A 144,179-nucleotide genomic window follows, 5' to 3' on the forward strand; every position below is an offset into this window, starting at 1 on the left:
TGAACTTCTGTTCAATCTTCTGAGAATTATTCAACTCCACCAATCATCTATGGGGCGCATGTAAAGTTTGGACGGCACAAAAATTGCCTCTACGAACTTCTTCCAATCCATGGTCGACTTATCTTGCATAATGGGAAGATGCAAGTTCCGGCCAATATATTACGGTTCCTGTTGACAGTACGAATATGTGGTGGAAGAAACTTTTCGGGTACTGGTTCACGAAGACATCCGCATTCACAGCAGCAGCCGATATGTATTCTAAGTTCTTGAATTACTATGGCACTGAGATAAGTTTAAATGAGCAATTAACAAAGACAAGTATCAGAATGATACATATTAAGTACGACAGTTCATCAGATAACGATCTCTCCTTACTTCAGAGTTTTCAGACAAAAAGCTCATTTATTGGATGGAGGAAGCGCGAGACAGATTACTTTGGGACCGCCACTAAAGCGGGTATTAAACGAAGCAAATATTTGCTATTTTTGGTACGGATTTTATTTTGCGCAAATAAAATGCGTACCAAAAATAGCAAAAGTTTGCTTCGTCTAATACCTGCTTAATATATCTAGTTGCAATCTCGTCTTCAATTGCAAAACTACTGATTTAACCACTTTCAAACAAAATTATCAGATCTAGATGGTAATAATGTTTGATTATAAAGTACAAATAATACCAGTAAATTTGCACTAACCTGTGAAAGTTGGATTAAATTCATAACCAAATCGAATCGATTGATATGAGTCAGCTAAATTCACTAGCGCATTCAGAATAGATTTGGCTTGTCAAGAATTGAATTAAAACCATACAAACCGCATCAGTCATAAATTTACCAGTTCTTCGAGAAGTTTGTGTAAAATAATCATTTCCCTCAAGTAAACATCTGTCTGTGGAACATGCCTGCCTTTGAATGGTAGTGTCTCAGAAGGTAACAGTCGAATTTCTGTGCCTATGTTTTCTTCAGTGTAACTACAATAAAATGGGAGCAAAGAGAGGAAAGTAACGTGAAAGGAACCTATTGTATCAGGGAACACTGTTAGGATAAATGCACATTGCTATCGAAAATCAAAACTACAAACAAACCCAGAATTCATCGACAGCCAATTTTTCAGACTGCAGCAAAAAGAGCGAAGGAACACGATGGACGATTTGAAATACGTTTTTTATTGCAATTTACTTGATCGATTTGATTCGTGGTCAGTAGGAATAAGAATAGATGTTGGTTTTGTGTAATAATATAAATTTTTTTTCTGTGAGAATCATACCTTTTGTCTTCTATCGATATGAGTTAAGTACTGAAATGTTTGAATGTTGAGTACAGTAAGGTCTTTTTTTACACGAAGGGTGCGTCCCAAATTTGTATGGGATCGCGTAAAAAAGACTTTTTTGAGTTGCAAATATAACAGAGAAAACCGTTTAAAAATGTTTGAACTTTTTGTTTGAATATGATAGTGGTCAACATAGAGATCAAAATTTATAGTTAAACTCTCCTTCACTCCTTCTCAATGGACCATCTTGAAATCCATTGCAGAACCAAAAACCGTCTAAGGTCAATAATTGATTTTTCAACGTATTTTAGAACTACTGAATAACAAAAGAAAATAAAAAACCATCTGGTAACGAAATACACTTTACTTACAATCCGTACGTTTATGTTGATTTTTCGCACATTGTTATATATAATATTGCAAATTTCCATAAACGGGCAAATGTACTCCATCAACAAAGAAACTAGAAACAACTATTAAGCAGACATGTTCCATGAATATATGTTAATTTTTGGTAAATTATTATTCCGCACACAAAATACTCGAAGAACCGATAAACCCATGATCGACGCGGTTTGTATGGTTTTATTCTTATTTTTTGCAGGAAAAACTTCTTTTGGATAACCTAGATCAATTAATTAACTCATATCTATTGATTCAGTAGTATTTTCATAAAAGGTACGTGTGATGCAAAATCCCTAATATGATTTCAAAGACGAGATTACAAACAGATATTGAATCGACGGTGCCAAAATATCGACTCAAGCTTTTTTCAATAATAGGTCAACGTTTTGTGCAAAAACTTATAAATAAGGATATCTAACAAACTACCGTACTCGAGATCGAACATTATTCTGTTAAATAGTTCTAACAAAGGGCAAGTTTTTGATTCAGAAGAATCCCAGTGCGAGTAAATCTCAAACTTATTTTTACAGCGATTGCAGATGAAGTCAACGACGTGAGTCTAGTTGAATAAAGTAAGAACGTGAATAAATCTAACTTGTTTCAAATCTGATACAAAATAATACTCACAAATTTGCAGTCAGAAATCTGAACCTGTCCACCGTTTAACAATAAAACTTTTGTGTCTCTTTGCATACACACCGATCAAAACAACGACTGAATTTTGCTGAAACCCTTCGCTAGAGAAATGTAAGTCACGATTGAGCAACTGTAGCACTTTTCACTATTTTTTTTTCTCGCTTATTTTCCGTCGGTCTAGTTCCGCCACTGTTGTGGCCAATCACCGACGCCCAGGGAGGCGACTCCACACCCAGGACCCTAACTCACGACCCGTTTATTAACGGACCGGCGTCAACGGCTGCGATGGAAGGCGTGATCCCAGAGATTTTTCGCCTCAGAAAATCTCCCGGTGTCGGCTAGGATTTAATCTAGACCAGCTGGGTTGATTGTGAGTGGATCACGCCACCTCACAACCATCGACACCTATGTCGGCGGTGGGATACGAACCCAGGCGTCGAGCGTGGTTGGCGGAGACGTTACCAACCACACTAGGCCCCCGCTCAACTTTTCACTATGTTATAAACTATAAGGAAGAGAGTCCGGATGTATATACTGTGGTATTGCTGATAACGAGGCTGAAAAACGTTGTAATGAAGATTGTTTTTGGGAATCGCTCGTAATGTTTTACTCAAGAATCGAGTTTCTATCAAAATAGCTTACTTTTTGTCTTACAATAAAAAAAGAACCAATATAGTCAACGATGCTCGATCCGACTTGTAGTGGGATTAGATAACTAGGTACATATATTTATTCCATTGAAACATTGTACTATAAGTGGTTAAGTCATGGCGGTTACCTTCTTATCAGCTAGCCATGAACTTTTGCATACTTCCTAAGTTCAATCACATCAGCTTGTGGAACGTGGCTTCTTAAATCTTGTTTTTGTACAAGAAGTTTCTCTGTTATTTTTGCTGACAGACCAAAAAATTAGTTCAAACTAAGAGGGAATCGCGCCTATAAATGATTATTACGGATGTCAGGTACTGTAAGAGAACAGTCGATCAATTCACTAGCAATAAATGTTATAAGTAGTATACACAGTTATCTTTGATAACAACAATGCGAGGTTTAGCAGAACGAGCAAAATCTTAGAACATCTTGAATTGTTTCGACAATTACAGAAAAAGTTATGGACAAAATACTAATTTTGAGGAGTGTTCCTCGTAAAACTCTATTTCGACATATCAGACGTACAGATATAAGATAACAGTGTTCAGCAATTCTTTTTCTTATGGAATTTCCTACAACTTTGCTGAAGAAAGCAATCTGGTATTTTGAAAATTAGATAAAATAGTTTTCATTTCTAACTGCTAGGGGGATTGATAAAAAAACCGAAAACTCCAAAAGAAAGGCCTTGTTATATGAAATAAACTTACTGGAGACACTGGGTAGATAAAATGAATATTTCACAGTCAAATCTTAAACGATCACGATTTTTCGAGTTTAGACCACTGTGCAATGCTTTGCCTTTTATTTGATCTACACTCAAAATATTTTTCACGTTATAATTACCGGAAAAGTTATGTGAATATTTTCTACCATTATTTTCACGTAGATTTTACGTGATTGTCATTCGAGTTCATCATGAACTGGTAAGATGATTTATCCTATGAATCTTATGCAGCAGACATATGCATTTCATGTGAGTTTCACGTAGAATTCAACTACCGGTAAAGTGAAAAGCATTTGCTTGTCTGATAGGTTCTACGTTTTATACAACGTACAATTTTCAATTATGGTTTCCCAAATTCTTTAGAGACTAGGAATAGTTTTCAGAAATTATATAAATATGTTGCTTGATAAGTCGCACGGGCATGCAAAATCGCCAATTCATAAATAAATTAAACGACATACAAAATGGCAAAATGATATTGTGACATTCGTTGGCGATCATTACTGTTAGCTGCAACTGTTTCTGTCCAGGAAATTCCTCGCAATTCGAACTGAATCTGTGAGAAATCTCGATGCCGGATTCTTATGGTTTTTCTGAAGCTCACTTATTGGAAAGTCATCGAGGAATTCCTCTCATGTTCAAAGACTGAATCAGACAACAGCTTCGCCATTTTGATTTCTATGTATTTTCGCACGGAGAGTTCACGCGATACTCCATTCTGTTTGACGTTGCCAAGTTGACGTAGATGCTACGTGATAAAACAGAGTATGCAATGCCTGTGATTTTCACGTAGATGTTATGTTTGTCACATAAATCATGCAAAATGACAGAAAATGAATAAGTACAGGAAATTTCACGTAACAATAACGTGAAAAATATTTTGAGTGTACGATTCTTTGATTTAAGAGTCAGTTCACGAGAACCGCAACCACCTTTACAAGGGAGGTTGTATCGAGGTTCTCCGATCGGACTGAAACTTTCAGGGTTTGTTTATCTATATGACAGTACAATGTTTTGCATAATATCAGATTTTTTGAAAAGGGGTAAGTGGGGTAAAAACCACGTCAAAAATTGATGTCCAAAAACTACTAAAAACGTAAAATTGTTATAGTTTTGTGTAAACTAAATCAATTTGCATAAAAATTGGCATGTTAAAGGGTTAAAGAGTTATAGAGGTAACAAAATGAGGGTTATTGGAAGTATCGTATCGAGAATACATGATGAGATATTCGCATTTATCTAAAAAATGAAGGTGATTTTCACAGCAGTTTTTCTCTTGCCAACCGATGAAAATCCAAATAATTACTTTTGAAGCGCAACTCAAGAGCTTTCATTTGATATATTCAAAAATGCGCCGTTATAACGATGCGTGAGAAAATCTAATTTTTCTAAAACATATTTTTGACCATCATTTCGAACCCATTGTGCGAGAAGTAAAACTCCGTTTTGTGTCGTTGTGCACTAATGCAACAGTTTGCAGAGTTTAGGGTTTTTGAAAAAGGGGTTAGTGGGGTAAACCGTCTCTTCAAAATCTTGTATTTAGATACTGCTCAAATCGTAAAATAATTACTCTCGGCTTACTTTCGAAGTAACACGATGGAATAAGAGGTTATTTTTTAAGCCAACAAGAGAATGAATAAATGTCAACAAAGCCACGCGATACTTTTTGTTGAGCTTTTGTTTTAATGTGTTCTTTGAAGAATTAAATTACCAAAAATTCGAATGTAGTTTAAACTAAATAAACTCTGTATTTCATCATCCTTATTTTTTTCGGAAATTTGCTGGAGAAAACCGAGGAATAAGTTTTACTGGAAGATACTCATAAAAGAATGAGGTCAGAAGTACACCCTTCTTCGGGAATTAGGTAATTCAAACCGAAAATGTATTTATCGGTAGAACAAATAAAATCGTTACTCGCCCGCTTTTCTATGTTATATAGGCAAAATGAGCTTGAGCTAATACAAGTTAGTGAAGATGAAGCATTGATGAATGTACAAGATATCATGAATATTGGTTGGTAATAATAAATCAATCTATTCTTAAACATTGATTTTCATAAGGTTTTTTGCTGATACCAGACCAACAGTAAAAATTGTTTGAGTGCAATTACTAATATGATTATTCAGAATTAAAACAAAGATGATGAAATATAAAGTTTATTTGGTTTTAAACTGCAACCGACCTCTTGGCCATTAAATTATTCAAAGCACATATTAAAAAAGAAGCTCAACCAAACAATATCGCGTGGATTTGTTGGCCTTCATTCTACTTCTGTTAGCTCCCAAAATAACCTCTCATTTCATCGTGTAACTCTGGGAATAAAACAAGAGTTTTTATTCTACGATTTGAGCAGTTTCTAAATACAAGATTTTGAAGAGACTGTTTACCCCACTAACTCCTTTTCTAAAACCTCGAATTCTGCAAACTATTGCATTAGTGCATTAGTGCATCAAGAACAACGACACAAAACGGAGTACCGCTTCTCGCACAATGGGTTCGAAATGATGGTCCAAAACATGTTAAAGAAAAATTAGATTTTCTCACGCATCTTTATAACGGCGCATTTTTTGAATATAACAAATGTAAGCTCTTCAGTTGCACTACCAAACATATTATTTGGATTTTTATCCTAGATCTGTTGGCAAGAGAAAAACTGCTGTGAAAATCACCTTCATTTTTTAGAAAATGCAAATATCTTATCATGTACTCTCGATAGCAACTTCCAATAACCCTCATTTTGTTCCTTTTATAGAGTAGAATAAACAACCCAAATTTTATGAAAATTGATTCAGTTTACACAAAGTTATAACAATTTTATCTTATTAGTATTTTTTGGACCTCAATTATTGACGTGCTTTTTTACCTCATTCACCCCTCTTCAAAAAATCTGTTGTTATGGAAAGCATTGTACTATTATATAGATAAACAAACCCTGAAAGTTTCAGTCCGATCGGAGAACCTCGATACAAGACCTAGTTGCGGTCTGCGCGAACTGGCTCTTAATTGTTACAGGTGTGAAGAGGCAGATAAATGTGTACACACTAACAGAGAGGGAAGTTTTTTCTGCAAAGTTGCTTAGAATAAACAGTGCTATAAATTTGTTGAACAATTTTTTTTATATTCAAAGATAAATTTCATCGAAAATTTTGGTCAGCCTAATTTTTAATATTTTTTCGATTGGCTCTTTATTGAATTTAACAACTTTGTGGAAAAAAATTTTCTCTAGAATATTTCTATCGAGCTCTAGATTCAAATTTCCCCATAAATTCAGTTTTTGGACTTTCGTGAAATGGTTATACACGTGTCCCTATGTTGGAAGAGGAGTACACCAGCGTCTGGCTCGAAGCGAGCACCTGAATCATTAAATGCGGTGCCTCCCCTCGAACGATATTTAGTCCTGGAATGTAAGGACTGTACTCGAACCTGCTGGTTCGCAGGTATCCTGGTTAGAGAGCTGTGAAAGATAAGTGTGGAAGTTGCAGCGGTGACCGAAAACGGAACAAAAAGGAAAATTCTAATGTTCGCGTTGGTACCTATCATCGAATCTGTCCCACTCTACGTCACTCGCTTATTTTAGTCTTCACAGATAGCACCCCAGTCACGTAAAGGAAAACGTGACTCTGTGTCAATATTAAAGTTTCGAAAGTAACTGCATGGTTTTGGAAGTTAAAAATAATTACACATTTCAAGGCATGTTACAATTAAATGGTTCGCGATTCACATTGTAATATGCTCAGTGTATTGAAAGCAATATAAATTTAAATTAATTTTTCATATTCTCTTCTTTCACCGCAAAGATTATTATATTTGTATCTTCTTAGATTTGATCTGCTAATTTATTTACCCACCGACAAACCGCATACAATAACACTTCAAAATTCTCCGAACAATGCCTGAAATTACTCAAACAAAGAAAAAGCAATTAGTCGAAACACACGGTACGTGCAATTTTCACACCAATTTCGATAAATTCTTGAATGGACCATTGAGTTCTCTAATCAATCATTTACACCGTAAAACGAGCCCCGAGGACCAACAAAAAGTTTTCCACTACGTGTGCTGAAACCAAAAACCGTTCGCTCAGCAGCGGGAGAATGCAACAACATCCCTACAGCACACCACAGCGATTTCACAGCACCAGTGTCGTCCTCCGCACGCACCAGCAGCCACAAACCCGCCAGGAATTGAACATATTAATAACTGAATTGAATTTCAATTATTTTCTAATCCTTTTCCAACTGTTCCTGGCACGTTGCTTCGTACAGTTTAGAGACGCGAAATAAAAGTTAAAAGGACGCAAGTGGTTTACTAGTTAAGAGTAATTTGCCCCCGCAAAGCAGTTGTTGTGAATAAAATGTGCACTTATCATCAGCTATACGTCACTTTTGCGTGTTCACGTACGAATATCCACACATTTTAGCGACAGTTTTTTGTACCTCCCAGTGACGTTCGGCGAAGTTTGGATATAACTTTGTCAATAAATTTCAGCTCGATTTCATCCTCCACACGTTGTCCTCCCACTTCCGACGCTGCCAGACTGCAAGAGCAAAAGTGTTTGCACCTTTTCAACACGAGAAAAATGGCTGCTAGCTCTCGGGAACTGAACGGTTCAGTAGGATTTTTTGCATTACTACCGCTTCTGGGAGGTGATACTGATGATGATGATGATGAGGCAAAAGTATTTTCACTATTGTCGATTTTAGAAGAGTATCAAAATCTGTTTGAATTTTACCATGGCTTTATACTTACTTTCTCGGTGCAGATCACTTTCAGGTGAATTCCAAAGGATGCCATTTATTACTATCCCACATTTTTCGCCTCAACCGTCAACTAGCCTCAGGGTTAGATGCGTGTGCGTTGAATACTAATATTCCGGAACGATGTCACGATGAGGTGAGAGAACTTCAGTGAGATTCTAACTTAGCCGGAGACGTTGGCGCGGGTGATCGGAACGGTTGCTGAGGGGCACTATTCTACCTGTTCGTTGATAAAAGGTTCGGTTTATGACACCATGAAGCTCAATTTTCGAACTTGTTGGAAAAATTTGATTGAATACGTTCGAGTGGAACCAGCGGAAGAGAGCAAGAACAGTTTTCTACAATAAAAATGAACAGATCACGAACATACATACATTAGTTAAAACATAAGAAAAGGTTTAAAATATACAAAAATAATGGCATTTTGTTAGTTGAGCGAAAACAATATGACAATCGGGATAATTTCAAAATTGCTAGGTTTTCATATAAACTACCGGAAGAACGGCGTTTCTATGATCTTACTTTACTACACTTTTGCGACGACAGAGCCATTTTTGTTTAAAGGGCTTGACCCCCGTACTGAATATACAGTACGCTCATAAGAATGTAAGTCTACTAAGGGCACGAGACGTGGATGATGCTCGTGGAGGACTTGCAAATATGAACTTTTTGAGATGATCCTCGGCGATGTATGTGGGATTGGCGTGTGAAGGACAAGAATAGATCGCTAGTTGGCAGTATACTCTACGTGAGGCAAGTACAGGCATACCTCGATTTTATGCACATTCTCATTTTTGAATTGTGCGTAAATTCGAACTGTGTGTGTGTGTGTTTTTACAATTCATCTCCCACTGGCCGGCAGTGCTTTTATGGAAAAAACCTATCTGCATCTATTTCTATTTAAAGCTGATTTTTTTATTGATTTTTTAATATTTTACATAATACAAAGATGCAAATATTTTTAGCCCTGGAGATGAAAGGTGACAGCTCTAGTGTTCATCCAACGACCCATTTCAAGAATGCCTGGTAATACACGTACATTCCGAGATCGTCTTCATAAACACTAAGCCCCGCATGGATACGTTGTTTTATCTATTGGACATAACATTGTATTCACACTTCCAGACTAATTTACATTAGTGGCTCGTATTTAATATTACTTGATAATACAGTTACAGTTCAGAACGATCTAACCAACGTCTTCTCAAAGAAATTCTTCGCTATTAGTGTACAAATTCGAATCTGCCCACGTTTTCCATGGCAGCTATTTCGTTTACCCGCCACCGAACGGCGGTGGCGCTGCGAGCGTATTAGATTTTACTTCTTGGTCGATGAGTTTTGTGGTCCTCAAAAACAAAACACTTCGAAAATATAGCGATACCTATCCTGCCCAGAGCGGTCCGTTGATGCTCTTCTTCACTTTTCTAGATATCAGAGGAACCGGAACTTCGCGATTTCACCAATTACTTCATTTGTATTCCGCGGGAAACTGCCTTTATCACTAAAATTTTACGTTGAGGTAGAACGCGCACAACACTCAGTTGGCCTTGTTGTCAGTCTCCCTGAATTGTGCGTAAATTCGAACTGTGCGTAAAATCGAAGCAAGATTTTTAATATATTTCATAACCCAAAATTAATTTCCGTAATCGGGAATTTGCAAAAAAACATCTAAGACAACATTAGATTATTACGTAACGATCGAAAAAGGAGTTGAAAAGTTCGCCAACACATACAAAAAAATTTGAAGGTCAAAAAAGAGAGTGACAGATGAGGGAAAGGGATCGAAGAAGGTCCCTAATTAGCCGTGAATGTCAGAGAACTTACCCAGAAGCAATAAAAATGGGCGTATGTGTGTATGTGTATGTGTATGTGTAAGTGTATGTGTATGTGTATGTGTATGTGTATGTATGTGTGACGATGTGTACGTGTACGTGTTTGTGTGTATGTGTGTGTATATCTATGTATGTGTGTATGTGAGTGTATGTGCGCATGTGTTTGCATGTGTGTGCATGCGCGTGTGTGTTTTTGAGTATTGTGTATGTGTGTATATGTACGTGTGTGTTTGAGAATGCGTGTGATCCATGAATTCTGTTAGCCCACTTACTAACGCCGACCTTCATAAAAAACAGCCCCTCTATCTCGCAACAGTAGACGTTTTATATAAAATTGTAAGTAAATTATTCCAAAGGAGATTGTGTGCGTACGACCTACAATATTTTACACGTTAGACACGTACACAACCTTTAAAAAGGTTGCTGTTTCGGAATGTTGTTATTGTCTTCCGGAAATTTGCGGCAGATTCAACAGTCTATATGAACAGCCCCTTATTTGTGATCGATGTCTAATATATATAAACCTGCATTATGATCAATTTAACTAAAAACACTTTTGAAAAAAGTGTGCTTAAAATCGAAGTAAAATGTGAGTAAAATCGAAATACGTAAAATCGAGGGTGCGCATAATCGAGGGTGTGTATAATCGAGGTATACCTGTGTTAAGCGAGTGTCAAAAAATGGAAAGATATAATGCGCAGAGTATGTTTTGACGATACCGGATCAGGTCTAAACCAGACGTTGATTTGACCAACTGGAGCAGGACTGAAGGCAGCCAGTGACCGAGTTCGTTGACGTAACATTATAATGAAGATTATTTCCTAAGGACCTAATGCGCGGAATCAAACAAAACTGAATGTTTTTGTTTTACTTACAAGTAGTATCTGATTTTGTTCGGGATTCAATATCAGCTCGTGTTGCTATGTTTGCTCAGAAGTTACTGATTACTGAGGTCTGATTAGTTGAACTCGAAAATTAAAAAAAAAATGTATATTATTATTTTATATCAAAAAATACTTGTGCCAAGTTTGGTAGAGTCAACGTATTTAGAACTCTTCGCTATCAAATAACATATTATTAAAAACGATCGGTCGAAAAATCGATCAAAGCGGGTGGAATGTTTCATTTTTCTGGACATAGTCCAGATTCTAGAAGTATCAATATTCAAAAGTGTTCAAACATTTCCAAGTTTCATATTGGTTCGCAGAATCCAGAAGCCACGAATTGGATTCTAAAATGATGTTCAAACGACGTCAATAAGCTATTTCTTGGTGTCATGTTCGTTTCGGAAGTACCAATTTCCAGACATCTTCGTACATCGGTCTCTTCTCTGAACAGCATCATGTTTCCGAAGGTTTACAGTCATCCCAGTAATATGGGCCAACCAGTATTATGGGCCAGTCTACATTTTGTATTGGTTTCTAACATATTTCAATAACTTTTAATAATCAAATTTAAAATCTGCATGAGCTCTCGACATGTGCGGTGTACATGCAGCGCAGGGATAAAATAAAACGGTCTCTCAAAGAGCGTTCAAAGCGTTCCTACGCTGACATGCTGAAGAAGACCGTTACCACTTCTCCCGTTACTTCGAACCCCTTCGATCTGTTGCCCTCTGAGGAAACCGATTCTGACGATTCACCAGCGGGAGCATCTTACGCCAATCCTGGGGAGTCTAGAAAGAGGAAAAGTGTTTCCTCTCCTAAACTTCCCAGAAAAGGTCCTAAGATTTCTCAAAGTGAAATGAAGGTTACAAACAAACCAAACAGTGCTGCGGAAAAACCGAAGCAAACTCCTCCTGGGCTGGCAAATTTAAAGTCCCAGAAGGAGTTCCCAGCACTGCCAGGAACATCTAAAACCCCAGTTGCTCCTTTTACACTCCCAGTTGATGAAACAAACTCTGGATTAGTGAAATTTTCTGACATTGTGGACTGGATTTTTGAAACTTTCAATGTACCCGATCCAATTAAAATTTTTCTTACAGCATTCCTCCCAACAGTTAGATCATTTTTGAAGCAGTTGACTGCCCAATGGCCTCTCCTTGCAGCGATTGTATCCTTCGATGCCTAATTCAACTGCGTATATGAAGGATTCTATCTCTGTCTTACAGTGGAATTGTAGAAGTATTTTACCAAAAATTGATTCGTTTAAAGTTTTGATAAATAAAAACAAATGCGATGCATTTTCCCTTTGTGAAACTTGGCTTACTTCAAATATTGATCTCAACTTCCATGATTTTAATATTATTCGCCTTGATCGAGACACCCCATATGGAGGAGTACTTTTAGGGATTAAAAAGTGCTATTCTTTCTATCGTATTAACCTCCCCTCGATTCCAGGCATCGAAGTTGTCGCATGTCAAATGACAATACAAGGTAAAGAGCTTTGTATTGCCTCAATATATATTCCCCCCAGAGCACAGGTTGGGCAACGGCTGCTCTTTGATTTAATAGAACTTCTTCCCTCGCCACGTTTGATTTTGGGAGACTTCAACTCTCATGGCGTGGCTTGGGGTTCCCCATACAATGATAACAGCTCCTCTTTAATCTATAACCTTTGCGATGACTTCGACATGACTATTTTAAACAACGGTGAAATGACACGTATCCCGAAACCTCCAGCGCGCCCAAGCGCTTTGGATCTATCCTTATGTTCGACGTCGCTACGGTTGGATTGCACATGGAAGGTAATCCTCGATCCTCACGGTAGCGACCATCTGCCTATTCTTATTTCAATTACTAACGGGTCAACTCGCATGCGACCAATTGACATTCCGTATGACCTCACACGAAATGTCGATTGGAAGTTATACGAGGAAATGATTTCAAAAGCGGTCGAGTCGATTCAACATCATTCACCACTTGAAGAATACAACCTCCTCGCGGGCTTGATTCTCGACGCCGCGTTGCAAGCCCAAACGAAGAAATATCCCGGCGTAACGATCAAAGAACGGCCTCCCACTCCGTGGTGGGACCAAGAGTGCTCCGATGTCTACACGCAAAGATCCGACGCGTTTAAGGCCTACCAGACGGGAGGTATACCTGGCGACTATTTACGGTATTCGGAGCTTGATACCAAGCTTAAAAGCTTGGCTTAAGCAAAGAAACGTGGATATTGGCGTCGGTTCGTGAACGAGACGTCGAGGGAGACATCGATGAGCACTCTTTGGAACACAGCCCGAAGAATGCGGAATCGCGTAACGGTCAACGAAAGCGAGGAGTCTTCAAGTAGGTGGATATTTGATTTTGCCAGGAAAGTATGTCCGGACTCTGTTCCTGAGCAAAATATTGTTCGCGATGCGTCTCCGGGCCACGACGCGATAGAATCACCTTTTACGATGGCAGAACTTTCAGTTGCCCTCCTGTCCTGTAACAATAACGCGCCTGGAATAGATAGAATCAAATTCAACTTGTTGAAGAATCTACCCGGCAATGCCAAGAGGCGCTTGTTGAACTTGTTCAATAAGTTCCTGGAGCAAAACATTGTACCGCAGGATTGGAGGCAAGTGAAGGTGATCGCCATCCAAAAACCAGGGAAACCAGCTTCTAATCACAACTCTTATAGGCCGATTGCAATGCTATCCTGTATCCGGAAATTGATGGAAAAAATGATACTCCGTCGTTTAGACCACTGGGTCGAATCAAATGGTCTACTATCAGAAACTCAATTTGGCTTCCGCCGTGCCAAAGGGACGAATGATTGTCTTGCGTTGCTTTCAACAGATATTCAGCTGGCGTATGCTCGTAAAGAACAAATGGCGTCTGCGTTCTTGGACATTAAGGGGGCTTTTGATTCCGTTTCTATTGACATTCTTTCGGGTAAACTTCACCGACAAGGATTTTCTCCAATTTTGAACAATTTTTTGCACAACTTGTTGTCCGAAAAGCACATGCATTTTACGCATGGCGATTTGGCAACTTTTCGCATTAGCTACATGGGTCTTCCCCAGGGCTCATGTTTAAGCCCCCTTCTTTACAACTTTTATGTAAATGACATCGACGAATGTCTGGCAAATTCATGCACGATAAGACAACTTGCAGACGACAGTGTAATCTCTGTTACAGGAGCTAAAGCTGCCGATTTGCAAGGACCATTGCAAGATACCTTGGACAATTTGTCTGCTTGGGCTTTACAGCTAGGTATCGAATTCTCTCCGGAGAAGACTGAGATAGTAGTTTTTTCTAGGAAGCATGAACCTGCTCAGCTTCAAACACAATTAATGGGTAAAACGATTTCTCAGGTTTTGGTACACAAATATCTTGGTGTCTGGTTCGACTCTAAAGGCACCTGGGGTTGTCACGTGAGGTATCTGATGAAAAAATGTCAACAAAGAGTGAATTTTCTTCGTACAATAACCGGACAATGGTGGGGAGCCCATCCAGGAGACCTTATAAGGCTTTACCAAACAACGATATTGTCTGTTATTGAATACGGGTGTTTCTGCTTCCGCTCCGCAGCAAACACACATTTGATCAAACTGGAGCGAATACAATATCGTTGTTTGCGTATCGCCTTAGGTTGCATGCAGTCGACCCATACGATGAGTTTGGAGGTTTTAGCTGGAGTACTACCATTGAAAAACCGCTTCTGGAGCCTGTCTTCTCGTATTCTAATCAAATGTGAGGTCTTGAACCGTCCCGTGATTGAAAATTTTGAAAGGTTAATCGAACTTAATTCTCAAACCCGTTTTATGACATTGTATTTCAATCACATGTCCCAAAATATTAACCCTTCTTCGAATATTCCAAATCGTGTCGACTTATCAAATACTTCTGATTCTACTGTGTTTTTCGATACATCCATGATAGAAGAAACTCGTGGAATCCCGGATCATTTACGCGTGCAGCAGATCCCTAAAATTTTTTCCAATAAATATCGAAACATCAACTGCGACAATACATACTACACTGACGGATCACTTCTTGATGGGTCCACTGGCTTCGGTATCTTCAATAACAATTTAACCGTCTCCCATAAGCTCGATAATCCTGCTTCTGTTTACGTCGCAGAATTAGCTGCAATTCAGTACACCCTAGGGATTATCGAAAAAATGCCCACGGACCATTATTTCATCTTTACGGACAGTCTCAGTTCCATTGAGGCTCTCCGATCGATGAAAGATGTTAAGCACTCTCCGTATTTCCTGGGGAAAATACGGGAACATCTGAGTGCTTTATCCGAAAAATCTACTCAGATTACCTTAGCGTGGGTCCCTTCTCACTGCTCGATACCGGGTAATGAGAAAGCGGACTCTTTGGCTAAGGTGGGCGCAACAAACGGTGATATTTATGAAAGACCAATTGCCTTTAATGAATTTTTCGCACTTGTACGTCAGAATACGATCATCAGTTGGCAAAATGCTTGGACCAGAGGGGAATTGGGAAGGTGGTTACATTCCATAATCCCCAAAGTATCGACGAACCCGTGGTTCAAGGGGTTGGATGTAGGTCGGGATTTCATTTGCGTGATGTCCCGGCTTATGTCCAATCACTATAGATTTGACGCGCTCCTCCGTCGTGTTGGGCTCGGGGAAAGTGGTATCTGTGCCTGTGGTGAAGGTTATCACGACATAGAGCATGTGGTTTGGTCATGCCCTGTACACCGTGACGCCAGGTCTAAATTAATAGCTTCCCTGCAGGCCGAGGGTAGACAGCCGGCTGTTCCTGTTCGTGATGTCTTGGCGAGCCGTGACCTATCCTACATGTCCCTTATATACGTTTTCCTGAAATCCATCCACGCCCCAGTCTAGTCCCGTTCCCCTCCGTCTACACCCAACAAAACGACAAGAACACGTTTGAACCTTAAGCACAAAACCAGCAACCAGACCCCGCACAACAGAACCAGGACCCAAGGACTACGAGCCTCTGTCCCAACTCACGACATCGTGGCTCAGCAGAACGAATCCATACATGCCATTCGACGATTATCAGACGACCATTGAACAACAAAACACTGATTGGAAATCCCATGCTAGTTTTAAGTTAGACTTAATTTCAGCTCGTAGTCGGCAGCGAGGATAAAAAATTTGCTTTAGTTTTTAAGTCATCAGATATAATTGGCGCCGTTAAACATTAAATTGTATTTGTGCCGTGTCAAATAAATGTTATGTGAAGAAAAAAAAAAAAAAATAATCAAATTTAAGTTTAGTGAACGTGAACAACGTTCTCCAAACTTAAATTTGACTATTACAAGTTATTGACATACGTTTGAAACCAGTACAACGTGTATTGGCCCACAATACTGGTTGGCCCATAATACTGGGATGACTGTATATCGGTGTATATATGAAAAAGGTCTGGAAATGCCAACATTGAAAGGTCTTCGAATTGTTTTCTCCAAGCGTTTCCCCATCCTTATTCGAAATACAGCGTCGAGCATCATGTTTCTTTGGACGACAGCTTTCGGCCTTTATTAAAAAAAAAATCCATAACGTACCAAATATCTTGACTTCCTCATCAATTGAGACCCCCTTCATTATCGGGAGTTACCCCTTCCTTTTTAATCCTTTATTTGGCCTTAAATTCTGAATCAACACAATGTAGAAAAGAAACCGAAACCTGGTTAAACTTTCGGACAGCGTTTTGCAGTTTGCAGAGTATATCCGATTTTTGCTGGCTTTGAGAAACTGGAAGTGGTCAACTTAAATTTTAGAATGTTGGACACCGTTTTCGGAACCATTTCACCAAGCGTTGTTTGTAGTATTTTAGAGCATGTAAATCGCACAACCTTGGTTTTTGGTTCATTTCGAAGGTTCCAATCAAATATATTGAAAGCGCTATTCTAGCAACTTATTTGATGACTGTAGAACGAGGAAATCTACTATGAACCGGGCCAAAAGTTAAAAACAAGATGCAGGGAAAGCTCCACACTCTTGAAAATTAAAACATTGTGATCAATTACAATTCAATTGTTGCATAAAAATGTATTTTGTAGGGTTGTATTCAAAGTTTTTCAAGCGCCACGAACATAGTATCTTCTAGACAATTGTGTATATTGATGCTAACTTTTTAGAACATTGTAAAGGCCTAAAAAATAGAAAAAATTATGTTCAATTGAAAAATGTGTTACAGATCTATTAAAAAAACTCTCTGAGTCAATTTGAGTAAGAGATACGAACTTAGTATCTTTGGCAACCCTAACTAACATGCAGAGAATCCTGAGAAAGAATTCTCAGGATACCTATAACTCGGTGACGGAATCGTGAAAGGAATCGTGTATGCGATACGGACAGAATCTATACGAATCGCAAATGGAAGGCCTTCTAATTGATTTCTCATGAGTCCTAATGAATCTACGAGGAATCTTTCGTGCGATACGGACAGAATCTGTGCGAATCGCATATAGAATCTAAATGTAGGAATCTTAAAGAATCTGAATGTAGGAATCTTTAGGTTTCTTTTTGAATAAATAATCCCCTAAAACCTAAACCTTATAGTACCTCTGTCCTAATAGTACCTCGGTCAACGAGAGAATTGAAAGATCATATCCTATTTTATTTCAAATTCTTGGAAGGTTCTCAACATATCTAACAAACCTTTTCAAAAACACAAAGAGGTCGCAAAAGAACTGACTCCAAAGTTATCATCAGCCCGATTCCGGAAATTTCCACATTACGTGGTATTCGGCCATTTTAGGTTGTTTATATAAACCGGAAGTCGCTAACTGAATTCAAATTGACGCAGGGGCCGTTTTTCGATCTTTGGACGTCATTCCGTTTCCGAAAATACCTATATTATGTGGTATCTTTTCCGGAAGGACTGTTTCGAGGGCATATCACTAAAACACCCAAAACCATAGAAATGGCGTGTGAAAGTAATTTAAAAAAATTTCATAAAATGCCACAATTTTGGGACATATCCAAGGAAAACCGAATTTCCGGAAGGAAGAGATTTTCTTCGGGGCACCGCTAACGCTCACTTGAAAGTAAATCATTTACTCAATCTTTTTGCCATGAAACTATCGAAATCGGATGAAAATTGCAAAAGATGCAAAAATTTTAATTTGTAGGTACCCTGGTACCCCGTCGAGCACATGATGAAAGGTTGAAGTGAAAGATTTTGTCTCCGAAAAATTATCATAACACGATTCTCATCCAAGAGTCCTAGTCCCATAGACAGGGCATTCCTGAGGATTCTTTCTTCAGGATTCCTTTTCACGGACGCCCAAGATTCCAATGTGAGGAATCCTAGGGAATCTATGTGATAATGCTCATTGCACATGAATACCAATACACCAACCCAATCATTTTAATATGTCGACCCATATCGATTTTTATTGGAATCCACAATATTTTGACGTATTTTGGCATTTGACATGTTTCAGCATTGAGATTTGACTGTGAAAAGATTGCATGACATGGTAAACCGAAGTGTAAGATACTTAATTTTGTGTTGTTAGTGCACGCACGTGTATTCCACGTAGATATGAAATGTTTCATCTATTAGCACAGAAGTAAGTGGAATCCACTTGGAAGAAACGTGTCAGTTTTTTATAGTGTTGTGTATTCAATAAGATATCTTAAAGAACATTTTTTGATACAAGCAATTTTTTGATGAATTCACCTAAAAGTGAATTTTTTTTAATTAATGCACATAAAAGTAAGAAAGTCGACCACATACAGGTAGTTTTATATACAGACATTCTTAAAATTTCTTAAGCCGCTGAAAGCCGAAAAACCAAAATAAACTGAATTTTTTCACCAACGCCCAAACTTCTAAGAGACTGTTAGAAAATAGTGAAACCACCTGGGAATGTAAGTACTAATCCCCATCTTTCGAGTGTAGATTGTTGTTTCTGCAGCTTTGTGTAAAAGCTATGAAAAAGTTGAATATTGACCCAAGGTATGTTCGGTAGAATAAGAGAAAATGTCTCGAACATAGTAGGCCTCTAAAATCACATTAGAAAAAGTTGTTTAGTATTTTTTGATTTTTAGAAATTTTAAGGATGTCTGTATATAAAACTACTACAACAAAGTTGTAGACAATCTTATGCAGAAAAACTTTGCTGAAAACAATTTGGTTCTATCTCTTAAATATCGACCCTATTTTTAAGAGATAGAACCAAATTGTTTTCAGCAACGTTTCTCTGCATAAGATTGTCTACAACTTGGTTGAGTCTTTATTTTGGTTTCACATTTATATCTCACTTTTATGTGATCAAAATTTATTTGTATAAAAATTTATCTATATCAAAAGATGCCCCTTGAGATCTTCAAAAACTTTGTCAAATACACTATAGCATTTAGATGTCATTTTTATACTCAAAGGGCTGGTGATCACGTTTTTCGCGCCGTAGTCACTTAAGTTTGTAAAACTGGCATTCGCGTTCTTTGTTCCATATCGTCACGATTTTTTAATTCGCTAATGGAAATCTCCTGTCTCCGTTTGCACTCATTGTCTTTTTCAATTGATAATCGTCAGATGATAGTTCTCCGCTTTCAAATGAAAATCATTTCTTTTCTTTTCAAGCTCTTCAGCTGTCGCAATCAAAGTGAGGACTTTTGAGTAGTTTTAATTTGACCCACAAAGTGCTCGAAAATGATACAAATGCTTTTCAATTGATAGCAACTGTTCAAAGCGTCACTAAAACCAGATAATTGTCAATTAAAATTGGTTTTATCAAGCTCTGATTGTGACAACATGAATGATGCTTCTTAGCACCCCAGAATAATTTTATTATGTAGTAGTTAAATGGTTTCCACCACTCGTGCATATTGGCATATTCTGTTGTCTATGTGCTAGCTACAACTTAGTAGGTACATTTCTGGAAATGGTAGAAAATACTGCCGAAATAACAACAGAACGAGAAACATTGCACACGTCAAGCAAATTGAAATCAACAATGAAGAGAAATTAGTTTTATAGTGCCCAGAATCAATAGATTGTGAAGTAGTTGAAATTTTACTGCCACTCGCAGTAAAACTTGATTTTTGCACAGCACTACAAGAGTATATTATCATAGACCCAATGTCAATGAGAAGGAAAAGTTTCGAATCTTCGTAGAAATGTAACTAATAATTTCCAACGCTTGTTTTCAGAACCATTTTTCTTGAAACTATGAATTATGAATTGTGCCAGTTCTTAACGAAAAGGACGAAGCGCCAATTTTCTGACAGTGTGTTCTTTATTCGTTTTGTGAAGTGACTGTGAACAAACTGATAGTAAACTCACGAGTACTGTAGTAGTGAGGTGTGAAAAATTCATTTCTATTACTTCAATTGAATATATGTGTGAGTCCTTAAAAGGACGATTAGTTTGAGTTTTCAGAGAGCTATGAACATGCCTGTATAACGGTGCTTCCCACACAGACGGGAGATTCAAAATCTAGCACTATGGAAGGTACTATCACCAGTCCATCGATTCCCTTTGTTAGTTAGATATTTGAAATCGCCGCTTGCTGCGCAGCCACTTGCTGCTGGTTGATCTAATTCCCAGTTAATCTTCCTCTTGCTGCAAAGATCGGATAGGCAATAAAAACTATTTTTTGCAGGATAGCTTCTATACGTGACTAATTACAATTATACTCCCGGTTGGCGTGACTTGAGCGTGTAAACAATAACAACAACAAAGCTTTTACAAAGTTTTGTATACTTAAGTGTCGGCTGTGCCAGGGAAGAAAAGGGGAAATGATAGGTTGTTTAGTTTGGTGCAGACTGACACTAAGTGTTTCATCTGACATTTGGCCTTGTTTTAACTGTGATCGATCGAAAAATACGTTTAACAAGGCTCTGTATTGTCCAGTAGTACAATAATTTTTCGCATTTTGATGGATGCTTAGCTAGTTTTCCAAACGATTGATGTAAGAACTTGACGAACTAATTTAATTTTCGTCATATGACTTACATTTTAAGTTTAGTAAAGCGGGCAATATATGTAGTTTTTCGAGAATGCGAAAATGAACGGGAATAAAAGGTGTGACTTGTTAGGTTAGGCCCGTAATATCCGTTGGAGAAATACAAAACAACGGAGATTGCGGGTTCGAGTCCCGTCCGAACGAGGGAAAATTTTTTCTAAGCCTAAAAAGTCACACCTTCTATTCCCGTTCATTTTCGCATTCTTGATAACTGCATTTTAAGCATTTGAAAGTTGACAATTTCTTGACGCTATCGATGTTATCGGGGTTTCAATTTAAACCACTATGTTTCCGTAAGACATAATTCTACGTCAAAGGTGTTTAAAAAGCAATTGACAAGAACCATCTGATCGATTTCAATATTGCTTATTGCTTTGACTACTGGATTTTCAGCTTACTTCTTCAAGCACAGTTTGAATCTGTGCATTGTTGTTGCCAGAAATTGTGAATTGTTGTTGCGTGATACTTATTAGATGTCCGTACATGAATAAATTATTACAACCACAAACAAGATTTCTTCAAATTTACAATATTTTTATAATTTTTTTTTCTAATAATGTTTTTTGGCAACACTACCACACACGAATGAAAGTAAAGGCCCAAATTCACACACGGCGCAATGACACTTTCTTCATACAAAATAGAAGGCGTGATCGCTATCCCGCCTTTTACCTTGTATGGAGAAGGCGTCATTACGCCGTGTGTGAATTTGGGCCTTAAGCTATCAAAAAGTATGGTGGGTGATGGTAAATTCTCGACTACTTTGTGATAAGGTCGTATGTCTAAACGTCAACAAAACGAGTGAGAGTTATATTCCTTGTACTTCACAAGCACAAATCATCTCTCACTCGTTTTGTTGACGTTTAGACATACGACCTTATCACAAAGTAGTCGAGAATTCGATTTTGCGATGTAGCTACACTCGTGTTACACTTTCTAACTTGTTACTCTGGGGACGATGTAATACCGCCACGAAAACGAATTCATAAGCGTCAATGAGTACTTTGATGCATACTTCTTTCTTTGTTGTTGCATTTTCAAGTCCATTTTGGTGGGAAATGCGCAATTAAGACTTCGTATATATAATGCATTTTTGAATGTTTTATTTACCTTTTAAAAAGAAGGCTCTTCTTGAAAACCTTTCTCAAAATGAGCTCCTAAGTGAAGTAACGGCTTCGACAAGCTAAAATTTGGATGCAAAATAAAATAAAGGCTTAAATTTTGCAGAATACCTTCGTATGAAGCAATTTCATCGTGCACATCATTCCAAAGCTCTGTGTAGTTTAGGTTAAAACACAGTTTTTGAACTACACGAATTATGGATGTAAATTTCGTTACAATCAGTGGAATACATTATAACATCTCTCAACGTGTTAATTTTGACGTGGGACTACGTCTTTGTTTACTATACTGGGATGCATTCTGTAAAATTGGAAATGAAACTGGCAAATGTTGCGTAAGATTTCTAACGTTAATAACAGCATTGTTGGATAGATAAAATGTATAACAATTTTGTAATATGCTAATTATCACTCTAATTTCATTGCTAAGTGGTAAAATTGATAAAAAGTTTCAATGACAAGTTTACACGAACAATGAACCAATTACATGCGAGCATTCCTAGCACAGACGACGTGAATGGACACCATCCATTCCCTGTGATATTCTCTGTATCAATATCGAAATAAAAATTGACAGAGTCTCCCCGTCCCAATAGGTCAATTTATTTTTGCTTCCATGAACTTAGACTAATATGATGTCTCGAAGGTAAAAGTTTTCCGAAAAGTTTGAAGCAATACCCATTCTTAAACAATTTTTTTCAAACCTGCTTTTAGAACCTAATAAAAACTGATGTCTTGAAAGAAAACATGCCTACCGGCAACAGTATCAGTGCAGTAAAGAACCGCAGGTCTCTCGTCGTCTACGATTGCAGCGGTACTCTTCTATTCGTACATTTCAGTGGTACACTTTTATTCGTACTGCAGCGGTATTATTCGTACTGCAGCGGTACTATTCGTATTGCAGTGGTACACTTTTGTTCGTACGTTTCTATTCGTGTGCAATCGAGGAAAAACTGCAATGCTGCGGCTGATGGTGATTGAAAGTTTATCCATCCCATAAATCGTCCCCTTAATGCTAGAACTAGATAACTCGAAAATTGACATTTTGAGAAAAACGAGTTTGAAGATTTGATCAATGTTGGTGATGACGATTCAACCACTAAAATACATCAAAAGTGATATTTCAAAATTTTATCAATGCCCTGAATCATTCAAATCTCTGACCAGATATTTTTCTAATGTCAGTGGGTGATTCGAGGAAGAGAAAATTTAAAAAATTAAAAATTAACCCGAGTTATCTAGTTATAGCATGCAAAACCATATGTTTTTACTAGGAATTTTCGAGTTATTTAGTTCTAGCATTTGGACGAGCAGGAAAAAATGCTCAAAACTAATGCTTTTTTAATATTTTCATTTATCTGAACAGTCTTATGTTGCTTATACAAACAATTATGTCACCTGTTAACAATAAAAATTATACTGTGAGTTCGGTTTTGTTCTAAAAATCTTCATCCTCTTCACAGATGATCGTCGTTAGCCTCATCGTTCACCACATATTCTAATTCTATTCACCAAATATTCTAATAAAAATATTTGAAACAATCTTCGAGAGCTGGAAGTTATAAATCAAAGAAAGACATAAGGTCATTATATTTTTCTGTTGAAATCGGTATTGATGGACAATAGAATTACTGTATTGGTCTCTGTAATACTTCTATGCTTTGCTTGTTGAAACCACCGTGACAAATTTCTTCCTGGTACGAAGTGTTATATGCCACTTTGAATGGCTCAGATTTTATGAAACGCATCCATGTCATTTCACAGCCATGTCCAAACCACGCTCTACACTGAGTGGCATATCTGAAACACGGCACGACGTGTATTGCAACTGCAACTGAGTGTTAGTGTTGAATCGACAACACGCAGAGCGATAGCCGAACCACCGGTGGCAGTGGCTGTTTTTCATTTTCGCCACGGGTGTTTCAAACTTCGGCAAACACCGGAATCGAGGGATTTGGCTTCGTAAAAACACCGGCCGCAGCCGAGAGTTTCAACTTCGAGAAAGCATCTCGACAACACGCTCGCCTGCTTGTCCTAGCGCGGGTCGATTTGATTAGTGTTGGAAAGTATCGAGCAAAATCCGTTTGCGAGTTTTGATGTTTTCAGTCAAACCTATCTCGCTTTGGCAAGAGAGTGCGAGGTCGCAAAAGCACTTGTTTACTTGTTAATTTAATGGTCATTTAGGATGAATCCTATATGGTATTTTGCAAGTGCAAGAAATAATTCGTATGCTTTGTGCCGTCAGCGATAAATCAACAACTATTGTTAGTGCCGAAATTAAACGATATTATCGAAAAGAAGCGATCATCCAAATTAACGATAAATATCGATAACTTTTCCATCTGTAGATTTGGCCGTGGAATTTTAACAAATTAGACGCTGACTGGACTATTTGGCATTAATCCTAGAACAGAACAACAAACTTTTTGTTTTGTATGGCGTCTGATGATAGAGAAATGCGGTTGAATTAGTTTACTATAGCGTTTGTCGGCATTTGCGGGAAGCCCCAAAGAGAGTAATGTTTAATATTGATAATTTGTGGAACATAAAAATATGCAAGAGTAGAAATTTTTCTGAATATATTTTTTAAATTTTTTTTCCCTTGGTTAATTTTTCGAATGGACAAAATTATTGTTCAAAATATTGTCGAAGTACCATACCGATCGAATAAACCGTTCCACAGTGTTTTATTTTGCCGTTTTCGTGCGATTGGATAAATAGAGAATCAAATGTTGATTATAACCATAATGTATGCTCGGAGATGTTTCAAGATATTCAAAAATGCATTTTTCAGGGTGGCCACTCATTTTACATTCCTCATTTACGAATTCCCGCATTTTTCCCGACTTTTTCCCACATGATTGCAACAAATTCCCGATTTGAATCAAAATGCTGAAAAAGTTGTGAATTCACTTCCGAAAAGTTTTCAGAATTTATGTAACGCGTGATTAACGAAATACAGTTTTTCCTGAACGTAAAATAACATTATCTTTAATTTGAAAAAAAAAAAAAACGCAAATCCATGTCACAAGTTTTGTTCCCCAAATAATCAATTCAAACAAAATATTTTTTACTCTTAGGTTTAGTAGTTTTATGTTTACCCTTAGCTTCCCATGACTTTTTCTGATGATTTGAGCAAAGGAAAAAAAAATTTTGTACGAAAAGTGCTGTTTTGTTTGTTGTTGTTCCCCTCATAGGTTGTTAGTCCATCTAGTCCGTCAAAGTTGCATCTCTCTGGTCATCTGCCAACATATTCAACTTGTTTGCATCCAGCGCTCAAAATGGTCAAACCGATAAAAAAATTATTTTGGGGACCAACATTTCAAAATAAGTGGTTTCGAAACTTAAAAAAATAACCTGGAAATCAGAGAAATTATCTTAAATTATTATTTTTTAAATTGAAAGTCTTTTACTGCACGAACATGTCTTGCAGAAACCGTTGAAAAGAAAACAAATCTATTTTTAATTTCTTTTAAACTTCTCAAAAATAAAAAATATTTTCTAAAATTTTCCCAAATACTTTTTATTAGGATATTTTCTAAAGAATTTTTGGTTTTTATTTCTCCATGATCATCAATGTACAGTTTACATTATGCAGTTTTTAAAAAATACATTAATATTTTTCAAAAATCAGCTCCTTGGAATGTTTAATTTAGAATGTTTTTAATACTCAACTACTGTCAACAACTTTGGCGAAAACATCGCACCTATCAAACAAATCGTTTTGGTTTCGAAAAAAAAAATTCAGATATTTTAAACTCTTCCGTGTACAAATAATCAACGTTGCAACATTTGGCAACTAAGAATTCAAAAAGTAAGCTTTTTGAGATATTCAATCAATTTTTTTTAACTTTCGCTTTCAATTTTTTTTAACTTTCGCTTTGAACATAACTACTATCTACAGCTTTGCCGGAAACATCACATCAATCAAGCTAATTATTTTGGCTTTTAAAATATTTAAAGTATTTTTGTTTATTGGCCACAGATTTAGTAGCCAACTATGCACAGGGCGATTGCAGGGCTAGCGCTACGATCCTGCATACACTAATAGTCTCTCTCGAGCCGAGACACGAACCTACGACGACTGACTAGTTAGGCCAGCATCGTAAGACCAGTTACAAAACAACAAGCATCTCCGTAAAACATTGATTTGTGTTGTGCTGTGTCAAATAAATGTTGTGTGAACAAAAAAAAAAAGCATGTAAAAAGTCGTATGCAGAAACAAATAAAATAAATAAAATGGTTAAAATGTTTTGTTTATAAATAAAACCTCGCAAACGATTGTGCTGTTTTCTAAGAGCATTTCTGATTGTATTTACATCAAAAATAGTTTTTTAACAGTCAAATTGTATAAATACGAATTTGAAATATGTACAAAATTTAGTTTTAAAAAAATTCCAAAATAATGTTTGCTCTATTTTGTGGCAAGTTTTTAATGTTTTTTCAATTAACTGCTCCGCATAGAAAGTTCATCCCAAACCCAAATTTTCACCAGCATTGAGTTTCTAAGCGGAAATGGTAGCTAGTTTCGCTGGAGTTCGCCAAATATTTCTTCTAAAAGACTAGCTGAAATATAAATCTTTGAAAAACTGGAGAATCAGAAATGTGTACCACTTATTTTATCCTCAATTTGTTTATTCAAATAAATACTAATAACTAGTAATGTTAGTAAGATTGTACAGTAAAACTTATTTTCCATTGAAACAGTTTCTATTATACATATGAGAATTTATGATTGATTCTTTCGCTACAAACGTTTTCTCGACAAACTGGCAACTTCCATTCCCAGACTCCGGATTAGTTTTAGACCCCGGTTTTAATTCGCTTTACCATCTTGAGAAGTCCCACAGAGTCCATTAATTTTTTTTGACGTAGAATACGTCTTACGGCAACAATTACAGGGACCCAATTTCAATACAGGGATCCAATTTCAAAACCGAAAACATCGAGAGCGTCACAAAAATTGTCCAATTTCAAACGTTTTAAACCCAGTCAGTTTCCAACAGAATTCTGTCATTTTTGCAGCAATCGATTGGAAAATCATTTAAGCACCCGACCAAATGCAGAAAATTGTAATCTGATTGTTCAAACTATTGTAATAATGAAAATTGTTGAACATTGTCGAAACGCAAATGTCGGCTTTTGATTGGTCGCTTGCTGCTTTTCCCTCAAAAAGACGACAGAATGGAGTACCTATATAGCGTGCGTGGTTTGCTATATAGCGTGTGCATGCCTAGCGTGTCTGTGCATGTCTATAGCTTGTGTGGCTTGCTATTTAGCGTGCGTGGCTTGCTATATAGCGTGTGTGGCTTGCTATATAAGGTGCGGCTAGCGTACGTGGCTTGCCAAATATGCTATAAAGTTTATAGCATGTGTGGCTTGCTATATAGCGTGTGTGGCTAGCAGTATAGCGATTGAAATTTTCATATATACATAATTGCTAATAAATCACCTCATGTAGAATTTAATTATCACTGTAAATCATCCAAAACTAAATAAACAATTTGCCATATTGAAAAAATTTTCACTTGTCAATAAATGGCATTGACAAACACAGTTAACCTCAAAGTTTATCTGAAGAATTTCTGAGCTAGTGAGCCTGAATCACATAATTTTTAGCGCAAGTCTTACTAATTGCAGCAATCAGTTGTAAAATTATCTGCGCTATCGTGAAATGCAGGAAATTGTTATTTGAACTAATATATCATAGATGGAGAATGCACTATTTGCCCTTGTCTATAGCCTCTTCGTAGCCACTGCCTAAATTAAGATATCTTAGTGCAACTTAATACAAAAGACAGCCACAAAACAATTCAATTTCATTCTTGTTTTGGATACGGCAGCAAATGAAACCGCGGTGCCGGCTACAAAGGTAAACGTTACTGGAGCAAAGAGACTTTTAAATTGATTAACCCCAATTGAATGTATTCCCAAACATATTCCAAGAAATACATTGACATAAGACAGGCTGTCGTATTCTACGTTACCTCTGCGGTCGTGTCTTATAAACAACCTCTTCAACTTTTTTAGATAACACCAGATTTCGACTTTATATGCTATTCTAAGACATTTGGTGTCAACATTTATTTAATTTGAAAAGCAGGCCTGATAAAAGTAGTCAGCTGGTCAGCGGATCAAAAAAAGCAAGTTTAGTGACTTTTTTGTTAAAAAAATGACTGCTGAAGAAAAATGTAACTTTTAATGGATCAACTTGCAGTTCTGCACTTCCAACTTCTCCATCATTTGTAATTGCATCATACACAATACTTTGAAAAATCTTGGTAACAAAATCCCGATTAAAGAAAAAAATACCCGACTTTTTCCCGCATTTTTCCCGATGTAATTTAATTCCCGACTTTTTTCCGCATTTCTCGTTTTCCCGATTGAGTGGCCACCCTGATCTTTCGATGTAGGAAGATGAGTGATCAATCCACCTAAAAGTGAGATAGAAAATTTACTTTTTTATCAGATTGAGATAGATGCTTGATGTCTCCGGCAAAATTTTAGGTGATCTAAAAACAAGAAACTTGGCCGAAGACATCATGTTTCTATCGCTTACATATTATGAGCAACATAAAGTTTTCTATAAATAGGTACTGGAAATCACAATTTTCATTATAACTTTTTCTCAGAATTTTCCGAGTTTCAAACCTTCTACAAAGTTATCAGTCATCCAAAAATGCATGTTTATGCAGAACATTGTTTTTTTTTCTCCCAAAATAAAAAAGTTTTTTGACATATTTCGATATTTTTGGAGATATTTTCACCTAAATCATCCCCAAATTACGCAATTTTACGCAGGTGGCAAATCCGTACGATAAAATAACTATCTTAAGACTTTCAATGAAAGGCAAAAACTTTTGTATGTAAGCAGCCTTTCCGCCTGTTTGATGCCGCTTTTTATATACAAAAATTTAAAAATGAAGAGTTTTGAGTTTCGAAGGTGGCACTAAATGATCTTTAGTTAAACTTGCATGCATGCTTTGGTAAGGGTAAAAAAATGGTGAATATGTTAGAAATCAATTTTAATTTTTAAATTTAGATATATTTTTTCAGTAATGTAAGCGTGGATGAAAATAGTAGCTTTTTTTCAAATTACATTTATTCTTCTTACCCGATTTCAAAAGGGACGAGCAGAGAAAAAGTTTTAATGTCCACTTTTGGCCACTCACGTGCTTCTGTGATAACAGGATCTGACGAAATGAGCAACCAATGCAGCGGGAAATCTTACTAGTATGATATTCTCTTTATCTGAAGATTAATACAAGAAAAAACTCATATTTTGGTTAATCTATTTTTAACACTAACGTCACCAAAGTGTGCATGCATAATTAGCTCAAGATCGTTTAGTGCTACCTTCGAAACTCAAAACTGTTTTATTTTTCAATTTTTTCATGTAAAAATCGGCATCAAATAGCTTTGAAAATCAGGCTGAAAGGATGCTTACATACTCTTACATACAAAAGTTTGTACCTATTATCGTAAGTCTTAAGATAGTTCTTTCATCGTATGGATTTGCCACTTGCGTAAAATTGCGTAATTTGGAGATGGTTGAGGTGAAAATATCTCCAAAAATATCGAAATATATCAAAAAACTTTTTCATTTTGGAAGATAAAAAAAACAATGTTCTGCATAAACACGCATTTTTGGATGACTGATAACTTTGTAGAAGGTTTGAAAACTCGGAAAAATCTGAAAAAAAAAGTTATAATGAAAATTGTGATTTTCAGTACCTCTTAATAGAAAACTTTATGTTGCTCATAATATGTAAGCGATAGAAACATGATGTCTTCGGCCAAGTTTCTTGTTTTTAGTACACCTAAAATTTTGCCGGAGACATCAAGCATCTATCTCAATCTGATAAAAAAGTAAATTTTCTATCTCACTTTTAGGTGGATTGATCACTCATCTTCCTACATCGAAAGATGCATTTTTGAATATCTTGAAACATCTCCGAACAAACATTATGGTTATAATCAACATTTGATTCTCTATTTATCCAATCGCACGAAAACGACAAAATAAAACACTGTGGAACGGTTTATTCGATCGGTATGGTTCTTCGACAATATTTTGAACAATAATTTTGTCCATTCGAAAAATTAACCAAGGGAAAAAAAATTTAAAAAATATATTCAGAAAAATTTCTACTCTTGCATATTTTTATGTTCCACAAATTATCAATATTAAACATTACTCTCTTTGGGGCTTCCCGCAAATGCCGACAAACGCTATAGTAAACTAATTCAACCGCATTTCTCTATCATCAGACGCCATACAAAACAAAAAGTATTCTGTTCTAGGATTAATGCCAAATAGTCCAGTCAGCGTCTAATTTGTTAAAATTCCACGGCCAAATCTACAGATGGAAAAGTTATCAATATTTATCGTTAATTTGGATGATCGCTTCCTTTCGATAATATCGTTTAATTTCGGCGCTAACAATAGTTGTTGATTTATCGCTGACGGCACAAATTATTTCTTGCACTTGCAAAATACCATATAGGATTCATCCTAAATGACCACTAAAATAACAAGTAAACAAGTGCTTTTACGACCTCGCACTCTCTTGCCAAAGCGAAATAGGTTTGATTGAAAACATCAAAACTCGCAAACGGATTTTGCTCGATATTTTCCAACACTAATCAAATCAACCCGCGCTAGGACAAGCAGGCGAGCGTGTTGTCGAAATGCTTTCTCGAAGTTGAAACTCTCGGCTGCGGCCGGTGTTTTTACGAAGCCAAATCCCTCGATTCCGGTGTTTGCCGAAGTTTGAAACACCCGTGGCGAAAATGAAAAACAGCCACTGCCACCGGTGGTTCGGCTATCGCTCTGCGTGTTGTCGATTCAACACTAACATTCAGTGGTAGTTGCAATACACGCCGTGCCGTGTTTCGATGCAAAAGTGGCAACCGGGCAGCACAGTTCGGTGTTTCGACCATGGCTGCATTTCAGGCACAAAACGACATATTCGCAGAAGTTTTTTTTGGGTAGTCATATTTTGTTTAATGAATCGTCCGTTTCTTGCGACACTGGCTCAACTTGAAATTGCTTATTCTGAGTTTTTGATGGCAAACGATGCCGAAAATATTATTGAGTTTCATCCCACGAAACCCCGTTTAAAAATTTACAAAAAAGTCAGAGTTATGTATAGATGTGCCTTTGTAGCTTAATTCGAAACTTTGCTAGAAAAGTAATAGAAATAAGGCTTTAACTTGTACAACGTGCTTATAATATGTGTATGATAAACCCTAACATGTTTAATGGGAATGCAGTTATTTTAGGAATTAAAAAATTTTGGAAGCTAATTTTCAAGTGCGTTTTTCTCGAGACTATGCAGTTTGAGTGGTAACAATGTTGCACAAAAACCGAAAAAAGAAAAGAAAATGTGTTGTGTCAAGGCATGAATCGAGTTAGATTTGTCATCGTTTTTTCGCGTTACGATCTATTTGTTGGAATATTCTGTTATAGCCATGAAAAAGTCAACAAAAAGCCGAGTTATCTCGTTTTAGCACAAAACACAGTTGTTCTACGTTGAGATATCGAGTTTTGTAATTGATTAATAACATTTTTTCTTGTTATCGTATTTCAACGAGTTTTAGATATGTTATAGAGCTCGACGCGATAAGTATGATGGCATACTCAACTCAAAATCGACCGACAAATTTCGAGTTATCTAGTTCTAGCATTAAGGGGACGAAATATGATTACCATAAATTACTCAACAAAACTTGTAATTTTTTGCAACAGATATTTATTTAATTTTATCTTCGATATTCACTATATAATCGTGACCGGATAGTATCGAAAGAGTCAATTCCTTAATATACACATTTATAGAAGAGTAAGAGCCTGCGAATGCTTGTGATTTTTTGGTTTATTTATTAAGATTCATTCAGAATTTCTTTTTACGTTTCAAAATTGTTAGGTGATATATTATAATTCTAAGCTTTACCATAATGAACGTATATTAGCTGTCTTCGTAATAGGTAGGCAAATGAGAAAAAAAAGTCAAGCAAAAAACAAAAATGAAATCTTTGATTGCTACGATTTTTTGCTGGAACTTGTTAATAATTTTGTATAACATATCTACTTATGTTTGCCAATTAATGAACCTTTGTAAGGGATTTCATATTATTTTGAAACTAAGATCCATATTATAAATTTGATTTAATTAGAGTTAAATAAGACTGAACCATTCATTATGATAACGTAAGTATTATTGGATTTAGGTTTTGAGGATATAGGGTTAATTCTGACTTTGACACATTACGAGAAATTCTTGGTGCTTCTTCAACAAGCACGATATGCTTGTGCCTTATTGTTTGCACAAAAAAATACTACAGGCATAATATCGTCATATATGAACGATATTATCATACGTACATTCGCTGAGCAAACACATTGATTCTGTCTGCTGACTCTGTATATTTTTTAACAAAAAATCCCCTAGTTACAGTGTTTAGTCCCACGTCACCATTTCATACAACCCTAGGGCTGTATACCTTGTAGTATTTGCAAAACTTATCGAAAATTACATTCACGGTGCTACCTCAAAAGCTGTAGTTTTGTTGTATTTAACAAAAATGCCACGTTTTATCCTTAGTACGCGTGCTTCTCAAGGCACTATTGCATATGAGAATGAATTTATGAGAATATACTTAAAAAATCGCGAAAACCTGTCTCATTTTGCGAGTGCATACGAAGCTGAAGAAGGAAACCAATTTGTTTGCTGTCAGTAATAAATGCTCTGTTCGCACCACACAGTACCCACTCAAGATTCACCCCTTCCAACTTCCCTGCAACTTGCGATAAATTTTTAATTAATATCCTTTAATATTAATAGCACCCCACCAGCTTATTCGATTTTGATTAACTTCTCCTGCACCGTACAGGATCCGGCAGATGTTTCCCAAACGAGCGCAACAAAGGAAATTGTTTCCAAAATACCTACCTCAAGAGGTCGCCGCCGTGTCCCAGTACTAACCAGCAATGACATCCGGCTCCGATCCGATTGGAATCCTAGCAGGGAAGCCTAACCACATTTCGCCGGCGCAGCGAATAATCCTTGCTTGCAACAGAATGAAGCAATAAACCGTATCTATTTCCCCTTGTTGCCGTTCTGAAGAAAAAATATGCCGTCTATATTTGCTATTATGAGAAATTAATTTGACACATAAAAGCGAACTGCTGCACATCATCACCAAAACGTTTCGGGTTCGTTTGACGTCCCTGCCAGCACCGGTGAGAAGGGCGGAAGAGCAAGAAAATTCAAAATAACGATAATAATAATAATATCAACGACATCAAATTCACCCTTTTATTCGTTTCCGGTAGGTTGAAGAATGGTGTATAGAGTGAGGAAGAGGGCGACAGAGAGAACTTAGAAGCCAATAGGGAACTGTATTAAATTTCACGGAGTTCGGCTTTTCTTCCTCCGACGGGGGAGGCGAGAAAATTGTTGTGGGCATATTTTTCGGGACGATTATGGCACCTTCTTTATTTCACGTTTTTGAGTAGATGTCTTAAGGCTATGTGTAAGCAGCATTATTTGCTATATTCAATCATCTATTCTGGCGTACGGTTGTTGTTGTTTTTGTGTTAAGTAATTTTGTGTTTGCCACATAGTTTGATATACATTTAGAGGAGGCTATCGTATGAGATTATTCTGGTTCTGATCGACCCGCTGTATACTCAGCTCTGGTTTTGATTCCTTTATTATCTAAATTTGTGATATTAGAGTATGGTTGCCTTGCTTGTCAATGTATTTACCTAAAATTTTGAAACCATATTTTGGTACTATATAACTTTGCCAAAATTAATAATCTGACTATGTACAAAAATCAAAACCAAAGTACTCTTTTCATTCATATATTCCTGTCTATTTACGTATTCAAAGGTTCTAACTTGAAATATGCTCCCGCTGCATCGGTATATCTGATAGTCGTTTGAATCTGTACACAGCATTTTCAAAATATTTTTTTCATCTCTAAAGATCGATAGATTAATTAGAAAACAGTTACAGTACGATTTCAATCCATCGATTATTTTGGACAAAACCAATCGACGTCGAATTACTTTTTTACAAATCAATAATTGTGTATTATTCCTGTCCTTCGCCGCAATTCCCGACGCCGCTGGTAGCCGACGAGGAGGCACCGTTCGAGCCGGCGGCCCCACTACCAGCACCACTGGCATCACACTGCTGCTGTTCCGGGTCCTGCAGCACCGTCGATAGATAACCGGTTCCACTGTACGGAGCGGATAAAAACCGTTTCGCATGTGCGTGGGCTTGCAGGAAAGAATAACCACGACTTACCGCCGGCGCTCCAAAGGCTCCCGGAGGCATTAATGGTGAGAAGGCGGATTTGATCGGAAACGGAGGTGAAGGTGCTGGTACACTGTGGAAGAGAAAAAAACGGGTGTCATTGCATAATGTCACTTTTCAAGTATTGTATGCTTACTTCATCGGCGAATGAAGACCATCGTCCCCGCAGAGCATTGCCTCCATAGCTTGGACCACATCTCCCCTATATCGTTGTAAGAGTTGCTCAACCTCAGTTCGACGGCGATTGGGAAAAACTCTTAAAAGTTACACACAAAAAAAATGATGTGACTGTCCTACAGAGATATTATAGCACCTTACCTCAGTAAAACATCCACTGGAGATCTCGAGGGCGTCTGTGAACTTGCAACTCCCAAACCGTGTTGATACTGTGGTGTATGTGTGTGATATGGTAAAAATCCTAAGCTGCTGGCTGTGATGTTACCACTGCCATTACCAAGACCGTTGTTTGGCATTGGTGGCGAAATTCGGTCTGGAGTTGCTTTCCGTGCTCCACCGTCCTTTTTGAGGCTCAGATTTTCAGGAGCAACCGCATCATCGGGAGCGGAATCTACGTCCAGATCCGACTCCGGCGAACTCGGAGGGCCATTTCGCGATGGGGACAGTTTCATGGGCAGCGAGAAAAGACCCGCTTTCAGCCGGGGGCTGCTGGGTGAGGATTCCGAGCCGGTGTCGTGGTCCGTTTCCGTCGACAAACGCTGCCGTTTCGATCCTACAAAGATAATGGAGGAAAATGACAATTACAAAACTAAAATAATCATTCAACAGTACATAAAAGATTTTGTTTCGAAAGCCTACTTTCGACCATTAGCAAATCAGCAGCAGTCCCAGCACTCGAAAATTCAAATTAGGTTCAGTTGACACAGCGACAAGAGGTTGCGGTGGTACGTCCAAGTACGTTTCATAATTGAGAAGACATCACTCATTGAACAAATTTAGGAGTATCTAGCCGTATGTTTTTTTTTTGCGTTCGCAGTTCACTCAAAAATGTGCAATGTCCTCTAAACAATCGAGAAAACATTATCCGAAGAGTAAACATGTGTGAAGTGGAAGCTCCTAATCCATTGAGTGACTGTTAAAACAGTATACAAAAATGTCAGCCGAATCAGTGTCAGGTGTGTTTCCCTGGCCGAAATAATACCCAGCCAGAAGACGTTTTCAGTTGTGATCTGTGAGTGCTCATCTAAAACGCGTGTCTCCGTACAGCGAATGTGGGCAGTAACCACTTGCTGCTGATGGGTAGGTGAAATAATAAGCGAGGGGCCCTTAAGACGAGGCGAAAAGAAGAATCACTGAGATTGACAAATAAGCGAGCATTTAACGGCTTTGAAGAGTTAGAGGAAAACGCATTTGTTTGTTAAAATGTTATTCTTTTATGCTTTTGAGCACTCATTCAGGGTCTAACTGATTGTACCGCGCATTATGAGAATGAATGGGTTCGACTTCCGGGCATCTGGTTGATTACCGGTTGACGTCACCGACGCACAGTTGTTGAACATGTTATTGAATTCAGATCGGTGTATTAAAAAAAGCATCATTAAAGCAAATTTACGCAACGGTAAATCACACGAGCACGATTGTCTCTAAACCGAATAGTACTTTGCTGATAAACTTGCTACCACATGAAAAAACAATCCGGCAACACTTTTTAAGTAAATGCAGAGCCCTAACAACAAATACTGAATCAAAATGGCATGGATATTCGTGCTGAGTATGCATTGCTTCATTAATTTTTTTTCTTTATAATCAAGTCAAGTTCATAATCAAGAAAGTAGGTGAGGACGGACACCCTAAGGTATTGCTTTTTAGATCGCAATTGTCATACAAATTAAAACTTAAGATCATTTGTTATCATAATTACATTTTTTTGGTACTGGTGAACTTCCTCCAGGTTCTATGTGTTTTGGGTCTTTAAATAAAAAATGACTTCAAACTGCAGTTTTCTGACATGGTTAAGGAAGATGGACGCCTGGGGTGGATAAGATGGGCACTACGAAAATGAACATCTCTTTTGAGATATTGACACACTACAAAGAAGGTATTCGCATCACTGAACTATCTTGAAACTTGGCTGCTTTTCCCTACTCAACAACTTCTGTTTATTATGATAAAATTTTTGGAAGAATTACATAAAATAGGCATAAAGTGAGAAACCCCCAAAACCTACCAATAATAAATTGGCGGATTTTCAAGATGTATGTGGGTAATTTCATCTCAAGTGCGCACACCTCATGCAAAAGACCTCCTCACATACTCTGATTCAAACTTTGGTACACAAAAAGGTCACTATGTAAAAAATTCAACTTTGCACAGTGGTACGAGAGCTCAAAATCGTGAACTTTTTTCATTTACTCTCCAAAAACAGGTGCAATAAAATCATACTATACTCATCTCATACTATACAGTATCAAACTATCTTCAGAAGAAATTTAGTGTATAAAAACTTTAGAGAAAGAAAATGAGTTTTAGTTCGGGACTCCGCTGCTGTAGAATCTAACTTTCCAGTCTAGCCTGGTGTCTGCAACGGTAAATCTCCGTTGTCCGGTATACCTCCGGAACAAGAGACGTTAGAAGAAAAGTGTCTTCAGGTAAGTTTCCCGTTACAAAATTAACTTCAGCTTTGCAAAAGACACCATTTCTCTAGTATGTGAGACTGAAAATCTTGATTTTTATATACAGACTTCTTTCTATAGTATGTCATTTAAACAAATATTTTGAAAATTCTAAATGATGCAGTTTAAAACAAAATTAGTAAAGGAATTCAAATAAATTTTGACCGGAAAGGTTCCCAGCAACCTCCTGAACAATATTTTTTTATTTATTTGGAATTTTCTTAGTTTTAACTCAAACAAAGGCTTTTTTATTGATGGAATAAGGAAGGATTCTCGTTTATGAAATAAATGGAAGGTATTTTTTTCTTATACCACAGACTGTGATAAAATATGGTATTGAAGATAAATACAACATTGTAATTCATCAAGCATAAACAAAACAAATCGATAACGCCGCCTTAGAAAACCAGTTGAAGAAATTGTTTATAAGACACGGCCGCAAGATTTACGTGGAATTACGACGACCTGTCTAATGTCAATTTTTTTTTGCAATGGGTTTGAGAATACACTCGAAGGAGGAAACTGGCAACAAGGCCGATTGTTTGTGCGCGTTTTTATCTCCACGTAATTTCGTCATTACAAGTGTGTTTTGCGCAAAAATAAATGGTGAAATCAACTAAAATGACTAGTGTTGGTGTTCCAAATAACAGAACTATCGGAATAGGAGAATTTCGTGCGAGATGAGTGATATTATTTATTTAGATTTTTTTTCTGTTTGAGTTGTTTGCGTTGGCATACTATATGCTCAACTGCAATTGTTTTTTGACATGTAGGCGGCGTTGTATTTTTTTTCTTTGATCATCGACGTGTAGAAGTAGAATAATACAGATCTGTTTCGTATGTATTTTTACTAAATATTTACTAAAATGTTTGTAAATAAACAGAGGATCTCTTGTTCATACGAATGCGTCACTTAGCACAATTTTTTAGAGTTTCGCGTTTATGTTTCGGAGCACATTGGACTTTGTTCGCGTAGGTCTTATTTGACAATGTTCAACGGAGAGGTGAAGCCCCTTTAGGTCGGTTGACTAAAAATTGATTTGCTACTAATGAAAGTTACGTCAAACCGGTGGATAAAAATAAGCGTATAACTAAATTATTAAGAGTCTAAACTCTACGTATTAATTCACCCACAACCACAAAACATAAAACAGTAAAATTGCTATATGAATTCTAAAAATTCAACTGATAAAATACAAATTAAACTAAAAAGTCGGTAAATCACAATAGCTTCAGCTCTTCGTAGCTCTCAAAATTCATACCTATAATATAATCAATTATCGACCCGCAACATCTAACAGATGTATCCCAGGGTCTCCCTTTCCTACTAAAATTTCCCATCCCACGTAACATTTATGAGGGCACGAAGAGTTCTCTGCGGTTCTCTTAAGTAAATGTTGGACTAAAATTCCTTTTCCGTTCCCCAACAGTTGCAAGGACGTGGCCAGGGCGGTAAAAATTCTTCAAAGACATCTGACCTTTGTTTAGCAACATTCGGTTAGATCCCAAATTTCATGTTGCTGCTCACAAACGAGGGTAATTTGTTCACGTGAACAGAGTATTGTTGCTGACACCACCTACGAAGTTGTGCAGCTGTTTATGCTATGCTATGCTATGGGTTTGAGAATACACTCGAATGGGGTCAATCAATTTAAGGGTGTGAAGCGGGAAATTTCAGTGATAATTCACCCACAACTTTCTTTTTTATTGTTGGATTGGTAACATTGGAAAAAAGCGTCGATTCTGGATAACCATTTCCCGATGACACGGGAAGATTCTAGTTCTCTTTTCATTATTCGCTTCACACACACACACACACACACACACACACACTGAAAGCAAACAAACACGACATAACGTTCATACACACACGCTCTATTACGAAGGAGATAGCTCTACCGATCTTCCAAAGACCCTTTACAGAATGACTGAGTACTTGTATTTATTATATACGTACCAAAATATAACCTATGTATGTACCAAAATATCACCTAAAATTTGATAACAAATTGCTAATCTTGTAATGAATAATGTGACAATCGATCGCCTTCGTAATCGCAACACAAAGAAAATTAAACTAAAAATTATTATTGATAAAAAATAATATGAGAAAAAAAGAAAAGACGTTTTTTCCAATGCATTTGCTAAATTGACGATGGAAACAGCAGAACTGTCTGTCCACTAGGACTTGCATACAAGCATTCATGCAAGCCTTCATGTGGGAAGCAAATGACGCTCCTTTTGATTGTCACTTTCTATGTATGAAGTAGGGGGAGCTCCGTAGCCGCAAGTTTACAGAGTCCGCTTTGGTAAGCGGGTGGTCGTGGGTCCAAATCTTGGTAGAATCAGGCCATTTGGTTGCCAAAAGACTTTAACATGGGTTTATTTTCAGGCTTCCCATCAACTACCCTTCCTTCAATCTGAATTCTACAGCAACTCTGTTGACTCTCCTACTAACAAAAATAAGTCCCTATTATAATAAAACTGGTGTGAGTAACGTATGAAAGTTCTCTCCAGGGAATTGTAATTAAGCGATATTGTTAGGATGGACAGAGGCTCAGTAGAGTAGTAAGCTTGAAACGGAAAGGTAAAACTTATACATACAAGCACGGATATGAATGATAAGCGTATCACTTACTTCAATAGTGATACTGCCAATAATATCCTAGTCCGCACAAATGGCATGTTGGTGACGATTAAAAGAAAATTCATATTCGTACGAAGAATATTTTCTCTAAATGGTCAGGAATGCTGAAAAAGCGTCGAAAAGGCGGGGCTTAGAGCCTTATACAAACTTTTGGTAATTGTCACAAAGTGGTTTGTTAGAATGTTCTGCTTTTTCGTATTAACAACTTGGTGATGTTTATAGGAGAAACCAGAAACGTCTCCTTTGTTTGAAATTGTCACCGCGAGTCGTATTTTCATCAATACATTCATGAATATTTTTCGTGACAAAGTTCTAGAATAAAATATTTCTTTCATGACGAACTTCCATTGCTATTTTCTAGATTCTTTTCATTTCGCTGTTGGAAATAAGAAATGACTAAATGTGTATAAATAAAGTGATAACACAAAAGAAGTTGGAATTGCGATAAATGCCAAAAGTTTTTCCAAATACAATTCCATTTTTATGGTGAAAGTATATCATCTACCCCTTAAAATTTTCATGCGCCTTCAGAAAAATTTGGTTATGTATAATATTCAGAAAATTTTGAAAATTTCAGAAACACAAATATATTACATTCATTCCTCTTTTTAATTATATGTATGGTCTAATGCAACCCCTGTTATGATATTGTTACAAAATATATGAAATTTACGAGGAAAATGTATAAATTATATTATCCTATAATTTATTATGTATATATATTTTTACCGCTTTTAGAAATTATCACCCCCATCTAGATGAACCAAAAAACTATAGGAAATCGTCACCAATTATTTTTAGTGACTTCTGTAACAAAAGATTTTTTCTTTTCAATAATGATAATGTATCATTTAATAACAATCAATAGATACCGAGACTCTTGTGAGACAATACTAATCGAACGTTGGATGAAGGGAATATGTGATATTGAAGTAATGTTTTCTCTGTTATTTGATCGAAAAAAGAGATAAATACATAATTTCATGAGACAATGTTAATAAGATATATTTCTTTTAAAAGGATCACATATACTAAAACTCCATTTGACATATATTTCCTGACAAAAGTCACGGTGATCAAACACTGATATTTGGCGGTCAAAGCTTGATGTTTACTTTTCCTAATGTCAACTCAAATCAAAAGAAAAGATAACCAAAATCACTGTGACAATGCTAATAACTTATAAGTTTTGCAAAAGGTCACATATTCTGTCAAACAAAACTGTTGTTGTATATTTTCTCTCGAAAGTCACAGCGACTAATTGGAAAAATTATTTCTCTGGAAAAAATGTCTTTTGTTCTTCAAATTATCACCGTGACTAATCAATGAAAAAATACCTTTGCTTCTAAAGTAAAGTAATTTGCTTTTTGATTCTTTAGAGAAAAACTAATAAATTGTAATTTGATTGTCACAGAGAGAAAACTTAGAAGTATTCGTTCTTTCATCAACACTTCAGTGACTTTTGTGAAAAAACTCACACGAGTTTTTCTAAAAAAAGTATTAGTTACTTAATTACAAAAACCGTTGTCCCATTTTTTTCTAAAACGTTCGGGGGACAATATTGAGACCAAAGCCCTTATTTCATTTGTGACTCTCGTGCGGATTGGGATGAAGTGCGGAGTAGAGAAAACAACCGGGCAATATCACAATAGATCTAATCTCTGATCGCAGTGATGAATCCACATAGGAAAAAAATATGTATGAAGTACATTTTTGGAAGTAAAAAAAGATCACTCTTAAACTACCTCCCGCGTGTGCAATACATTGGGGTTTTTTCACGCATGTTATTTTAAGTGTTTTTTTAAACGCGATTAATTACAATAACGAATTATTTTCACGTGATTTGGAAGATTATTTGCACGCGGTATCAAATAAATTTAGTACAGTCAAACCTGTTTCTGTACGACTTTTTTTTGTGCGAAATTTATTTTGTGCGACTTTTTTTATGCGATTATTTTTTTGTGCGACTGTTTTTGTGCGATTTTTTTTGTGCGGTATATTAAAAGAACCACTTCCGACAACATTTTCAGCTTTTTAGTTTTTCCGATTTTGGGAATGAATTCCAACGCATTACATAAGTGTTGCGTCAAAAAAATACTATTTGAGCCAGTTTTACGTAGGAAAAGTCACGAATTGCTAGCCTACGAAGGAAAGCGGTTGAAAGGATTAGTATGTTTAGAAAAGCTACGTTTATCAATCCGATGTTTTAAAATTTTTCTCATAGGTATTCTAAATCAGAATCAACAACTTTCGAGTTATTTTTAACTGAGAATTTTTTTATGCGGTCCCTAGCCACCGCATAAAAAAAGATTTTTTTTCTATAATGTTGTGGAAATATTGTTTTGAAGCTGCACGTGAAGTTTCAAATGATTTTTTTATGCGATTTATTTTGTGCCGTCGCTATTCCTCGCATAAAAACAGGTTTGACTGTATAAGTAAATCTAATCTAATCTTTCAAATGCGGAACAATCAACCGCGTAAAAAAATACCCCAATGTATACTTATCATTAGCATCTTTAGTGTTCACTTCCACTATCACACTTAATTCCGTTATCCCAGTTACACCACTAAAATTAGTTTTTTATGAGCCAATGCAAGATTGACTCTGTACTTTTAAAAGTAGTGTTGCCGAATCTGAATCATCTTTTCAGCCTTGTTACGCTAAGATCTAAGATCAGCTCCTGCTCTGCGAGCTGCAGGGCAAGCCAGTTTCTAATAGGCGTTGCCTCAAAAGCAATAACGAAAATTTCTGCTTTTAGTAGTAAATGTGTTGCTTAAAAAGTCAAGTAAAAACCCATACTGTCATATATTTTGCACATGTTACGAAAGCACGACTATTTAATGATGGTCGTTACGAACACACACAAAATTTCCACTTGTTCCTTTATAGGCAACAACAAAAAAATCTCGCTTTCATCTCCAGTCAAGAAACAAAACATACTGGTACATATTTTGCACATGTTACTACTTTCTTCCATCTCCAATTCATTCGGTGTGCGTGCATTAGTTTGTTTGTCGTACGCATACGAAGTAGAGAAAAAATATGACAAAAGCTGCCAGGTAACGTTTTTTTTTTCTCCGTCATACAATATGCAAACGTCGAGGATTTCAAAGACTTCATACGCGTCTTGAAACCACACCACGATTTGTAAACTGCGTTTGAGAAAAACAAAAGCGCTTGCTTTCTTGCAAGCGGTTGCAAGCCATGTTGAAAACACCCACTCATCGCTTCATGGAAATTTAATGATACAAAACTCCTGCCTATCTAGAAAACCCATATTCGTATCACCAAAAACTCTGATCACACGGTATTTGTCTTTCTTATTTACAAGTAAACACGATAACGAAGCAGTGATGTTTTTTAGTAGACATTTGGTGCTTATCGATGAGATTTTGCGTACGTGTAAATGGAGAGAACAGAAATAAACCTGATCGTTGCACTAATACAAATGCAGCGAGTGAAGTCTCGCAGATACATGCACCGGGGCTCTTGGTTGTATGTTCCCCTGCAGAAACACATGTCAATGAAGCGAGCGCCACATAGCGGGAGCATTACCACTTACGGTTAAATAAATGAAGGTTTGAAGTTTTTACACATCCTTTGAAAATAAAATTGAAATCAAAGTATATTCATTTGTCGAAAAACGTAGTTGATTTTTCAATTGAAACAAAAGCATATCTGACATTATTACAGCTTTCATTTTTTTTTTTTTTTGAATTTCTTTACTAATTTTTTTCGAGAATAAAATATCAGTTTATTTGTAACTATTATGTATTTGTAGATACTAGGGTGGGGAAAAATGATCGGTTTTCCAGAACCAAGCTTTTTTGGTTCCTTTTGGGGCCCCAAACAACCCTAAACTTACCGGAAGACGATTGGTTTTGTCTCCGCTTGGCGCATTGCATTTCAAATTTGTATGGAAGTTTATATGGGAAAACCTACTTTTTTGCATTTACCTTTCTAGAGAGCTCAATAATACTCTAATAATGCACTACATTATGTTAGAGTATAGTATTTTAAATGCTCAACAACTTTGCCGGAGACACTGAAGAGCTAGGATGTCCATAAAAAGAGCTATAGCTGTTCAAAGCTGAGTATGCCGATTTAAATGCAGAAAATCTTGTTTTCTGCCAACATTACAAATGTACCGGTGTCAGCAGGATTCCCATCAGTAGTAAACTGTCGTAACGAGTTTATACACTCAGCTGGATCAAGCAAACAAATTTAGGTCAACATTCTAGGCGTAGGTAGAATCTACAACGTGTTCCTCAGGTCACCTATGATGGAAATCTGACTGACGCCGGTACACTGGCAGTGTTGGCAGAAAAAAATATTTGCAACATAAATTTCGGCATACTCAGCTTTGAACAGCTCTAGTATTTTTTTGGGACACCCTAGCTCTTTAGTGTCTTCGGCCAAGTTGTTAGGCATCAAAAAACCTATCATTCGAAGTCATGAAACCTTTGGTTTGAGCCATTTTAAGCTCTTTAGAATGGAAAATGCAAAAAAGTTGGTTTTTCCATACAAAACTCCATATAAATTTGAAATGCAATGCGCCAAGCGGAGACAAAACCAATCGACTTACGATAAATTTAGGATTGTTAGGGGCCCCAAAGAGAACAAAAGAAACTTGGTTCTGGCCTTCTGCTATTAAGTGTCGTTTTTCCCATATAACGATTCCCCACCCTAGTAGATACACTCATACCTCGATACAAGGCAACTTTATTTTTTTTTCGTTACGTTATATCGAGTTACGTTATATCGAAGCAAAAAAAAATTTTTTTTTTAATTTATGCAACAATGTTAATGGTTACTCAAAAATGCGCGAAAATCCATTTTCCATCACCTATCAGTATTTTAAACTTTTCTTATGTCCATTTAGAAATATTTCCAGAAGCAAAAAAAAATTTTTTTTCAAGTGATACACAGGTTACTCAAAGATGCGTGAGAACCTATTTCCCATCAAGACTGTGAATTGCTACTGAGGGATGCGAGAAAACCTATTTTCCATCACCTGTAAGTATTTTTAAACCTTTCTTATGCCCATTCAGGACAATTTCCGCATTAGTTTTATGAATTTTAAAACTTACTACAAACATTTTTTTGAAGCAATTTATACCCCAAAAACAGTTGCTGTATCACTTATTTTCAATTTCAATACATTTTCAAAGTTACGTTATATCGAGGTAAAAGTTACGTTATATCGAGGTTGCCTTATATCGAGGTATGACTGTAATACCAAAAGTTAATGAGGGATTTTAACGAAAAATGGAACTTTTACCAAAAAAGGGGAGGGTTATAGCCAGAATTTAAATTGGAAATTTTGCATAGTAAACTTACATTAACCATTTCCAGTCAGCATCAAAGTTGGATTTGTTGCATAGTGATCTTATGCAAACGATTCCTCAAGTTTTGAATTAAATCTGGGAATGCCATTGACACGTTTGTACTTAATTTGCACACTTGAGATGGAATGACCCATGTTTAATAAACGTCGAATCAACGTGACATCAACTTATAATCAAAATCATGATAATGCTGATGGAAAAGGTATAAGCAACGGCACTCCACTGTGAAGTTTCCAGGATTTGGGAGAAACAGAGACTACCGGAGGAATCGATGGAAGGAGTTCTATGCACCATCTGTAAAGAGGGCGATCGGCTACAACGCAGCCTCCTACAAAGAGTCTGCTCCGCCGTCTTTCTGCTCTGGCAAAAGGATTCGTATGGCAATACCAAGCGGGATTTACACAATCCCGCGCTGCTACGAATCAAATCATCACTCTCCGGCAGATCCTTCAGGAAAGTCGTGAGTATAACGTGCCCACACATCACGTCTTCGTGGACTTCAAGGCAGCGTATACTACATTCGATAATGCACGACTGCGGTTATCCGGTTAAACTGATACACCTTATCAAAGCAACTTTGGCTCGAGGAATGTGTTACGTGTGCGTATCGGAAATAATATTGAAAACCTTCGGAGCACGTAGAGGTTTGAGACAAAGGATCGGACAGGACATGCCGCGAGGATGCCGGACGACAATACGGTAAAATTGGCTCTCTTCAAGAACCCCGCCGACACCAGAAACAGAAGGGCTCAACGTAGTAGATGGCTTGACCAGCTTGGAGCGTATCTACGAGTGTCGAGACGCCTAGGAAATTGGCGACGAACAGTCCAGGATCAAGGAGAGGGGAGGAACATTCTGAATACGGCACAAGCACGAGCAAGTATGATGATGCAAAGACGAAAAAAGCTCCAGTAGCGCCGGAACGAGATTACGCAGAGCTTGAAGAAGTTTTTCGAGAAGGTCAACCAATCCCGCAGAGGTTATGTACCGCAAGCCGACATGTGTAGGAATCTGGACGGCAACCTGATTACCAACGAAAGCGAGGTAGCCGACAGATGAGGATAGCACTCTGAAGAGCACTTGAGTGGCGACACAGAAAGCAGAAACGGGAATGGAATTAACCCAACTAGATGAGTCAGCAGTAGATGAACGAATATCAGCGCCCGATCTCCACGATATCAAAGGTTGTAAATCAACAAAGTCATGCAAAGACGATTTGCTGGGTGAGATCTACAAACATAGTAGTGAAACACTTGCTAGAGCGCTGTCTTTAGTCATCTTGGAACTTTGGAAAGAGCGAAAAAGTACCCGAAAAGGAATGAGAAAGTCGTCTGCCCCATCTACAAGAAGGAAGACGAGCGAGAATGCTCTAACCATCGGAGCGTTATACGCTCGTCAACGCCACCTACAAAATACTCTCCAAAATCCTATTTCGGGCGGATTCCATGCGAGCCCGTGCTACCGCGGATTAAATCTTTCTGCTCCAATAAAGTATACAAAAATGGCGGAAGTGTGACTTATCCACGCATCATAATTTCATCGATTTCAAGGCAGCGTACGATACAGTGGATCACAAACAGCTATGGCAAATCAAAGCATTTTCGAACATTGAGACAAGGTGATGGCATGATTGCATCGGAAGAGGCTCCAACGAGAACAACATCAGGCTTCCACAGTATGTCGTCGTAAACAGCGAAGAGGTTGAGAAGGTTGAAGAGTGTTTGGGATCATTGGTTACTGCCGACAACAATACCTACAAAGACTCCCGCTACTGTCCACTTCGAAGGACCCTAAGATCGAGTAGGATGCACAACCGAATAAAGTTAAAATTGTATAAAACCTTAATTAGGTCGGCGGCCCTCTATGGGCTTGAGACGAATAAAGGGTGTCCTACATCAAATTGCATCACCCGAAAAACGCTGTAGAAAATTACGTAATTGACCAACCCTATTAGTAAGCTATCGGTATATATATTTCATTCAACTTTAATTCCATAACCGTGCGCTCGCACCTTACGCTTAATTCCACTCATTAGGTTTTGTACAACATTCGGCTGCAGCTTTTTTTGTACTTTTTCTTCATGTCCTCCTCAGATTTGATCTCCTTGGAACACGTCCGCAAAGCCTGCTTCATGATAGCCCATTATTTTCGACTGGTCTTAGTTTCGGTGAGTCGAAGGGGGAGGGAGGGGGCTGTTCATCCCCTTGGGTACGAAAATAACCACATTGATTTGGTATCACTCCAGGACATAATTTAACTAGTAGCACGAAGCTAGTTTCGGTCAGAAGATCGTAGGTCCATCGTGTTGCTTCAACAGAGAAAGCAAACGCTTCTGTAGACACTCCTTGAGGCAGATCTCTACGTTTACAATCTCCTGCTTTCTTACTTTCTCCGAAACAAATTTTTGATGGACAGTGAAGGACAGAAGCCTCGGAAGCTGCCGGAAGTCCATTTTTATTCAAACGGCAAATATTATTATTCATTCTAGTAATTTTCTGTGAATCCTAATGAAAGTGATGTTATAAATATCGCATCGCCGATTAGCAAAACTATAATATATAACACTTTCGACACGTTCCGCGACCTATTTTGCTCCCTATCCTGCCATAACAACATTGTTTTATTTCAAACATATTGCGGGTGCGATCCAACCACCCAGAAAAAATACTGAAATAAAGTATGTTTATACTTTGATCGAAAAATTTGCTATCCGGCTTCAGTTTTCCAGCGTTTTTTTTTGCCTCTCATTTCTCCGCCTCAGCGAATCCCGCTGAGTGGAAAATTATTTTTCTCGAATCCGCAGCAAACTGTAATTCATTGTATGTTTTCTATGTACACAATTTCAACAACTTGCGCGCTTCCGTCCACTAGCCTCCGCACTCCACGGTATCGTTTCAATTGAAAAAGTTTAATTTTAATTAATTTTTCCACCCGCGACTGCAAACGCGATTTGAAGGGTCAATTGAACTCGCTGGGCGAGTTCTCCAACGCAGACGGGGTGAGCTTGGTTTTGAAACTGATGAGGAGAAAAAAAGGCGGAGGGGGAGTATAGGGGATGCAATTGGTGGAAACGAACGGACTACGGAGTGGTCAACGATTTGTTGTGGCCACTTGAAATCCCCCTCGATCGTCAAAACGTGTGCACTCGTAATTGATGCTAATGAAGTGCGGTAAAATTTCCCGCATCATCATCATCATCAACATCATCGAGAATCGCTAATTATCTCCGACACATTGCATTGGATCGGGGTTGGATCGTTTGGTTACAGTTGTGGGCGACTCAGCACGTGGCCAATCGCGCAGTACTCACTGGAAGTCAATTTACATAACTTTTTTGTATTTACTATTAAATTTCATTCGAATTAAATGCAAAAGCCTCCATTCCGAGACATGAAACCATATTTATTTGCAAACGGTCAACGAAAGTACAAAAATACATAGTTATTTGTGATCGAGTCCATGTTCGTTTGGAGAAAAAAAATCGTTCAAACTTCCTTCAGCTTGATTTCATTAATCCGTCCATTCAATGAGCTCTTTTTTATCCATCATTATGTCGATTACCGTTTCACATTTTAATTTCCTTCATTTCCACTTGTCGTATTCAACAAGCGACATTATGGATGTGCTTCTGACCGTATCCGAAGATTATTTCTTTTCAGTATGCAACCTGTTCCTTCCCATTCACACTCCCTCAGCTGACGGAACCTACCGGCCATTGAAAAGTCGCACAAATTGACGTTGACCACATTTACTATTGCTCTGACTGGTTCGAGTAGAAAAAAAATTCTACAGCGTCGTGATCAGAGCAGGGGAAGACCGCACATTTGATGCTGTGTATTTTTCTCTCTCTCTCCATGGTTTCCCACATGTTTTATTTTTTGTTTTTCTCCATCGTTGCAATAAAACAAGCTTACAATTTTCCGCTTCTCCACGCTTCTTTCGCAAATAAATCTTTTGATCGCGGCAGCGCAACCGGCCAACTGAACGGCTGACTGCATGCGAAAAAGTTTTCCGAAGCAGAAAGGAAAACTGTAATGGCCGGCAGTTAAATCGTCCGATGGACACAGCGTTCACAATGAACAACCGACTCGAAAGAGGTTCCGTTGCCAAGTGTTGATTCCGTGAATCCGGAAGGCAAGTGCCGGCGAATGTGTGCGCTAGAATGATTTATATCTATACTGAATATGAGGTTAGTTTTGCCCTCCGCCACTAAAGGCTGAGCGGAATTCGGTACTATTCGAATGTTTCAGGACCTTTTTTTTTCTGGCGAATCATCTTTCTGTTTAGTACTTCTATCTGATTTTTTTTTGTTGAGCGTGGAGCTAACTTACGACTTATAATATGCCGTCTGATTTTCGGAAAATTTTACAACAAATGATGAATTACGTACGTTCAAGATGAATGAATGTCAGACCAGTAATGACGCGGTTTTCAGCTGCTGAAACATAAGCACGTGATTATCACTGCAAAAAAAAACAAGTTCTGTTTCTGTTCAGAAGCCTTCCATAAGTACGCGAGCTTAGCAATCATAATGTAATTCGTTCACGTTGCTGTTGTTCTAGGAAAAGCTGCACGGAGATTATACAACTGAAAATGACTCAAGCAAAGGAACTTTCTTTCGGTATAACGTAGTGAGGAAATAGTGCGGTTGTGCATTCTCGTGCTTCATCCTCTGTGGCATATTAAATCCTATGGAATTGAAAAATCATTTACAAAAACTCTGAATGCTAATAAATGAGCTACAGAACTACAAAATGAGTTTCACTGAATTTCTATCGCATAATATGTTCAATGACAATTATTTCAGTTGGTGATCAACGAGAATTGGAAATATAAATACGCGTAATTATTCATAATCTTGACAGTCTTGGAGTAAGGCAAAGCCTCTAATCAGCAGACGTCAAATTTCGGGAGAATCGATTTTGAGTAGGTTAACAAACTGTTTAAAAAAGAGGGCTGCTTCAAACTTTCCGAAAAGCCATTACTTTCGAGACATCAAATTAGTCTGAGTTCATGAAAGCAAACATTAATAATTGACCTGTTGAGACGGGGAGAGTCTGTTTTTTTTTTCTTAAACAAGTAATCACAATTAATGGTTGCCCGAGTGAAGTAAGATAACAGCTCTCAGGGCATCTGAATAACAAATCTTGGCATTTTTGAAATCATTTAGTTTTCTTCTGTCATTTAAATATATATACGCAGAATCGAGTTAAAGGATTTAGCTTACTTGACAACTAGGCATCACATCATGTTATCATTTTGCTGTCCAACTTTATTCGGGTGGTGTCTATTCATGTCGTCTATGCTAGGTATGCTCGCATGTGATTAGGTCATTGTTCGCATAAATTTGTCTCTGACATTTTTTATCGATTTTTATCGCTGAGCAATGAAATCATAATGATAATTAGCATATTACGAAGTTGTCCAGCATGTTTTCTATCCAGCAATGTGTTGGTTATTGTTACCCATTATGTCGTTATGTTGTTATTATCGGTTCAAATCCAACGGACCATTTTCCAGTTTTATTTCCTATTTAACGGAATGTACCCCAGTATAGCAAACAAAGACGCAGTCTCATGTGATTTATCAATCACCAACGTTTCATTTATAGCAATGTTGAAAATAGAAAGAAAAAATAGAGGAAACTAGTGTAAGGTTTATATATACCGTTTATGCGTAATGGGTAGAACCCACTGCTTTATAACACTTATACGACGAGAGAGCTTCAAAGCCGCAAGGTTACAGAGTCCGCTTTGATATGCGAGTGGTCGTGGGTTCGAATCTTAGTAGAATCAGGCCATTTGGTTGTCAAAGGACTTTAACATGGGTTCATTCTCAGGCTCTCTACTATATACCCTTCCTTCAAGCTGAATTCTATAGTACCCTTGCTGACTTTCATCCTAACAAAAAAAGTCCCTCTTATAATAAAACTGTTCTGAGTAACGTATAATAGTTCTCTTCAGGGAATTATGATTATGACGCGGTCTTGGCTGGAGGAACGAGGTTTCGATAAGACTCCTTCCTCTGGACAAAAATATAAGTCCTACTTATAATAAACCTGACCAGAGGTCAGGGAATTGTGATTGTGACGCGGTGTTGGTAGGAGGAACGAGGTTCGATAAGACTCCTTCCTCTTGACAAAATAAGTCCTTATAATAAAACTGATTTCAGAAATATTTACCCTCTACAGGGAATTGTAATTGGCGATATTGGCACGAGGAACGAGGTTTCGATAAGACTCCTTCCTCTTGTCATAAAGTCCCTCTTAGAATAAACCTGGCCAGAGAGGAACGTTAGGTGTAGCCTCAGTTCAGGGAATTAGATAACCCCGGTTATGCCGAACTAGAGCGCTTAAACTAGTCGGTGGTGTTAATCGCGTATATATTCCGTGTGGGAATTTCGCGGTGGTGATACGCTAGAGTGCGTGTGAAGCACGGGATCGAGACAGGTGTGATAAACCCCAGACCTTTCAACCAATCGTAAGGGGTATCCAGTGTAGTTTAGCTAGAATCGAGCGAGTTAGCTTGTGAGTAGCGTGAGCGTAAAGTTAGTCGAAGGAGTAGATTTAGTAAAGTGAATTTACTGATGAGTTGATCTCAATTCAAAGACCGCGTGGTATAACTAGCCTTAGTTGAATAGTGGTTAAAAGAGCTATTGTGTTTCGGGGACAAAAGACGGAAGGCTCAACCGGTTCGTATTCAACCATTAGTGAGATTCGCGTGAAGATTGTGAGCAAAGTAGTGTCGTTCGTCGCGTCGCACGATTGCGGAGAACTCGTGTTGGAGTGAGGGTTATGAGTGACAGTGATTCTGAGCTATCCATCCAAGAAGCTCTCCGTTTGAGTATTGTGACTGACTCAGATGAACATTCCGATTCGCATAGTATCGTGAGTGAATCCGGCGAACTCTCTGAATCGATATTGATCTCGAACGATAAGAGTGATTTACCACCGAACGTAGTTGATCGGAGAGAGAAAGACAAACGTGCGAAGAGATAAAAGATGGAAGAACAACTACAAGCCCAGATCAGCAATCACTCAAGTTAGAGCTTGCGCAGGCTAAGCAAGCGGCGCAAAGTAGCTCACAAGTAGTAGTCAGTGGTAGTAGTAACGCGAATGCGGCTAGAAGACCCGACTTTCGTGAGCTTAAAGAGTATGTGTCCACCTTTGACCCGAAGATATCCTCGTGTTTGTCGGCCGATACATGGGTGAAATCTATAGATGATATTGGTGATGTATACGAGTGGTCACCCGCCATACGACTACATTGTGCACGGCTGAATCTTGGTGGTTGTGCGAAGTTGTGGTTTGATGGGTGTCCGAATGCGTGGCTAGATTGGAAATCCTTTAGAACCGAAATAGTGAAGGGGTTCCCGTCGAAGAAAAACCCTATCTACTATCACAACCTGTTATCCTCTCGCAAATGGAAGGCTGGAGAGACCGTAGAAAAATATGTGTATGAGATGTTGACACTCGGAAGAAAAGGCGGCTTCGATGAAGAAACCACAGTGGCGTACATGACAAATGGACTTCGTCAATATGTAAAACGAGCGGGAATGACAATAGGCAAGGTAGAGACGGTTGAAGAGTTGCTTGGAGAGCTGCGGTGGATCGATAATGTGGATGCAGTAGCACTCGCCAAATCAAAACCTGGCGCATCCGGGTATAATGGCCCACGAAGAAGAGAGCCGTGTGCCGATGTTTGTTTCCAGTGCCATAAACCGGGTCATATTGCGCGACGTTGTCCTAATGTGGTGTACCATTCATGCCAAAAAGAAGGCCACATGATGAAAGACTGTCCTAAGACTAGCCTCAGGCGGGAGTCAAAAATCCAATACTCTAAGACAATGCAGGTGCTGGACCAGAAAAGCGTTTTCGTGAAAAATGTAATGGTTGGTGGGGTTGCGACACGGGAGGAAAAGTATCGACCATACAAGAAAAATTCGCGAAGAATGTGGGGGAAGTGAAACCTAGTCAGAAGGTACTCCGAGTATTCGGGAAAAAAAGAGATTAATGTTACATCAAAAGTGTGCGCTGATATGCAGGTCGATGGTGTAACTTTACCCGTGGAGCTTCAGGTAGTGCCGACTTGGGTCCAAGATACGGCGGTGATCTTGGGCGAAGACATAATCGATCGTGACGGACTAATCATGGTGAAACGCAAGGGGGAAGTGAATTTGAGTGGGAGACTGCGCCGAAACCCACACATTCTCGGGTTGGTGGTAGTAGTGAAGACGAACTTTCTCGCGCAAGGGGTAGTAATAGTGATCCCGTGATCCGTATGTTTACAATCGATGTAGAATCCGAAGTGAGCGCAATAACTGAAGATCAAATTAACAGTGATGGTCCAGCTGAATACAATGTGCGATTGTGTCAGTTGGTCAACAACTCGTTTGCCATGCGGATGAGTGAGATGGGTTGCGCTACTTCGACAAAAATGAAGATAAACTTGATTAGTGATGAGCCTGTACATGTTAAACCTCGAAAGCTGGAGTATGTCCGAGAGAGTGTTTTGACAGAGTTGGTGCACGAGATGTTAGAAGCCGGAATAATAGCCGAAACCGAATCGCCTTACAATAGTCAAGTTGTTTTGGTTCCAAAGAAGAATAACGAATTTCGGCTGCAATTGATTACCGCTTGTTGAACTCTCGTACAGTGAAAGACAAATTTCCGATGCCAGACATAGAGTCGTGTATACAAAAACTAGCTGGTGCGAAAATGTTTGTGACGGTTGATCTGTATAGCGGATACTATCAAATTCCACTCGATCCGGAGAGCCAAAACTATACGGCGTTCTCCACGATGGATGGTCTTTCGCATGCCATTTGGTTTGTCGAACGGGTGTGCCGTGTTTCAGAGAGCGATGAATAAAATCGTTAAAAAGTTGCGGAAGCAGAAGATAGTAGCGGTAGCATAAATTGACGATTTGATTCTAGCGGGTAATAGTGAAAAAGAATTGTTGATGAAGTTGGAGAAACTTCTGGTGGCACTGCGAGAAGAGGGAATTACCATCAACTCAAAGAAGAGCCAGTTTTTTAAAGGCCTAGTGGAATTTCTGGGATTCGAAGTGAGTGAGGAAGGTGTTCGACCCGGTGTGAAGAAGATTAGAACAGTTTCTGAGTTCCCTGTTCCAGAGAATGTGCACACAGTCCAGCAGTTTTTGGGTCTGTCTGAGTTTTTCAGAAGATTCGTGCAAAGCTACAGCATTATAGCGGAACCACTGTTTCGCCTACTGCGGAAAGAGATTGAGTTTGTGTGGGCAGCAGAGCAACAGCAGGCGTTTGAGCGATTAAAGTGCTTGTTAGTGACTCGACCTATACTGGTGCTTTACGACCAAAATGCAGAAGTGGAATTGCATACGGATGCTTCGAGTGCAGGGGTGGCTGAAATTTTGCTGCAAAAAGTGGATGAGGTTTGGAGGCTACTTTAGCAAGAAGAACTCGAAGGCAGAAGCGATTTATCACAGTTATGAGCTCGAGATGTTAGCTGTGGTGGCGAGTGTTGAACGGTTTCGACAGTATTTAGTGGGAAGATTTTTCGTAATAAAGACGGACTGCTCTGCCATTCGTGACGCGTACTCAAAAAGGAACTAAATAAAAGAGTGGCCCGATACTTTTTGAAGTTGCTGGAGTATAATTTCCGGATCGAGCACCGAGCGGGGTCGAAGGTGCAACATGTCGACGCCCTGGGCTGGTCGCCGACCGAAGAGCCGCGTGAAATAGAAACCGTGGCCGAGTGTATTATGGTTCTGGAGCTGTCCAACACGGATTTCCAGGTCAGCATGCAGCGACAAGATAGCCGACTGGCGGAATTGATTGATAAACTGAGGCGTGACCCACGCTGTGATGAAGACCGGCAAATACAACAGAACTATGTTCTGGAGAACAATCGGCTGTATCGAAAAGTGGGAAATAAAAAGTGCTGAGTAGTGCCTAATAATGTACGTTGGCGTATTGTTAAAAGCTACCATGATGAGAAAGGACATTTTGGTGAACAGAAAGTGGTAGCAATGGTGCAAGAATTGTTCTGGTTCCCGAAGATGAGAAAGTACGTGCGTGCGTACATTGCAGCGTGTCCGAAGTGCGCGTTTTTTAAATCGAAGCAAGGCCGTCCGGAGGGATTCCTCAACCGGATCCCCAAGACGCCCATACCGTTCTACACAATGCATATGGACCATTTAGGACCGTTTCCTAGGTCCTCGAAGGGAAATGAGCATATTTTGGTTGTGATCTGCGGATTTACGAAGTTTATCCTGATGAAGGCAGTTAAGTCAACCAATCTCAACCAGTAGTATGGATGCTAGAGAAAATGGCAAGTGTGTTTGGGTTGCCGTCTCGAATCGTGACTGATCGAGGAACCGCCTTTACCTCGAACGCACTAAGGAAATATTGCAAAGATTACGGCATAGATCATGTGTTGGTAACCGTGGGAACTCCGAGAGGCAATGTGCAAGTTGAGCGTAGTAACCGCACCATGCTTACCGCCATTCGTACTATGGTAGATGAAACCGATCGAAAATGGGACGAAAAGGTGAAAGCAGTGCAAAGTGCAATCAATACGGCGCCGAACGCAACGACTGGAGTGTCGCCAACTTCTCTGGTGTTGTCGTACCGGCCTAAAGATGTCGTTCAGAACGAAATTGTTGCGGTAATAACGATGGAGAGTGAAGATGTTCGGGTGCCTACAAGAGAGCTACGTGAACGAGTGCAGCACGCGACGGAGGTGAATCAAGCGCGACAGAAGAAGTATTTCGACGATCATCGACGTGAAGCAGCGCGATATCAAGTAAACCACTTGGTCCTGGTAGCTAAGGATCAATATGTTCCGGGCGGGAGCCGAAAATTGGAACCTCGGTTCAAAGGTCCATTTATTGTGTCCAAGGTATATGCGAATGATCGCTACGAAATTAAAACTGTTCCGGGTTTCGAGGCGCCGAGACAGTTCACTACGGTTTATTCGGCGGACCGGATGCAACGTTGGTGCAACATAGCTGATTTGGAGGATGCAGTGCGAAGCAATGATGATGAGAATGAAGAAATGGTGGAAGATCAAATATTTTTGTAAATCATAACTCGATGAGGACATCAGTGAAGTCTGGGTGTCCGGGTGAAAGGTTTATATATATATATATATATATATATATATATATATATATATATATATATATATATATATATATATATATATATATATATATATATATATATATATATATATATATATATATATATATATATATATATATATATATATATATATATATATATATATATATATATATATATATATATATATATATATATATATATATATATATATATCGTTTATGCGTAATGGGTAGAACCCACTGCTTTATAACACTTATACGACTACACTTTTTACTAAGAACCTTTATACTCTTTACCTAGCAATAGAATAATATTCAGTCTCTAAAAAGTATCCCGTGCGAGTTGATGTGGTTGCTATCCGAATCCTGAGGTCTAGATTTATCTACCCCTTTACACTAGTATTTTCAAAGCCATGTGATGCCAAGCAATTACAAATATCCCTCCCCTTCCTTTGTGCTTCCACCACGCTTGGACGATATTCGCCGTGTGCCGTCCTGTTGAAAGATGTAATGATTCTTCCCGTAGAGGTCTCGAAGAACCTCGGATTTGTAGTACGCAGCGTTGGTTTTTCACATTAATCTCGATAAACACCAGTTCCCACGCCTGGATACGGCCACAAACAGTCACCGACGCTGCGCGCTGGAATAGCGGGATGAATGCTGGTCAACGTCGGCGTCCACAGCCGATTATATTAGACATTGCGTGGCTGTTGCAAGACAAAGATTTTCTCATCTGAAAACACGAACTCATGATCCGCGTTTGGCTCTCTTCAGCCTTTTCTTCGTGGTAGCCTCTGTTACCCCATAAACCTTGCGTTTCTTGCACGGCTTGTACAAGGCCAGGTCCTTCATTCCGGTCGACACATACAGGTCAGCAGCGGTCTTCCGTATCGAGCAATTCATTTTTTGAATAGCTTGAATAGCTTCAATACGACTACGTGGTACTCATTTTCATTCACTATAGTTTTCCTTTCATAGTGTCGATAGAGGGGAAAATACTAGTGTTAATTGTCGAAAGGGGGAGCATGTACTAAAAAAGGTTGAAAGCTATTGGTCAACCCTGACGCTTGATGTGGAACCGTCGAGGGTGGCACATATCAAACTAATCAGTTTTGTTGTGAAACTATGTACGAGAATAATCCGCCATAGCTCATTTCTCCTAACTGACGCTGCCCTGAAGTCGATGAGTCTGCAAGTTAAATTCTTGAAATTTATCGAGGATTTTCGCAAGGTGAACATCTGGTCTCCCTCGAAAACCACATTGGTATTCGCCAGCAAAGGTTTTCTGTAACGGTATTGTGAATCAGTTTTGTATACGGTATTGAGAGGAATTATGCCAGAATAATTGCTACAGTCGAAGCGCTGGCTTATTTCTAGGAGAAGTTCATGAGACCTGCCAACTAGGGCAATTTTTCATCAGACCACACTCTCAGTACGACCCGATAGATGGTACAATGCAGATGTTTCTCTGAAGCTGACTCTGAAGAGTTCGACGAGAATACCGACCTCGCAGTTTCTCAGTTCTTCCGCTGCTGTCTTCACCTCGTCAATGGTTGGTGGATCCACATCTTGTCCATTATTCTCGATATTGATATTGATTGCTTCTTTCAGCGCCTTTGTTTTCTCACCGTTCAACAGTACCCTGAAATGTTGTTTCACACGCCTTAATTACCTTACCAATCTGACGAGAGCTGTGTCGCCATGTTGCTCGGCTTTAGACTGTGTTTCGCCAGTTTCCCAGGCGTCTCATCACCCTGAAGTCTCCTTCGATCTAGTCGAGCCATCGTGCACGCTGCACTCCGCTATTTCTGATGCCGGCAGGGTTGCTGAAGAGAAGTGATTTCACATGGTTGTCGTCCGGCATCTTTACAACGTGACCGGCCCACCACAACCTATCGTCTATCGACAAATGTGCAATGGGGTTCCCTCTAAGCAGCGCGTGCGCCGTCGCCATTCTCCGTCATCCGTCTGTACTCTACCGTAGATAGTCCGCAGAGCACCGTTCGAAAACTTAACGAGAAGCGTTACTATCTCGATTCCAAAGAGGACTACCGGTCTTATCAGGGTTTTATACAGCGTAAACTTCGTGCGTTATCGCACTTGAATCGATCGAAGTGCCTTCCGAAGTACAAAGTATGCACGACGTTCAGCCTGGATGCGTCTCTGGATCTCTTGCTGGTATTATTGTCGGCGGTAACCATTGACTCCAAATACACGAACTCGTCGACCACCTAAAGCACATCGCCGTCTACAAAAACTTGAGTTGGGAGGCTGATGTTGTTCTCCTTGAAGCCTCTCGCTCGCATGTATTTTGTTTTCGGCGCATTTATTCGCAGTCCGATTCGTCCGGCATTGGCTTTCAGCCGGGTGACATTTCCTCCGCCGTCGCGAAGTTACGTGTTATGATATCAAAGTCATCCGCGAAGCCCAGAAGCTTAACAGACCTTGTGAAAATCGTGCCCCTCGTGTCGAGATCACACCCTCAAAGGCGATATTAAACAGCAAACAGGAAAGTCCATCACCTTGTCTCAACCCTCTGCGCGTTTCAAAGGGGCTCGAGAGTATCCCCGAAACACACACGTAGCATATTACTTGCGCCATGGTTACCGTGATCAATAGATTCAGTTTGTCCGGAAATCCGTTGTCGTGCATGATCTGCCATGGGTGTTCTCGATCGACTGTATCATAGGCCGCGTTGTACTCGCGAAATTTCTGTAAAATCTGTCGGATTGAGAAGTTCTGGTCCGTGATGGCACGGGCTCCCATGAAGCCCGCTTGGTACTGGCCCACGAACCTGCTGGTCGAAGGGGACAGACGAGGAACCAGGATTTGTGAAAGTATTTTGTAGGCGGTATTGATAAGCGAGATACCGCGGTAGCTGCGGCACTCCAGTTTGTCGCCCCTCTTGTAGATGGGCCAGATATTCACTCGTCTGGCAGTTTTTCCTCCTCCCAAATCCTGTAAACGACTCATTGCAGCACTCTAGCCAGCGCCTTTCTTCCATGTTTAGGGAGCTCGCTCGGCAATCCGTCTTTGCCTGCGGCTTTGTTGTTGTTCAGTTTCCCAATCTCACAAAGAGCTTCATGAACATCGGGAGCTGGTACTCGGTCATCTGCTGCTATTGTTCCTAGGTCAGTTTCTGTTTCGCTTTTGTTCACTGTATCGTGATTCAGGTGTTCATCGAGTACTTTGATTTCACTTGTCGACCGTCTCGCTGGCTTCCGTGAGAAGGTTCCCATCCGCGTCGTTGTATATGTCGGCTTGCGGCACATAGCCTCTGCGAGGCTCGCGTATCACTGGCACGGTACAGTTTCTCCAGCTCCTCATGTTCACGATCCTCTCGCTCGCACTTTTTTCGTCTGAAAATCGTGGTCATGTTGTTCCGTGCCCGTTTGTAATTGGCCTCACTCTCTCTCGTTGGCCTACACAGGTATAACGTCCGAGTCCGGTTTTTATCATTCACCGCTGCTTCGCACTCCCCGTCATACCAGTCGTTTCTGCCACTCAGTGCCTTAACTCCTAGTGTCGCCATTGTGGTCTACCCGATAGCTGTACGAATGCTGCACCAACCGTCCTCGAGAGGCGATGCGCCAAGCCCCTCCGCCGTGGGTAGTACCACTGTTGCGCGTATTCCTCTGGAGTCTGGGGGTTCCGGAGCTGCTGTTAAGCCGCGAAGTTCGGCGATGTCGCGATTGGTGCGTACGTTGGTAATGTCTGAGAATAACCGACCGTCGATAAGAACATGGTCAATTTGGTTTGCTGTACGTTGGTCAGGTGATCTCCAGATGGTTTTGTGGATGTCCTTTCGGGGAAAGAAAGCACTTCGGACTACAGCTCTCGGGTTTATGTCTTCCCTACCGATCTAAGCATTCATGTCCCCGATGACGATCTTGATGTCTCTACACGAGCAGCTATCGTAGAGCTTCTCAAGCTGTGCGTAGCGCTTCTTTCTCTACATCGGGCCTTCCTTCGTGAGGGCAGTGTACATTAACCCTCCAGTGCCCAATGCCGCCTTTCAGTGGGCTTCAGTCAAATCTTTGAAAAGCTTCAATAAATACTTGAAAAGTGTTAATCATAGTGATTTTACCGAAGCCGTCTGAAAATTAACTTGGGCACTAGAGGATTGAGGATAGTGCAGTTATAGAACCGACCTTTTGATCGCCTGCCACTTGATCACACGACTCTGCATCCTGCCCAGCACTATAAAGCCGGTACCCAGCTCATTGGTTGCGCCGCCGCTCTGATAGTACTGTGTCCTGCGGCCACAAATCTGCCGTACCTCCTCTCCTTTCCGGAAAAGCTCCTAAAGCGCAACAATGTCGAAGTGGCGAGGTTCTAACTAATCCAGCGATCTACAGTTCCATGTACCAAGCTTCCAATCGTCGTCCTTATTTCGTCGCCTAGGTCGTTGCCGATTGTTCCGGTTCGTATTCTATTCTTGATTCTTCGTGGTATTTCAATTTTTCGGCATGCTGCCTTACTAGGGCTGCGGATTCCTAGTCTCGCGACGGGGTTGCCGTCTTAGGTGTAGCTTGCGAGACATCGCATTTCATAATTCAGCCGTCTACTCCGGATCAGACGCTGTTTGAGCCGCCCCAAACATGACGCTCAGGCAAGCTGCCCTCCTAGAAGAACTGTTTTAAACGCCTAGCCACATCCGATTTATCGATAACTTGGTTCCCTTGCCGTTGCACGTGACAAGGAGCCGTCACGTTTAGGTTCCTGCATCCGTTAATCTGTACGATTGAAACACGCTCCAAATGCTGTGTTTCTCCCAGTAGCAACGGTGTCTTTTTTCAGCTGCTCTAAGAGCAGGCCTCCCCATTTGGATGCCCCCAGGTGTGCTGTCGAATGATCCGGCGAGCAAAATCAGTGCTATAAATAGCCATGCTTTTGCTGCAGCGAAATTTAAAAGCCTCAGGCCATTGTCGTTCGTAGTAGAATGGAGGCTTTCTTTCAGAGGCGACTCGTCTATATGCTGTTCATTTTTGCGTTAGTATATTGTCATATGCGATATTGTATTAATTGAATAGTCTTTTGGCTCCATTTTTAAACAATGATGGCAATAAAAATAAAATAAAAAAAATCTTTCATTAAAAACAAAAGTAATCGCTCCGAAATATGCACCCATCCATTATATACCACATTTTGATGAGATTGAGTGAGGTCAATACTAAAACTACTCAAAGCGATGTTACGATACATTAATTGTTTTAATAGAATCGGCGAGAAAATAGTTTTGCTGAGTAAGATATTTAATGCATGTACACGACAAATGGATATAATGTCAGAGCTAGACAGAGAAAAAGCATTTGAACGTTCAAGATTCCACAAAGTTGGTCTAAAAATATGGATCCACGAAGGTCATCGCAATGCAGCACCTAGGTTTAGCTGAAAATATCGAAGAAATATTACCTACCGGTACATATCTCATGATTGTAGCTATTTCTCTTCTGGAATCACAGCCCAGTTCTTAAGAGTGTCAACCACCAACGCGCTTTCCGAGCTCAAACAGCAGCTCTCCTCAAGTGTGTTTGCACTATCATTGTTATAAAGTTGAAACTTGTGGTCTGAAATTGTATTCAATGAATGCTCCCCGGGTACATATTATGCAAATTGTGATTACGATGTCACACCAGTGTTGTACGGATTATTGCAACAGCATCGGTCCCGAGAGCCGGGTAAATATTTGCTCTAACGAACCCGTGGATGACAGTTGCGTGAACAACCCGTTCGAGTTTGCAGCGCGTCGTTCGAGTTACTCCCGGCGTTATTTGCGTGTTGTTGTTTTAGTCACTCTTATTCTGCTGAAGATCACATGGTGAAACTAATAAAATAAATCCATCTTTGCTGGAACCAAATATTACGGCAGCTACTGGAAACATAGTTGGTCCCCATAGTTGAAGTTACTTTATAAACGTTCCACTAGGTGTATTGTGGGAACGTAAACATGCCTTTTCTTCGAAACAAAAAGCAGAAGAGAGTACAATGCGCGCAAATTACTCGTAAAATTACTTAAAAATGCATTAGATAGTTATTAACCGAAATTACACGCTGGATTAAACTTACGGAAAAGATGTGAGCTTTCATTCGAAAATCTATTTTTGATTGGTTTCAAGAACCTTTTTATTCTCTTTGTTTAAACATCTCAGTTTTTCAATAAAAAAATAGCAATCATTATTTTTTGAACACAAAAGCGCCATTTTGTTATGTAATCTTTATTGACTAACTTTATAACATCGTGTCTCATTATAGAAAAACTGTGGGTTTCTATACCGATTTGAGATTAATAGTAAATTGTGGATTCAATCGGTTATGCCCTGAATTTACTTCAGTAATATTGTTTTAGTAAAAGGTAAAATAAATAAATAGATAAAAAATTCTATTAACAGGTATCTGCCTAGAACAACAAAAGGCAACGGCAAAAGACAACATTTTCACCGGTAATTTTATTTGTTGCGGTTCGAGACACTATCCGTCCGACTTCCACCGATTCTAATCTCTTTACGATCAAGAGTTCCGACGGATGTAATCATTACACGCAGGCTTCCCCTGTCTACTGGTTTTCCTACTCACTGAACCTTAAAGTTGATAAAAGTTTAATCTCAATCAAAAGCGGTTCGTGAACAAATAAACAAAATTAATACTATCTACCCATTCTTCCCCTTCTGGCTGCTACCTCGCAAACACCCACCGACAACGGCGGAAGAGAAATTCGAGTGCCTTCCCAATCCCCCTCTAGATGCTGGTTAAAATCTAATCTGTTTTTGCCGGTCCCCGACTCACCGCCGAACAATATCGGAAGTGTGGAAACGGTTACCATAGGATTGTCGCACTCCCAGTCATTTCCCAGGCACAAATGCTGCCGGTGCGGATAGAGGGGGAATGCCACGAAGTAATACAAGTTTATATTCAATTTTCCATTGTTGAAAGTTATTAAAATCTAACCCGATTTGTACGCGCGGTAGAGACAGCATCTGAATATCTGCGAATAATAGACACTGACAATCGTTATAGCGCTGCCCACCCGCCCGACGTTTTGGCTGGTTTGCCCAAGAGGGTGATTCGCGTAACAATAGAGATTTTGCTAATATATGTATATGCATGTGAGTGTGGCCCAGCGGTAAGTTCTCCTTCTCTGCTGTTGCATCGCATTGGACCATGTAGGGTACGTACTGGGTACAAACAATTGTATCCGACGAGGAAATGGTTTCCTCTAAGGTCGTGATCAACGGAAAATGTATTATGTAGTGGACTAATTTTCGACATGCGAAATTAGTTCATTATTTAAGGAAACATTCATTCGATTATTTACTGGTTATTAGAGTGAAGTTGGGAAAGCAGTGGAAGTGTTGAATTCAGTATTTTGTTACAGCCTAGAAGTAACAATATCACTAAATAATTTTGGATACACTGATTTGAAAAAAAAAAAATATCCGCCATTTTATCAAAATTAAAAAATACGACGGAAACCATGGAAACAATTAACAAGATATTCTGGTTTTGATTTATAAACAACTGTTTTGAGTTATTGAATACGACATAAGTTGAAAAACCGTTCGTTTGACACAGAGATGGCGTTGTAAATTAAAAGCCTTTGGGATTGCTCGGTTGTACCAACCTTAACTAACTGATATCTTAATTTCAAGACATGTAACTCTTTTTCAAGTTATTACCTTTGAAGTGATGCTACTTCGGTTATTTTGGCTGCCATGAAAAAATGTTGATTTCGTGTTTGAATTGAACGTTGCTTTCTGATGGAGAAAACACTGTTCAAGCGAAACAATAGCTTGGTAAGTGTTACCGAACAACTTCTTCAGTAAATTCAACCGTGAAGAATTGATTCCCTTAATTTTGTCGTATCCGAACCTCTACAACCGATGCACTATGCTTAAAAACCTCAATAAGGCTTTGAGTCACGCCGCAAAATCCAAAATGAATCGTGAAATCTTGTTGAAAAAAATTCCCAATATGAAATTAGGCAAGCTAGCTAAGACCATAGGCATTTCGAATAGACGAGTCAGTCATTTCGACGTTTACACATGGTCAGTCAGACGTTTACACATGGAGAAACTGTGCGCGCGATTGATGCCGCGATTCGCTACAATGGGAAGTTTTAATTTAAAAAAATACTTGCTTTTTCTTATACTTGTCGATGACCGACCTTTCAATAGGCACTACGTTTTTTTTTTCCTAAATCTCGACGATTTTTCTTTGATTTTTAAATTGAAAAATAATATTTTTTTAAATTTTCGCTCGCTGGCGAGTAGTGAACAAAGTGACACTTCTGCTGCAAGAAAATATAACCCTGGTTGAGCACAAAATGACATTTGTGGAAATATAACCCTGGTTCGCATGCTAAGACAGGGATGCCAAATGCGAAGACTTGTCCTAATTTCGAAGACATTAGCTCGTGTGAATAAGTGGAAGTCTAATAGTCGGTGTGTTAACCGCACCCGATTGAATGTTTTCACTGGGATTTTTGCTAACATTCAATGGGGACCGTGTTTACAGATTGCTTATGTGTGCAGATATTTTTTATGGAGTGTGAAGACATTTGAAATATGACTTGGCATCCCTGTGTCATGATTTCTTGACGGCAGGGTTTGTCTAAAAAAATCACTTACAGTTGTTAATATTCGAAATAAATTTTTTCAATAGTTCTGCTGTTTAAATTAAAAAACAAGTCAGTAAAAAATTAATTTCTTTGACATTTCTTATCAAAAGAAAAAATAATATACATACCCCTAAAACACCGTATTGTTCAAAAAGACCAACGGAAATCTGGCATTGATTACGCGCATTAGGAAAGAGTTTTCTCGATGATTCGTGGCAATAAAGGAATCGGCAGTCTACAAAATGGCTTTTGCCTCGTGAGTGTCATCCGAAGCGCCCCTTAAACCCGGTTGGTCTCGGAATGCAATCTGTAACTTAGCAAGCAAGCTGCCGTGTGTTCGAATCCCATATGGACTATTAGAATCAACAGGATCATAGGGTATCCTGAAATCAACAAGTCGACGGTGAGAGAACTGGAGCTAATGTTAAGGCTGAATAAGGTGAAGAAAAAAGTACTATTTCACAAAGATAACGCTTTCGCTCATTTTGCTTGTGATAATAGGTAAGGTAATTAGCAACTTATAAAATTCATTTACTCAAGAATGACTAAATTTCGCTTTGTGTGTATACTTTCGAAAGTTTATTTACATTTCAAAGAAACGTTATGCAATCCATTCGTTTTAATATGGTGGTTCGTTTTCGACATGGCTAGAATTGATCTTGAAACCAAAAAGAAAATTGGTGCTCCGAAAAGAACATTACCTACAATCTTTTAAGTGTCACTTTATCTTATTCCCTAAATGGGAAAACCACAAAATAAGGGCCTCTGCCCTAGGCCACTTCAGACTCACCTTTAGTCTAACCTGAAGACAAGCACAATTTGAGCCAAGTAGAGAAAATCCAAATTGGAGAAGCAGACCGTATACTCAGCAAAGAACTTCAAGGGATTTTCGAATCACTTTAGATTAAGATACTTCCTTACACTACAAGTAGCGAACTTAGAACTTGCCATACATTAAAATAGCAGAACGCACCACACAGACGTAAAAAATATCATCAGTAAGTATGGCGACGAGTGTACTTTGAAGGATTTGCCAAGATCCAGAAGAAGACCTGGTCCCAGTATGCCCAACTGGATAGTCGAGTACATTAAACGACATCGATCGGAATCAACGCGTGATTTGGCCAAAACAGCATTGGGATGATTCAAATAATCAAAACTAGGAACTCTACGAAGACATATAAAAAGCGGAAGGTTCCAAAAAAGTCGGTAGAGCAACAATCTCGAGCCGAAACAAGGGTAAGGAAACTATACTATTGTATTCTGGACAATCGGGGCAAGCGCATCCTAATGGACGATGAAACTTCCGCCAAACCGGATGCGAAAACACTTTCGGGACCGCAATTCTACACGAGATTAGTGGAGAAGGATGTGGACTGCACTGTTGCGCTGGAAAAATTCGGAGAGAAGGGCTTAGTTTGGCAAGCTATTTTCAAAATTGAATCTGTGGTCGTTTTCGGTTGGTAGGGAAGTGAGGTATAGACCGGTGATAGGGCTTCATAACCTACAAACAGACACGAACGACAACGGCCACCGATGCATTAAATCCGCAGCTTCCCGAGGCCTGGTGACTAGAAGGACCTTTTTGCTACGCAAAAATATTCACATACCCACCTGACCACCGAACAATAAATAAAATTGACGAGGTTCTCATTGATGGCATGTTTATCTCGCGCATCCCAAGAATACGCTTCCTTCGAGGTGCGGATATAGACTTGAACCATCAGTAGTAGCAGTACATGTGCGCTCAAAACTAATATTTCACAAACGACAAAACCGTCCTCCGCCGCCAAACACAACCCGCAGGCTGCCAAGAATTACGCCCGCTTACTTGACGAGGAACTATCTTCCACAGAAGAACTATGTGCTTCGACTCTCAACGGCAACTACGCTCGGCGATCAGAGAAGCCTCAACCGCTGTACTAGGTGAGATAACGTCGAGCCGACAAAATGTTTGGCTTGACGGGGAATACTAGCCAGTGGTGCACGCAAAAGTTCAAGTCTTGTACAATCACTACTTCCCGATTGGCACAAATTTTGCACTGAACTCGCACAATGAATGTGTGAAAAGGATAGCGCATAGGTTGTACTGCGAATACATTGACATAGATTGAAATCAGAATATGTATCATATATCGACACTTTATTTCCCACATCGAGTGTATTAGTGACTGCTACTCATGGAACAGTGCAAGCAACGAACAACAACTTGTGAACTCACTAGATTTATATAGCTATAATACTCGACCGATTTATCTTGATGGATTTGGTCATTTAAAAGTACCATTGAATGATTTGCGAAAATAACTAAACAAAATTCTGTTCCCATTTCTGTTCCCATTTGACACATGCAGTAACGCTGGCGCTGATGTCGAAATACATGACGCAGCGCGAACACGACAGCAGATGGTGCTAGTGTTACTAACGTAAAATACTGAAATCATCCAAACAATGATTATATTGAAAATTTGTTCGACGTGTTATGTCTGTTAGTCTGTGATACCAGTGTTGTTTATAGTCACTGTATGTTTTACTAGTCTGGTGGAGTTGATTCGGGAACCAGCGAAAACGTGTGTGCAAAAGACTTGAGAACAAGGTTGCATATTCAATTATAGGGTGCTTTTACGCCGCGTGCCGATAGCTCGCTCCACAAGTAAAGTTTTGAGAAACGGTGTGTGACAAACTTGTAGTCCCTAAGTAGTACTACAAGTTTGTTAAATAGTGCAATGCTCTAACTCGTATACTTGGAGCTTGAGAGCCCATATTCAAAGCAACATGCAGTCAATATTCGCGGTGAATATTATGATATTCACCGCGAATATTGGCTGAATATCCTACTGAATATGGGCTCTCACACTTTAGGCATAAAAGTTAGAGCATTGCTTTCTTCAACAAACTTGTAGCATTACTTCAGGACTTCAAGTTTGTCGTCCATTTTGTCCTAAAATTGTACTTGTGGAGCGAGATATCGGCCCGTGGCCAATTGAACGGAATTGACACACATAAATAGGGATGGGCGAACGGCTCACGAGCCGTTCATACGAACCGGTTCTTAGAAAAGAGCGAAAGTACGAACGGCTCACGAAAAAGAGCCACGGTTCTTTTAACGCACCAGAATTTATGGGTTCGCGCGAACCCGAAGTTTACCGAGAAAACACGAACTATCAACGCTCGTGAATCGTTGTGAACCATGAGCCTTTCATATGAGTCGGTTCGGAAAGGTAAGTGAGCGGTTCAGAACCGCTCTTGCATAAGAGCCGTTTCGCCCACCTGCAATGCTGCTGCAATGAGCCGGATATGTTGTGAGGGCCCAACGTGCTAGGAGACTTGACCAGGTTGAAGCGAGTGTCAAGACGCCTAATAAATTGGCGACGAGAAGCCCAGGACCGAGGAGAGTGGATGATACGGTGCGAGCCACTGGAGGCTGCTGGAGTGAGCAAGTAAGTAAGTCTATTTCAGGTCTCTAGGCCGGACGTACCCACATTAAGTGGGATTTGGTCATATTTTATTGTTTTACAGGCACCAGAAGTCACCAATTGAAACTTTAAAATGGCGTCTGGAGTTAATTTACGATTTATGGGCGGCATGGTTCTGGTTCCAGACAAATTCATGTTGAATGGTCGATTTTTGGCTCCCGCATTCAGTTGGACGCTTAGCTTATTTTCGAACAACTGCTGCAAGAATGAAGGAAATCCTTTGAAAACTGCCTGAGTGATTAGCATTTGAAATTGGACAATTGTCGTGACGCTTTTGATGTATTCGGGATTTCAATTTGCACTCCGGCTTCGTTTCGCTCATCTTGATCTTAAAGAGAAAACAAATTACTCCCTTCTTCGGTCCCCATCATACAATCTGCTGCTGACAGAGTGAAGAGTAATAGTTTCTATGGCGAATAAACGTTTTTAATTTGACAGAGCACAGACCCAGTGAAACTCTTGTAAATAGCTCATCTCCACACACAAGATACAGTGACCCGCAATGAAAAAATCCTCCCGATTGGATACACTTTTCCATAGCTGAATGATTAGAAATGTGTGGGTGATAATTGCGGTAACTTTTCATACGAAAGGTCATATCAATCCTTATCGAACAATGCATAAAAATTCCAATTTCATTCACAAATTTTTAAGTTCTAGGTAGACTGGACAAATGATGTTTAAAAAGGGTATGCCAAGGAAAAAAATCCATCAGAAAATTTTACAATATTTTGTAACTAAGCATTGACACACCCCTCGGCATTAGTGTTGCCTCATGTCAAAACAAATCATTTGCGCCATTCACGTTCAATTTAAGCTGTGTCTCAGTTGTTCATCGCGAAAAAGAGTGTTGGAACTTCAAAAAAGTAGGACAGGTAAACAAATTTCGATTCTCATCCGGAATTTCCGGAAATCCGGAATCCGGATAGTAAAAGACTGTAAGAAAAATCTATCCCAACGGAAAATTGCTGCAAAATATGGAATCAGTCGTGGAGCTGTACAGAAAATTTGGGGAGAGTACAAGGAGCTCAGATCTGTGACTGACAGAACACGTAGAGGAGGTGCCCGTTAAACGGATCATCGTACTGACACAATGGTCATTCGTGAAATTAAGAAAAATCCATCGATGACCATTCGATCCATCAAGAAAAACCTTCAGCTTTCAGTGTCTGATCGTACGATCAACCACAGAACCAGGGAACATGGCTTACAGAGCAAGTTTGCGCGCAAGCTACCATACGTCAGTCCAAAAAATAAAAAAGCACGACTAGACTTCGCAAAAAATATCTCAACAAACCGGTATCTTTTTGGAAATGTGTTTTATGGACTGACGAATCAAAATTTGAGATTTTTAACCAAAAACGACGAGTGAGAGTATGAAGAAAATCAAGTGAGGCGTTACAGGATCGTCATCTACAGCCTACGGTGAAGCACGGTGGTGGAAACATCATGGTCTGGGGCTGCTTTGCCTGGGCTGGAGTAGGAAATTTGTTCCAAATAAACGGTATAATGACAGCTGACACCTACATTGACAAAGAAAATTTGCGTGAATCAGTCGTAAAACCCGGCGTAGGCAAGGACTTTATCTTCCAACAGGACAATGATCCCAAGCATACTGCTGAGAAAACCAAGGCTTTCTTCAAGTCAAAGCGAATAAACCTAGAAGGGCCTGCTCAAAGTCCAGATGTTAACCCTATCGAGAATCTGTGGGCAATTCTGGACAATAACGTTGAGAAATCTGGCATAACGAACAAGGACACGTACTTTACGGCATTGACAAAAACCTGGAAGGATATTAACCCACAACATCTGAAGAATTTGATAGACAGCATGCCGACACGTCTTCAGAAGGTGATTGAGGCTCACAGTGGTCATATTCCATACTGAAGATCCTAATTTAGCAACATACTATCGTTTTTTTTTTTGATTTCTAAAGTGGATTTTTTTTCTTGTCATGTCGTTATATGGATACATTCTAGTTACTTACATCACAAACTTCACTTTAAAAATAAATAATCTGTAATACTGGCTCAATCTCTGTGTTTATACCTTTTTTACTGCTATAATACAAAACCATACTCCATTCTCACCATTCTCACTTAGGCGTCGTACACAAATTACGTAACGCATGGAGGGGGGAGGGGGGTTAAGGCTGCGTTACTTATTGTTATATAGGGGGGAGAGGGGGTAGTTGATATCGTTAGGTAACTGTGATGTTTGCTCAAAATTGCAAATTTGGAGGGGGCTTGTCCAGCGTTATGTAATTTTAGGGGGGGAGTCATGTCGAACGTTACTTATCGTTAAATAGAGGGGTGAGGGGGTCTGAAATCTAGGTTTTTAGCGTTACGTAAATTGTGTACGACGCCTTAGTAACTGAGAAGCTAATGAAAACTATTCCCTCTTAAGCTGAGAGAGACAACATTTGTTAACCCCTGGCCTCGCAGACGATGATTGTGAGTGAAAATGAACTTTGTAACAGAAATGCTCTACGAGTAAAAGTGGTTAGTTACTCACTCTGTGTGAAAGAAAGTCTAGTTCTCCCTGGCGTTTGACAGGTAGAGGAGAAAATGTGAGCAAAAATCAAGAGAATGGATGAAGCCTATTTGCACCCCTATGTCAAAACGTTGCCGTAAGGCGTAATTTTACGTCAAAATTTTCAAACCATAAAATCGTGACATATTTATTAGGCTCCCATTTGCTCTCGATGTAGAAATTTGAAAAACCTTTTTGCTACATTTTTCTTTTTTTTTTTCAGATAATACATATTCAATATCTTCATTCGAGCAGGACTCAATCTTCTACATCTTGTTACCAGTAGTGCTCCTTAACATTGGGTATAACTGGTTGTAGCCTCCACTCCATTCCACTGAACCACCAATTCGCTAATAAGCTAGGCTAGTTTTTAAGTAGCAAAAAAGCATTTAATATAACTTTTTTAGGTTAGCGAGACTATCGCTAAAAATGTGGTCTTTGAAACGCTAATCACTAAAAATTTACAAAATATTGACAAAAATGGTCTGTTTTATATAAGATTTTGGCAGAATGTTTGGTTCTTTATAATGGTCACATTACCGGACGTGAACATCTCGCACTTCGCTATTCGCAATACTGCGGCTTTCGTGTCAAAACCATAGCATCATCATCTCTTAACTCATATCCGTTTCTGCGAACAAATGATTTATCGTAATTGAATTAACCCTTAAATGCGCACGACGTTGAAAAATCATCTGAAAACATAAAATCTATGTTTAACAGGTTTACTGCCTTAAAACTAACCAAAATGCATAAAAAAATGAAAGATTTACTTTTTAATGTGCAAATATTACCATGTTGCTTCTAAACAACACCGTGACTTTATCGCAGAATAAAGTCTAAACAATTACTTTTGTTAACAGTAACTTTAAACTTGACCTTTTGTTAGTATAATTACTGATAATTCAGACGTTTTCACTAACCACTAACCTTATTTTAAAATTTATTTTCAAAGACAGTCACCACCAGTCGGGAATCTCGCCATGTTTTTTTTCGTTCCCGAGATTTTGACAGCAAAAATAAAAACAAAACATTCAAATACAGTACTTCCAGCTGTTAAGTTTTCTTCGTTAGAGTCTAGAGAGCTGTTCTAATGAATTATATTTCTGAAAAATACTAAAATACGTATATTTTAAAACGTTTTTAGTAGTGTTGTTTTAAAACAACATTGCGCATTTAAGGGTTAAAAGACACTGAAGTGCTAGTCATAAGTAAACCAAGTCAAAGTCCGCTCCGCAGGTTGATTGTTGGACATCGATTTTGTGTTCTTCGGCTTGTTAATAGCCAATTTCGAAAAGGTCAAATAGCCTACTCGTATCTCTAACCGAATGAACGCAGTGCTATACCCAATCGATTCGGGAGCACTCATTACCGGGTGCAGTTTAGTGAGTAGGCACCGCCACCGTTCATTCGCTAGAGCGATTGAAGAAGCGCTCCGCTAGCAAATATTGACACATCTTTTAAAACCTTCTCGGTGGTGCTTCTTACCCCAAAAAACAACCGCACAGGCAAAAACTGTGACCGATAGATAGTTATTTCTTAACCGAAAAAGAAAAATTCAAGTGGTCTTTAAATATTTATCTGTGAATGAGATATTTCTTTCCTTTCCGCTCATCGGCGGGCAATCGTCACAACAACAAAAAACTATCATCATTAGTTTCTCCCATTACTGCGGTCACCCATTGAATCGGCAGTCAACCTTTCCACGGCAGAAGGATAGAAAAGTAGTCAAACTGTTTCGGTTTTGTTTAAGTTTAATTTCCTCTCCTCTTCACGGATCCTGCCTTTGAAGTTTTGGGAAGAAGTTTTAAAGTGCCACACAGCTTCCGCCTCTTCGCGTTCAAGTTTCAAACGCACAGAAAGAAATGTTTGAATAAACAGCCATCAGTTCGGCTTCGGATAGTTCACGCAGGTGCGCACCTCAACTAACGCATTTCGAAACGGTACTTTGTGCTGTGCAAGCACACTTCGGACAAATTTTGTAACGCAACTCACCCACTCCGTTGAAACATTGCAAGTGCCCAAAGAAAGCTTCGGAAAAAAAACATTCACGTGTAGCTTATTTCATGTCAACTAGCACTCAACAATAAAAACGTAGTATATTTCACTATCTCCACTACAAAATGGAAAACGTTCAAAACATCGAAAATAGCATGATTTATTCACCAGAAATGGCGTCATAGCTGAGAAGACACATAAGTTATCCAGGTTTCAAACCTAATCAACAATTGATTGATTTCGTAAAAATTAATGTGCACCATTCTACTTTCGCGTGTACACTCGGGACTTTTTATGTTTCTTCTAGAGCATTTGTCTTAAATTCAACAAGACATTTTTGAAATTACCTAAATTCAATAAAAGTATCCAATTTCATAAATCATCCCAAAAAAAAAACAGATATTTGTCAATTATGGTTACCCTTACTTTATGATTTCTTGCTCTCTTTCAAAACAACATGCAATGATTAATTCTCTTCATCTAAAGCAGTCAATTTTTTTTCGAAGCAGAAGAAAACCACTCACTGAGCTCACCCCAGCTCACGATGAATACGTAATTTTATCAACCTTTGCCAACACAACCACTAAATGGCGTGTGCCAGAGATTTTAGGGCGATGATTTGACGGAAAGTAATTATCTTCAAGATCAAACTTCAGCAGTTGCATGCGTTGAAAATGGGCTACACGCACTTTTTCACCCTGTAAGTGAGTAACGAATATGTTTTCGACCCCTCCTAAATGATGGTTGTTAAGAGCGCTTGTCGTGCCCCCTACTGCTTGCATCCTTGAGGAGTACTTTCGCGGGTGTTGAGAGTATATAATCTTCATTAAAATATGCTACTTTAGGTAATCAATTGAAGTCATTATTAGATACATGAGCCATGTTTCTTCTGGGTTCATTCGAATCTGCGAGAAACACAATTTGCCAAAATATAAGTCTTGCCGTTTTTTTCTCATTGACGAAGAAAACCAAATATTTACGAGAATAGAAATTAACCTGCCAATAATGGAACTAATGTGTTAACTTTTTACAATTAATTTGAAAAGCTCAGTTTAAATTTAAACTTTTCTTAATAAAACTAATGAGATGAATAGAAAGAAATTACGATAAAATTGAATACGGCGAAATTAGTACTTCCTAAAGAGGGTTGCAATTTGAACAAAACAACTGTTTAGACTACCGAAAACCAATAAAATAACCTGTGTTTAAGAACGCGAAATGCTACAGGAGCATTCATCAGCCAAAATAAAAATCGCTAACGGAAGCACCAACAAAAAGCCATATCAATTATTTTCGCTCGAAAATACACACACTCAGTGTAATAACAATATCGCAAAAATATTGCAGAAAAAAAGAAATCACTGAAGTGAATTTTTCCTCCGCTCTTTATTCCTAGCTGCAAACGATTCCGGCACGGTGAAAAGCATCGGGGGTAAGTTTTCCACAACCCCGGTGGGTAATGAAGCTGTTGAAATTTCTGGTTGTTATTTCTTCCGATATGATCGGTGTCGGAGTTGTGGGTTCAAGTGGCTGCACCTCAGCAATTGCGGCGTTCCATGTGTGACAAGTCACGTGGAAAATTCACTGGCGCGATTATTATTATTTTGATTTGGCTTTCAACACGTAATAATAACAATCGAGAAAAAAAAACATCAGCCGGTTTCCTTTGGTGATGCTAGAAGACCTTCCGGTAACCTGCTTTCGAGGTTGATTTGATGCTAGGTGTAATTATTATGTAGGGTTCAATGGTTCTGCCAACTCGAAATAAAATTTCCTTGATTTCTCATGTTAAGTTTCGTTAAACTTGAAAGCCTTTCATTTATTTTTGCGGTGGGAACTGAACGACCGAGCGTACGGTGGATTTTGATTGAACGTATGCAAGATTCAACACAAACTGAACTGAATGTCTACTATTTTATAAGTGAATGAATTCAATATTTTGTTTATGTCTTTTAAACCGCGAAAATAAAGTCTCACAGAATCCATAAAAACTGACACAATTGATTGAATTCGGTGATTTACTCTTTTCAGTAACTAGTTTTGTGTAGTTCAGCCAAAACAGTTTAGACAGTAAATCGTGAGTGTGCGAAATCTGGTCACGTTTGATGAATTTCTTGAGCAAATTTCTCCAAAAAAAATCCCCAAGCAACACGACACATTAAACGACCTACCACTCGGTTACGGATCGCCGGAAAAAGGGACTTACCGGCATAATTACTGTTGCCAAAACCGATTATTGTCCTGTTTGTCAAACGGTGTCGCCAGATCCCATTCCGAAGCTCACCCAGGGAAGAATCAACTTCGTTCCGGTGACAAATTTTGCTACTTCTCGGTCACTTGAGATGTTTTTTTTTTAATATAATGTTTTCAACCTACGAGCGAGAGTGTATCGAAGCGGACTCCAAGACAGCTTACAGGTTCGAATTACTCCTGCCGATACCGCCTTGGCTACGAGTATCGCACGCCTTCACCCGAAGCCAAGTCGTTGATATTGAACCAGAAAAAAAGGAACATAACGAATAAAGGTGAGTTCAAGTGGTCGGATTTCAACTTCTGTATACAGTGTATAGAATTCCTTTCGCTCACTTTTTTTTTGCTTCCTGACGACTTTGGTTATATATTTTTCGGACTGTGATTGAATGAAACAGGGGAAGGGGGGAAAACATCTATCTTGTTAGGATTTGAGTCCTACTCTATGATCCTGTGTCTGTTGCTGATTTTCCGCTTCCTCGGAGTAGAGCAAGAGGCACACAAGGATGGCAAAAACGTTTCGAATTTATCTCAAGTGGCAGTAAATTGTTGGAATAACATTGAAAGGAAGTTATACTTTAGTAAGGGTAGTCTCTGCCGAACATATTTTAAGTTTTTTTTTTCATTGGGATGGTTACTGGACAAAATGATGATGGAAGCTAAATCTTGTTAGTCGACATTATCGTTTTTTGTGATTATCGTCAATAGATAAATTGAACTAATTTTTGTGAAAACAAATAGGTTAAATATCGATACATGTTTTTAATCACATCAGTATATTGTTGATCACCCAACGTCCGCACCATTGACCGAGATATCGTCAGTTGAATTCAATACAGGCACAACTCAAAATTCATAGTTTCGAGAAAAACGCGTTTGAAAATTTGCGCCGAAAATTTCTTTTTTCATTTTCGTGAAAAATTCCAATTTTATGATTTCCCATTTTAATTGAACTTGTTCGGGTCTATCATGTGCATGTAATAAGCAAGCGATAAAAGTTGGAACCTCATTTTTCCGTCTTTTTAAGGATATTTTTGCTTTGGCAATAAAGGCACATCTACTTATATTTCTAGAAATATTGTGAATTTTGAAACGGGTCTTTGTGAGATAAATCTTTATAGTATTTGGCATCGTTTGCCATCAATAACTTCAAACTGCAAAATTTTGAGTTGTGCCAGTATTGAATTCAACTGACGATATCTAACATAGGATCAAACTGTATCTGAACCCTCATTAGGGATGCACACTTGAAACTGCTCCCTATCCTTGAATTGATATTTCCGTGCCATCCCCTACCAGTCCACTCATATCGAACTGAACCAAATCTTAACAGACCAACTGCTTAAACCCCTTTTTTCGCTTCATTCGCCAATAGTCTGTACGGCATGCACCACAACAATACGACATATGCCGATCCTATTGAGGGTGAGAATATGTTTGTATACATCCTTCCAGCTTAGTTGTGGGATCTCCGATTATCCGCACATTGAGTTTGACCTCATGCATCCGAATCGACAACGCACGGTCCGGGTAAGGGTGTTTAAATCATTTTCGGTCCCGTTTAATTTGGAAGAGACGCAATCCCCGCATTCGGAAGAAAGTGTTGCTCGAGGAAAGAGATTTTCATTATAGTGCACGGTAAAATCATATACTAACTTTTCGATTTGTGATGTGCGGCCACCTAGCAAGATAGATTTCATGGACGGTTCCTAAAACGGTTCCAATCCAGGTGTCACTATCGTCAATGAAGATTCAAAAGAAATCAGTTCTATCGACCAGCATTAGGGTAATTGATTCAACTTCATTTTTCCAAGGTGAAAACTGATTCACCTGAGCCAGGCGTTCGCAGATTGTGATCCACGATACTTTTATAAGTGCTCTAATTACATATCTACGCATCCGTTTAAATGCAGATAATTGTAATTTGATTATACGCACTATTGTACTATTGAACATTTTCAAGCCTTATTGAAACGCAGATCTCGACCAATCAGAACTGAGCTTGATACTTGCTTTTCCTAGCACGGACGACAGCATATTGCACCTTGTTAACCAGGAATGCTCTTTTTGGGCTCATTTCTAATCTCCTCTTCGTAACCACTCCCTAAATTAATCTATCTTAGCGCGACTTGATGCGAAAGACAGCGTAGAGAAAATTAAATTTCATCCTGGTTATGAACACGGTAGCGAGAGGAACCACAAAGATCCAAAACTGGCTTTAGCTGTTGTTTATTGTTGTCACTGGTACCAGCTAGAAGTACACGTTAGAGATGGTCGGGTACGGGTATTTTTACCCGAAACCCGTACCCGACCCGTACCCGACGGGTTCGGGTCGGGTTTCGGGTAACGCCAAAAAATATTTTACGGGTTCGGGTCGGGTACGGGTAATTTAAAAACCAAGGCTTCGGGTTCGGGTCGGGTACGGGTTTAAAAAATTCTCAATTGGTCGGGTACGGGTAATTCGATTTTCGGGCATTATAAGAATTTAATTTTTAACGTTTCAAACCTAGGTGTTTTCTTAGTGTCGATAATCGGAAAGATCGGAGAAGAAATTGTCCATTAATCAACGAGAGATCGGCCAATACCTATTCTGACAGTTGTCGGCAGTCTTTGCACCAAGGGAATGACATCGTGTTATCTTTTTCTAATGTGAAAGTGAATAGTTCTTCCTGCAACCGTTTTGAGTTAATTGGAATTTTTGCCGGGCTTTTTTCATATCTGTCAGCGAAACCGCAGAGCATTGTACAGTAAGGCAAATTAATACAAAGGCTGGCTAAGCAAAAAAAGTGTGGATAAATGCGACAAAAATATGGTATTTACTTAATTTTGGGGTGCTGAACACCAATCTCCATTCCATTTTTTATTTGAGGCCGACGTTACCTAATTTTTATTGAATTTGGCATTTTTCCCCTTACTTTTTTATTAAATAGAATTTAATCTTCAACCACAAGCAACGCCACAGGGCGTCCTCCTCACAGAAACGAATTACATAGCTTTCGCACAACCCCTCAAATCAGCCAAATTTTGCGAAAAAAAAGGTTTTTTTTTTCAAATTAAAACAAAATAGGTAATACACACTAACTACAAATCAACTTTTTCTTTGACGCCAAAAAAATCCAAGCTGTCATTGAAGCTGCGGAGCGTTTTAAAGTAATGATTTTTTTTTAAACATATGTCAAAAAACGTCAGTATGCCAAACTTCGAAAAGTCATATAAAAATCAGATCTCATGATATTGCACCCAAATTTTGGATAAAAGCCCTTGAATGTTATAGCAACAATGGAAAAATATTATGAAACAGCTGACGTAAAAAAAATTCAGGCGGGTGGCCACCGATTCCCCACTGTGCATTGTGATGTTTGGTACGAAGCAAATATGTATATGAGATATGACAGCGATAGCATAGTCTTGGTTTGTACTGTGAACAGGGATGCCGCATGTACAGAAATATTTGTGTTATACCGATTTTTAGATTGAATCGATGACATCGAATCTGTACTCAAAAATTAAAGGTTTTCGGCAAATGCAAATTTCTCAAGTTAAAAACAATATTAACTTTGACCTTATTATAATATTTAGATTTCAGTTTGCTGAGATGTTCACATAAAACTCGTCGTTTTTTTTTAACTCTACCAGACATGCACTTTTAATAGTGGACCCCTTCCGTATAGTGGACCATCCGCCTGGAACTCTGGGTTCATTAACATTCGGTATTATTCATTAACATTCGGTACCCAGGTATTTTTCCAGGACGGGTCGGGTACGGGTCGGGTTCAAGCAATTTCGGCGTTTTTTCATTCGGGTACGGGTCGGGTACGGGTTGTTGTAATAGATATTTTTCGGGTTCGGGTCGGGTACGGGTATTTTAAACAAACCAGACATCGGGTTCGGGTCGGGTACGGGTTTGAAAATTTTCGATTAGACGGGTACGAGTCGGGTACGGGTAACAAATTTCCCATACCCGACCATCTCTAGTACACGTCTCTGGAGCAGAGAGCTAATCGCCAGTTAGCTATTAAGTGCGGCGAAGCACCTAACCCTTGTTCCAGGTACGGTAGCGAGAGGTGTCATCGATTGCACAAGAACATTCTCACTGGTATTCAGTGTTGCCAGGTATCCAGATTTATCCGGATTCGCCTCAAATTGACAGCACCTTTCGTAAACGTAGTTCTATCATAACGTAATTCTAGATTATTTGACGAAAACATTCCTAAAGTCATAGAAAAACTGAAACCTTCGTCATCGCGCTTTGAGCTCCGCTTATAATGATTTTGATTAAATCGCTATTACAAGGGGAACTTCCTGATTACTGAAAGAGTTCCAGAAAAGGCAACAAACACAATATAGTAAACTACAGGGGAATAACTTCTCTATCCGCAGGTTCAAAATTTTTGGAGATTCTAGTCGCCAACGTTTTACCCAGGTAGATCGACTAAGACTAACCTGTTAGAGCTTACAACGAACTGTATAAAAAATATAGAGAACAGGACGCAGGTGATTACCGTCTATACCAGTGGTTCCCAACGGGGAGTCCCCGTCCGACAAAGGGGCCGCCAGGTAATTAAAATTTCTTTTTTGGGTATCTCTGTGAAAGTTGATTATCAACTTCTGCGTATTAGAACCAAGACGTGAAACAAAGTTTTGAGATTCAAAACAACGTAAAACTGTATCATAAATTCAATTTAGCGGGCCGCGAAGCTTTGTGGGCTTCGCAAAGGGAGCCGCTGAGCTCTTTGTATTTAGCAAAAGAGGCCGCAGTGCCAGAAAGGTTGAGAACTACTGATCTATACAGATCAGAAAGCAGCGTTTGACCACATACATAAGACATACGTAACACTGGCGTTTCTTTCTGGTACACGTTGCCCCATAGTACTCCGTACCTCATCCTGTTCAACTGCTCGACAAACAATGAACATAATGAATTTTCTTTTTCTCGGCTTTATCGAGCCCCAAAGAAAACCCCATAAAGAACTGTCAAAAAGTTATTCACAAAATCATTGCAGCATTTTTCGAGTAGGAACGAGACAAATGCAGGGCTGCGCAGGTACACTGCCTTCAAAAACAACTCAAACAGTGTCTTTATTCAGGGTGTGGTACCATTCGAGCAGTTTAATTTGTACCAAATATTTTGGAAGTTTTCTTCCTGAGTGTTACGTATGTCTTATGTATGTGGTTTGACCGTGTTGATCACAACGTTCTGTTGACTAAAATTGAACGTCTTGGTGCATCACCCCATTTCAATAAGTGGATAGAATCGTACATTGTAGATCTCCAACTCTACATTAAATTAGACAACACCGAGTCTGATAGTTTCGTTGAACTGTCGCGTGTTCCTCAAGGAAGTAACCGTTGACCACTGCTTTTTAATCTTTTTCTGGTTGTAAACTTATCCATGCTGGTGATCTCAAACTGTTTCACACCATCCGCTCCATAGCTGACTGCATAGAATTGCAATGATATCTAATTGAATTCTCTGATTGGTGTAATAGCAATTTGCAGATAAAGGGTGCTTCGAAAGCTCAGTAATTTCCTTTACGCGAAAAAATTAGCAACTACCTTGGAACTAAAGTATATCTGGAGAAACTTTTGAGAGAGTGTCGTTAATAAAAGATTTGAGTTGGATCTGGGATAAAATAACAAAATGTTTATTTGTAGTATTATCATCTTACATAAAGGTATAAATTTCGAGAGCTGTATAATGTTCACTAAATTATCATTTTTCAAATTAAGTCATTTACTGTGCTCGATTAAATGTTTGTTAATGTATATTTGTATATTTGCTATGTAATATTTATAAAAGATGCTGAGTTTTTATGTCGGCTTGATAGTTGCCTTCATGGCATCTCAAGACGGCTTTTCACAGCCATATATATTATTATTCATTAAAACTTAGGTCGGATGAAATAACCAATACACAGGGTGTTAAGAAGCTGACTTAAAATCCTTTAAAAGGTGATAGAGGCCCCTATTTCATGAAAAAAATTCTACCACGCATAAAGACAAAATTTAACTACAGCAGAGTTATTAACTTTTTCAGTTTTCGGTTATGTTTGCCTTTAACGAGGTCTAGTACAAGAAGTATGATAGTTAGCTCAATTCTGTTGGTTTCGTTAGAAAATTTCGTATTCAATAGTATCTCAAAACCGTCGAATTAGAGAGAATAAGAAGCACTTAAAAAGGAACGCATGTGAATTCAAATGTTTTTATAAATTTGGTGGTCCAAAATATGTTTGTAGTACTTCATAGAAATTTTGATATTTTCCGGATATTTTTCAATAAATTGCATTGCTGAACGATGTATGTTAAATTAGACATTTAACTTTCAACAATGGTATAATAGAGTTGGTGTTTATGTTGAAAAATCGTGCTTTTTTCTAATAAATTGTGCAATCACTTCCCAAAGCTAGCCAAAACACCCCTATAGTCACAAACAGCAATGTCACCCTCGGTCATACAGAAATTCGATGCAACCTTCCGGTGTATAGTTTGAAATAGTATAACTTTCCGACATTTCTTCGTCGGAGTGATGGAGTGCCTTGGCTTCCATATATAATTTTTTTGTGTATTTTTATGCAAAACTAAATTTCTCCGAATTTGAACATATTTCAACTTAAGGGGCAACAATAGCACCATGTTGAATGTTTGAGAAACCGGTAATTTCTGATGTTTTTTCGACGCCATTTTGTTTTGAGGCTAAATATCAAAATTCTAAGAGTTTGTCCACATATTAGCATCTTTTTACCCATCTTTTGAAAAAAAAACGATCCCAAATCGGACAATAACTGAGCTCAAAACGGTGATTCTACGAAACCGGGTTTGGCATAGTTTTAGTATATTTCACAAAGCAAAATAATATCGATTATTTCTGAGTATTAATGGTAATTCGCTAATATCTCAAAGTAGTCAAATTGTATCTTATTTTGAGTAAAAAAGTCTCAGAAATCGAATGGTAGGTGTCTGATCTACGTAAAATGTCAGCAGATAAACCTATTTTTGTATTGTAGGGGAATTGGGGCAAAATCGACATTTTGCTGACATTTTACGTTGATCAGACACCTACCATTCGATTTCTGAGACTTTTTTACTCAAAATAATATTTTCAGCTTTCAAACATTGGAAAAACGTCAAATAATGTTGCTAAATTTGTTGAAAAAAAAAACCTTGGCATCTGCATACACTAGTGACATAATAATAATTTTTGGAATAAATCTTCTTTTTCTATCTTTGTTTTCCAAAAAATGTACGGTGCCGTGAATATAAATGCTTTTCATACTTTTTAATGAAAAATCAGAAATCGTTTCGATTCTGAACATTTTTGAAGAAAAAAACATAAAAAACGCCAAAAACCCAAAAAAAAACTTTTTTTTCGCCTACGCTCAAGTATTTAAGAGACTGCAAGAAACTAATGGAACCACCCAGGGAAGCTAGTACTAATCCCCATCTTTCAAGTGAAGACTGTTGTTTTTGCAGCTTTCTGCAGCTTTTCGAGAAATTTTAATTTGAAAAACTGCATTTTTATATCTAAAATGTCCTAAACCCTATGAAAAAGTTGGAAACTTGCCCAAGGTATGTTCGGTAGAATGATGTATTTTTTTAAAATACGAAAACATTTCTAGAACATTGTAGGCCTCTAATATCAAATCAGAAAAAAATATTTGGTATTTTTCAATTTTTATAAACTTTAAGAATGTTTGTGTATAAAACCATCTGTATGTGGTCGATTTTCTAGAGATAGAACCAAAGTGCCTTCAGCAAAATTTTTCTACATAAGATTGTCTACAACTTTGCTGAAGACTTTGTTTTGATTTGATAAACATATACAAAAAAAAAAATTTTTGTCTCACTTTTAGGTGAATTAACCATAAATTTATTTGCATCAAAAATATTGTCGAATACCTACACTACAGCATTGAAATGACATCTTTATACTCAAAAGGCTGACGATCACGTTTTTCGCGTTTCAAACCCCTGTGCACTCGGCCTTTGATACTAATTACGTGTCATTCTTCCATATAGGGTAGGGTTTGCAAAAAACGCAAGACATCTAAACTTTGCATAAATTCTTAAATCCGCGTTGCAAAAAAGCACGTAAATCCTGAAATCCTCATGAAATATAACGTAAATTTTGGAAACTGCTATCAAACATATTAACCTGCTAAAAGTGTAGAATGGTGTCTGATGGATAATCTCTTAAAAGACTAGTAGAGACATGACCACATGTGGATCACGATGTAAATCAGGAAAAAGTTTATGTTTGAGACTTTGAATTTGGAATTTTGGAAATTATTAGAAACAGACACTAAGAAAAATTATCAAGCGTAAAAGCGTAAAACATGTTTCGTTGATTGGTGAGAAATTCTACTATAAGTTGAAACAAATATTCTACGTATACTCACTGTAGCATTAGTATGATAGACTGGTTCGTGAGCGTTTTCATTATTACGTACATTTCAAAATTTGAAGTTGAAGTGTTTTTTTTATAGTGAAATTTAGTTGTTCAGCTATTCACGATTTTCTGATTTTAATACGTTAGCTAAAAGAGCGTAATTTCCTGGGCAAAACGTGATTTCTAAATATTTTATATCATTGTCCCTCGATTTTTGGATGAAAAATCAAAGTCGCCCTAAATCGCTTGAATGATACTTGGTACAGCACATGGTTGGTGAGCTGTTATTGTAACGATTTCGAGCAGTTTTATTTCGTGATTCAAAATCTGAAGGACAACGATAGAAAATTTTTGAGCGTTTTGCCTAGAAAATGCAGCTCTTTTGGATGTTATAAAGAGCTGGTATAGCTAAACAACCCAATTGATTGATAGTATTAACATAATAATGTCAGTGTTTTAGACCACAGAACTATCGGAGATTTCGTAAGAGATAAGTTACATTAGCTTTTGTGTTGTTTGCAAGGCCTATCAGTGTCGACAGTGACACTGTGAACTTTCGCTTCCAATTGAAAATCATTTGTTTCTTTTCCGAGCACTTGAGTGACATGGAAACTTCTCGAATGCTCTTGTATTGATTTCGACAACTGAAGGGCTTTTAAACAAAAAAAAATCATTTTCAAGAGAAGTCGAAAATTCACAGTGCCACTAGCACCTGACGGTTTTCAATCTAATATAATACGTTCGACAGCGAAAATGTTCATCGTGATTCGATAACAGCAGCCAAAAAAATGAAATGAAAATTAAAACGTTTGAATCGAGATGACTGTGCGAAATGCTCAATAGGGTTCCTTTTATGCATCGATGTGAAAGCCTGGTTGTTTGTGTTTACTTGATATGTAGTAAGCGGTGCACTTAGAAGTGCAGAGTAATATTTACTTTGATCTGTTTATTTAAATAATTTTTAGTTCGTTTGTTGATGGCAACTAAACTCATTATTCTTCAAAATGCTTCAGCATAAAAACAGTTCTTAAAAAGTCTGTAATGTAATCAATAAGATATATCGCATGGTCTCTACTTCTTACTGATATTGCCTTCTTCACGTGACATTTATGACGGCACGTAGAGTATTCTCTCAAGTAAATGTTGGACTAACACTCCTGTTCGTAGGAAGGACGAGACCAGAACGGTGATTTGATCAAAGTAATGTTGGTGGCATCAACTACGAATTTGTAGCATATCAGTATTGTACTATGTTTGAGTATCGTAACAATAAATTAAGTTAGGAAATTTCGACCTTGAATTAGGAAACTTTTATTTTTCTACTAACGTCTGCGTTAAAAAAATTGACAAAAATTACTGATTTCTCATGTGTTTACCTTTATACGGAAGGTCGGTGCAACCAGCAAACAGGGTAAAAGTACGTACGGCATAGATGTCAAGAAGCGGCAGTTCCGTCCACGAGTCTCGAAGCTGCAGGCAATTAAGCAGCGGCAGCTATAAGATGGTCTAGTCGTTTTTCCCGGCAAATTACAACGTGGCGGTGGTCATGGATTACAAGACTTGTCTCTCGCTGGATGGCAACGACCGGCAGGGCACTTTATATTTTACTTCCCCCACGAAGCAAGTGAGCACGGAGGTGAAGTTTATTTCACACATCAAGCTTCCCAAGAAAGAGCCGCTATCGCTGAAAATCAGCGAGAAGGGGATATCAAAGCTGCTCTTCTTTCGCTCCGAACTGACCGTGAACGGGGAAATTTATAGTACGAAGTTCCTGCCGGAAGTTGCGCCGTTTATCAAGAAATAAGCCCGAAGACGCGGTGTTTCGCCGAATTTGGCGTCGGCCCACTACTCGAAACGATCGTTGGAGGAAATGGAGCAGATGAATATCGATGTGGTACCTGTGGTGTACAGGAAAAGGCTCAATCGAACGCTGAAGCCGATCGAAAATTGTCTATGTAAAACGGACAGCGTGATAACCAACACGCGCGAGGGCAATGCGAATAAATACCGCTGAGCTGGGCTCTAGCGGCTGGAATATTGTAAAACAGTTCGTTGATCTCTGATCCGAAATCCCGTAGTTCACTGACCCCCAGTTGTAAGAAGGAAGATATTAAAATTGGCGACGAAGTCAATTCGGTACGCGTGTGCAAAAAATTGAAAAAATAAGTGGAATTGCTAATTGTGTGTGCAAAGGCACAAGAAAGTTTGAAAATTTATTGGAGATTGTGAAGCACGGCAACGGTCGCAAGTGAGTTTAGCGAGAAGCAAACAAAAAAACAGAGGAAAACAGTTATTTGTGTGAATCTATTTTAAAAAAATTTGGGCGCAACGGTGCTAGTTTTTTGTTGAAAAAATAGTGATACCCTGGGGGAAATTGTGTGAAGGCAAAGGTCTCTGAAAAGTGTAGGAAAAGGTCTAAGAGAAGAGTGTTGGCTAAGGTCAATTTAGTGCGAATTTAACGAGATAATACTGAAATGATATAAAGGTTTTATGAAAAACTGTGATTTATTGGCAAAAAGTTGAGAAGAAGACATTAGAGTGCGTAAAAAGGTTAATTTTTTCAATCATCCGCAGCAGAAATTAAATTTGATTTGATTTTACCAACCGTCGGCTGTGTTGCTCAAAGTGCATTGAGTGCCCGCACTAGGTGATTACGGCAACTGTGTAATCGAGTCCGACAGGAGTGCGTGTGAGATTGAGCTCCGCACAACAGGCTGCGAGACGCGCGAAAGTTCTGAAGGAGATTTATCTGCGTCGATTCTGCTTTGAACTCTGCTTTCACTGCATACATACACGGTCATCAGCAGAGAGAGTGAGAAGGTTTGGTAGTATACATCGGGTTCGGTAAGCGACTTTATTTTATATCTGATTTCTCATTAGGGTGACTCTACTTTTTATTAGCGCTGCTGAATTTGTTGAAATGGCTTCGAACATTGTCGGTTCGATTGAGCCCTACGTCCCTGGTGCTTCAATCACCAATTATGTTGAGCGGTTAGGGTTCGTCTTTCAGTACAACAATGTACCGGAGAACTCACAAAAAGCTTTATTCATAATACTTAGCGAAGCAGCAGTTTTTGAGGAACTCAAACTGCTGTATCCGGCGAGAGACTTATCCACCTTGCAATACGCTGAGATAATTAAAAAACTTAAAGAACGTTTTGATAAGAAAGAGTCTGATCTTATACAAAGCAAAGCCTTGGTGCTACATTCCGATTCGGAACTTGACCTTCTGTTTACTATACACAGACTTCGCAGCCAACCGTTAAGTGTACAGGACAATTGCGGGGCTAGCGCTACGATCCTACTGACACTAACAGTCTCTCCCGAGACAAGACTCGAACCTACGACAACTGACTTGTTAGGCCAGCATCGTACCTCGAGACCAGCTGGGGAGGCTGATCTTATACAAAGATTTGAATTTTACAACCGCGTTCAAGGGGAAGATGAGTCCGCAGAGAATTTGGTTTTGGCTGTTAAGCTTCAAGCGGAATTCTGTGAGTTTGGAGAGTTTGAAGATACCGCGATTAGGGACAAGCTTTTGATGGGTGTTTTCAATAAAGATTTACAGCAGAAAATGCTTAGTGAGGAAAATTTAACGTTGGCTTCGGCTGAGCGCATGTTAGTAAATTGGGAGTTGGCAGGATCGAGAGCTAGAATGATAAGTGGTAGAACAGAACAGGTGGCATCGGTGAAAAACAGATTGGGTAGGCGTGATGAATATTTAAGCGAGCGGAATAGCAGAAATAGGAGCAGAAGTAGAAGCAGGTCGAGTTTACACATGAGAAATAGAAGTAGAAGTAATAACAGAGATAGGAGTAAATCAAGAAAATATGGGCATAACAAACCAGTAGTTACTTGTTTTTTCTGTGGGAAACCAGGCCATGTTTCGAAAAGATGCTACAAATACATTAACAGTCAACGCAAACCAACTGTACGTTTTGCCGATGAGCCGCAACCAAGCACTAGCGCTGATTCAAATTTGGAACGATTATTTAGCAGATTTAAACCAGTATTGGACGATTCTTCAGACGACTCAGGTGATTTTACTTGCATGATGGTTTCAAACAAAACAAATTTTAATGAGCCCTGTTTAATTGACGTAAAAATTCAAAATCGTTTCGTTAACATGGAGGTTGACTGTGGTTCGTCAATCACTTTAATGGGAAAGCGTTTATATGCTAAATTTTTTGATTTACCCTTAGAAAAATGCGAAAAGAAGTTGGTTGTTGTGAATGGGGCTGAATTATCAATTTTGGGAAAGGCGTTAGTTAATGTTGTGATCAATGATTTTCTTCCTTTGTTAGGGCGTAGTTGGTTAGATGTTTTTTACGCTGGTTGGAGAAAATCTTTCAAAATTTTTTCTAGTATAAACAATGTGAGTGCAATAAATCAGAAGGAAAAAACAATTTTGGATATTAGAAAGGAATTTCCAAATGTTTTTCTTAAAGATTTTTCATCTCCTATTATTGGGTATGAGGCTGATTTGGTGTTAAAAGAGGATACACCTATATTTAAAAGGGCTTACGATGTGCCATACAGGTTATAAGAAAAGGTCGTAGAGCATTTAGAAATGTTAGAAAAGCAAAAAGTTATAACACCAATCAAGACTAGCGAGTGGGCCTCCCCTGTAATAGTAGTGATGAAGAAAAATCAGGAGATTAGAATGGTTATTGACTGTAAGGTGTCATTAAATAAATTAATCATTCCCAACACATATCCGCTTCCTGTTGCACAGTATTTGTTCGCCAAGCTTTCTGGGTGTAAGGTGTTTTGTTCTCTTGATCTAGAAGGCGCATATACTCAGTTGGCTTTGTCAAAGAATTCCAGGAAATTTGTAGTAATCAATACTATTAAAGGTTTGTTTACTTACAATCGCTTGCCTCAGGAAGCATCGTCTAGCGCGGCAATTTTCCAACAGGTTATGAAGCAAGTTTTGGCTGGTTTAGAGAATGTTTCAGTTTAACTTGATGATGTTTTGGTTGCAACACTTGATTTAGATGATTGCCGAAAGAAACTGTAGAACGTATTGGATCGCTTAAACAAGGCAAACATTAAGGTGAACTGGAAAAAGTGTTCGTTTTTTGTATCAAATTTGCCTTATTTAGGACACATTATAACGGATAAGGGGCTGCTTCCTATTCCTGATAAAATTTCCACCATTAGTGAAGCAGCCACCCCAAAGAATGTTACCGAGCTAAAAGCTCTCTTGGGCCTTATTAATTATTATGGCAAATTTGTTCCGCATTTGTCATGTAAACTTTTTTGTTTATATCAACTACCTAAAAAAGACGTTAAATTTGAATGGAATAAAAAATGCGATGAGGCTTTCGTTGCTAGCAAAAAGGCTTTGTTGGATGCAAATATTTTAGAATATTATGATCCAAAGAAGCCAATTGTAGTTGTTACGGATGCATCAGGATATGACTAGGTGGTGTTATTGCACATATGGTTAACGATGTAGAAAAATCAGTTTGTTTCACCTCATTTTCTTTAAACAAAGCACAACGTTCTTACCCGATTCTACATTTAGAGGCTTTGGCTTTAGTAAGCACAATCAAAAAGTTTCACAAATTTTTATATGGTCAGAGTTTTACGGTTTACACAGATCATAAACCATTAGTTGGAATCTTTAGGAAATCTGGCAAATCGCGATCTATGTTACTAGATTACAACGGTACATTTTGGAGTTGTCAATTTATGACTTCAATATTTGTTACAGACCATCCGCTCAAATGGGTAATGCAGATTTTTGCTCGCGTTTTCCACTTGAATTGGGTACTCCTGAAGAATATGATAAAGAATTCGTAAAGAGCATAAATTTTTCGCAGGAAGTTCCCATTAATTGTACCAAGATTGCCAAAGAAACGAGCCGTGACATATTTTTACAACGAATTATAAAATATTATCAGAATGGTTGGCCTGAGAAGATTGACAAGGAGTTATTGAATGTCCACTCTAATAGACACGACTTGGAACTGATTGACGGGTGTCTGATCTTCCAGGACAGGGTTGTAATTCCAAAAATTATGCATAGGGACATTTTGAAAATGTTACATGTAAACCATTCAGGAGTTGTAAAAATGAAGCAGATGGCACGTAGATCTGTGCACTGGTTTGGCATCAACGCAGCTATAGAGGCTTTCGTCCAAGCATGTGTTTCGTGTAATAAGATGACAATAGTTCCCAAAAGCAAGACACAAACGCATTGGGTTCCTTCGGTTCGTCCGTTTAGTAGAATACATGCTGATTTTTTTATTTCGGTTAAAAGATATTTTTGCTCATTGCTGACAGTTATTCTAAATGGATCGAAGTAGAATGGATGCGTTGTGGAACTGATGCAAGCAAGGTTATTAGGAAATTTGTTTCTCTTTTTGCAAGGTTTGGTCTTCCGGATGTGGTGGTGACAGATGGTGGTCCACCCTTCAATTCGTCTGTTTTTGTATCATTTTTGGAAAGGCAAGGAATAGTAGTCATGAAAAGCCCTCCTTACAATCCCTCTAGTAATGGGCAAGCCGAAAGGTCGGTAAGGATTGTTAAGGAAGTGTTCAAAAAGTTCCTGTTTGATGAAGATGTTAGGCAGATGGATACGGAGGATCAGATTAACTTGTTTCTGATTAATTATAGAAATTCTTGCTTGCCAAAGGATGGGACTTTTCCATCAGAGAAAATATTTACGTATACACCAAAGATTTTATTGGATTTGATTAATCCAAAGAAAATTAACAAACAAAAGATTAATGACGATTCTTTTGATGATAACAAAATAACAACCTGTGATATTCCTAGTTTTAAGCATACAGTCTTGGTTGATCCAATTGCTCGACTGAAATTAGGAGATAACATTTGGTACAAAAACCATAATAATAAAGACTCTTCCAGATGGATAGAAGCCAAATTTATTAAACAGTGTTCTCCTACAATTATCCAGATCAGTATTGGAAGCGTGGTGCTAAGGGCGCATCGCGAGCAATTGAAGGTCCCGAAAACTGCTAGAGTAAGGCATAATTTGACGGTCTCATGCAGAAGAGCTTGCAAACGTGAAAGATCCACTTCAGGTTGCGAAGACTTTGGTTTCTCTGACGAGGTGTTAGAGAATGACCTTAAGAGATTGCTAACGAATGATGGTACGACTAGCGCAGCAGGATCATCGGCTCCGAGACGGTCAGAAAGAATAAAATACAGAAGATATAACATGCAGCTGAAAAAATGAAAATAAAACTAAAGGTATGTGGTTATGATGATGAGTGTCAAAGGACACAATCTAAAAATCTGAAAAAAAGAGTATGTATATAAATTGAAAAAAAATTCAAAAAAATATATACAATTAGATACAGGTGTCAACGGGCACTATCTGAAAAGTAAAATAATGATTAGAGAAAGAGATTGGTGTCCATGGACACTATTTGAAATATAAAATTAAAATGTTTAAAACTAAATAAAAATATCAATAGGCATTATTTGAAAATGAAAAATGAAATTTTAGAAATAGAGTGTCAATGGACACATTGCTGAAAATATAAATGTTAGAGATGTCAATGGACATATTTTGAAAATTATATTATGTAACAAATTTTATACATAAGAGCGTTCAAGAACGCAATCAATAATTAAATACAAATCTGAATATTTTGCATTGTATAATGTTTCGGTCTACGATATCTTAAAGAGAAAGAATTGTGGTGTACAGGAAAAGGCTCAGTCAAACGCTGAAGCCGATCGATAATTGTCTATGTAAAACGGACAGCGTGATAACCAACACGCGCGAGAGCAATGCGAATAAATACCGCTGAGCTGGGCTCTAGCGGCTGGAATATTGTAAAACAGTTCGTTGATCTCTGATCCGAAATCCCGTAGTTCACTGACCCCCAGTTGTAAGAAGGAAGATATTAAAGTACCCAAATTGATGAACCCGTCCAACGTCCCCAAGTTGCCTCCCATAGAGTGTTTCTGGGCAAGCCTGAAGCGTAAGTTCCACTCCGACGATTTTGTCGCAAAAACTGAGGCGAAATTGATAAATAAAACGAAGAAAGAATTTAAAAACATACTTATACGCATGTTTTCGTCCGCCATGGCGAATATTCCGGTTAACTACCGGAAGCCCGCGCGCAAGGGCCTAGAATTTTTTACGAGTTAGCTAACATGGAAAATTCCATGAAAAATTTATCAAACTCAATTATCTGCCTTAGTTATTTTTCTACCACCAACCGAAAAAGTACATTTTTTAGCGCATACGTTATGCCTTTGACAAGTGGTCACTGTTAGGTTATGAAAGTTATCTATTGGTATTACTAATTCGTTTACCAACAAAGGAAAAAAATCACAATCCTCTGATTACTATTTTATTTATATTTTTGTCAGAGCTGGATTTTCGTTCCATTTCCCTTAACCAACAGTAACTTTGCGTAGTGTTGATTTGTTGCATGCGAATGGAGTCTAATAAGGTGAATGTTTCGACACATTAGTCGTAAGCTACTCAACATATTTAATTGACCCACGCAAAGACCTTTCATAAATATTCTTTTTTAATCATAATGTCGAAGCATCGTTTGAACTATTAACATTTCCTTTCTGCGGTAGAATGACAATAAAAATATAATTAATTAATTTAGAGTTGACCGTATTTTTATACCGTATTCATCTATATTCTCTATCAACAGCTGAACAGCTGTTCAACGTTCAAATACTAGCCCGATCTTATTCCGAAGTTTCTTTGATTAAAGTAAACTTTTTTTTGTGTTGACAAAACAATTATAGAATACGAGCACACAAGATACATTCATGTTGTTGCTTATCATCAGTACGACACAATCAAATCAACGATAATCTGCAGTTTTGGTTATTTTCTGAAATATACTAGCCCGTGCATTCGTAAATACATAACATTTACATACCGAATTCAAGAGCGCCAGTGCCAAAACGGAAGTCCAGAATTCAATTTTACGAAATTGATGTGGGAAATCTACTCTGTAATTTACAATGTTGCTCTGTAAAGCGAATGGAATATAGGACGATTAAGGTGCAACTCCGTGCTCAAATTTTGCCTAAATTTTGCAAGATATTTTTTTCGAAAATCATTCAAATTACGGGTGTGAAACAATGATCAATTATTTGCACTGCTGACGCATGCATAGAGTAGCAATTCAAGCGATATTTATAAGGCGGAAGCTGAGATTTTTACGCTCAAAATCGTCAAGTGAAAAGAAACCTAGCCCCGAAATTGTATGAAAAAAGTTACCGTGCAGTTACACCTTAACCTACAAAGCAAGCAAATCCCCTGTGGCTTTTCGGAGTCAATAGACACTTCTTTTTTTTTAACAATAAACGTTCCATTGTGTATATTCGCGCACCAAAACGCACGATTGAAATTTTTAAAAAGAATTGTAGCTAATTGTCATCAACACCGACATCGTTTGCAACAATGTCCGAATAATCACATATCCGCAACCTGTCTCAAGTGCACTTCGCGACAGTCGACAACACTTGAAAGTTATGTCTCCGCTACACAAATGAAGCTCCATTACAGTAACACAGCAAACAGGTATAGACTGCATAATTCATCTATTATTAGTACTATTAGTGTGGTGTTCAGCAGCCACCGACAGCGCAGCCCACGCCATTTTGTGATAACACCCCTCTCGCGCACCTTTGTCACACGGCTGCATTCGAAAACACAAAACGCGCTGCGTTTATCGAGTACCATTAATCAAAAATTACCCTCGCAAGCTTGAAAGGGTAATAATAAATTCATCGGTTTGTTGTGAAACAGAACGGCCGGTAGTGTGGGGAACAGAGTAAAAAAACACTAGCGCACTTACCAGGACTGTCGGGTTCACTCTGATCTGGCGAATAGGCGGAGTTCATACGTTCCGGCCTTAGTCTCGGGTTGTCCTGCTCTGAAGAAAAGAAAAACGAAACTATAAGTTTAAATTACTAAAATTCTAGTTGCAACCTAGCGTAAACTTACCTTCCCCTGCGCCATAACTGCCGCGATTGCCACTGTCGGAGTCATTGGGAGGCGAAGGTATACCGGTATGGAACTGCCCCACGGCCGATTGGCCGTTCGTATCGGGCACCGGTTGACCAACCGTATGAACGCCTCCAGTGTACAGTAGGCCCAAATCTCGAACTTCGTTTTCCTCCTGAGCTTGTTGTCGACGCAAGGCTACCTAGAATATAGAAACAGAAACGAAGCAACAATCAAATTTTATTCTATTTAATCCTTTCAATCCGTTCTGTGGACGGATTCGCCATTCTTACCTGGGCTGCCATCACCCGCTGCCGTTCAGCAATCAAAGTACACTTGGCACAGACACAATCCCGCCACCGGCAGTACCGTTTGTGACCTTTCAGGGCGCTTACCTGCGAAAAATGACGAAGAAAGGAACAGTAAATCGTTTGAACCAGCTTCAAAACTGCATATCGACCGCTTTAATAAAACACCCCGTGCGTCCGCTCCTCGAAGTCTCAATTTACTACGGCGGGCACTCGAACGCGCCACGTTCCACGCGAGAAGTGCCCGACGTCGATTGTTTTAATTTTAATTAAATCATTATATGGCCGTTGAGCCCCGGGAAGAAAATTCACGCCCAACCAGCCGGAAAGTGGGAGCAGCACCATACCCAGCAGCCGTATTTAACTGTTCGCGCTCAAATCCCTACAATGCGCGGAAATTCTTGCACTTTATTCTTCTGGAAAAGCGGAAAACAATCGCCAGTGGCAGGGGTGGGGGTTCATCAAAAGAGTACAAATTTAACTTTGAAGAAATCTGGATGCGCACTGCTTAGCATCGGAAAAACAAAAGAATATCACAGGCGGGTTATTTCCTTTCGCTGGCATTCAGCTCGCGTTCGCATTGCTGCCGCGGCGCGTTATAATGGCGTGAGGATTATTCGATTCGGGTGAACAATGAACATACACACAGTACCGTTTGGATTCACCCGATCAAATCGTTGAAGGTTCGGCAGTGTTTCAGTTTCGCTAAGGAAACGCAGATTCGCAAATAAATCAAACAAAAACATGTAAATAACCAGCCAGGAGCCGATTTTTACTGTGAATTGGATTTGTTGCGCAATATATCATCCCCGCTACCACAATTTCGATTTCGAAGTGTAAATTTTTAATTTTGTGATGTCAATTCTATTAGATTTGCAACAATATTGCGGAGCGCTTACTACGTTATTCTATCGCTATACAATACTATAGCTAGAGTATGTGCTGCAATAAATTACCAAAATAAAATTCGAATTTATCAGAAACATACTTCTAGCTATTCTCACTAGTTTCCCACAGATTTTTGGTTAGAAGTTGTCGGTTTAAAGAAAAATTTTCTAAAAATTTCAGTTGGTGCGTGATTTTCAGCAACTGTGTTAACTTAAGTTACCTCTTGAACTTCGTAATACATATCTACTGTTAGTGTGCAGATCCGTATGTTATCGATATTATGTATATTACACTGACCAACACAGGTGTGACCCTGAAGTTCAAACTGGAGAAAATAAAAGGTTGAAGCTTTTTAACCATTCCTGTGAATTCTGGTGCCCCTAGCCACCAAAATTTTTCTGAGACTGAGTTTACTGATAATTATAACTTTCAAGCGACGAACCCGACGAGGAATTACTATGCGACACTTTAACGTTTTTCTAGAGGCACCAAAATTCACAGGAAAAATTAAAAAGTTACAATCTCGTCAACGCACTGTGCGATGTTTAGAATTGACTAGGTCTAGCGCGATTTACGCATCTCTTGTTTAGGAAAAAAAATTTGGATAAAATTAAACCACGTTTAGATGTTTCTATAAGTCTTGCGCTGAACATTTTGAAAGACATAACCTTATCTCTAATTTTGATGATGATTTTGATATTTTTTTCGGAATGGATCAAACAAACCTGCGTAAATAATAACGTATACCAATTTTGAGGTGTATTTTATTTCATTTTTCATTTTTTCACTGCTAATGAAAAATGTTTAAGACATTGTAATTATTTGTCTATCGTTTATATAAATAGAAAGTATGTGAATCTTTAAGTCAACGAATAAAATTCTGGATTTGTGTAAACTCAAAAAAGGTCATTAAATTTCTTAAGATTTGTCACAGAATGTTCTGGACCATGCATTTTTATTCAGAATTTGAGCTCGAGAACTTTTTGTCAATGAAAACCACAAAGGGATTCTAGAAATTTACGTAGTCATTATTATTATTCCTAATAAAACTTAAAGCTATAACGAAGAATTAGGAAGAAAGTCTTCGAATATATATTTTTTAACTAGTGAACTGTTCAATTATTCATCTCAGACCATATATTCATTTTATATAACATGAAAACACAATTGAAAACTTTAAAGAAAAATTTTCTAAAAATTTCAAAAACGCATATTTTCTAACAAAACCAATCTACTAATCCATGGACAGGATTCTTTTTAGTTCACTTCAGATTTCTCATAAAGTAGAATCCTCAAAAACTCACTTAAAAGCTCTAAATTTGATAATAGTTGGGCATCTGTACTTGAAAACTCATTAAATCAATCATCTACCTCAGAAAACAAAATCCGCCCATTGCTCTGTACACAGCTACAACGGGACGCGTTCAGCAAGCAACCAAAGCTTTTTTATCACTAGCGGACCACTTTTCATTTTAATCACTAAACAAAATCACTCACTATACAAAGAATGTTTTAATCTTTAAAATGTTCACCTCAAATTTTTAAAAACAAGCTTGAATTAGCAGAAATATTTGAGATGAATTTTAACAAATATTAAATTTCAACTGTATGACGCAAGTCGATGCTATATATACAGATTTAAAGGCAGCTTTTGACAAAATTGACCATCAAATACTGCTGAACAAGTTGTCTCGGCTTGGGTTTTCTACTCAATTGGTGTCCTGGCTAGAATCATACTTAACGAATCGTGAACTTCGGGTACGGATTAATGGTTGCGTATCGAGGGCATTTACAAACAATTCCGGTGTCCCACAAGGTAGTAATCTTGGTCCGCTACTATTCATTCTATTCTTCAATGATGCTGCTTTGATTTTGAATAGAGGTTGTTTTAAATTGGTGTATGCTGACGATTTGAAGTTATATGCTGTTATACAAACGCAGGAGGACTGTCGCCGTTTACAAACCTGTCTAAGTTTGTTTGTTGATTGGTGCCACAGAAACAAGTTGATTGTTAGTGTGGAGAAATGTCAAGTCATCTCGTTCCATCGTAAATCACAACCAATTATCCATGATTATCATATTGACGGCATGACGCTCACCAGAGTAACCGAAGTGACTGATTTGGGTATCCTGTTGGACTCGAAAATGACATTTGATTTGCACCGCTCAGGGTTGATTTCTAAAGCAACAAGACAGTTGGGATTTGTATCCAAGGTGGCTAAGGACTTTTCTGAGCCGCATTGTTGGAAGGCATTGTACTGTGCAATTGTACGACCGATTTTAGAAAATGCTAGTATTGTATGGAACCCCTACCAGATCACGTGGAATCTTAGGATAGAACGGGTTCAAAAACGGTTTATTCGTTTGGCACTGCGGAACTTACCATGGAGAAACCCCGACAACTTGCCACCATACCCTGATAGATGCCGACTACTGGGCTTAGACACTCTGGAACGCCGAAGAAAAATACAACAATGTTTGTTCATCGCTAAGCTACTAAATGGAGAATTAGATGCCCCGGCACTGCTCCAAATGGTAAATTTTCGTGTCCCGAACAGAAATCTCCGAAACGCAACATTACTGCAACCTGTTTTTCACCGCACTTTGTTCGGAAAAAATGAACCATTCACAGCGTGTGTTCGTGGCTTTACCGCTGTTGAAGACCACTTTCAGTTTGACGAACCAACCCGATATTTTATAAGTAGACTCAAAACTGTGATTAGTTAGTAATTTATTCATTAAGACTATTTATTGTCAGATGGATTATTCAAATACAAATACAAATGTAGGGTAACCGCTCCTATATTCATCTCATCACACCTTTTTGATCAATTTATCGTCAAATTTTACCATATTTTCGACGTAAAACTTTCAATCACTTGACAAAATCGAGAAGCAAATAGATTAACTTTTAAATAAATGTAGAAATTTGACGGTAAATTGGACAAATGAGAGAAATAAGATGAATATAGGTGCACCTGGTTGTTGAGATGAATAATGGAGCGATTACCCTATTTTAATCGGTTTTCACTGCATTGAAGAAAATCAAAAGTTGCCAAATCAGTTTCTGTTAATACGAAATGATCATACTAAAAATGTTGAATTATTCCGACACAATTGACATAAATCAACAGCACTGCAGTGGTTACCTAGGTTACCAAAATTGCACGTAAACAACTACAGTGGATACCTAGGTAACCTACTACAACGGTCTGCGGCTATGTTCATTCATGATAATGTGATTCATTCATGATTAACAGTGTGATGAATATGGGAGCGTCGTGAGATGAATAATTCAGCAGTGATTTAAGTTTTGAGATGGACATGGAAGCGTTGTGAAAACTGGATCGTTTTACAAAATTCAGGATAAATCTAGCTAAGTTCACTTAATTTCCAATTCTGGGCGATTCCATAACAGCATGTTAGTGTATTTTGTTTATTTGTTCAATGATTTCGTGAAAATTTGGTGTTTAATCCGTGCCTTCTTCGTGAACATCGGCTTAATGAGATGAATAATTGATCAAATACCCTACGTGCACAACCAAGTTATCGCTTTTTTTTAATCAAAATGCGACTTTGTACTGAAAATATAGTTACCTATAAATCATTCAAGGAATAGCTCGCTAGCTGCAACTTTTTTCCATATAACGTATGAGGAAAAAAATCCGAACAAACGCTCAATTCAAATTAAAACCCTGCGCAACTTATTTTTCTATACTTGTTTATTTATTCAAGTAATGTAACTCATTAACAAACCTTATAGGAAAACTCAGCTCCACATTGCGCTGCTTTCCTGATTCTCTGGGGTACTTGCTTTATAGCTTGCTGAATTCCGCATGTTGCAATTGTTTCGAGCTCCTTCTTGATTTTTCTATCAAACAATCGACGATTTTTGCTCTGTAACATTTATGGTAGACCATTCACTACAAATTTGCTCAGATTTTTCGATAGACTGCAGCAGTGGCATATTTTGAGGATTGCATCCTTTCGGAATAAACCCGATATTAACTTGCCGCAAATCCACTAAAGTTGCATTAGCATTGTGTAACAATACAAGATCTAGCCAAAACACAACTTTGTCATTTTTATGGTACATATATTCTAAGTTTTAAACCCATTTCATGCAGATACTTTTTCACCGTTTTTGGGTCAATCTGATATTTATTGCCCAGCTCACGATATGATTTCGTCGACCGACCAGGCGTTTCCGTTCACAATTTCGCTCGAGCTTTGCTCTCTTGCAAAGTGCATTTTCGTCCGGATTTCCTTTTGAAGGTATTTCCATTCTCGAAGAGTTTTTTTATATCCAAAATCTTTAAAATAGTGGAACACTTCACTTTTAGATTTTTCTTTATTTCACAAAAATTTAAAATCAATTTATGACGGTCTTCTTCCGACAACGCCTTTTTCTCAACTAAGCGTCACTTGAGAGAATCGACTGGTCGTGTTACCAGTTATATGAAAGTGGATCTCAATTTTGTGGAAAAGGATTTTTCGATTTGTGCAGCACTTCGAAATCGTACGCCAATTTAAAAGTTGTTCAAATTTTTTTCCTCACACGTTATTTGGCAGAGCTTTAATACTGTTACGATAAAAGTGTTCATCTTTGGAGGCCATCCACGAATCAAGCCATTTTTCGATGTCTTCATATGAGCAGAACTGACAATCAGAGCATTAGTTCCCAACCGGGGGATCGCGGCCAGCAAGGGGGACGCGAATCTTTTGGTAAATTTGACAGGTAATTAAATTAACGATACGATAAGAGACTGAAAACGCAACCTCGTATTGCAAAATTTATATCTGAAATTCTCTTGGGGGCGTGAAACTCCCTCTGCTTCGCAAAGGGGGCCAAGGAGTTCTTTGTGTTTAGCAAAATGGGCTGCGAAGCCAAAAAGGTTAGGAACCACTCAGTTAGACAATGTGCCTTCGTACGGAATAAGTCATAATCGGCATTGGCATAACTGCAGGGGGGCTGAAGAGGCTCTAGGATTTCTGTAGCCGTTCGTAGAGTTGATCATAGCAAAGCAAAGCCGCGGTGCTACATTCCGTCTCGGAATTCGACCTTCTGTTTGACTATTCACAGACTTCGCAGCCGACTGCTAAAAGTGTACAGGACAATTGCGAGGCTAGCGCTACGATCCTACTGACACTAACAGTCTCTCCCGAGCCGGGACTCGAACCCACGACGACTGGCTTGTTAGGCTGGGAGATGAAGTTGATCATACCATTTATAATTTTGCTTCTCAAAATTATACAGTTGGCTCTAGAGGACTTCTTTCATTTCTAATTTCAATTTCTAAATAATAATAATTTCTTTCATCGACCACACTAAAATAGCTGTGAATCTACTTCAACAAGGCAACAATTAAATAATAAGAATGCTGTGATTGGATACGCATTTACTCCTTTCCGCCCTACCTCTCTATCTCTTCCTTTGCCTTCATTGGCGCGCGTTTTGATTTCATCAACAAATAGCTGTCAAAATCCAAAAGCGGACATTTTCCCGAGTCATTTAATATTTTGTTCTCCTTATTGAAATTAAAGGAATTGTCGATTTCGGTAAGTGATTTCAACTATGGACTGCGGTTCATATCACCACAAATCAAATATATCCCAGCCATGAAAAAGAATGAGAACAGAATGAGAATGAGTCGACTTCCTCCAGCTACTGCTACAGTGCCGAATCCACGAGAAATACAAAAAGTGAAAAAAAAACTTGCTACTCCGTTTTTGCATTAGAAATTAGCCCGGGTCAGGTAGGACTTCCCATCTGAGCGTTTCTATGTAAGTTTTAACGACTCTGGCAGTATGAGGCCGAGCATTTTCATGCAGTAGAATCACTTCTTTTTTTTATAAGGGGGGGGGGGAGTTTGTAATGATTTATTTATGTACTAAAATATCTATTCAGAACTAGTATTGTGTGTTCTGCCACAAATGGTGACATTTCAACACTATTATATAAATTTGTACGCTTTTTAGTATTATTGAATGTTATTAGCTTTCGCAGTTAAGATAATGTAATTGTAGGAAAATTATTAAACCTACTTGTCAAGAAAAAAAAAGGAATAAAACGAAACTTAAAATAAACTTAAAATAAACTAGAATCACTTCTTCGTGCCTCTGCTCGTATTGTGACCATTTTTCGCATAGTGCTCGGCTTAATCGTATCAATTGTAGTTGATACGGTTCTTCAGAGATGATTTTATTCGGCTTCAACAGCTCTTAATGAACCAACTTGGTCGCACCTGCGAGGAAGAATATTATACTACAATCAAAATTGATCAAATTAAAGGACACGCACATTTGTCGTTTTTCGATAGCGTGTAACTATCTTCCTGATGTAGCCTGTGCATGACTCAAACAAAGTTTAGATTTTTAGGAATACTAAATGTGCAAAATTGTTTGTAAAACACACATTTTTCAAGCCTGGATGCAGATTTCTGCAGTTTGCCGTTGTATAAAAGTTTCGTTGGGTTTTTAAGTTTACATGTATTTGCGTAGAATATCTAAAAATGTGTGCGAAAACGTAACCTGTAAAGCAGATTTTTCGAGGTTTAAAGCAGTTGCAAAAATTTTACACTTTTACATTTCACTATTATGTGAAACGAAAATCAACATTCGATCGGAATGCAGTGTAAAGTTCGGAATTGTTACCAAACGACATTCTTTTCGATACCCGAGTAATAATAACGTGAGGAGTATTCCGCAAAGAAATTACTTGCAAATAGTGCCTACACCTTGATAAACGGAAATTCCTTAAAAAACGACAAATTTTAAAAACTGGTAGCAAGCACCAAAGGACAGAAATATTATGTTTTAGAAAACATTTTTAATCTCATTGCGTTCTTGGATTTTATCATAATGAGTATTTTCCAGATAAGTCCACGGCCATGGAAAATGCAATCATTCTTTCTTAAAAATCACTTCAGGGTTAATAATAGAAGAATGCTGACATGATTATTACTGCAAGGTTATGAATTTTATTATTTCACGTAAAAATAATCCAAACTATCCTGTAAAATCACAATAAATACAAAAAAATGTTTGGTACTTTCCAGTTACCGTCGTGTGGGACTTCTTTTGACACTTTCCCAAGTTTCCAACCTAATTTAATTTTATTTCATACTAAAGTAAATGAAATTTAATGTTTTTCACTTATATTTGACGCGGACATGTATGCAAATTCATGAATTATTTGAGTTGAATTCATTTGAAAATAAGAAAAGATTCATTTCGGTAGGCCTCGTACTAAGCAAATACAAACATAACCTTGCAATATGTCTGACAAAAATCGATCACCTCCAGAATTTCTGCAAAAATACAAATCTTCAACTCATATCTAATAAGGCTGAATATGAGAAAGGAATAGATTTTTGATGAAGCTATCGACCTACCAAAAACAATGACCAGTGAAAACAACGATTTTGGAACAAAAGTTTCAATAGCTATTATTCTCTTCTGTACGGATATCGTGTTATCACAAGCACGAACTAGTGCTTGAGAACAACTTACGCCAAATGGTGCGAAATTCACTGTTTTATTCATATGTTGATAACGTACATGTTTATAAGGTATTGTTGCTAAAAAAATGATTAAAGTGAACGATATAACAATACTTTTTACTGCGAGATGCTCTGTTCACCTGGTTCAAATTGACAGCCTTGTTCATGTCGACACTTCCACAGCTTTGTATTCGTTTCTCCCTCCGAGTCTCACAGCTGAGCCGACGAGTTGTTTACAAACAAAAAAATACGACGCTCAACGTCTAATTTTCAAATTTTTTGCGTGTGATATTTCTTGACTCTTGACGTTAAGCGATTGGAATGGCTGTTTGGATAGTAACTATCATAGACTACAATTTGGCAAAACGGAATGGGATGGTTGAAAAGTTTTAAAATAAAAAATAAAACTAATAAATGACGAAAAATTGTTATAATTGAATAAATAACTCAAAAAAAGCAAAGTGCAATGATGAAAGTTTTCTAAAATTGATGGCACTGAGATGCTTGAGTGATGCTTGAATTTAATTCCAATTTAATCCAAACGTTGCGTTGAGAACCAGAAACAGAAATAAAATTTAACTCACAAAAAATAAAAAACTTTTTGAAACTGTTGTTAAGTTGTCTATACCTTTTTGCTCGAAAAAAATGAAGAAAGTTTAGATTTGTGTAGAAGTTGGTAGCAATTATTCTATAACATTTTTGTTGTAGTGTTCTAATGATACAGTTTTCCAACAACAAAAATAAACTTTTTTATCACTAACGGCTGTTTTATCAAAACTTTTTTTTTCAAGAGGCTTACGGTGGTAACTATGAAGATTTAGCACGTCAACTGAAATCAAAATATCGATATTATTACATTAGCTGAGGGGAGACTGGAGAGCAGAGTTGCCAATAAAATTTTTGATATACCTGGGAAAAGGCTGAAGAAAAAAACTGGGAAAAACTGGATCCTAAATAAATTTTTAAAAAGCAAAAAAATGATTGTGAGAGAGCTTTTTTGTTATGGGGATTGAATCCAGTGTCAGTTTTAGATACAGTAACTAAAGAGATAACTCTTCGCAAAAAACTACTCATTTTAATCAGAACTGTTTTGTTTTGGGCTTACATTTTGTTAAAATTATGGACTTAAAAATTTAAGAAAATAAATAATTTTTTATGGTCTAATAAAATCTATTTTTGTTTGGTTTTATCTCAACTATGTCATGCAGTCTTTTATTTAACCATGTTTCGTGCGAGAAGAAAGTATATTGAAAATGCTGTTAAGAATTGTCATAATAATTTATCAATCTACAAAATTTACGTATTAAAATTATTTCCGAAAACCAATCGGAGCTTGAGTGAATAAAAAACTGGATAAAACTGGCAATTATCTGAAAAAACTGGAAGATTTTGGGAATAAACTGTTCGACTGGATCACTTGAAAAAAACTGGAGGAATCCAGTTTAAGCTGGAACATTGGCAACTCTGCTGGAGAGAGTGAATCCCTTAATTGTATCTCACAGACGAAATAAAATAAGTTGGTCACATATTCTAGAGGAATGTGCCATTTTACATGACATAGTATTCCTGTTATGGGAAATCGCGGAAAAAGACGAATCCAAGCACCTCTGAAAGAAATTTTGTTCATATTTAAGATTCCAAACAAAGCATCTATGATCACCCTTTGAATATGAAATTAATAAACATAAGATTGATAAAAATGTAAACTAAAAAAATAGGTGAAGGTTGCTGAACTAGTTCTTTGCTTTGAGCTAGACTCGATCCCTCAAATTCGTGAAGACATGATCTTTTTGTGCTAAAGACAACTAATACCTGCCTACAAATATTATAAATTATACACAATTAAAACGAATGTTGCCAGAAGAGTGTTTTTCCACTTTAAATTTTAGAACATTTTTGCATATACTTTCAACTCACTTTCAGAAGTGAAAGTGGCTGCTTTTTATTTACTGATTTGTCTATAAACTAATGCACCACGTCCAGGTTCACTTGCATCGCAGGGAAATTAAATTGATCAATTATTTGTAACTTTATTTGATTATTCAAATTCGACAGTAAGTTACATATGATAGTCCACGTGGAAATTTAATGTCCCTTAAGTGTTTACGTAACTAATGGATAACTTCATATCAACACAAAGTATTAAACAACGTGGGTTTCAACAGGAGGATCAACAGGAGGATTCCGAAATGAGGGATCCATAAGTTCGAGATTTTTATTCATTTTTGTATGCTTCTCAAAAAGCTTATTACTTCTTTTTAAAGCAAAATAATTAGGAGACTAAATAAACACAAATCTATACCAGAAACTCATTGTGAAAGTACAAATATAATGAAAATAAGAAAAGCGGATTTCATACTGTAAACCTAAACGTTTAGCCCAGAAAACCATGTTTTGGCACTAACACATATATTATTTTTTTCGGATAAGTAAAACTTTGAACATCACGCATACAAGACGTTAATAACGAATATTAAAAAAGATCAAGAGAATCGGTTAAGTGGACTTTTTACAATTGTTTTTACGGAAAAGCCATTTTTCGAAGAACACAATCCCGAGATAATCGCGTATAAATTTTTTAAGATTAGTTACGGGAACACAAGGCGTGCTGAAAATCACCCTAAATCACTTTCTCTCTATTAGTCAAATCTCTATTAAAACTTGGGGAAATGTCCTCGAGTAATTATACTTTAAGAACGAACAATAATTTTTTTTCGATTTTTCTTTCAGAAATAAAAAGGTATATAACCCCTTAACTGAGCAATAAGGTTGATACAAATTTATGTCCACGGTTATCAAAGTTAGCTAAGGGGAGGGCAAAAAATAAATAACACTGAGAAGAAAAATAGGAATAGCTTTTATAAAAAATTGTATGCAAGTTACGACGTTTGTAACTTGCATACAAAAGTGTGTTGAAAAATATCACATTATAAGCAATATTAATCATTTGGCTTGGCTTTTGACGACACTTTCACTGTCACTGGACTTGTTTGTTGCTAAATTAAGCATATACGCTGTCGAAAAGTCAATAATATTAACAAAACGGTTTGAGCTTATTTTTCTTCCCCATCCAATTTTCAACATTTTTGAAGGGGCGGGGTGGCATAAAATGAAAATGAAATTTGTATCGGCCCAACTGGAATTTTTCTATTAAAATATTATTTATTATTATTATTTATATTAAAAAATAATATTGAAAACACGAAGATGATTTTCAAACGGATATATAAAATTATTAGTTTGACCAGCGCAGACTCCTAATTTAAATCCTTCAGAAATCCTATGGAAGATTGGGAAAGTCTAGATTACAAAGCAACATTCAAAGAATAAAAAAAAAATATGAAACGTCGTACAGGCAGCGTGAAATGCTAGTCCAGCTTCTACTCGGGAAGACCTAGTGGTAAACATACCACGAAGATTAAATATGGTTGTACGAAACAAAGGATAAGCCACAAAATATTGAAAGTGAGTTTTGTAACGTAAAAGGTCACTTTGCTAACGATATGTAGAGAAATAAAGCTAATTTAAATTGTTTTGTATATATATATATATATATATATATATATATATATATATATATATATATATATATATATATATATATATATATATATATATATATATATATATATATATATATATATATATATATTTCAATAGTTTGTTTATTTTTTTCACCACTTTTAAAATACTAACTCACGCAAAAAAATTTCGGTATCACCGACAAAGAAATTTCTCCAGTTATATCTCCGTTCCTCTTTTAAAAAGAGATGCAAATCGTAATGACGTAACATAACATCATACAACAATTAAAATCACTGCGCAAATATGAAAAATTACCCAACACTGCAAGTGTATTTATTATTTCCTCCAAAACATTTTAAATAAGCTTTATTTCTCTACATATCGTTAACAAAGTGACATTTCACGTTACAAATGATCTTTCTTTTCGTTGCATGCTTCTTATAGCAAAATCATGAATCTCACCAGGAGATAAAACAAACCTTGTGAATGTTTTGAATTGTTTTTGTTTTTGTTTTACAACGAGACTAATGACTCGTTGTAAAACAAAAGATCAAAATAATGGTCGCGGTGGTCCAAATCTTACAAAAAAAATGACTCGTTTACGAGTTGATGTCTTCTTTTCTATGATGTTGTTGTAAAACCTTGTTATGAATTTTGCGAGGTGCCGTTCGCTTATTTATCTTTTACAATTTGTCAAAAAGTTATAATTTTGTGAACATTGAATCGTATCTCATTGTCTTTAGAGCAGGAATAATCTATTATTCGAGAAGTTGAGTAAGCAGATACTACCAGCAGAGGAGTTGAGGAAGCTCCTATTGCCCGACAGTTTAGCGCTCATAGAACATTGATTCAAAAAATATTTAATAGCCTTCAAATAAAAATTTTCTAAATTATTCTCCTGTCGGTAAGCAAAGCAAAGCCTTGGTGCTACATTCCGATTCGGAGCTCGACCTTCTGTTTATTATACACAGACTTCGCAGCCAACTGTTAAATGTACAGGACAGTTGCGGGGCTAGCGCTACGATCCTACTGACACTAACAGTCTCTCCCGAGCCAAGACTCGAACCTACGACGACTGGCTTGTTAGGCCAGCAGCGTACCTCGAGACCAGTTGGGAGGGTATGTTTATTTTTTATTGTGAAAGAAGGAACTGACTCACTTTTTTCTTAAAAACAAAATCAATGGGATCCGAATTCAGCTCCTTATCAATAATAATTCATATCGAGATAACTTTCCATAAAAAATTAACTGAAAAACACAAACTAGAACCAGTACAAATTTGATGCTTTTGATGCTGTTAAGGTTGCTTCATTAGCAAGATCGATGATTTAAGCAAGAAAATTGAACAAACTCGATATTATAAGACTGGTAATTCTTGTTCTAGTTTGAATTTGGGGTTGTTAAAATCACGAAAATTTAGCCAGGTAGATTAAATATTTTATACTTGTATTTTCTCTGGACATTGTGTTATTAAATTATGTCCCACAGCTTGCTTGATATTAGGGTTAAAGTTCGTGAAACAGATCACTAAAAATCGCGATGTCTAATTTTTCAAATAAGTATTAAAAACTTCAAGAGTTTCACTCGGGAAGTTGTTTTTTCAATTTTTATTGAATTTGAGTAAGTTTTAAAGTTGTTATTGTCATTTGAAATTCAGGTCAATATTCTTGTTAAATAGACAGATCTTTAAAACTATTGCATCGATTTTGATGAAATTTTCATAGAAGATGCACCTCAAGTTTCAGTTTATGAAAATATTTTGTTTGCAGAAAAAAATATTTTTTCAATAGTAACTATTTAAGAGCCTGTTCGCGGAGACCGCAACTAGGTCCTGTTTCGAGGTTCTCCGATCGGACTGAAACTTCCAGGGTTTGTTCATCCATATGACAGAACAATGTTTTGCATAATGTCAGATTTTTTGAAAAGGGGTAAGTGGGGTAAAAAAGGACGTCAAAAATTGATGTACAAAAATTTCTAAAAACGTAAAATTGTTATAACTTTGTGAAAACTGAATCGATTTTCATGAAAATTGGCATGTTTATTCTACTCTATAAAGGGAACAAAATGAGGGTTATTGGAAGTTGCTATCGAGAATACATGATTCTACTTCTTCTAGCTCCAAAACTAACCTCTTATTTCATCGTGTAACTTCGGGTGTAAGCCGATTTTAAGGTTTTAGCAGTTTCTGAATACAAGCTTTGAAGAGTCTGTTTACTCCACTAACCCCTTTTCCAAAAATTCAATTTCCGCAAACTATTCATTAGTGTATTAGTGCATAAAGAACAATGACACAAAACGGAGTTTCTCTTCTCGCACAATGGGTTCGAAATTATGGTCAATAACATGTTATAGAAAAAATGGATTTTCTCAGGCATCTTTATAACGGCGCATTTTTTGAATATATCTGATGAAAGCTCTTGAGTTGCACTACAAAACTTATTATTTGGAAAAACTGCTGTGTATTCTCGATAGCAACTTCCAATAACCCTCATTTTGTTCCCTTTATATAGTAGAATAAACATGCCAATTTTCATGAAAATCGATTCAGTTTTCACAAAGTTATAACAATTTTACGTTTTTAGCAGTTTTTGGACATCAATTTTTGACGTGCTTTTTTACTCCACTTACCCCTTTTCAAAAAATCCAATATTATGCAAAACATTGTTCTATTATATGGATAAACAAACCCTGAAAGTTTCAGTCCGATCGGAGAACCTCGATACAGCCTCTCTTGTGAAGGTGGTTGCGGTTCTTACGAACTGGCTCTTAAAACAATAAGTTGAAAAACTATGTTCTGGAGCACTGAAAAATCTGAAAAAAATATCACAAGTATTTTTGACAAAATTTCGAAACTCTCCTGAAAATTTCGAGTTGCTGTTATTTTTTGTTTAAAAGATATTGGCTTTCAACATTGTAATATTCTTTCATCCAAAGGTCACTTTTTTCAAAGTTAAAGCTTTGATGTACATACAACAAAAAGTAGAATCCTCTGGAATATCATTTGTGTTGCATGTGTTCGCACAGCAATTCACAATAGACTCATCGAGCGGAAAATCGATTTTCGATGTAGCACTTGATACCGTCACCAACTTACCACACCATGATTTCGGCAGCGGGCACATTTTGGTGTCCGCTGGTATCGCTCCGAGGCAGCTCGCAGAAAAAAGGCCGGTGGCAAAGCACCCAGCACCGGATGCTGCTGCATCAGATTGGACATATCGACGCCACTTGGCAGACTCATTTTCCACAACACAAACAAAAAACAAAATCACCACTCGAACTATCTATTCAGTGCAATCACCGCCGATCTCTTCGTATTGTTAAATTGTTACTTTGACCTAATTAAACAACCAGCAGAATTTAACAGTCCCTTTTTAACACTAATCCATTGCCAGTAATCGGACGGCCGGAGAGCACTTCCATTCCACTCTAGCCGATTTCCGAGAATCACTTGTAGAGCGCACTGTTTCCAAACATCACACTCGAAACAATTTGAAACATTATCGCGCTACTGCCATCTATTACTGAAGGACCCTCTTAAAAATCGACTCAACAGCAATGCAGACGAAAATTGCTCCTGCATATATCCAAAGCCACAGAAAAAAAAAACTTTCGCTCCGCCTCACGTCATAACCGGCCAAACCTTCAAATGCTACTGATTCAAAATGTTTTAACAATGTCTATCTTTCCATGGATGATGCAACAACATCGTTATATCTCACTCAGCCGAAAACGGCACTGCGCCCAAGGGGGCGGTATGGACTATCGGTACGGTACGGGTTCTAAATCCACTGAGAGTCCACGGAACCGTATTCGCAGAGAGCGAGAGAGCGAGATGGCAGCAAACCCGACGGGAAACAGCAGAAATCATTACCTCAGCATGTACATAAATGAAATACAATGACACAACTCAACCAACCAAATCTAACCAAATTGGAAATAACCATCGTTTCACCCCACCCCGCCGGGTACTGCTGCTGAGAACCGCAGCAATTTTCATCCAGCATGGACGAAACTGGAATCGTGCTAAGCAGCTGCTGTTCTCGGTTCTCGGATCGGGGTGGAATGGGCTGGAAAAGAAGAGTGAAAACCCAGCGGACAAAGTAGAACGGAGTGAAACAGATGTAGATATACAATATAAGCCAGTCGATTTGTAGCAAGCCCGAGCGAGCAGCCGGCTGGAGGCTGTACACAAGAAAGCTGTGGTTCAGGGATGCATTCAGGGGGTTAATGCTAAGTCGCTGCAACTTTTTATTTGACTTCTTTAGAATCTTAGAATCGAATAAATGGAATTGAAACACGTACTTGCGATTCTAGATTTTCGTTAGGATACATTCTCGTTGAAACTAGGCCAGCAGTTATACTATTTGGTATCAATGTGCATGATAAATTAAATAAAACAGGCAAAACAGTTTAAAAACTGTTTGGAATTTTTGCAATGTTAATGTCTTAATTGAGCTAAATCTCTAGAACTTGCACTATACAAACAGCAAACTAAAGTGGAATTATTGGGTTGGGGCAAACTAAAGTGGAATTAATTGTAGTGACTGAAATTGTGGTCGCCATCTTTAATTTGACAATCATATTGAATTTTCTCATAAAAACAATTGCTCGCAATCGTATTTGGGATCATTGTATCCAAAAGTTAATAACTCCATGATGATCTAGACATAACTTCAGAAAATATTGCTGCTAATTACGTATCTACCTGTAGCTGTTCCTTTGTTGATATAAAACTTCGAGTTGGTCAAATTAAATAGTACTGAAAGTGGAATATCTATTTTTCTAGTTTTTCTCAGCCTCAGCCAACCATTATCGTACGTTGGATGAAAGTTCACTTTCTTACTTATGTTGACCTTACGTTTTTAGGACATTGCTGTTGCTACCAACGAATTCGGTCACAGGTTCCCTTCCTCCATCTCCTCAAGGGTCTCAAGTTCTATTCCATTTGGTCCAACCACCGAACACGCTGCTTAACTCTGCTTTGTGTTGCGACCGGATCCGTCATAAAAATTATTTTTGTGGGGCAGTTTCCCGGCATTCTCAAAACATGTCTCGCCCATTGTATCCTTCCAGCTTTAGTCACTTTCTGTAAAATTAGTTCACCGTACAGCTGCGCTAGCTCATGATTTATTCTTCTTCTTCATACGCCGTTTTCACATACACCGTCTAAGAACGTCCTAAGCATCTGTTGTTCGGAAACTTCAAATGCTTCAAATGTTCCCCTCGATCATCGTATATGACTCGTGCCCGGACTAACAATTTGAAAGGCGTTTAGTACATGGTACACTTAGACTAAAGTTTAGACTAAGCACGGCAGTGATACGTCTTCGAATTTCTTATTTTTAGCTATGGTCCGAGGTAAACAAACTACTCCTGTCAACGAATACTTAATTTTGGTTGTATTCACTTGATGTAACCGCCTGAAAATTCTAAGTGGTAATGTCTACGTCGTCAGTGAAGCAGATGAACTGGCTGGATTTATTGCTATACGTGCCCCATGTGTTAAAGTCGCAACGCAATGTCCATGAGACTATCGCGTTATCGGAATCCCTTGCGTGGCCAACTTTTAGGGACCCATCTTGATTAACCCACTCCGCGAGCCTAGATCGCTGAGGTCGCCTTCTTGATGGCGAAGTCCAGTTGAGCAGTCCAGTTCAGCGTTTTATCCAGAATGATTCCAAGGTATTTGGTTTCGTTGCTGAATCTCAGTAGCGGAGGAGTGTTTGCGTCCTTTGCTTGTTAGAGAGTATGATGACTGTTTTATTATTTTTAAGTTAATGTTAAGGCCTTCTACTGGGCACCTGAGAAAAGGTGTTCAGAGCCGTTTGCACACGACTAGGAAGAATTACATCACATTTCCCCCGAACAATAATAACCAATAAATTCATAGCCAAGCTGTGACAGCTTGTTGAGAAGAACGTCTACCACCAGTGACAGTTAAGCAGGGGAGGGGGAACTTCTTCATGCGGACTCTCTTTCACTGTCTCTACTGTGACAGACGAAACTTCCAATGCAGCTGCGATTCTCCTGCTCGATAGCATTGCTTGGATTCAGCCCTATTTTGTAGAGCCTACGCGGCGAAAGACGTGTTATCAAAAGCTCCCCCAATATCAATTAAAGCTCAGATCGCTGTTTCTCTGTAGTTTACTGATTTGAGCTTGAGCTTGATTTTCACGACCTCAAATTTCGTAATTGATCCTTCGAGATTCATCCAAACTAGTGTAGTTGCACCAAAAACCACTTATAGAAGGCTATTTGGGATCAAGGTACCATCTTCAAAAGTACAATAATTCAGTAGCATCCGCTTTGTAAAGATCGATTACGGCGCCGGCTACGTCCTTACGGTCGGTTAGGGAAGGAAAGAAGAAAGTGTCACAATCGTTGTTGCCAGAGACCGAGTTTACTTCTGCATCTTTAACGACTAGTAACAGAAAGGAAGGTTAATTTATCCCCGTGGTCAGTGACGGATTTTTATGCTTTTACCCTTCTCTCTACACGCCTGTATATAGATTCTACTGCTCTTCTTTACCGAGCTGCGTCAGTTACCCTGCCAAGCATCGGCAACTATAATTGCCTGGAGGAGTATTCAATCAATTTTTTGCTGCAATCATAGCGTGAGGGAAGGGTTAAAGAGGATGATGGGAGGAAGCCTGAGAATAAACCTATACGAAAAAGTCCCTCTCTGGCAGCGAACGGTGTGATTCTACTAAGATTCGAGCTCATGACCATTCGCCTGACAAAGCGGACTCTGTAACCTTGGGGCTACGAGCTCCCCTACTTTTTGAATTTTAGAGTTTCTCTAATTTCGTCACTAAGCAGTGTAGGGCTGATTCTGTAGATTTACCGTGTTGATAGACATATTGGTGTTAATACAGGGGTCAGAAACTCGCTGCGTAGTTATTCGCATTTTTTTCCCATTTATTTAGTTATTTGTTTATTTTTAGTCAACAGATAATATGTTTACCCCAATGACCTCACAAATAATAACAGCTAAAAATTAACACAAAATGTGCTTGAAACTACGTTTGTTCGCTTCGCGAGATACATTAAAGTTATAAACATGGTAACAACTATTAAACACTCGAGACATATTACTCATTGGTTCATGACGGCCATAATCAGTCCTTGCACGAGGGATTCGCAGGAACGGGTGCGATCGGAAGTTGCGGCGGCGTATGTTGATGTTCAAAGAGCTAAGTAGCAAAGAGCAGTCAATATTATCCTGAAGGAGATCAGCTATGAAGCACGCTTTAGCCAAGTTGCGTCTATCCTCCAACAGTTCTAACCTAAACAGCAAGCAACGACTTTTATAACAGGATGAGTGGCGTGGATTTACCCACCTGAGATTTTTGGATTTGGATACGTTCAACGACATCCGGTTAAGTAGACACCAGTCAGCGAAGGCTTCTAACTGCCGTTGCACGAACAACGCGTCCTTTGGCTGTTTTATCGTGTAATATAACTTCAAGTTATCGGCGTAGGATAGTTTAGAGAACTTGAGGGTAAGGATGACATCGTTCATGTACAGCAAGAATAGAAATGGTCCAAGATGACTTCCCTGAGGAACACTGGACCAAACGGGAAAAGGTGAGGAAATGTGGTCACCGATTTTGACGGACATATTTCTTCCGGTTAGATACGATTCGAGCCATACAAGCAAATTATCATTCATGCCAAGTTTGTCAAATTTGGCTATGGCAATCTGGTGATTCATTTTATCAAACGCCGCAGATAAATCGGTGTAAATAGCATCGACTTGACATTAACTTGAGAAAAGTTGACGTCAGACTTTTCGGTCTGAATGCTTTAGGCAATGTTTTATCTTTTTTTCCGGATTTGGTATAAACACCTCCTTCCGCCAGCCGTCCGGGATGTGTCCTAGAGTAAAAATAACTCGGAAAAGACAGATGATTTCGGAACTGATGACTCCGTCCGTTTTCTACAGGAAGATTGCCAGCCGGTCCTGGTGACTTCATAGGTTCAAAGGAGCTTAGCGCCCTATTGATAGAAGTCTCCATGAACAGTGAACGAGCAAGCCCTGTGGAATCACGTGATGTTGTGCGTTTAGATTCGAGTGTTCTGTGTCGAGCCAGGAAAGTGAATGTTTATAAGAACCTCCAGCGTTTTCTTAATGACACAGTCAGACTACCATCTGCTCTTTTCTAATTGCCCAAGATCATTCGTATAATTCTTGGACATCGCTTTTTGCAGTCGCGTTGCATTAGGCAGAGTCTGAATGTGATTGAACGAATTGAACTCTGCATCTCCTTATGGCTTTAGGTAGCTCAGCGTTATACATTGTGAAGGATGCTCTATGGGCTTTCCAGTTGGACATGATTTTAGCACTGTTGAACAAGCGTCTAGCTTCCCGACGAAGGTAGCTGAGAGTTTGGTTCCACCAGGGCATTTCACGACAGACAATCCGTTCCGTTAACGGACAGTTTGAAATAAAATCTTCCATGTAGGTCACTTGCTGCGATGTCCGGTTCAGCTAGAAGTGAAATTTTTTTGTGATAGGATGTTCTCGAGTTAACCAAATGTTCCTTATAAGAGTTCCAGTTGGCTTTCTCTGACTTCTTGAAATGTTCTCTTGTCAGACGAGTAGCCTCGACATTAAATCTGATATCTGATTTGATAGGTCTATGATCTGATAAACTGGGTTCATCAGAGACATGCCAGTTTTTGGCTTTCTCCGTTATCGAGGCGCTACAGAGAGTGAGATCTAGAACCTTTTGTCTAACAGCATCACTATAAGTTGTATACATTAACGTTATTAGAAGAAAGGTATTTAAGCAGGTGTGTTGTGTGTTGACATCCGAGATGCTTCAGATTGTGTAAAGCGCGTTTGCATTGTAGCCGATAATGAGTGGCTTTTTGATGCTTCGACAGTACCGCACAAGTGCTTTGACTCCCGATGGCGGTATGTCGTACACGTCCACCGGTAAGTATGCGACGACAACGGCCATTTATTTTGTGTCGTTAGTCGTAGGGACTTCAACCGCAATGGCAACCGAATCCCGTTGGATGGACGCTCTAATGTAAACATATTTAATATTTCTGTTCAACAGAATTTCAGTCCTAGGATTTGACTGTTATTTGCAATAAATCAATTTACCGTTTGCGTTGAGTAAGCCAAGGATCCAGGTGTCGTGGACCTCTGGATCAGATAGCTGAACATTGGCGGACCGGAAAGCAAACTAGAAGCGCTCTTTGCATGGTGAAGATTCACCTGAACGCCACGTGACATGAGGTCGACGGTTGCCATCAGTGATTAAGCTGGGAAAGCTGGGCTGTCTGTTCATCTCCAGCAACAGGCTCCCGTTGCGGCAGACGACAGGAGTGCGATTCCCATGTTTAGGCGGCTGAATGCGGCTCTAAGGGTTAGGACTGGTCAGAGGCTTATGTTTACTCCTCTTACAATTTTCCGGCGGATTCTTCTTCGCTATTGCTGGATCGAGGAGGTGTTAGCGGTATACTCCCTGAGGGAGTCTCCGAACGTATTTTGCCTACCTTTGCACCAGAGCCTTTCGCGCCTATGTTAGAGGACTTTCTGCCAACCTGCCGCATGCGTGCTTCACCGTACTTGTAGTTCAGCAGGAAACTCTGTGCTGGCAGACTGTTGGTCCAGCTCCATCATCAGTTTAACAGTCTTTCCAGTAGCGTTGCGATGGCATACAGCAGCACGAGGTGACTTAGGTTTTCCCTTGTCATTTGGCTGTGTCTTTGAATCGGGAAGACTGTCCGTCGGGTTCCCGCTAGGCGAACCAAGGATTAATGAGGAAACTAAAGGCTCTCTATCCAGCGATTCGCAGTCGAGGTTTAAGTCTTCTTCCATCTACTCGGTCTTGCCTGTTCCGTGCAACGTTGTGAGGCGACAAAGTAAGGTTGCTGAGACCCTGGTTTGAAGTGTTGTTTATTTTTTATTTGAATCGATTTTGCACCTGTCGGTAGCCTAACGCAGAAGACTAGAATACTGTGGAAGGGCTCCAGGTGTTCCGTTTGCGGAATTTATTGAAGCTACTCACCCTCCCCACCTTACATCTCTCGGCACGGGTTGCATTAGACTTTAGCTTAGGGGTTTAACCATTGAATTTTTAACGTAACAACCATGGTTACGAGCTATTAGAACAAACCTCCTTTCCAGGGGTTTTGTAACCTCTGCTCCAGTTCTCAATAATTTAAGTCCATGCGTAAAGGCTAAAGAGAACTGTCACAAGCGAAGTTTCACCTGTGGTTGAAATTATCAATTGAGCTTCACAACATTGAACCTCAGCATTTTAGTCATGCAATTGATACATGTTACCTGACAGTAAGTTTCACTATCTGATATAAGATATTAATAAAATTGTTCATCGTTGCTCGACGTCTCAAAATGAAAAAATCATTTTCGATTTGAGGTACTGAATACGTTCGAATAGAATTCACAAAACATTTAATTAAAAAAAATCAAATTTTTAAACACTACAAACACTACACCTCCCCATTCAAAGAAATGATCAATTGAATAAAATTTTGAAATAATTCAGAAAAAAAAATATTTGAAAAATCTGTTTTTTAATTACGTGTTTCGTGTTTCTTAAAATAGTGTAAAAAATTTAACAAGTTTTATTTTCAACCCTGTATCGACTCATTTGTCAGCACCACTCTAACAAAAAAGTGCCTGTTGTTGTTGTGTTTTACAATTTATAATAAATGAAAAATACTCAAGAGATGCTTGCTTTTCGCTAGAATGAAACGGGGCCCCATCAGTTGTCGCTTCCTTTTCTCCCGCTCCACAATTTGATGAGTTCCTTACTGCAGTATCTCGTTCTCGTTCTGAAAACCTCTGACAGTCATCGTCCAACAATTCGTTCCGTTGAGCTCTTTTCACAAACCCGATGGTGCCTTCCGATGCGTTGCTAATGCTGCTGTTCTGAAGAGAGGCTGCACTGAACGGACGACCTCAACCTCACCAATTGGTCTATTGTATCTCTGATGAAGATTTTCATGTTGTGCTTTGGTTCGTTCGGGTCTTTCATAAAACTCATTCCTTGTGTCATCGGTTTCATCTTATGCTTTTTTGCAAAGCTGCGTAAGGCCTCTAAATAATTGTTGTATTTCGATTCCGAAGCACCACCAAAGCGAGTATAACTTCCAGTTGATTTATGTTTAAATAAGTTCTAGCTCTGTCCAAATCAAGAATCTCAAGCAAACTACGATTTGACTATATAAAAAGTCCCAAGAATGCAATTCCATAAAAAACGGACAACCTCTTTAACCGACCATTTTCAATCTGGTTGAAACATTGCACATATGTTCCTTTAGGCTAATGGTATCATTTTATACTATAAATAATTTTCTTTGAATCACGACTAATTAGTGAAAAAAGTTTATGTGAACATGATTGCAAATATTTTTAGAGACAGAACGAATTGTTTGATAGATTGATCGTTTCCAGCAAAGTTGTAGATACATAGTAATTTTGTCTTTCCAAAAAAATATGCACAGTAAAAAAATTGCCAAGAAAGCCTCATTTTTTTTCTTCATCTATAATTTATTTGACACGGCACAAATACAATTTAATGTTTAACGGCGCCAATTATATCTGGTAGCTTACTTTCTAAAGTATCTTAATAACTAAAAGCAAATTTTTTATCCTCGCTGCCGACTACGAGCTGAAACTAAATCTAACTTAAAGCTAGAATGTTTTGCATTAAAAGCACTGATTTGTTGTTTGATGGTTTTCCATCGCCATAGGTAAGCAGGATATTGAATATGTTCCGCTGCTGGGCCAAAAAAAAAAGCCTCATTGAAAAAATAAAATTTAGTTTTATGAAAACTAGAAAAGGTTAGCTCAAGATAGGCAAATGAGAAATTAAATCAAAATTATTTCTTTCAATTTTTTATTCAAAGTGTGTTTTTTTTTCTTGTTTTCAAAGGACAAAATTATTGTCTACAACTTTGCCGAAGATACTATACTGATTGAACAAACCGCTTAGGCTCTAAAAATATTTTTATCATTAATAGGCACACAGCTTATTCAATGATGATACCCCGTTAAGCATACAGATGCGAGGCATACGGACGCGAGGCATAGTGCGCTAGGCATAATGAACGGCAGGCATACGGACACGAGGTATATGGACGCGAGGGCGAAAGGACGCGAGGCCGAATGGACGCGAAGCCGAATGTTATTGATTCGATAATATTTTTTAATGACCGGATTCATGATAGTGAATCGATCAGTTCATATTTGCGTCAAGCTACTCAGTACCAAAATCATCAGTATTGATTACTGCTTGCACTGCTTTAACGATAGCAGCATTCTGGAAAACATTACCAATACCAGTACGAATCTTCATGGCAATACTAGCATCGGTGAATACTTCAAAAGTGTTTTGATTTTGAACCGTCTAATACATTGAACATTCGCTATGCGATGTCAGCAATTTCCTCGAAGTTGGAAATCATCCTTCATGTTCCCTGTTTTCAAAAAAGGCGATAAGCGTAACGTAGAAAACTATCGTGGAATAACTTCTTTGTGTGCCTGCTCGAAAGTACTGGAAGCTATTGTGTACAAACATCTCTTCTTTCGCGTAAAAAAATATTTTTCAACCTCACAACATGGATTTTTCCCCGGTAGATCAGGTTCTACAAATTTGCTGGAATTCACCTCGCTATGCCTGCGAACAATGGATCAACGTGATCAAGTTGATGCCATTTATACTGATCTGAAGGCTGCTTTTGATCGTGTCGACCATGAAATTCTGCTAGCTAAACTCGATAAGTTGGGTGTATCGGCAAATTTGATAGCATGGCTTTCCTCATATCTACAACATCGCAGAATGGCAGTAAAATTAGGATCGTCAACATCTGTTTGGCTCCAGAATAATTCAGGAGTACCTCAGGGTAGCGTTTTAGGACCTTTGCTGTTTTCACTATTTGTAAATGACTTCTCTTCTATTACTTCTTTTACCGACCGGAACAAGATTATTTTATGCAGATGATGCGAAAATCTACATGATTATTCGCAACGACAATGACTGCCTGATACTACAACAACTAGTTAACCTATTTGCAGAGTGGTGTGGTTGCAACAACATGGCCATTAGCATTCCAAAATGTACAGTCATCAGCTTCTCTCGGAAAAAAACATACAGTGATGCATGCCTACTGTATATATGATCAGCCCTTGCAACGTAATACTGTTGTTACTGACCTCGATGTTGTTTTGGATGATCAGCTTACGTTACGACAACATTATGAAATGATCATTAATAAAGGTAATCGACAGTTAGGACTCATCCTAAAAATTGGAAAAGAATTACAAGATCCAGGTACATGGTGCACTCTCTTCTGCTCACTGGTGCGACCAATATTAGATACCAGCTGTGTTGTTTGGGATCCACACTTCGAATTTTGGTCCAATCGCATTGAGTGCATTCAAAAACGCTTCGTCCGTCGTATTTGTCGTTCGTTACCGTGGAGGAATTCAGATAACTTGCCACCGTATGAGGAACTCTGTTCATTAGTTGGTCTCACACCGCTCTTTCAACTACGGCAGGATCTCATCGCTAATATGGCCCACAAAATGTTTATGACTGCCCTGAAATACTTTCGTCGCTTAGCTTGCACTGTCCAGCCCGACCTCAACGACATCAACAGCTGCTGCGTTTTGGGACTCACCGTACTAACTACGGCTCGCATGAACCAGAACGACACATGACCAGAGTTTATAACCATCGTCAGGATTTGAACTTTTAAATGTGAATAGTGTATTTTGTGTTTGTATTTCATTTTTATTATGTTATATATATGTTTTATGGAAAGGATACTGGGTTTTTATGCCACTTTGAATATGGTTCAATTTCTACTCGAGGTGGGTTTTCCCAGCCACATAGCTTTAATATTTCATTTAGACCTTGAGTTGGTTGAAATTAATTCAATATATATAAATATAAATATAAATATAAATATAGAGCACCAAATGCGTTATGAACATCACTCATTCGTTATACTGGTTCCGAAACAGTACAAAATCCATTCGGCCTCGTGTCCATTCGGCCTCATGTCCATTCGGCCTCGTGTCCATTCGGCCTCGCGTCCATTCGGCCTCCCGTCCGTTATACCTTGTGTCAGTATGCCTCGTATCCATTATGCCTCACATCCATTATGCCTCGCGTCTGTATGCCTAGCCTACTATGCCTAACATCCGTATGCCTAGCGTCCATATGCCTCGTGTCCCGTCCCTTATTCAATTTATGAATCAAAGTACTTTCTGCTAGAAAGGAAAATTTAACTTTAGGCGTATTTCCTGAGCTGACTGTCTTATAATTGTAAACCTAAATTAATCCACCCAGCGGTCGGACTCAGCCTTTCTCATTCAAACTTATTATTTGTAAAAATAGATTTACATGAATGCTTAAATCCAAAAAGATATATTCACCCTTTGGGTTCTAAAATATTGATGTTGTAATTAAAGTATAAAATATGATCATAATTCATTAGTTAACCCTTAACTATCCCGTTCATTCGATATCAATATTGTTCAAATCTGTTGTGTAGTTTCTAAGATAATGAAGTTTAGTGATTTTCACATTTCGATACATTACAGACGAAGTTACATTCTGATTACAGCCAAATTCAATAGGGTGTTATGAGGCAGCTAGACCTTTCATTTGATACTAATTCTGTGGAAATCGGGTCAACTATCTCTGAGAAAAGTTAGTGAATTTATGTAGTCTTCGGAATATGTTTCTTTTCATAGCTGGATTTCACATTTTTAAACATAACAGGCAAAGTAATAATCCGTTTGCAAAAAAAAATCAATAGGGTCATATGGGGCAACAAGACCTTCCATATGACACTGATTTTATGAAAATCGGTCCAGCCGTCTTTGAGAAACATGAGTGAGATTAAACAGTCTCCAGAACACGTTTCTTTCCATAACTTCTGAACCACATGTTCAATCTTCATAAAATTCAAAAGTTAAGAGTTTTTTTTTGGGTAGCCCGTTCAATTGAAACCAATTTTGTTCAAATCGGTTGTGTAGTTTCTGAGATATTGATGTTTCGTGATTTTTCACATTTTGATACATAACCTCTTAACTAGAAATCAGATTACAACAAAATTCAATATGGTCTTTTAGGGCAACTAGACTTTAGATTTGCATTAATTTCATGGAAATCGGTTCAGCCGTCTCTGAGCAAATCGAGTGAGATTGGGAGAACGTTACACACACACACACACACACACACACACACACACACACACATGCAGAAAATGCTCAACGCGTCGAACTGAGTCGAGTGGCATACGACATTCGGCCCTTTTGAGCACTTTTATACCTTTAGTTTTTGCAGTGATTGCTATACCTTTCTTGGAGAAAGGCAAAAAGTGAAATGATAGAAAAATTATTTTTAATTTCAACTTCAATCCCGAGCAAGGCCGCAAACATTGAAATAGTACAATATTAAATTTAAATGATGTTGAGGCCACATATTTTGATCGTAGCTATAGTTTTAAACAGTCTGCGTATTTCATTTCTTTCTATAACTTTCAAACCACATGTTTAAACATTATGAAATTCATTGTTTAGGGGTTTGAAAGCCCATTTATTTGAATTCAACTATGTTCATAGCTTCTGAGGTATAAGAGCGTTTTTCACATTCTGACGCAGCGCCAAAACTAAAAGTTTGATTACAATGAAATTCAATGGCAACCTAAGCGGCAAATAGACCCTTCATTTGACACCAAGATAGAAAGAATCGGTCAGACCATCTCTGAGAAAAGTGAATGCGAGAGAAAGGTGCACACACACGTGCACACCCACACACAAACATATACACCTATCCATGCATATATGCAGAAAATGCTCGATTCGTCGAACTGAGTTGAGTAGTATATGACATTCGGCCATTTCAATCATTTTTCTACCTTTTACTTAGCCAATGATCGTTAGGAGAAAGTCAATATGTTTACTTTCATTATGTGATTTCACATTTTTATGAACAACGGACACAGTTACAATCCGATTGCAATGAAATTCAATAGCAACCTATGGGGCAACTAGGCCTTTCATTTGACACTAATTTTGTGAAAATCGGTTCAGCCATCACTGAGAAAAATAAGTGAGTTTTAACAACCTCAGGATAACTTTTCTTCACATAACTTTTGAACCATATGTTACATCATAACGAAATTCAAAAGTTAAGGGTTCTGGGGACAGCCCAATCATTTGAAACCAGTTTTATTGAAATCGGTTGTGTGGTTTCTGAGATACTGATGTTTCGTGATTTTTACATTTTGATACATAACCTCTAAACTAAAAATCCGATTACAATGAAATTCAATAGCAACCTATGGCGCAACTAGACCCTTCATTTGCAAATAATTTTATGAAAATCGGTCCAGCCATCTCTGAGAAAAGTGAGTGAGAAAAAAAAGTTGCACATACACACACACACACATATACACATACATACATACATACAGAAAATGCTCAGTTCGTCGATTTTTTTCGTAATGATTTTTTTTCGCAAACGGATTATTACTTTGCCTGTTATGTTTAAAAATGTGAATCCTAGCTATTGAAAGAAACATATTCCGAAGACTACCTGGACTCACTCACTTTTCTCAGAGATGGTTGACCCGATTCCCACAGAATTAGTATCAAATGAAAGGTCTAGCTGCCTCATAACACCCTATTACATTTTGCTGTAATCGGATTGTAACTTCGTCTGTAATGTATCGAAATGTGAAAATCACGAAACTTCATTATCTTAGAAACTACACAACCGATTTGAACAATATTGATATCAGATGAACGGGCTAGTTAAGGGTTAACTGATGAATTATGATTGAACACGTGGTTTCAAAGTTTGGCTGCTTTATACGTTCCCTTTTCATTTGATTATAATCGAACTTAAGCAACCGTTATGTATTAAATTGTTAATAAAACAACGAAAGTCTATTATCTCAAAGATTACATGACTTATTGGAACATAACTTGTGTCATACGAACGAGTCATCTCTCAAACTTACAAATGATAAACTTCATAACAATTTAATATGTGGTTCAGAAGTTATGAAAAGTAAAGAAATTAAGAGACTATTCAAAACTATACCTGCTTTGATCAATATATGTGACCTCAACATAATTTAAATATGTTATCGTTCCATTTAAACGTTTCTGATATTGCTGATGATTGAATTTAATTCAAATTTCAAATTTTATACTTTAGTTACAACATCAATATTTTAGTACCCAAAGAGTGAATATTCCTTTATTGGATTGCAGCGTTCATGTAAATCTATTTTTACAAATAATAAGTTTAAATGAGAAAGGCTAGGTCTGACCGCTAGGTGGATTAATTTAGGTTTTAGCCAGTGATCGAAATAGGAGAAAGTCAATATGTTTACTTTCATTATGTGATTTCACATTTTTATGAACAACGGACGAAGTTATAATCCGATTACAATGAAATTCAATAGCAACCTATGACGCAACTTGACCTTTCATTCGACACTAACTTTGTGAAAATCGGTTCAGCCATCTCTGAGAAAAATGAGTGAGTTTAAATAACTTCAGGATAACTTTTCTTTACATAACTTTTGAACCATATGTTCAATCATAACGAAACTTAAAAGTTAAGAGTTTTGGAGACAGCCCGATCATTTGAAACCAGTTTTATTGAAAACGGTTTTGTGGTATCTGAGATATTGATGTATCGTGATTTTTACATTTTGATACATAACCTCTAAACTAAAAATCCGATTACAATGAAATTCAATAGCAACCTATGGCGCAACTAGACCTTTCATTTGCAATTAATTTTATGAAAATCGGTCCAGCCATCTCTGAGAAAAGTGAGTGAGAAAAAAAAGTTGCACATACACACACACACATACACACATACATACATACATACAGAAAATGCTCAGTTCGCCGAAAGAAGTCGAGTGGTATATGACATTCGGCCATTGGGACCACTTTTATACCTTCGGTTTTTCCAGTGATTGCTATACCTTTCTAGGAGAAAGGCAAAAAAATGATTGTCTACAACTTTGCCGAATCATTCCGCGTCGAACACTCGACAGAAACGGACGTGCAAAGTGGTCGTTCTATTACAATCCGGTCCGTGTGTACGAATAGCCAAACAAAAGAGTGTATTATTCGCGCTAAATGCCAACTAGATTGTGAGTTGTGTCGCTACGTTCTGTACCCGACTCGTATTGGTGCAAAATACCAGCTGCAATTTTGATCTGTGCACAGTGAATAGATCTTTCTAATTCAAGGCCATCAGTTGACAGTCGAGTGTGCTGAGTGATCTCACACCCGGCTCACTGCTGCTGGCTGTATTGGTGCTGCTGTACTGGTGCTGCTGGCTGCTTTGGGTGCAGCTTCGAACGATCGGACAACCACTGCTGGAAGGAGGAAGTAAATAGGTACGCTACATTTAACGCGATGGATATAGATCCCTCGCCTCCCGTGCCACCATCCCCGAACCCCCCTGACCCTGACCCTTCTGTTACCCCCTCCCCTGTTCATTCTCCAGTCCCCCCTCGCCCCAGGCTTTACCCGGACGGATCTCAACAGGGCAGCTATACTGTTTATTTTCGTCCAAAGGCAGGAGTGAATTCAAAGCGATTAAACATACTGCAAATTTCTAAAGACCTGACGAAGGGGTACAAGGCCGTGACCGAAATTTCCAAGGTCCGACCTAACAAGCTCCGTGTCGTGGTCAGTGATCTGGCACAGGCCAATGCTATCGCTTGCTCTGAGCTCTTCACACGCGAGTATCGCGTCTACATACCCGCACGAGACGTGGAGATCGACGGTGTCATAACCGATTCGAGTCTGTCTGTCGAGTGTATCCTAAAAAGCGCAACCGGTTGCTTCAAAAATACCGAAACACAGGCGAAGATTTTGGATTGTAAGCAATTGCGGTCCATGTCTCTCGTCGGCGGTAAAAAAGTTTACACTCCGTCAGACTCGTTTCGCGTTACGTTTGCCGGATCTGCACTCCCTAGCCACGTCTCGATCGACCGGGTTCGTCTGCCTGTGCGATTGTATGTACCCCGTGTTATGAATTGCACCAATTGCAAGCAGTTAGGCCACACAGCCGCCTACTGCTGCAATAAGGCACGATGTAGCAAGTGTGGGGAGACTCATGCGGAAGATTCTTGCAGTGTTAATGCTGAAAAATGTATTCACTGTGGAGAAAACCAGCATGAGCTCTCCACATGCCCGTTGTACTTGCAGCGCAGAGATAAAATCAAGCGGTCACTTAAGGAGCGTTCAAAGCGTTCTTATGCTGAGATGCTAAAGAAGACCGTGACCACTTCTACCATAACATCGAACCCCTTTGATCTGTTGTCCTCTGATGAAACCGATTCTGACGATTCATCAGCGGGAACATCTTATGCCAATCCTGAGGAGTCTAGGAAGAGGAAAAATGTTTCTCCTCCTAAACTTCCCCGTAAAGGTCCTAAGATTTCCCAAAGTGTAATGAAAAGTACGAACAAACCAAACAGTGCTGCGGAAAAACCGAAGCAAACTCCTCCTGGGCTTGCAAATTTAAAGTCCCAGAAGGAGTTCCCAGCACTGCCAGGAACATCTAAAACCCCAGTTGTTCCTTTTGCACATCCAGTTGATGAAACAAACTCTGGATTAGTGAAATTTTCTGACATTGTGGACTGGATTTTTGAAAATTTCAATGTACCCGATCCAATTAAAATTTTTCTTACAGCATTCCTCCCAACAGTTAGATCATTTTTGAAGCAGTTGACTGCCCAATGGCCCCTCCTTGCAGCGATTGTATCCTTCGATGCCTAATTCAACTGCGTATATGAAGGATTCTATCTCTGTCTTACAGTGGAATTGTAGAAGTATTTTACCAAAAATTGATTCGTTTAAAGTTTTGATAAATAAAAACAAATGCGATGCATTTTCCCTTTGTGAAACTTGGCTTACTTCAAATATTGATCTCAACTTCCATGATTTTAATATTATTCGCCTTGATCGAGACACCCCATATGGAGAAGTACTTTTAGGGATTAAAAAGTGCTATTCTTTCTATCGTATTAACCTCCCCTCGATTCCAGGCATCGAAGTTGTCGCATGTCAAATGACAATACAAGGTAAAGAGCTTTGTATTGCCTCAATATATATTCCTCCCAGAGCACAGGTTGGGCAACGGCTGCTCTTTGATTCAATAGAACTTCTTCCCTCACCACAATTGATTTTGGGAGACTTCAACTCTCATGGTGTGGCTTGGGGTTCCCCATACAATGATAACCGCTCCTCTTTAATCTATAACCTTTGCGATGACTTCGACATGACTATTTTAAACAACGGTGAAATGACACGAATCCCGAAACCTCCAGCGCGCCCAAGCGCTTTGGATCTATCCTTATGTTCGACGTCGCTACGGTTGGATTGCACATGGAAGGTATTCCTCGATCCTCACGGTAGCGACCATCTGCCTATTCTTATTTCAATTACAAACGGGTCAACTCGCATGCGACCAATTGACATTCCGTATGACCTCACACGGAATGTCGATTGGAAGTTATACGAGGAAATGATTTCAAAAGCGGTCGAGTCGATTCAACATCATCCACCACTTGAAGAATACAACCTCCTCGCGGGCTTGATTCTCGACGCCGCGTTGCAAGCCCAAACGAAGAAATATCCCGGCGTAACGATCAAAGAACGGCCTCCCACTCCGTGGTGGGACCAAGAGTGCTCCGATGTCTACACGCAAAGATCCGACGCGTTTTTGGCCTTCCAGAAGGGAGGTATACCCGACGACTATATACGGTATTCGGAGCTTAATACCAAGCTTAAAAGCCTGGCTAAAGCAAAGAAACACGGATATTGGCGTCGGTTCGTGAACGAGACGTCGAGGGAGACATCGATGAGCACTCTTTGGAACACAGCCCGAAGAATGCGGAATCGCGTAACGGTCAACGAAAGCGAGGAGTCTTCAAGTCGGTGGATATTTGATTTTGCCAAGAAAGTATGTCCGGACTCTGTTCCTGCGCAAAACTTTGTTCGCGATACGTCTCCGGGTCACGACGCGATAGAATCACCTTTTACGATGGCAGAATTTTCAGTTGCCCTCCTGTCCTGTAACAATAACGCGCCTGGGTTAGATAGAATCAAATTCAACTTGTTGAAGAATCTACCCGGCAATGCCAAGAGGCGCTTGTTGAACTTGTTCAATAAGTTCCTGGAGCAAAACATTGTACCGCAGGATTGGAGGCAAGTGAAGGTGATCGCCATCCAAAAACCAGGGAAACCAGCTTCTGATCACAACTCTTATAGGCCGATTGCAATGCTATCCTGTATCCGGAAATTGATGGAAAAAATGATACTCCGTCGTTTAGACCATTGGGTCGAATCAAATGGTCTACTATCAGATACTCAATTTGGCTTCCGCCGCGCCAAAGGGACGAATGATTGTCTTGCGTTGCTTTCAACAGATATTCAGCTGGCGTATGCTCACAAAGAACAAATGGCGTCTGCATTCTTGGACATTAAGGGGGCTTTTGATTCCGTTTCTATTGACATTCTTTCGGGTAAACTTCACCGACAAGGATTTTCTCCAATTTTGAACAATTTTTTGCACAATTTGTTGTCCGAAAAGCACATGCATTTTACGCACGGCGATTTGGCAACTTTTCGCATTAGCTACATGGGTCTTTCCCAGGGCTCATGTTTAAGCCCCCTTCTTTACAACTTTTATGTAAATGACATCGACGAATGTCTGGCAAATTCATGCACGATAAGACAACTTGCAGACGACAGTGTAATCTCTGTTACAGGAGCCAAAGTTGCCGATTTGCAAGGACCATTGCAAGATACCTTGGACAATTTGTCTGCTTAGGCTTTACAGCTAGGTATCGAATTCTCTCCGGAGAAGACTGAGATAGTAGTTTTTTCTAGGAAGCATGAACCTGCTCAGCTTCAAACACAATTAATGGGTAAAACGATTTCTCAGGTTTTGGTACACAAATATCTTGGTGTCTGGTTCGACTCTTAAGGCACCTGGGGTTGTCATGTGAGGTATCTGATGAAAAAATGTCAACAAATAGTGAATTTTCTTCGTACAATAACCGGACAATGGTGGGGAGCCCACCCAGGAGACCTTATAAGGCTTTACCAAACAACGATACTGTCTGTTATTGAGTACGGGTGTTTCTGCTTCCGCTCCGCAGCAAACACACATTTGATCAAACTGGAGCGAATACAATATCGTTGTTTGCGTATCGCCTTGGGTTGCATGCAATCGACCCATACGATGAGTTTGGAGATCTTAGCTGGAGTACTACCATTGAAAAACCGCTTCTGGAGCCTGTCTTCTCGTATTCTAATCAAATGTGAGGTCTTGAACCGTCCCGTGATTGAAAATTTTGAAAGGTTAATCGAACTTAATTCTCAAACCCGTTTTATGACATTGTATTTCAATCACATGTCCCAAAATATTAACCCTTCTTCGAATATTCCAAATCGTGTCGACTTAACAAATACTTCTGATTCTACTGTGTTTTTCGATACATCCATGATAGAAGAAACTCGTGGAATCCCGGATCATTTACGCGTGCAGCAGATCCCTTAAATTTTTTCCAATAAATATCGAAACATCAACTGCGACAATATGTACTACACTGACGGATCACTTCTTGATGGGTCCACTGGCTTCGGTATCTTCAATAACAATTTAACCGTCTCTCATAAGCTCGATAATCCTGCTTCTGTTTACGTCGCAGAATTAGCTGCAATTCAGTACACCCTAGGGATTATCGAAAAAATGCCCACGGACCATTATTTCATCTTTACGGACAGTCTCAGTTCCATTGAGGCTCTCCGATCGATGAAAGATGTTAAGCACTCTCCGTATTTCCTGGGGAAAATACGGGAACATCTGAGTGCTTTATCCGAAAAATCGTATCAGATTACCTTAGCGTGGGTCCCTTCTCACTGCTCGATACCGGGTAATGAGAAAGCGGACTCTTTGGCTAAGGTGGGCGCAACAAACGGTGATATTTATGAAAGACCAATTGCCTTTAATGAATTTTTCGCATTTGTACGTCAGAATACGATCATCAGTTGGCAAAATTCTTGGACCAAGGGGGAACTGGGAAGGTGGTTACATTCCATAATCCCCAAGGTGTCGACGAACCCGTGGTTCAAGGGGTTGGATGTTGGTCGGGATTTCATTTGCGTGATGTCCCGGCTTATGTCCAATCACTATAGATTTGACGCGCATCTCCGTCGTGTTGGGCTCGGGGAAAGTGGTATCTGTGCCTGTGGTGAAGGTTATCACGACATAGAGCACGTTGTTTGGTCATGCCCTGTACACCGTGACGCCAGGTCTAGATTAATAGCTTCCCTGCAGGCCGAAGGTAGGCAGCCGGCTGTTCCTGTTCGTGATGTCTTGGCGAGCCGTGACCTATCCTACATGTCCCTTATATACGTTTTCCTGAAATCCATCCACGCCCCAGTTTAGTCCTATCCCCTTCCGCCTACATCCAACCAAACGACAAGAACACGTTAAGACCCCGGATCCGGAAACAGCAATCAGACCCGCACGATACTCTCAAGGCCCGATGGAAACAACCCAATATGCCAGTCCGTAATATCTTGGCCCAGCAGCGGAACAAATTTAATATGCTGCTTACCTATGGCAATGAAAATCATCAAACAGCAAACCTGTGCTTTAATGCAAAATATTCTAGCTTTAAGTTAGATTTAGTTTCAGCTCGTAGTCGGCAGCGAGGATAAAAAATTTGCTTTTAGTTATTAAGATACTTTAGAAAGTAAGCTACCAGATATAATTGGCGCCGTTAAACATTGGATTGTATTTGTGCCGTGTCAAATGAACTATAGATGAAAAAAAAAACTTTGCCGAAGACAAATTACCAATCGAACTCTTCACTTTCGCACAAATAGTTCAACATATAAACATTTTTTAATTACCCTGATAAACACTGGTTTTACCTCAAAGCTCACACTGAAAAAAATGAGAGATTATTGCTTTTTAACCATTCCTCAAAATGTTGGTTCCCCCAGCAAAGATAACTATTTCAGAGACTTGAATGAGTTATCCCGTAAGCCAACATGAAAGCGACATTTTGACGTACTTGTGCATACACTAGGGGCCCAAAAATTCACAGAAATGGTTAGAAAGCTATAATCTATTCAGGGCAACTATTTTGAGCTTTGGGGTAACATTTTTGTCGCTTTCGTCGACCAGTGTTACTTATCTTATAATTTTATAATCATCTTACAAGCCGTCTTGACACAGGTCCATGACGACTGTAATCTAGTTGTGAATAATGTAACATTTTGAATATAAATTTAGAACATTATTCATATGCTGCTTTTGTAGTTATTTAGGCTTTGAATTTCTAGGACTTAACCAAATTGTTTATTCAATAATTGACTTAGCTTATTCATGTCGTCAGCTGACTAGTTCAAGCATATTCTAATTTACTCTTATAGTGGACAACTGACCAGAGATCTCGCCATTGTGATGGTGCCCAGTAAGACTATTTAAATACATGAGATTTAACATTTTAATGCAAAAAATTAAAATCTTTTAGACGGATTGGTGTTCTAGTATTGGCGTCTTGACAGGTTCCATAAAATCCAGATACATAACATTCGTAAAAATTCTCGACCACTAACAACGCTTTTACAGGACCATCACTAATCAGCATCACAAGTAAAAGATTTAGTAACTGTTTGTTAAAATATTCCAAACATACCGAGAAAAGGCAATACCTTAACAACCATATGAATACCGTAACTCAACCCAAGCAGCCGACCCTGTCCGATAAGGCTTACATTTTGTTTCCGTTTTGCTCTCGTCTCTACAATGCAGATATCGCCCGGAGGCACCGAGACGGAGGCTTTTAAACCGCTCCCGCAGCTTCCACCTCCCATAAGCTACCCAACCACAATCCTGCGTCACCCGTTGGCGGGAGACGTTCAGCGGCAGGAGGGAAAACAGCAGCAGCGATTCCATCCAGCCACTAACACATCGAGAAAACGAAAATGTTATAAAATTGGATTTGCTCCCGCACTCGTACCCCGCCGTACAATAGAAAACGAAAGAGCGAGAAGCAAACAGTGTAATGCCGTAGACCAGAAGAGATCAACCAGTGTGTCGGAGGAGAAAACGATTACCACGGAATAGAATAAAGAATACATTTTAGCCACTTTTTATTATTTGGCCGAACGACGGTAGAACTCCACTGTCAGACGGGTTGGATCTGGAGCGAATCCTTCGAAGAGCGTCGGCAAGAGTGCGCGCGCTCCACACCTACAGCGCTGTCACATTGTGCGCATGTTCCAGCCTTCACGAACATGTTAGCTATATTTCCCATCTAGGAAAAGAGACATGAACGAGACAGTTTACTTCTGATCCAAGAAATATATACAGTTTTGTAGTGGCGCGCTGCCGTTTTCCGTGGTGGCAACGGGTGAGGTGGGTGGAAAATTCAACTGCAAAAAGGAAAACTGTGTTGCAATAAACTTTGTAAATTCCATAGTTTTCGAGGCGCAAAGCACCGGCGGTATGTATTCAGGTTTCAGCGGAATCTTCAGCGCGTTATGTGTGAGTTTCGTCGAGTTGTGTTTCACCCTAGCGCGGTCGGGTTCCGGAAAAGTTATACTGGCGCAAAGGAACTGTAAATAAATACATACATTATAACTATTTTCAAGGAGTGGCAATCCGAGTTGCAGTGTCGCACTGCGGTACTTTGCAGTTTCGGATATATCCACCGAGAGGCGCTTGGTGGCACCTGGATGGAGAGTTCGTAATTTACCGACGGGTCGCCGTTTGCTGTCAGGTGGTACCTTTTCAGCTGTGTGCCGGTTTGAAGCAATTATTGGAATTGCTTCCATGCTAACGCAACGGCAGTTTGGTCGATTTGAAAACCGACGGCAAGAAAATTGTACATTTAGAAAGCATTTTATTCAAACACAAGCGGAGTATAAATTCTCTTATATCTGTTTATTTTTTTCCCCAAGCTCAAAGCTTCAAAAACGTATGCCATGACTAGTTAACGTAATGTCCTCGAGTACCCAAAATAATAACCTTTTTACCACATGTGTTTTATTATTCCGATCTCTCCTTATTGAAGGCTTCCATGGAAGTTACAAAACTGTATTAGGTTTCGTAAAATTTTTCATCAAAATCATTCGTTTTAAACCAAAAGAAGAGTACGATATTATCTTCAACCAGGAATAACCTCTTACTTTGGATAACATTAGTTTTATTCATTCTGTTGACGATTCCTTAAAGCCTGAAGTCATCCGAAACATCTTTAATCCTTCCCTTAGTAGCAGTCTCTTCTAAACCAGGATTCAAACATTCAACGGCTCGAGTTATTTGATATCTTGTTTTTATTATTTAGTTTGTTTCATGGCAGCGCTCTTAGTGGTAAAATCTAGAACGTTATGACAGTTGTTTGTTTTGAAATGCAGCTTTTTCAGTACTGAAATATTTTTCAGTACTGAAAAATTCGTCACGGTCTATTTTGGATATTCACTTTGAAAATCGCGAAGTCGTTTAAACTTGTCAAAGCAACTAAAGGAATTATTTGCGAAAGATATTCCGATCTTAAGGGCCAATTTGATTGCTTTATCAATACTAAAACATTTAGTGGTCAAAAGACGTATTCAAAAGCTATACAATGAAGTTTTTACAAGGAACGAAGAACGCATCGTCATTATCGGTGAAACGTACTTGAAGATGGATTATGGACAGCTTCTCGAACAAGAGAAGTCTAAGGCCACTTTCGAGGTGATGTCCCTTGCAAGTCCGTGTGTGCCTGCCAATACATTGAAAGAAAGCTGATGAAAGCAATCTGAAAAGGGTGAACTGGTAGGTTGTACTTCGCCCGCTGTACTCTCCTTACATCGCTCCATACGATCACTAGCTCTACCGACCAACGGTGCATGGCCTGGCTTACCACTTACGTTCTTTCGGAGAGACCAAAAATTGATAGATACTATCAAAAACGAGCACTTTTTCTGACACGGAATCCATATGCGGCTAGAAAAATGGGAAAAATTGTGTCTACAGCGATGAACAAAATTTTCAGAAATAGGAATCGAACATTTTTTTCACAATAACGCGACGAGTTATGAAAACAAACTTTTATCTCAATTCTTACCACAAATGATCGTAGTTCCAACTAACAACTTTACCTTTACCCGTGGCTAACTACTACATAGAGGGGCAAAAACTAACAACGAAACGAAAGTGTCGTTGTCAAGATAATCAATTGGAATTGGATATATGTCATATGTTGAGTACCTACAAGTTTTTATTTCTCATTTTTTACACTACTGATTTAAAAATTGAGTATCACGCAATGCTTCACTTGAGTGTTCACAATTATTTTACATTAAAACTTTTTAAAACTTAACGATTTCATTAGGAGAGGAGGTAATGCTTCACATTCTATTTTATTGTAGTTTTATTCAAAAATGAAAAAGTTGACAACTCTCAAAATATCTATAAGCGTATCATATAATTTTTTTGCGTGAGAAAAATGGCGACGCAAACAAGCTTCAAAAGTTAGAGTGCATGTAGATTAAAAGAAATTTCCACTTTTTATTCTAGCGCAAAATGAGAAAATATCAAATCTTTCATTCATTTATTCGTTTAGAGTAGATCTGCTTAATATAGACCACTTTCTTTAGTGGACCACCTGAACTACTTACACCAAATGACACATTATAAATATATGTACTTATTTTGATTTATGCTTTGACAACTTCAATAATGTTCTTCATTAGAAATATCGCAACAGACGTTTACTATAATATACTTCATTAAAGCTGTAAAAAATGTCTTTTAATAACAGCTACCTGGTTTGCCATGGTCTGTTAACTGATGTTGTTTTCATAGGAAAGGGCTTTACCAAAAACTATACTGGCATCACACTTTCCGAGCGAAACTCATCAGATTTTCGATGAACGGGTAGGATAATAGTGTCTTTAAAAGATAAGCAATAAATTTTACTAGAAAAAACACTTAAAATATTAAAAAAATAGTGGCCCCTAATAAGGGTGGAAATAATATTGTTTTCCTTATTCCGACATGCTTCATTTCGAACAAGAGCTATCATCGATATAACGCGGCGAATCATAGTTACCATAGTAACCATAAATTTGTTATGATCAAAATTTCTGCTAAAATGGAAAAAAACGCCGAAAATTGGTAACAAATATACTGAAGCAGCTGTTACTGAGTGTCTTCAAGCAATAAAAAGTGGTGTTTCGACTAGAAAAGCTTGCAGGCGCTACCATGTTCCACGATCCACCGTAATGTTCCGTGCAAGCAGCAAGTGGTCAGGAAAACCACGAAGAGGTTAAACCAACTGCATTGACTGCCACGGAAGAGGCTTTTAGTGTTCGTTGGAAAACTCGGATGGCACGTAAAGGATTTCCTTTTACGAAGTTTACAAGATTCATCTCAGAAAACCCCCGTCATTCGGACTGCAAGATGAAAGCCGGTATGTTGATACAATAGTAAACTTTTCTGTTATTCAATGCTATTGCAATATTCCTTGTGACATGTTTCTCACTAACGTGAGTCCTGTAATAGGACTTCATTCACTTCACCCTGTTTTCACCGTGAAGTGACTTCCGTAATAGTACTGTGGATTCATGAATCGCCATCCAATACTCTTAGTGCGTAAGCCAGAGTTAGTTTCATCAGCGGCAGCTACGGTTGAAGAGATATATTATTCAGACCTGGCCCAAATTAGGAAACTGTTGTGGTCTGGATAAGGTGGCCCATTAAAGTAAACTGAAGCGAAGATTTATTTCTTTCATTACAAGAAAATAGAGGTACTATCTTGTTGTTTTTCATGCAGGAAAGATGATAAACATGTTACTTCATGTTTACAAATAATGAAATACTTAATTCAGTTTAGATATTTAAACTTTTTCTTGCAAAATTTGCAGCTACGCTACTAAGTGGTCCATTAAAGGCAGTTATACCTAAAAAATATACTGGAGCAGCTGTTACTGAGTGTCTTCAAGCAATAAAAAGTGGTGTTACGACTAGAGAAGCTTGCAGGCACTCCAATGTTCCACGATCCACCGTAATGTTCCGTGCAAGCAGCAAGTGGTCAGGAAAATCACGAAAAGGTAAACAAACTGCATTGACTGCCGCGGAAGAGGATTCAATTGTTGGCTGGATAATTCGGATGGCACGTAAAGGATTCCCTAATACGAAAGAACGGGTGCAGTCTACAGTTGACCCAGATCCAGAACTCTCAATGCGTAAGCCAGAGTTAGTTTCATCAACGGCAGCTACGGTTAAAGAGATGTATTATTTAGACCTGGCCCAAATTAGGAAATTGTTGTGGTCCAAATAAGGAAACGGTGGCCCATTAAAGGAAACTGAAACGACGATTTATTTCTTTTAGCATAAGAAAAAAGAGGTATTATCTAGTTGTTTTTCATGCAGAAAAGATGATAAACATGTTTCTTCATGTTTATACATGATGAAATACTTAATTCAGTTTAGATATTTACACTTTTTCCTGCAAAATTCGCAGCTAAGCTACTAAGTGGTCCATTAAAGTCAAGTTGTCCTGAGAAGGACAGTTTGTTGTTGTGTTTAGTTGTTCTGAAAAGGACGGTTGTCTGATACAGATGATACAGATGATCGTTTACTGTTGTAACTGCAAACAGAGATTTCACTCTCGCTGTGTAGGCATCGGTAATGCGGCTATTAAGTTGATCAATGCGAATGACAATCTTCTGTTCAAGTGTGATAATTGTCTATCGGTTCAGTGTTGTGATGAGCAGAATGTATCGGTTTCGGATGTCAAAGTAATAAGAGACGAGATTAACAAAATTTCTGCCTCTTTTACAGATTTGCAAAACAACATTGCTGCTCAGATAGACAACGCGTTCAAGATCGGGATGGAAGAAATGAGATTAAATGTAAATGGTACTCTAAAAAAATGAGTTGCCGATTTTGAAAAATTAATGCATGAAAAAATGAATAATATGACTCTGTCATTTTTTGAAAATAAACGTGATAGGGATTTAGTTGCGATGAAAAGTAAGATATCTGAACCGGCTGATCTCAGCCGTAATTCAGCTAAAAAGGTTAAAAAACGAAAGTTAAATGAAGATGAAAAACAAAGTTTTAGCGATGAACCGATGACTTATGCAAACGTTTTGAGCGGTAGTAAGAAACGTAAGGCTTGTCCGGTCATCGTGATTAAACCAAAAGAGTCCACCCAAAGTAGCGAAGCTACGCGGGAGTTTTTAAAATCAAAATTAAATCCTAAAACACACAAGATTAGTAACTTTAAAACCGGGAAAGACGGCTCTGTTATTGTTGAGTGTGTAACAAAAGAAAGTGTGGAGGTTGTGAAAAATGGCATTGAAGGTAATCTGGGTGAAAGCCATACAGCTGTTGTTCCCACACCTCCGGTGCCAATATTAAAAGTGTTGGGCATGAGCGATCAATATTCCTCAGATGTCTTCATTGACTTTTTGAAAAGTCAAAATGAAGACATTGCAATTGGAGATGTCAAAGTCTTGCGTACGTATGAAAATCCACGTTTCACGTATAACAAGTACAACGTTGTGATAGAAGTAGATAAAAAGACTTATGACTGTTTATTATCCGCGAGAAAAGTAAATGTTGGGTGGGATCGGTGCCCTATAGTTCCAGCGATAAATGTCCTTAGATGCTTCAAATGTGGAGAATTCGGCCACAAGATTACAGATTGCAAAAACCATGAAACGTGCTCTTTGTGTAGTGAGCATCATAGAACTTCGGAATGCACATCCACTGTATTGAAATGCGTTAATTGTTCTAAACAAAATAAAGATCGTAAAATGAATCTGGACGTTAACCATGCGGCATCTAGTTCAGAGTGCCTAGTTTATAAAAAGATGTATGATCAAAAAAAAGGCAGCCTGCATTTCAATAAATAGCAATCAGGTTCCAGGAATGTGTGTAGCTTAGATATTATATATTTGAATATTGCTGGTCTCTCTACAAACTACGTAGCTTTACGTCAGATTGTAGAGTTGAATCGTCCATTTTTAGTTTTTTTGTCAGAAACACACATAGTAGATATCGATGCATTTGATCAATATTCTATTCCGGGATACAATATTGCTGCCTGTTTGTCACATTCTAGACATACTGGAAGGGTTGCTATTTATGTCAAAGAATCAGTACAATTCAATGTTTGTTTCAATGAAGCAATTGAAGGAAATTGGTTTTTGGGCATAACAGTGGACCGAGGCATGAAGGTTGGTAACTATGGTGTAGTTTATCATTCCCCTAGTTCTAGTGATCAGCGATTTTTGCAAATATTAGAAAACTGGTTTGAGTTATTAGTGGATAGCCGCAAATTTAACGTGATTGCTGGTGACTTTAACATAAACTGGCGTGATAGCTTTAATTCGAGCCATTTGAAGAGATTAATAGAGTTTTGCAATTTAAAACAAGTTGTTACTGAATATACGCGTATTTCTAGACACAGTAAAACTTTAATTGATCATGTTTATACAAACTTTGATTCTGTTCGCGCTGCAGTAAATTCTGAATTGAAAATAACCGATCATGAGACTCTTGTTATTACTGTAAATCAGAGTATAAACAGTGAAGATAATTTAGTTAAACTAAAGTGTTGGAAAAATTACTCGAAACGAAAGGTTTCGGATCTTGTCGCGAGAAACGTGGATTTCCCATTATCATAAAACCGATGTTCTCAATAACGTCTTAAAAACGTGTACTAATCAGTTAGTGGAACAAAAGTTTGTTGTTGTGAAGAACTCCAACAAGTGGTACATTTGGGATCTTTTACGTCTTAAACGTAAGAGAGATGGATGGTATAAAAAGTTTTGTAGAACAAATAGTAATGATCACTGGCGTAACTATACGATGGCGCGTAATATATATTCTCAAACTCTGATCGAAACACGGAGCGAATATATACAGAGGAAAATTGAACATCATAAAAATAACAGCAAAGAGTTATGGAAAATATTAAAGTCATTGTTGAAACCTGGCGTTTGCAAATCGCGGTCCATAACCTTTAATGGCACAGAAGAACGATCAGAACAAGCAATCGCTTCTAAGTTCAATACTTATTTTATCGATAGTGTTTCAGATATCAATCGATCTATTGAATTGGTGGATGAACCTAATGAAATGAAACAGCCAATTAATGTTAACTGTACTTTGACCGGTTTTCACCCTATTTCATACATAGAACTGAAAAACATTTGTTTTTCAATGCAAAAAACGGCTAGAATCGATAACGTTAATGCAAAAGTGATTCAAGATTGCTTTCATGTCATCGGACACGACCTCCTTGGCCTAATCAATGAATCGTTACAAAATGGGCACGTGCCACGAGTTTGGAAGGAATCTTTGGTGGTTCCTATTCAAAAGGTTGCTGGTACGAGTAAAGCCGAAGAGTTTCGTCCCATCAACATGTTGCACACATTAGAAAAAATTTTAGAACTTGTTATCAAAGGCCAACTTTTAAATTATCTTAATATGAACAGTTTGTTAATACCAGAACAATCAGGCTATCGAGAAGGTCATTCTTGTGAACCTGCGTTGAATTTGGTGTTAGCAAAATGGAAAGAAAATATTTAGCGTAAAGAAACTATTGTTGCAGTGTTCTTGGATTTAAAACGCGCTTTCGAAACAATATCTAGGCCCTTATTGTTACGAACAATAAAGCGCTTTGGTATTACAGGTACTGCATACAAGTGGTTTGAGAGCTACTTGTGTGACAGAACCCAACGGACTATTTTCAATGAATTAACATCTTTTCCCATGGGAAACATTCTTGGAGTACCTCAAGGAAGTGTATTAGGGCCCATTTTATTCATAATGTACATTAATGACATGAGACAAGTTTTACGTTTCTGTGATATTAACCTTTTTGCTGATGATACTGTACTGTTCATTGCAGCTAAAGATCTCGATTTTGCTATTATTCGCTTGAATGAGGACTTGTGTTCGCTGAGTAGATGGTTGAAATTCAAACAACTAAAACTGAATATAAGTAAAACTAAATTTATGGTTATTTCGCGCAACCGTGTTACTGAAAATGTCTCTGTGGAAATTGACAGCGAGACACTTGAACGCGTACGTGAGATGAAATATCTTGGCGTGACTATTGATGACAAACTTAAGTTCAATATTCATATTGACAATGTCATCAAGAAAATTGCCAAAAAATATGGAATTCTCTGTCGTTTGAATAAAGAGTTGAGTACTTTTAGCATGATACATCTCTATAAATCAATCATCTCTCCCCACTTGGACTTTTGCTCTTCCATTTTATTTTTGGCAAATGAAACTCAAATATCGAGGTTACAGCGTTTGCAGAATAAAGTTATGCGGTTAATTTTGAGATGTAGTAGATTCACTTCCTCGGCCTTGATGTTGGATGCCTTGCAATGGTTATCTGTGAAGTAGCGAATTGTGTTCATGACGATGGTGTTCATTTTTAAAATAGTTAACGGATTGCTGCCTCGATATTTGTGTGATCGAATTGTGAGAGGAAGTGATATTCATAGATACAATACTAGAAACGCGACAGAAATTCGAACACCAAATTTTATTTTTGGAGCTTCGCAGAATTCATTATTTTTTAAAGGAATTAAAGTGTTCAATTCGATGCCTACACAGGTCAAACGTGCAGCAACGCTACTTGAGTTCAAGAGACAATGTATTTCACACGTCAAAGCTGTTTTTAAGGCAGCTAAACAGAAATGTTTCACAATTCACGCACTAAATTGACGAAGTTTTCATAACGGATGATTTTATGTGGACTTTTGCTGTAATAGCTTTTTAGTATTTATTTAAGCATTGTAAAAACTATTATGTTCGTCCCGATGATAATGATGGATTTTGTATTTAATGTAGTAGTAAAAAAAAAATAAATGAGAAGTCTACAAAGGTTTGAGAATCGCGCGCGTTACACAGATATAATTGACTACCTTTCTCAAATTAATATATGACATTTTGAAAAATATAGGTTTTTTTTTATTTACCTACATACAGATGTATTATGCTGATGTATGTTATGAAAATTGAGTTTTTGTGACACAATAAACTTTTAAGTAGTTCTGGACATACGTCGGATTACTCGGGAAAATTATGACACTTTTGATTGTCTTTGGACGTTGAAATTCCTAGCTGTTCTAGGACTTTTTCGGGTTGGAAATTTTCTAGACTTCCCTAGGTGGGGACATCCTCATGAGTCTCATGTTAAGTTCACGGTTTACCTGTGCTTTGATTGCTGAGTTCGGCGGGAATGGCCTTGTTGGGACTGTAGCAATTTAGCTGTGGGCTAGATTGGGTGTTGGCTTAATTTAGATGTGAATAATGTTCAATTGATTGAAAGAAGTAAAATAATTAGAACTTGGTAATCTTGGTCGTAGAACGGCTTAGAAATTTGTGTTTAAATTTTTTTTTATTCAGTAATACTGCCGTTTAAGTATTGGAATATTATGGAGGATTTTATATCTGTATTGACAAAACCAGTCCGTTTTTTTTTTGCTTTCTGGTTTAATTGAAGTAATAACTAATTATCTAAAAGATAAATCGTCTACCTCAAATCTTTGTAGGGGTAAGAGGCGGGACCATCATCATCATCATCATTCGGTCCACGAACCGTGCATTCCGATTCGCCAGGTAAAGCAACATAGAGGAAACAACACATGGTTCAACGACGGGATACGTAAAGCGATTGCGGACAGGGAATTGACATATAAAGATTGTAGAATTTCACCTGTTGAATTTAAAATCGCCAAGAAATCGATGTTCTGCACGATACGTAATATGGTAACTCTTACCATTCGACGTAGAAGGAGAATAGTATGGACAGGTTCATTGGTACCTGTAATTCATCAAGCGAAAAATCTAGAAATCAGAAAACAGAAACAACCAGATGATTGCCAGTTTTAATCTAATGATATCAACGCCGCCTTTGTCGAAAATTTCACATCAGACGGAGTTCGTTTAGACGCACAAGAATCAGAAGGCCGTTTCGCATTTCATGAAGTAGGTACAGCCATTTGAAGTCATCAGCGCTATTTTCGATGTAAAATCAAACGCTGCCGGTTCTGATGGAATATCAAACAAATTTAAATAAATTATTGAAAATTTTTTTTTGTCGGTTTTTCCAACTCCTTGAAGGATGCAAAAATTATACCACTGCAAAAGGAAAAAAGTGTGGACTCTATAAACAATCTTCGACCGATTAGTCTGTTGAGCGGATAATCAAAGGCATTCGAGAAACTTTTGAAGGGTCAAATATGTGCTTACCTGAACCAAAGTAACTTGCTATCAAACCTACAATAAGGTTTTAGAGAAGGGTAAGAAGTTGAGGGTGTATGATAATATCACTGTTACATGAAAAAGCAAAATGCGGATTTTTTATTACTGGACTTTTCCCGAGCTTTCGACACGATTTCTCATGCGTAGCAAACTGACATCCTTATTTGAGTTCTAACATTCAGCCGTTGAACTCATTCGATATATCACAGGAAGCACTCAATCTGTGTTTTGCGGTAATACCTACTCGAGAGAATCAGCTGTAAAATTAGGAGTTTCACAGCTGTCTGTTCTTGGTCCATTACTCTTCTCATTGTACATCGACGATTTACCCAACGTTCTAAAGCACTGCAGTATTAAAATGTTCGCGGATGATGTCCAGCTTATTTGCATCAATCCATACGTCACTTTGGAAAAGTTGCACAGACCTATTATTCAGGATCTTCTACACGTAGTGGATTGGGCGTGGAACAAATTAAATCCGGCAAAATCCAGAGTTATAGTTATAGAGTTCATAGTTCGGTCTAAGAATTGTACCTATATCGTCACTCCTAGCAGTTACCGTCGAATTAATTTGTATTGTGCCGTGTCAAATAAATGTTGTGTGAACAAAAAAAAAGTTACCGTCGAAGGTTACCATATCGAGCTCAGCAACGAGTCTAATAACCTTGGGCTAATTTTTCAAGACGACCTCGAATGGGATGAAGCTGTCTCTGTACAATGTGGTAAAATTTTCGCCTGCCTCCGAACTCTGAGGTTAACATCTTATTACCTGCCACGATGGACTGAGATGCAGCTGTTCAAATTCTTAATATTGCCACATTTTGCTTTTTGTGATGTTGTTCACCTTAACATGAGTGCTGGCATGACTCTGAAACTGGAAGTAGCTTTGAACGACTGCGTATATTATATGTATACTAGCTTTTGGGATGCCCTTTCCGATGTTTCTATGCCATGAGATCATGTTAGTTTTTGTACAAGGTTTTAAAACAACCAGCTCTAAACTACATCTTTGCTAAGCTAACGTCATCGTATAGTCGTAGAACAAATAATTTGATGGTTCCTGTAAATTTTACATTAAAATATAGAGATACTTTCATTATGAGGAGTGTGGTAAAGTGGATTGAAGCAGCTTAACTCATTTGCGATGTTCAAGAATTGCTGCTTGACATTTTTCAATCAATGAATGTTTGTAAAAGATTTGAGAAAATGTTTATAGAGGGATTTTTGTATTACAATAATAATAAGGAGGTAAATAAATTAATAAATTCTCTAAAATCTCCATTATTTCGCGAGCTGTGTCACGTATCAATCAAGTTTTTCCAATTTGGACAATTAAAAGCCACTGGATCGATCGTCTTAAATCGTCTTTAAAAAAAAATGGCCCAATCCTTCAACCAGCCCATAAACAAAAACATCATATCAAAGAGACTGGGAACTCTGCCAGAAATCGAGTGACAGTTTTGGCAGCGCAGTCGTTTGAATAAAGATGGAACTGACGCATGCTAGTGTGTGCGCTGGCGGTGCGAATGCAATGTAAACGCATAGACAGGATCATCACATACGCACACAATGCCTTCGTGGCGATGTAAATACTACCACTTTCATAACAAGCTTACACCCTCAATAGATGAAGTGCGCTGTTTGATTTCATGCTTGTTATTTGTATGGGATCGGTCCAAAAATGCCAGTCTTCTTGATATGATATTTTTGCCATAAAAATTCGCCATTTGCAATACCAAAATTGGTCAAACGAGTAACTCGCCGCTCACCTCGTCTTCTGTAAAAAGGCCAACATCTCTCATTCTCACCAAACACGTGAAAAGGGCCATATCAAACAAGCCACAATTTCACGTTTTTCAATGAAAACAAGCTTAATTTATCCATATAAACAAGATTGTTTGAATAAAAAAAATCTTTAATCAACAACTCTTATTGATAAAGGTATATAACGCTTGTTTTATTCAAGAAATAAGTGAATTTGACTTGTTTACATATGACACATGGACCTTTTTCACATATTTGGCGAGGACTGTAGTTTTACTACATCGATTATGACGACAAAAATATGGCCGTAACAGGCGGAAAACATTTTTCACAAAGCACTAATTTTGATAATAATTTCTACAATTTGTGATGAATTTGTATAGTTGAACAATTTCGACTTTGACAGATGACGCTTGGACGCCATCTTGTTGTTAGTGGAATAGAATTACGCTGTCCAACGATGTGAACTTTCGAAATGACGCCATTACATACGCCATTTGAAAAAGACTCGTGAGAAATAATCCTTGACAATTAACATGGATCGAACCAAGATCATAATTTCGCTGTTATGTGAAAGAAGACTACCATTATCTACACTCTAAGCTGCAAAATGTGTTCTCGGTGAAGTAAAATACCGAACTACTTGAAAACATTATCGTTTACCGTTGTTTTCTCAGATCTTGTTTGTGTTTTTTGCAAATAATACCAAAAGAAAACGGTTAATTCTTTCTTTACTCAGTTTTGTAGGTTAACGACTCGCTTCGCTGGATGGAAGTTGCAGAGTGATGGATGTTGTTTTATTTCCAGAAAGCATTTTTCATTTTCGAATGCATTTAGAATCCCCCGCGAGATCTGTCGCTTCAATGTCAACATCAAATCATCACATCAAATTTGACGGATTGCGGTCCGATAACTGCAAAGTTGTTGCAGTTATCGGTCTTGCAGTTGAAAAGCGTTGCAGTGAAAAGTCTTGCAGTTATCGAACGGCGACTGTAGTTGAATCATTTAACTAAATAATTAATAAAGTTATACGGATAATCAATTGTTTTGATAATTTTATGGATTTATCTGAAAAATCGCAAAATTTTACCGAAGTTTCCGTAATAATTTGACAATTGAAATATCCGAGTGTTCGGTAAATTAAAACGAGTTTCGGCATTAATTAACGAGTATCGCGGTAAAATATTGAAATTTGGCAAGTTTTCAGTTGTTGCTTTTACAGAATCTCGGTATTTTGATGTATTACTGAGATTTTTATCGAGATCTCAGCTGTTGAAATCTCGGTAATTTATTTTACCGTACTCGGTGATAAT

At 38.4% G+C, this 144,179-nt stretch overlaps 1 protein-coding gene across 1 annotated transcript; it reads right to left on the minus strand.

The window, feature by feature from the left end:
- Positions 1 to 33,718: 33,718 nt before the first annotated feature.
- LOC129718147 (doublesex- and mab-3-related transcription factor A2) lies at positions 33,719 to 109,610 on the minus strand. The gene is made up of 7 exons (XM_055668586.1): positions 108,846 to 109,610; positions 93,822 to 93,923; positions 93,529 to 93,730; positions 93,380 to 93,457; positions 34,893 to 35,304; positions 34,711 to 34,830; positions 33,719 to 34,647 (listed from the first exon to the last, which is right to left on the minus strand). Exons 1-7 carry the CDS (start codon positions 108,990 to 108,992, stop codon positions 34,350 to 34,352), a joined length of 1,359 nt encoding a protein of 452 aa, XP_055524561.1. The 5' UTR covers positions 108,993 to 109,610; the 3' UTR covers positions 33,719 to 34,349.
- Between the last annotated feature and the right edge of the window lie 34,569 nt (positions 109,611 to 144,179).

Source organism: Wyeomyia smithii, chromosome 1 (genome assembly GCF_029784165.1).
Source record: "Wyeomyia smithii strain HCP4-BCI-WySm-NY-G18 chromosome 1, ASM2978416v1, whole genome shotgun sequence".
Classification (NCBI taxonomy): Eukaryota; Metazoa; Arthropoda; class Insecta; order Diptera; family Culicidae; genus Wyeomyia; species Wyeomyia smithii.

Coding starts and splice junctions, on each gene's coding strand:
- LOC129718147 (XM_055668586.1), bottom strand. CDS start 108,992: ATGAGTCTGCCAAGTGGCGTCGATATGTCCAATCTGATGCAGCAGCAT. Junction 93,924..108,845: donor GCTGCCGAAATCATGGTGTG/GTAAGTTGGTGA, acceptor CATTTTTCGCAG/GTAAGCGCCCTGAAAGGTCA. Junction 93,731..93,821: donor AGCGGGTGATGGCAGCCCAG/GTAAGAATGGCG, acceptor TCTATATTCTAG/GTAGCCTTGCGTCGACAACA.